This window comes from Hydractinia symbiolongicarpus, chromosome 9 (assembly GCF_029227915.1).
Source record: "Hydractinia symbiolongicarpus strain clone_291-10 chromosome 9, HSymV2.1, whole genome shotgun sequence".
Lineage (NCBI taxonomy): Eukaryota > Metazoa > Cnidaria > Hydrozoa > Anthoathecata > Hydractiniidae > Hydractinia > Hydractinia symbiolongicarpus.
This window is the reverse complement of record NC_079883.1, coordinates 3,627,961-3,749,125: the sequence shown is the minus strand read 5'-3', so window position 1 is coordinate 3,749,125 and position 121,165 is coordinate 3,627,961. Positions and strand designations below refer to the sequence as shown.

Sequence of the window (121,165 nt, the reverse complement as noted above, 5' to 3'; positions counted from 1 at the left end):
AAGAGTAACATGACCTTGTAAATATTGGAGATAAATAAAAATATCTCGCATATCAAAAAAATTTTTTTTTAAATAAACGCCCCTCTCTTCTTAACACTCCTCTCTAAAAAATCCCCCCCCCCCACCTAAACATTTTATAAACATCTAGGGCGTTTATTGGAGAAAATATGGTAAGTACATAAATGAAAACTATATATAAATAAATATAGAAAAGCAGATTTAATTACCTTAATTTTAGTGTTTTCCACAAGTGGTCATAATAGTGTATTTAATGCTTGAGTTGAAATTCAAATTATTTGTCATTTTTTTAATGGTTTAAATGCTTCATCTTTTCCTGTGGGAGGCAACTTATCTATACGCTCCAGAAAAAAAAATGTTGTTGTTATATTTTCCCTTCTGTTTGTGCGCTTAAAGTCTTTTTCTGTGTGTGAAATAATTGTCGACACAAGGTCGTGTATTTTAAAATCCTACCAATTACTTCACCAGTGTCCACATGATTCACAGAGACTGTATCACAAAAACAACTTGACATAACATTTTTACATTTGCATTTTTTATTTGTCCCTTGATTCATGCTTAACATTCCTTCATTGAGCCTTGTTTGACTTTTATCAGGGTGGCCACTCTACCTGGAAATACATGGAAATACATGGAATTTTTTTCACACCAGGAAATATATATTGAAAACAGGGGTTTTCACAAAAAACACCTGGAAATACCTGGAAAAAAATTTTTCCTCAGAAAGTATATTTTTATGTTTATTCTTGCAGTGTTGTATTACTTTAGATGTATACCAACAAAGCGCCTTACTATGTTCCCATACCTAAAAGTATTTAAGTTTTACACCTAGGAAAATGATTAAAATTACCTGGAAAATACATGGAAATACATGGAATTTACTACTCGAAAAAAAGTGGCCACCCTGTTTATGTTGTATAAGTTGTTTATCTTATAAATATGGTAAATAAATGTGAAGTAAGCATCAATTTTGGCAACAATCATCTATGTTTGCAAGATCTACCCCCTTAGAGAGTTCTTAACATTGAAAAACAAAAATTTTCCCGGCTCGTTCTAATTGAGTTAACCAAAATGCATTTCAAACTGTAAGATGCATAACACATCCCAGTTGAAAACTTATACGCTTACTTCAATATCTATATACAGTACTGGAATAAGGACACCTAACATCGTGGATCGCGTATCGTACGCATTGCGCACGATTCACGATGCTATTGCGCAAGTAAATTTTTTAGCATCATGAAAGTGACGATATATCATAGGGTTGACTTTCACGATGCATCGTGACTTTCGCGATCCACACTACGACTTTCATGATACATCTTTAAACATAATAAAAACTTAATAAATGTCATAAGAGAATAACACCATTAAATATAAATAAATGTTTTTTGTTGTTGTTGTTTTTAAATCAAAAATTTGTTCGTCATCATAAGCTTCTTTCTTGTTTAAATGACTCTTAATTAATTAGTTGTTCTACGGGCCCAACTGAACCTAATTTTCACGAAAACAAAAGATAATAATATCAAGCAAAAAAGTTTTAAAGAAAAAAAAAAGAAGACAAACACACATTTTCTTATCCTATATCGTGAAAAAAAGATTATTATTGTTGTAACACCCTTTAAATATTGTCAATTAAACTATAGTTGGTAAAAAGATTTTGCACTTAAATTTAGTTTTCGTAAGACTGCGCAAAAAAACGTTAAAAGAACCCTAAACCTTTTTATCAAAATAATTTTTTTATTATTATTTTAAGTGGGAGAGAAATAACTTGCTGTATAAATTTTAAAACAACACATATTGCTTACCACTGCTCCTATTGCAAACTCTTTCTAAAACACAATTCTGGAAATCATTTTTTCTTTTGTGATGAATGGATTTCTAATCTATTTATATCTTTGCAATCACATTGAGCACATTGAAATGATTTGCTTCTGGTAATAAAATAGTATAGCATCTGGTATCATTTTTAGATTTTATTGACATCTATTTCATTTCACAACTTAGTGCCCGAGTTTTATTATTAGTTCCTGTAAAAATATTTAAAAATATTAAAATTAAATTTATAGATGATAATTTTCTTTTTTCATCTTCACTACTTTCAAGCAACAGGTGACCATTGAAAATATGAAAATAAATTAAAAATACAATTAATAAGACACATGCAACATATCCTCCCATTGCTACAATTTATTTTATCATGCACACTGTGATTGCTGAGATATAAATTGATAACAAAATTATATAAACATTAGAAAATAATTTTCCATACATCGCTGTTACAGACAATCCGTAATAATTACTATTTTGCTTATTTACGATGGCACTAAAGGGTCACACTATTGAATAAAATATTGAAACTTTTATAAAATTTCTTAAGGTTTTAGAAACCATACCCAGGATCAATCCATATATATCGGATGTCATCTGTCACATTGATCTAAGTTGAAAACTAAAATACATTGTGTCATTGTGTTTTTATGCAACAAGATAAAACTGTTATTATAGAAGAGCAACATAAAATGATAAACTGAATACTTTGTACTTTATGATTTAGGATACCTGGACGACAACTAATTCAATAAGACATGTGTTTTTATTATTGTTTTATTGTATTCAGAGAGGGACTAAGTTATTTTAAAATACAAAATGGTCCCACCTGCTTAGTAATAAATAAATCCATCAAATGTTTTTTTATTGTCATGTGTTGTGTTTTGGCAATGTGCTGTACTACCTCTTTAACATCAGAACTTGCACTTGGATTAATCAAATTCAAAGGCTAGTTACCACCGGCTGCTATAGCTGTTGAAGTTCCACGTAAAGTTTGAATCCACCTTCCTCTCAATTCATTTGAAGATGGCCTTTCTTCTTCGTTTTCATTTGAAAGTTGATCATCAATACAAGAAGGTTCAAACAAACTGCTAAACAAGTTCAAGTTGCTATCTGTAATACAAGAAGCACTATACTCATTATTTTGAATGCAATTACATTGGTTTCCGATATAGCTGCAATAACAAACAGAACATATACGTTGCCTGCTAATTTCCTTTGGTTCTGTTATTGCATGGCCAAAATTCTTAGTAAAAGTTCCAACATAATCATTTTGTTTTTTCAAAGTTTCCTGACCAGTTTCTTCATACTCGTTATCATGGTCATATGCTACAGATTTGGTTAATAAAACAAACAAACACTTTGATGAAAATACACCTTTCCTTTCGATGTATGCCCAAAGGTCTTCATCTTTATCTAATGTTTCCCCATTTGGACCACATAACGACTTCATACACTCTAATTCTGCCTCCATGTAACTATTACAGTCATTTTGGTCAAAATACAACTTGAAAGCTTTGTATTTAAACTCTTCAAAATTCAATGGTGTTCCAACTTCCACCTTGATGAAGTAATATCCACCCCCATCTTTCTGTTTTACTATTTCGTATCCTTTTTTTAATGGTTTAAATAACTCCCATTTCACTTGTACTTTTTTGATCTTTCGAGGTGTGTAACTTTTTGAAGAGGATGATGACGTTTTTGACAACAACTCTTAACAATAATATGTTTTCCGTTTTTGGTAGCACTAGAGCTCGTAGAATTTAAAGAAACGTCATCTGGGTTGTTGGCATTGCATCTATGTACGATTCTACCTGACTGCGTACAATTTGCTCCAGCACGGCGTCCGTTGTTTGTTTATAATTTGGAATCCTTATTTTTATGGTAGCTGATAGAACCTTTCAAAAAAAGTTATAGAAGTTCCAAAATTTTGTGTAGAAGTTTGCAATTTCCCCTTTCCTGTGGTTTTTCTTAGATTTTTGTTTTGTTTGTTAAATCTCAGGTCGTCCATTTATAACTGGACAAAATTTGATTACAGTTTTCAACTGGGATAAAGCATTCTGAAACAAAAAACATTTAGTGTTGCAAACAGGACAGCAAGGGAAATAGATTTTATTAATTCACCCTTTTGTGTGTGAAAGAAATTAGGGCAAAAAAGTTTAACTTACTTATTTAGTTACTATTGGTTGCATTTTTTTAGGTGTAGATGAATAGGTGTAGATGGCTCCTGCAGGATGAATGCTGGAAAGAGGAAAGCCCAAAATCCATATTTTGCAGATAAGAAGTTTGTACCAAGAATTAAAGAGGTATTCCTTAGTGTTGATGTTGATAATTATAAAGTTTTTAGCCATTGTATTGGTAAAAAAATCACCAAAAATACAGTGCATACTATCTATCATACATATATATGCATCTGTCAACACTAATAATGGTCGGAAGGATGTAAAAGTTAAGAAGTCATAAACCACAATTATTTTTTTCGAAATGTATGTTTAACAATATAAATAGAAGAAAGATTTGGTTGAACAATTCTTAATGATTTTATCATCGAAGACATCTGATCTGCTTGAGATACTTCAAGTGTTTGTTTTAGCAATGAAATACAATTATAGAGATCATGTTTTTTTGTGTTTGCAAAATGGAACAAAATTTGACATAAATGGCTTAACTTGTCTATTCACTTTTCTGTCTTTTGAAGGACATAATTACAGGATGCATATTGATAATAGGTTTTTTACATTTATTGTAAATATTTCTGATTTGTTCATCCTGTATAAACATTTGTATAAATAAAACTAAAAAATAAATTTTGCAAAACGGAAAACAGCAGATCATCTAATAGGGTTTTTCGATGTTAAGAAACTTAAGCTTTTTTATTCCAGCGGTCTCTTTAACAACCTCGTAATTTGGAACATCTACACACATATAAAACTTGCGAGTTCAAAGTCTTCCAATAAGTTTCTGCAACTAAGATAATACATTTGATTAAAAAGGCAAAAAAGTTTCTCATCTCCCTTTGCATCACCAATTTTAATAGGTTTCCACTGACGTGACTCTTTGCAATATGTGGATATAATCCTATAAGATTTGCCAAATCTTTTCGCTTACAGCTGTTTTGCAGTAAAATCCAACAGCTGACTGTAAATATATGCAACCCTTACATAAGATCTTTTGGTTCTCCTTTGGTGTATTGAATCAATTTAATCGAGCTACTCTTACAATCTGGATCTTCTTGTTGAGAATCTCTTCAAAGATTGTAATGAAGTTTTTATATTCAAAAGGGTCCCACAATAAATTTCCATCTCTATATCTGCATTTTGTAATTTCAAGGAATCGCACATGGCTTCTGATAAACCGCCTCTATGCCCCAACAGCTATTTCCTCAATATTTTCTTTTTTATCCATGTTAAAAACTTGTTGGAAACCTATTAAAATTGGTGATGCAAGTGCACAATTAAGTTGCATTTTACATATTGAAAAGTATAGGAAGGCATGACTTGTAAATTTATTCTGCAAAGTGCGAAATTTCATAGCTGTATCAGCAAAGTATGCACCCAATGCCCATTTTTTAAATGTTTTAAGAAAGAGGAAGGTTCCTAGGAAATATTCTAAACCCTCCAAAAAGTATGAATAGTTCAGACGCGACCAAACAATTTACTTGCAGAGCAATAAATTGAATTATCTTTGACTGCGTAGCCCTAAAAAAAGTAAATTTGTTTTTACCTTAAATGCCAAAGTATTGGAAATACTTGTAAAGCAAGGCACTTTCTGGCTGATAAAATGGATCAAAAAGGGATCTTATGTAAGTTTGTAGCTGGTGATGAATTTTTTATTTGCAAATATATGTGAAAATAAAATCATTAAATTACAGTGAGCTTTAGTTTTTAATTTTATATTTATTTATAGTTCTTGGAAAGTACTGAAAGACAGGCAGATGTGGAAGATATAGTGGATTATTTAAGAGGACGATATCCGTGAGTGTTTTATTTCATCAAGGATACTGTGAGAAAGAAGATGATTCTCTTCATGACACATGGTATTATACTGGCTATGTGTTATTATACAAATGAGCAAACTTTTTCTTATGTTCAGCTGTTATAATTGACTTGATAAAAAACATTTATAAAAAACGTGTATTTTCTATCTTTATTGATTTTTTCGAAAAACAGGACAATTGTTATGTTGATATTGTTGTAAAATAGAAAGTCATGCAACAGAAGACAAAAGTTTTTGTTTCTCACTCCTGGGAAAATAAGAATGAGAAAAAAATTAATCTCTTCTCAACTAAGACCAATTCTGTTACATTTTGTTGTTCAAGTTATTTTAATATTGATATGTCATTACAGAGAGCAACAATGAGAGTGATGATGAGGCAGACTTTTTCTGATTTTTTTAAAAAAATTTCAGAAAATTCATTTGTAAACACGAATCGAAATAGTAAAGGCTTCCATGTATCTTAGGAAATAGGATTATATCACTTTCAGAATGATTTTAGAGATTTTTCACAAAAACTTTCGCTGATGTCATATGATGTCACAAATTAACAAAAAATATACAATAAAAGTTCCCTTCAATAATTAGAAATGAAATTTGGAGATAAAAAGGTAAAACATTTTATGGCAAGTTGGTTTTGTGATATGCAGAAATGTAACACCTGCTTATTTTTAGAGAGTATGCTAGGAAGAAATGGAACACACTGAAGCTATCTACACTAAAAGCTTTAAATAATATTGATTTCAAAAACAATCAGGGTGAAGAAAAAACGAAACAACTGGAAGAACGTTATTTAAATAAAAGACAAAAGAGGTCAAGAAGGTCATATTTGTTGTAATAGTTGATATTATTTTTCAAATACAGTGTATACTCATGTAAATATACTTATCATTGATTCTATAACAAGTAGAAGTTTCTAGAAATGTAACATCATGATGATGCACATGTGTACTATATTTTAATTTGACTTGTTGGTTGTTCTAGCTATGACAGCAAGTTTGAAGATGATGATAGTGTGCAATCGTATTCTGATAGTGATTGCAATGATAATGAAATGTTAGTGCAGTACAAGGTAAAACCTTTCAGATTCTCCATGTCAAAGAAGCTCATCAGTATAGAAAAAGCTATTATTAGCCTTAAGTAAAAAAATTTCCATGGAAACTAAATTTGGTATTTTTTGCTACAAGTAATATTCCCCCGAGAATGTTCAAATTCCGATACAAAATTTTGTAAAGTTTATCATCCACAAAATTAAATTTCCATGATTTTTTTTAAAAATTAGGCTGACTAGAGAATTGGAAATTGATTTTGGGTAAAAAAAGTTGACTTTGCACTTTTATAAAATTGTAATCCTGGGATATTTTGCTTTGCCCCATTCTCTTATTTTTAACATTATGCATGTGCAAAAATGTATGTTTCCATTCTTACTCCTTGTCTGTATATTACACCTGAAGTCTAATACAACCGCAAAACAAAGCCAAAATATTATGTCAACTTTTTAGGTGAAGACCCTAACTTAAGTTTTTTAGGAGCTCTTATGCTTAGCTAACTCAATAACAACTTCAAAAAGTTAGCAATAAATTAGGCTAGCTAACTAGTTTGCCAAAAAAAACTGGACTTAGCCAAGCTCCCTCAAAATATACGTATGTACTTTTTCCATTGTTCTTCTGTTTCCAAGGACTTTTCAACTAGTCTATATATTAATTTAAAAGTTCTTCGTGACTGTCTGTGACTTCTACAAAAGAAGTATGTGTGACGCCATCTTAAAAAACCTTAAAACCCTCATATGTTCAACCAAATGTCAAAAACACATGATGCTATATATTTCTTCATCAGTGTTTCAAGCTTTACACAGTAAAGGAAACAGGTTAAAGAATTTCTAAAATAAACTTAACATTGATAGGTATTGCTTACTTCAGAGAAATATTCAAACACTTATATCTCCCTAACCGTTTGTCAAAAATATGTGACACTATACATTATTTTGATCAGAGTTTCAAACTCTCCACAATAAATACTAATTAACAAATCTCTAAAAAAAGATTTATGTATATGAATATATTAAAATTAACGGATTCAATTTTTTTTCTGCTTAAGTGGGTTTTTTCACAGACTTAACTACTTTACAAATATTATTTAATGGAGTCACATGCTACAAAAAAAGACTCAATCTAAAAAGAAGGTTGAACAGAAAAAAATATATGGGCCAATGTTAACTTCTTAAGAAAAGGAAATGTTGAACATTAAATATGGCACTTACGGTAATTGTAATGATGACATCTATACGTTCGATTGCACCGTCACACTTGTGGTTGGACTGGTATACTTCTCAACACGACTTGAATACACAGTAAACACAATACCAAAGCACAACGAGGAATGTCGTAAGGCAATGTCTATATCATATAAATGCAATGCTAAACACCACAATTAACACGACGCAGTATTTGGAACACAATATGTAACACAACATGTTTCTTTGTAACTCTATAGCCGGAACGGCAAACATAATTTTTTTGGAACGCAACTGCAACACAGCGACAGTTTCTACTTTTAAACACAGTTCATTGAATGATATATCACAATAAACACCAACACCGGATGTCCACATTTTATTTGTCCTTCACTAAAACAAGAGATTAACAGGAAATGTATACTATTGGGGATTTCTCAAGGTTTTAGGCAGGTACAACATGTAAAAGCACCTCAGATTCCATTTAAAGTTTGTTCATTAAATTGTTTTTATCTGTGAAATTAAATTCATGTAAAAAATTGGTTTCTTGTGGAAATAATTCTCCATAATCCTACTAAGGCGAAAGCATTTTAATTCGTTGTTCTACAGACAGTAAATAATTATAATGTTAAATCACCAAATTCAGCTGGTGTCATTCAGTTATTTAAAAATAACTATTTGTTTGACTATTGTATCCAATCTTAAATTTTTTGATATAGGATACCAATGTTGTGAATAATTCAATGCAAGATTTGTACAAAAATTTGTCTACACAATCTTCATCAAGGCCCATAAATGAACTCAAAGTAAAAGGTGCGTGTATTTAATTGTATTTTTTATGCAGTAGTGTACTTTTAGTCTAATTTGCACTCCAAAAGTTGTTGGTTGATCCAATAATGAGAAAATTTTTTTAATTTTTTTTTTAATTCCTGGTGAATGGATTTGTAGTTAAGGCACTGATCACCATAAGTTGGCTTGTGGTACACTGAAGCAGAAGTTGTATGATTATATATATATATATTTTGCATTTGACTAATGAGTCAATAAATCCTCTGCACAATGATTTTATTCACTTTTAATATTTAGAAGACAGGAAAGGTGAAAAAATGTTTAAAAAACTAGAACCACACAGTCCTCCCCAGGAACAAAAATGTATCTCAGTTTCTTTATTGCAAGAAATGCCTTTTCCACTCTCCAATAAGAGGTGTTTTATCTTTACACAGCCACAAACTCTAGAGAAAAAAAAGTTATTTAGCAAATGATGTTGGCTGCTGATTTAAGAAAAAAAGGATCTCAATACATGCAGGAGAATGTTTAAAGCACTCGTTTATTAGAAAAACGTTTTATTGCCAACTTTGTGTGATGTTTAGATATTGACAAAGGCAATTTGAGCTGGACAATAGATAAGACACCCACTTATGCAGAGAATACATTCAAGGTTTGTTATTCTAAAAGTGTTTACATTATTGCTGTAATGACTGAAAAATGGAGTGTATTTTTGGAAAGTTGCACAGTAAACAAAAACAGCAACAACAAGGATTTTAAAGTAATTTTTGTATTCCTATGTTTAAAACTTTCTTTATTACAAATAGTATTACTCCTTTTGGGTTAAATGACTCTTTGTCATTATAGGTTGTGTCTGCAATTTCACAAGCTAACGAAACACCAACAAAATTGAGTAATGGATTGGAGAGCATTGATTCCTCTTTAAATCCACAAAAAACACCATCATCTCAACTATATCAAGATATCCATCATTCTGACATTGATTCCAGTGTAAATGCAGCCAAACTACAACTTTCAACAATATCTGAGGATGAACGTAGTTTACCCTCAAGACCTGCCACTCCTTTGAGTAAATCCTTAACAAAGTCAGCTAGAAAGAAAAGTGAAAGCTCAAAGCAAAAGAGTATAGCATTTTTATATATCGTTTAAATTACGCTGTATCTCTTTCAATATGTTGATCTAGGTTAAGGTTTTTTTATACAAAAGTTTGCGGACATATTTGGGGGGATTATTAATGAATTTTATTTCTACCATTGTTTTCTCTATCACTAACCAACGATTTTGTGTTATGTTTAGAATTTGAGCCTGCAGTATCAAAAGTGTCATTTAAAGATGTTGGTGGATGCGATGCATGTTTACAGGTATCTAGTCAAAAAGTTCTCTATAACGGCAAGAATTATTTTTTGTGTTACTCAATGATTCATATTATGTAAGCACAAACAAACAAAAAGTGATCAAATTTATAGACTCAGAATACAAAGAAATTATTTTGAGTACATCGAAAGACATTTGTTTTTTCTCAAAATGTAAACCATTGTTTAATTTCACATATTTCGTCTTCTGGGTTTTCTTTTTTATTCATTGCATGATTTGGTACTTGTTTTTGTTATTTAACAAACCCTTCTCCGCAAAGATTATAATATAATTTTCAATCTTTACTTGTTATTTTTTAATTTTCCCAATCAAACATCACACAGCAAAGGATGAATGGTTTTAAGAAATAGCATTATAAGAGGTAGACATAGTTCTGTATATGCGTATGTTGCCATCAAGAAACATACATTGAATAGAAAAAGGTGTACAGATATGTATACAGAAAAAATATTTTTCAAACCCCTATAAACTGATCTAAAAAAAATCATTTTTCCAATTATGGTTACAGTATCATTACTTTTAAATTTAATCTACATAACACGCATACATCTTTCTTCATTTGTTTTACATGCTTCAATTACAACATTCTAATGTCAGCATTGTAAACTATGTACATCAGTTTATAGTATATGTATTACCTACCAAGCCCTTTCACAGGAGCCTCGTAGATAGCAGTACCATTTATGTTTAAAGAGAATATCCCATCAATCGAAATAAATTAAAAAATTAAAAGGAGAGAAAAATTGACCACGTGAGTTGTGGTCAGTAAGTTTAAAAATGTTTGATATGTAGTAAATTTCCTAAATACATTTTCTTCATTAATTGTAAGATATAAGGCATTTTATTTACCATCAGAAATTGTCGAAAGGTTTTAATCTTAATCTGAAAGTACCCTATAGTTCTTTAAGATGAAAATAACTAAATTCTCTACTTATTTTAGGAAGTAAGCAAATTACTGTTTCACCTAAAGCATCCAGAAGTTTTTAAACAACTTGGTATAAAACCACCTCGTGGCTTTCTTTTACATGGTGCTCCTGGTTGTGGTAAAACTCTGTTGGCTAATGCAATTGCTGGTGTAAGTAGTTTTGTTTTATATGTAGAAATCACGTTTGTGTTTGTTTGGAATAAGAATATTTTTGCAAGTAATACACTTCATATTTTGAGCAGAAGTTCGATAAACCATATTCTATGTAAAATTATTTAATTCTATGTTTGAACTTATTGGGTCACTAATTGTATTGATTTTAATCGTTTTCCTCCTAAATTGTAATGATGGTTTTATAGTTTATACTCTATATGCCCAAGTTTATAGCTGGCTAGCCTAATTTTATTGTAATTTTTTTCCAATCTTAAGATGATAATCATATTGGAATTAATTTAAATGAAATGCTGACAATTGAACTTGACATAAAACATTCTCCTTAATGGCACAATGTTTTGTTTTGGATAAAAAAATCATTTTGTGGGCTTCAATTTTTGCAGACTATTGTTTGTTAAAAGTTTTGCAGGTGTTAAATTTTGCAAATGGCGTAAAATTTTAGCAAATTTTTGTTAAAGAAAAACATGAATAACACATAACACATTACATGAATAACACATTCACACGTTTTATTCTGTATGATTTTATTTTCAGACGGTTCTATTTTTATTTATTTTTTTTGTGAACGAAATTGCGTTCTTTTTCACACATAAAATTACACAAATTTCACAAACTTTGACATTTATTGATTTTTTTTTTGAAATGGTATGTTGAAAAATATTTTGCAGTTACATAATTACGAAAATTTGGCTAAATTCTACAAAAAGCGCCAAAAAAATACACACGAAAATTAGTACCACTTTGGTTTTTGTTTTAGTTATTTTTTCTTAAACAATCTTTACCAAAATTCAAGAAATCTAACCATTTATTGTGTGACATTGCTCAATTATGTCCTAAACTCTCATATTAAGTAATTTAGAAAGTAAATTTTATTTTAACAGCTTGCTGAATTTTTTACTTTCTAGGAATTGCAAATACCATTTTTCAAAATTGCCGCTCCTGAAGTGGTATCTGGTATAAGCGGTGAATCAGAGCAAAAAGTAAGATCACTTTTTGCTGAGGCTTTGATGGTAGCACCGAGTATTTTATTCATTGATGAAATTGACTCTATCACACCTAAGAGGGATACTGCTGGTAAAGAAAGTGAGCGACGTGTGGTGACACAGATATTGACCTGCATGGACGGTATGTCAACATTACTTTTGCACTTAATTTCGTCATTTTTTAAAACTTATAAAATAAAAAAAATCTATCAGAAAATTCATAATGGGAACTTTAATGCCACTAGTAATATTTTCTTTTTTTTTTGGTTTTCGCTCTATGTATTACTATTGCATAAGGAAGATTTATTTTACAAATAATTGGGGGTGTTACCACCACCAGCACCACCTCCACTTAACCCTAAAAATTATAGTCCTTTTCTCCAACTCCAGTCATCTGCATACATATCCTCCGCATACATATCCTCTCATGTGCACCATTTCCGGACACCATCAACAGCACTTCTAAGAGTAAGCACACAACAAAAATCCCTGGTGTACACTAAAATTTACTAAATTTCTTATTAAACCTGACACAACTTTTAGCTGTACATTGACTGTGCCATCTTAGCTAGCCACTCATCTACGCCTAATTTTTCATAGCCTATCAAATAACTTTATGTTAGACTTTACCAAATCAACAAAGGAAAAATAGAGTTTCTTTCTTTTTTTCTGTCTGACTAAAAGTATTGTATTGCATTTGTAGTGCCAGGCCCTAGAACAAAACCAAATTGCATTCTATCTATATCAATTCTTTCTCCAAGCAACTTATTAGTCACTTTTTCAATATATTTCTTGACTTAATCAACCAATTTTAAACTTTTATAGTTACCTTTTAAAGAGACATTGTTCTTGGCCTTGAAACAATTCAAGGCACTTCTATTGGGATAACACCATCCTTTATAATCTGATTGGGAAAACTAAGATTTACTCTAGTATATCCAGATGGTTTTATCATTTCTACAGAAAAACCTGACACTCCTGCAGCATTAGATTTCTTTCTTAGTAGCCTCCACTACCCATTCTGTCTTAATATTCATAGCTTCCCATTTACCGCATCATCATCAGAAAAATTATCCCCATCCAAATTAATCTCAGTACTTTTCAATGTTAAATAAACTCTGATAATAAAATTTTTCTCCTCACTGCTAGCCAAGACACTCATTGTTGCATATACACTTCTTACGTGTGGCATCTTGATTATTTTTTCTTTATTTGCCTTGCTATATTGAACATCTCAGTGCGTTGATCTCCCTTTCTTAACAAATCCACTCCTCTCTGTTTCTATGCTCTTAGCTTCTAAGTATATATTTTTACTACCACCTGACTTCCAATCCTTTTAAACTTTCCTTTTTTTCTTTATACACTTATCATTCCACCACTAGGTCTGTCTATGTCCTGACACCGTTTTGTCCTCCCACAGATATTATCAGAAGCATATAGAAGACACTTCTTCAAAGTTATCTAAGTACTTTCAACATCTTTACACTAACCCTAGCAAGTCGACTGCTAACTACTTCTGCACTAGACTGTCTTGCCATAATCTCTTCTTTTTGCTCCAAGACTTCCTAGCAGGGCCAGGACTTTTTCTGGGCTTTTTTAACACTCATCATGACAATATCACAAACCAGCTTTTTCTGGTAATTGACCTATCCAATATTGTTCAATTGCGAGTTCCCATTCGCACAGAACAACCTTGGAACCTTGAACCTTCAATCCTTTCTTTCTTTAAGAGCTACTACTTTTGCAAAAAGCCATTTGCTTTCTTCGTTCTTCACAAGGACAATATCTCCGATTTGGAAGTTATGTCTAATTTCTTACCACTTCTGTCAATAGTATAAAGTGCTGCGAGTGAGAATGTGTCTAACACATGCTGTGTCCTTTTCCACTATCTTCTTGAATACATGGACGCATCACTGAAACAACCAGGGGCAGATGAGACAATTTTTGATTTTATTGTAAGCATGCAAATACTGTGTTATCCTGATGGTGGGTTTCTTTTTCAATTTATCCAATCACAACCAATTCCAAGAAAAAATTCTCTTTACTTTTTCTTCGTCCATATGCTTAAGAGCTTTAAAAAAAAATCGTTCCGTTATTACTACATATGGTCTTCACGTTTTCTCTTCTGGCTACAAATGCGCATTGCCAATTCTTCTCAACGCTTCTCATCGTTCGAATGTTTCCTCTTCTAGCAACAAACCGTCGCAAAGCTAGAATGCAGGAATCTGTTTCTAATAAGTTGACAACTTCAATATGGATTGCTCTTCATGCCATGCACGTGAAAAGACAGCCATACCGTTTAACTAATTTTCTGCATAGTTTAATTATGGTATAGCAATTTACAATGCGTAAATGGTGTTGATATGTTTTCTCTCTAAGAACTTCACATTGTACACAATGGTGTTTCAGCTTTCTCGCTTCTGAGTTAACATAGAAACCACATCCAAACCACACTGACGTCTCTCTAGGAGAGTGGTCCGTCTTCTAGAATGGGGTGTAAAAACAGGTTTTCTAGATTGGGTTTTTTATCCAAGCTTTTCATAAAAAGATCGTTTTTTAATGACTTGCTAAGATTGTTGTTTGAGGGGTGAAAACCCTGAGTAAGTCAACTTAAATAAAGCCAGTGAAAAAAACATGGAATGAAATTGAATTTCTTTTTCTGATCCAACTATTAACTAAGTTCTAACTTTCTAGCTTAGTCAACTAAAATGTTTTTTATGAATTATTCATAAAGAATAAGCACTTAGTTCTTTGAACTTTTATAAGACTAGAAGTTATTTGTTGAGATTCTTTGATGGTGTTAGAATAATGCATCCTGACGTAGTCAGATTTTTAATGCATTCATCAACAGTGTTATATAGCATGTTCTGTCTTTGTTACAAGTTCAGGAGGATAAATCTCTTACGTCCTCCAATATGGCTGTCTGTGTTATTTAGAACTCGCCAGTGCAGATTCACATGTACTGGTAATAGGTGCTACAAACAGAGCTGACTCTCTTGATCCTGCGTTAAGAAGAGCAGGCCGATTTGATAGAGAGATTGCAATGGGAATCCCTGACAAAACAGCCAGAAAGAGGTACGAACACAATATTTTGTTGGTAATTTGCTAAGGCTTTAAGTAATTGTGTGAGAAATTACTTATGATTAATGAAATAAATTTCTACTTCTCCTGTATTGGAAAAAAATTTTTGTCAACATGATGCTATCAAAAGTATTTTGTTTTTCACAAACGTAACCTTGCAATGTTTTTTCGATGCAAGGATTGGTATCAGCACCTATGTTGATATAGTGAGGTTGAATTAGGTCCAGCTTTAAGGGCAGACAGAATTAAGCAAGAGAGTGCACAACTGATAAACTGATCCTAAATTCAGCTGTTTAGTAGACCATTGTCCTGTTGTTTTGTTCGCTTTTATATCATATCATATTATATTTGAATTAAACTGCAAAGCAATTGGAATTTTTTTTTTTACTATTAGCATTTTAGAAGTTATTTGTCGAGATTTGAGATTGGCTTCAGACTTTAACTATGAATTGATTGCATCCAAGACACCTGGGTTTGTTGGTGCAGATATGCAAGCACTGACAAGAGAGGCTGCTATGTGTGCTGTAGACAAGTCAGTATTTTTTTTATGTGCTTTAAGTCATGTAACAACCCTCTGTGTTTTGGTTCCGGCTTTGCTTTTGTCCTTGCATTAAGCCTCGTTTTTTTGTTTTCAAACTTTAATGCTTCCTTGCTCGAAAGTAAGGTCTGGATTATCCTTGACTTAGAAGATGTCCCAAATTGTGCTAGGAATAAATTTTCTGTAGGTTTTTTCAAGTGATGTAATTTCACTTTGTTTGTTATTGACACACTAAACTACCACACCGACTTATTTCAGTGTCAGCGCCCTATGTCACACATGAAAGGATACGATCACGTTGTGGTGTTATTTACCCAGGATAGCCTACTCAGTTCCTACTGGTACTGCTACTAACAAAGTCCTGTGTAGGGGTTCTAGTGCATTTAAAGCTTTCATTTGAGCTACGAGAGCTGTGCAAACGTGCAGTCACTTAACTAGACAACCACCTAAGATATCATCCTATTCTGAGCGCTAAGCAGAAAGAAAAGACTCCCACTCTTATAGTCTGGCATGATTGGGCCAGGGTTTGAGCCCACAAGGTTCCTTAACGAAAGCCAACACTCTACCACTAGGCCACCAAGGCTACCAAATTTTAAAATGAAGTTTATGTATCAGGTGAAATTTACTTAATAGTTAAAATCCGATTCTAAATAATATCAATGTTAAAAATTCAGTATTTTTAGATTGTCCATTCTGCCAGGAAAGTGAGGAATTGTCAGGAATCATTTATCAAAATACTGGCAAGGATTAAATTTTAAATCTGTTCTCAAAGGATTTTTTACAGCCTGTAATATCAGGATTTAATTGCGTTTTTAGGGTAATCCAAGGTTGTGATAAGTATGAAATTTCGGCTGAAGATAGTTAAAAAATCAGAGAAATGTCAGAAAATTTAGTCAAAATTTGTAAGGAAAATGTTGGACAAATAGAAATTTAATATTAGGTGATCTCCCTAAATTTTGTGTAGTGTCGAAATATTTTGGGAAAAAGCTCGTGCTGACATCAGCATCAGAGCTTAAGAATTCAGATTTAACCAAATAACTTAAGATCATAATTTCACTGAAAACATTAACAAGTTTAAATTGTGTGAATCTAATATACAAACTTATATACGAAATTACTGCTTCGATATTTCTTCTTACCGATTCTAAAGCCTGATTTGAAAGTTCGATTTTAGAAAAAACGTGTCTCCATACCCATGGTCTTCATAAGAAAATGAGGTTTACAAAAAAGCGTAACAGACCTGACATGAAATACTTCGTATATTTCGCAGGGTTGTGGATTCCTTATAACATGATTTATTTTCTGGATATTTTTATTCTCGTTATGCTTAAAACGTGTATGCTTGAAATAAGGGATTTATACTTTCAAATGTTATTTTCTCAATTGTCCTGAAAATTATGTTTAAAATATCCTGGAATTTTTGTGTACTCTAATTAGGTGTATATGTTTTGATACTTATCTAGAGTAACATAAAAATAATCCAGGCTGGTAAAGTAGGCTAGAAATATATGTTTTGAAATTGCAGGGTTTTGGCTGATATTCCAAGTTAACCAGGCTTGTATATAAAAATATACAACCTGGTTTAGCAATCTTTGTTTTTTTTTATACAGTCTGAACTGCCAATTAATGCTAGGTATTGTTTTTTTATTTGTTTTTACCAATTTTTTTTAACAGCGCTTTTCAGTTGTTGGGTAACAGTGAACGATTGGACACAAGCGATACAATAAAAACTAATGCACAGGTACTTAGTCTTTCTTACTATATCAGTAATTCTATCTCTCACGTTGTGTAACAGGTAATTAAAGAGTGTGCGTTTTATAACGAGCATGTCTGCGCTCATTAACTGTCATTGGTGTGGAGGTTAATAAGATTTTATTTCTTTTTTTAGGACAGTGGTTTTAAAGAACCTAATTGTATGACCTTTGTTTATTCATGTTGTTGTTTGTTGTTGTTTTTCTGTTGTTATACAACTTCTTATGCCAGGGTTTATCTAGTCAACTAAGTCACTGATACCATAAGTGCTCTTAAACCAAGATTACTATCTTTAAACCATTTAATATTTATAAACCTCTCATCAGTCAATCAAACGATCTTAAGCCTTTGGAACATTTGCTTGATTAGATAAAGTCAGTTCTTAAAACTGAGGTGTGGATGAAAATTAACATCTTAACTTTTTTTACATATTTATGTTTTTTCTCTGAAAAAGTGGAAGCTCTTAATTGTAGTGTTTTAACCTCAGAGAACAACCTGATCTGTTCTTATGTGCGTCTCTTAAAGTAAAAACAACAAGCCTTAAATATCGTTGAACATCAAAACTCGACATTACCAAGTTTTCGTTCGGTATTCGTGGTGATTTTGCAATATCTCCATTTTGCTTTTTTAGCTACAGCATGGCTTAGAGACCAGCCTCCATTATCAAATGAACAACTTCAATCTTTATATATTACCACTGAACATTTCGAGGTGTGTTCTTTATTCTAAAAATTTTGGGTGCGACTTTTGAAGAAGATTTTCAAAAAATTTACAGAGCCAGAGCCCATGTTTTATATACCCTTTTAAAACATGGACTCTGTTTTATACCTGCTAATCTATAAATATATTTTTTTAATATTCCCAACATTTTGCTAGTTAGCAGTTCAAAAAAGTACCTGTAATCTTTGCCTCAAGTTAAGAAACATTGTGTTCTTAAAGACCTTCTTTCCCGATGTTAGTTATGTTTTAATCCAGAATAATAGGCCTTTTTAAAGATATAAATCGGGGGAAGAGGTGGGAGGGGTGGTGGGGCGTGTTCCACTTCTAGTGCAACTTATGATAGGCTTTTTCAAATGGCATCAAATTCGAAACACTTCAAGTATTTGAATAATTCTCATAAAAAAGCTAAAAATTGCTTTAAGGAAATGAAGACGTGATGGGAGTTTCCAGTTCTAAGGATGATCCCAACGGAAGTTATTAGATTTTTCCTATTACAAGAATTTTAAAAAAACTTTAGAGGGTAGTTTCGAGTAATGTCCAATGTCTAACCCCCAGGGGGTGAAGGGGGGGATTCTCTCCCTCCCAATGTATTTAATGTTAAGGTACAAAATTTGTTGATTTTTGATTTAATAGAATTAGAATTGATATTTTTTTGTCATAATTTATAACATCCTTTCTGCTTAACGTTCAGCACGAGAATAATATTGATATCTTAGGTGGTTGTCTAGTTGAGCGGTTGTTGCACTTATACGATTTTCGTAGTTCAAATGGAAGCTTTAAATTCTCTAGGACCCCCTTCGCAGGATCCTTATTGATTGATAACAGTATCAATATAAACTACAGGCTACCCTGAATAAAATAATTGTAACAACAAATTATTTTTTCATTTTGTTTAAGAAAGCATTGCCGCATGTGCAGCCGTCAGCCAAACGCGAAGGATTTGCTACTGTGCCTGATGTTTCATGGGATGACATAGGAGCTTTGGAAGATATACGTGAAGAACTAACTATGGCTATTATGGTGGGTGGGTGTGTTTATTTAAACCATTTTGACGTGCTATCCCTTGACACGTTTCCTTCTCACCCAGCCATATCATTATCTCTCTGTCAATAGCAACAGTTTATTTTATAGGCTCCAGTGCAAAATCCTGCGGAGTTTGAATCTCTTGGGTTGACAACGCCTCCGGGTATCTTGTTGGCAGGACCACCTGGATGTGGAAAGACGCTGCTTGCCAAGGTATGTTAATCGAATTTAATTTCAGTACTAAACAGGCATACTGTCCCCGTGACCGTCTGCTTCGATTCTACCTCTGTCAAGTTTTTCGTGATTTTTGAAGTTCTCTGTGCCAGTATGATTTGGAGCTATCTCTTAATTTTAGGCGATTGCAAATGAAGCAGGCATCAATTTCATCTCTGTTAAAGGACCCGAGCTGTTAAACATGGTTGGTTAGAATTAGCAATAGAATGCTAATTTTCGAATTTAGTGACTTACTCAAAAAAAAATTAAATAAGCTTATTAATGCAGTCTTTTAAGTTGACGTGTCGGAATTATTGTGTGATTCGCATAACAGAGACAAAATCGGAGTTTTGATTCAATTAATTTTATAAATCGAAATTGTAAATGCAGCAATTCCTGTTAACTATAACAACAAGACGTTACATTTCCCTCTCCTCTGTACGATGCTGAATAAAATTGAAAGAGGGCTACTACCAAGGGTCCTGATCTGTGGCCGCCAGAAATGCTAGTCGCAAAAAAAAAACGCACAACGTCTGGTTCTTCTTGTTTAGTATGTTGGTGAAAGTGAGAAAGCTGTACGCCAAGTGTTTGAGCGCGCAAGAAACTCGTCACCATGTGTTATCTTCTTCGATGAAATAGATGCACTGTGTCCTAGAAGATCACAGACAGGAGATGTAGGTCGAATTTCACTTCCTTCAGCTATTACATCATTCAGGTTGAAGACATTTGACAAAGGTTTTATTAATATAAAAGTCGTTTTTAAAACAACCTAACTTTTATTAGAATCAAACCATTAATTAGAACACCAAGTTAACTTACAAGGTTCTTCAGACTAAAGGCTGTATGGTTATACGATATGTTTCTTTTTACCCCAAAGTTTAAACGTATTTTTGTGATATATAACTTAGTTAGGGTGCAATTATCTTAAAAACATTGTGAATATTAAAAAAATAAACGGAAAAAACAAAACAAAAATTAGTATCAAATGAAGATGTATACATGATAAGGCAGGCATTTTTTTAAAAGCATTATTATGGGTTCTGTCGTACTCCAAACCAAATAGAAATATATTCTGTTTATAACCCGACTTCTTTCTATAAGAAAGAAAGTTGTAAGAAAGAAACATATATTAGATATGTTTTCTGTTCTAGTCAAGTGCAAGTTCTCGTGTCGTCAATCAACTTCTCACAGAAATGGACGGTCTGCAAGCAAGAAAACAAGTGTTTATTATGGGTGCAACAAATCGGCCAGGTTAAAATCGTTCTATTACCAAGAGTCACGCACCTGTGCGTTGCTAATAGTAACAAAATGTTTCCTAGCTTTCTTTCAAGAATCTCACATTTGCAAATAATCATTTATAGGCATGATTCTGGCCTGTGCTTTATGTGCCACTCTAAAATTGATTTTAAGTGTTTTTTACCTGTTTGAAGAAAGTATATCGAAATATGACTAAAGTACATTATTTATTTTTTTCTGTTTCCACAACATCAAAGATTTTATTGACCCCCTTGCGTTTGTCATTTCTTTATTGAGTTTTTGATGTGTTTAATTAGACATGGCTAACTATCGCAATTAAATGTTTAGATATTCTTGATGCAGCCATTCTTAGACCGGGGAGATTAGACAAGCTGTTATATGTTGGACTCCCCAACGCAGAAGACCGGGTTAAAATCTTGAATACAATAACAAAGGTGATTTGATGTAAAACTTTTAAATTTATAAATTACTGCTTTTTTAGTCGAGGCTGAAAATAATATGACATCAAAAACTTGATTGTGATTTCGTGTACAGGGATATGAAATGAAATTAAAATTTACACTTCCACGTTCAAAAATTCCCGAATCCAGGCTCTATTAGTCCAACCTGTTTGCTCGTGGGGAAAAATTCCAAATACTTTTTTTCAAATTAATTTTGGACCAATCATTTTCCATGTAAAATTAAACGTTTGTCCGATTAGGCTATCAAAATATCAGGAACTTCAAAGCAAGAAATTATGTTAATTTTATTTCAGGGTGGTGTAAAACCCCGGTTAAGCACTGATGTCACCTTACGACAATTAAGTGAGGACGAGAGGTGCGAAGGCTTCAGGTAAGCTGTCACATTCGCTTTAAACAATGATTTGTTTTAAATTAAGATCGTATGATGATAACAAATATGGCGGATAATTTTACTAAATGTAATTGCCGCAGAGTTTTGTTTTCCAAGGGTTAACTTTATGGGGACATAAAAATATATATATTTAACCCTATTAAAGGAGAAGAGGGCAATTTTGGGTGTCGTTTTTAGGTTTATAAAATTCTCAAAAGAACAAATGCTATGACAATAAAATTTGGTACAGTAACTAATTAAAGTAAGGAAGTAACATTAGAAAGTCAATACTGACGTGAACATTTTTTCCGGAAAATAACTTTTTTGATTCTTTTTTCTGCTTTTTGCGATCATTTCAATTTTTATTAGCTCAGTTTTTCCTTAACCAGAAGAAATGGGTTTTTGTATATTTTATATTGAATAATGAACCGTTTCTTGTGGTAAAATTACTAAAATATTGGTTTCAGTGAGCACCCCTATTGTATTAATTTTTTACTCCCATAAAAAATATATGCACATGCTCCAACACAACCCTTCGTCCATTAGAACCCACGAAACAAATTTCTCTGAAAATTTCATTATTTAATTAAATAATTTTAACATTTTATTTTGTTAGTAATAAATGCATTTTTTAGTGGAGCGGATCTTCAAGCATTGGTGCGCGAGGCTTCTGTAGCAGCTTTAAAGGAGTTTATGAAGCGCCGTTCTGCTCATGCAGATGCGGAGATGGTACCCGAGACAAATCAGAAGATACTGACCGACATTGAGACTTCTTTTAACAGTACCAATGTTGAGTCAGGTGTTGAAAAAAGTGACGATGGAATTAGTCAAACGAAGGTGAATGAAATTAAGGTATCATCTCAGCATTTTGAGGTGGCGTTCGAAAAAGTTAAGCCGTCTGTGTCTGGAAGCGTAAGTGGCTGTTTTTTTACGTTATTTGTTTTTAAAAGAAGTTTATATTTTTTTTAAGAAACTAAAAAAGGGTTTAGACGTCTGGGTTTTCTAATTCAATTTCTAAGCATTAAGGGTAATTTACCAAATATTAAATTTTGAGTTTGCAAATGTCATCTTTTTACTTGAAATTTGTAATAAAAGTTCCTTGAAATTTTTTTAGAGCTTCCTGAACCTTATAGATTAAAATGCATGGGTTAAAAAATATAAATTGTCTTTTCACTTTATTTTATAAAAGCTTTGAAAGCTAAGCTTGCCCACAAAACTTAACATTTCAGTTCATAAGTTTTCAGTCTGAAATCAATCATTACCGCCTCATTATTGAGCGTTGGTAGTTGGTGACATCTGTCCACATTAAACTTTTGTCTCGTTGATGAAACAACAGACTACAAAATTTTATAAACCAAAACCGCAATTCACTCCAATATTGAAAACAGCATCAAAGATTCGCGACATTTTATTAGAAAATGTCTGTAAAAGGATCATTTAAAAGCCAGGACGATGTAATCATGCGGCCTTGTGAGCTAATTAAGAAAAATTAAAATGGAATGAATAGTTTCAATTTGTTTGAATGTGTGTCTAAATTTGATGCATTTGACACACTTAAATTTCGCTTCGTAATAAAGATTGATCACTTAGCTGAATATATTTTTGGTTCATTGTTGTATATATGTAATTGGGGCTTTAATAAGAATATTTTAGTTTTGACAGTTCATAAATAAAAACCAATACCTTAGTATCCGTAATTGTGTAGCGTGATTAGACAGGGCTATGAAGGCGCTGATTTTTAATTAGTAAAAAGCCATGTAAAGAACAAATATTCTTAATTCTTAAAGTTTTAGGTGTAAAATATATTTGTTTTGGTTTTGCAAGGAATTCTAGGTTTGTTTTTTCCTTTCTTAAACAATAAGCACGTGTCAATGTAGTCCTGTTCCATCCTTCCAAGTTCCTGGTCAAGTTTACTATACAAAAACTGTATACTTTTTCTAAATTGTCGCGCCCGTTCACTGTACATTGACTATAGAATAAATTGGATAATATGGGCGAACAATACCATCATTTAATCTGACATGCAATAAAGAACGTTGTACTCCTACACAATATTAAAAACCTGTGAACAGTAATGAAGATGTAATTATGGTTGCATAGAAACAGCACGCAGAGGGAGTGTGGCCACGCAATTTCGATCAAATGTTACGTTATAATTTTTTGACTGAAATTTTTTGATGTTTGTTTTTTTAACCTCCTAATTTCTTTTTTAATTTTTAAGAGTTTTATTTTTTATTTGATTCAGAGTTTGTGTGTTACTGCAAATTTGTGTGTTACTTTTCAACCAACTTCGACCTGAAGAAGTATTTTCTTGTTCGTTACCACAGTTGTTAAACTCTTCTTAATTTGCAACTGGTTTTGCCACGCCTCGATTTCAAAGAGAGGCCAAAATGTTGCACAAAAAATCAAGTTCTTTAAATCAGAAGTTGTCAAGTTTTTTTGTGAAAGTGTATTTTTGAGATGACTTGGATATGATTGCTTGCAACAAATGAACAGACGTCAACTTTAATAATTACATCTGTGGTCACAGAATATATTGATTTAGGCATGGTGTCATATCGATCAAAATATTGTATTTTTATGACAATGTTAAACGGTTAAAATTTTTAAATTTTTCGATGCTTGTAATGTAAAAACTCTGTTTCAGAAAAAATAGGTTTTTAACAAAATAAGCGGAGCGAACAGACTAACATCAAAGATTTTAATTTTTGACCATACGTTTTTTCTCGTTTTTGGGATAAATTTATTCATAAACAAAAACACCAACAAAAATTGAACACAGATTGCCTTGGAAATAAACAAGGAGATGATGAGCGAGTCCTGTTTTTCGGACACATGTACATCATCCTCGGTTATTACCGCCCCCATTACGTGGCGGTAGTATAGTTGAAACGTCAGATGTCATGGTATGTCGGAACAGATCTCACAGTTTAATTTTGATTTGAAACATTAAACATATGTTTATCAGTTACTTCGAAATTCCCCAATTGAACATTTGCATTAAATTTCCATAAAAAATCATCATTTGCATTGTATTGAATCCCAGGATACTTAGTCAAATAAATACAAAACTCAATAGAAACAGTGAAATGAATGTTCGAGTATGGGGCGGCAGTTAGTTGTAACTATATGCTAGTTCCTAGTCAATTATTTTTGTTTTATCGATGATAGAAAAATTGCTTTTATAGCCATAGAAATGGCTCTGGATCCGAATACCATTGTTCAGAGGTTTTATTTTGAGAGCTTGGCATTCAAATAATTAAAAAAACCATCCACAATGTCTTCATAGAAATTTGATTTAGTTAAGTAAGCGCATACGTAATGTTACCTCTCTTTTTACCAATTTTTTTTTTAGGTATAATAGATCCATACGTTTGTATAAGTCAACTTGAAGTGGAATGCAATGTTACACGATGATAAGCAACTCGTTTTTAAGCGACTAAATTGAAATTTTAAAACATTCTAAGCAACTTAAATTGCTTCAACTAGTTCCATCGTGTAAACACTGCTTAACAAATTTGAGTCGTGTATACACTGCTTTAGGAATATAAACACGAGCGACACTTTATGCAATGCGAAAATAGATGGCGCGCCGTTTGAAACAAAAGAAATAAAGCTCCAAGAAAACTACAATAACTTCTTAGTTGCACATGTCAGTTTATTTTCAAGAACTTTTCTTTCAGCAAAAATATGACCTCTGTTCTTCTATTTTCTTCTTACAGAAATTAGTTAAATAAAGTTAAATAAACTTGAGAATTAAAATCCTAAGTTCTTTTTAAAAAAATCCTGTATTGCTTTTTGCAGCATTTTAAGATATTTGCTGGTATGCAGTAATAAATTATGGAAACTATGATTTTTTTACATGTTCCGAAAATTTACCTGTTCCGAAAATTTTTGGGAAATCCAGTACTAAGTTTCTTACAAACTGGTTTCTTATAAAAATGCATGTAATGGAGAGGGTGACTGCTACTGCTACTTGAAATCAAAGATAAGAAAAACTTTGAGTCAGTTTTTAGCTATCAGGTTGTCTTTTCTTCGTTAAATTAGCTCACTCCTCAAATAATAAGGGAGAACCCCTATAAGTACTGGAAAACTTCTGGAATTTTATTGAAAATGAGTGTTATTATTAAAAAAATTTTAACAGAAAATTTCTACTGACTTTCCGTGCTACACTGTTTTGGACCCAATTTCTTTTTTATTTTTTTCCTATCTGAATTTGCTTTTCATCATTATTTGTGTTATTATTGTTAATGTATTTTTAGGATCGACTTTGGTACGACGAAATGAAGAATAGAAACATACGTAGAAAATAAAAAAAATGACATTTAATATGAAAATATATAATAATAAATATGGAAGTTAAATATAAGTATATCCATCAAAGCATTTATTTTATTTAAAAACGACATGATTATTGAGAACTTAACACATGGTACCGTGCAATTGTAGCACAAAGATGACAGTGAGATCCGAACCGACCGCCATCTTTGTTTGCGTAGGTCTATCTACTGACCTGCCGTGTTTAAATGTACCTACATTCTACGATGCAGTGCAATCACTGAGGATACTTGTAGCTGAATTGTTAGGTTTGTTGTAAGTGAAAAGCCTGTTTTGTTAGAAAAAGGAGGACGCACCTCACGGTCGATTTTTTTTTAAAGATGGTAGAGGTAGTTGTGTAGTGTGTTCTCAGCTCAACACATACCAGTTTTTCATGATTTTTTTTAATTAGCTGCGAAAGTTGACGTTATCTGTGAATTCTTAGATAGTCAGGAAAAATTAGGAAATATGAAAATTGGTACCAAATATTTTTGATAAGCTTAAAAAGTGTTCAAAAAATTTATCTTTTTAAAAAATATTTACAGAAAAATTCTCTGCCAAAATAATTAAGCCTTTCTGGAATTCTAAATTGCCTAGTTGCTTCATTGGTACTAAAATCCATCACTTGTATTCGTTTTCTAATTAAATCATTTCAAGATGCGCGGCTTTTTAAAAGGGGAATCTATTTTATCTATCCTTTCAAGTCAACTCAAGAAAAGGACAAACAATAGATATATAAGTTTGAAGAAAATCTGCCCCATTTTTTGCTTGCATTGCATCATGGTTTCTCTTGAACCTTAAAACTTTAAAATCAGATTAGTTGACCTTTAAAAACTCATCATTCTCTGGATAAGAATTTGGTAATATGAATGTTTTTGTCTAACTATGATTGTCCTGTTTCCAGCTTTTAAAACTTTATTTCCACATGTGTATAACATCGTTCGTCATTGTGTCCTAAGATTTTCCTTGTGCTCAAGATGTTCAAAGTATGGCAGAACTTTTGCAATAAACCACCCTGCAAAACATGGAAATTAAAAATCACTAAAATTAACTTTAGTATGCACCCTATGTAAAGAGGAGGAAGTAACTAAAAGTTTCACAAGGCCGAAGCAAATACTTCCAACCTTTTATCATTCTTGAAATATTTCCCCATATTCTCATTCGCACATTTTTATAGGACATTCCAAAGTTAATGGCGGGCTGGTAGTGTGAATAAGTTAATGGATTCTAATCAAAAGGCAAAGAACGGTGGCTCCTTAATTACAATTAACACTCATTTCATAATTCTAATGCTCGTTGCAAGCCCTGAGAGCTTGTTCGCTGATGTAGGATCCAGTTAAAGGTTTAACAATTATTTAGAATAAAAGATGCCCTCTTGTGTCTCTTTTATCCCAAATAATCGTCAGATAAAAGTTCTCCCATGTCAAAAAATTGTAGCTGTTAAAGTTCTTCCTCAAAGAAATGTTTTTTCGCAATAACATTGATTGAAACACAGTCCACCGGATACGTTTGCACTCGGCACACGTAGAGTACTACTGCTGTGTGCCGAGTGCAAATGTACTCAAATGCATGCAACATTAAAATCTAATTCGATGAAACAGAAAATTTTGATCGTTCAAGAACAAATTTCAGCCAACAACCAAAACCATTTTTTCTTTTTAAAAACATTTGTAACTCGAAAGCCCACGTTTTGACCCCCCAAAAAATTACGATGCTGGATGAAATAACGTTGATGCTTTTGCATCGGTGTTAAAGAAGCAGTTTCTGGAACCTAAGGTTCTTTTTTCACCGATAAAAGCGGACAGGTATTTTGGCTAGTACTGCGGCACGTGTTTGTTGCTATTTGTAAAAGAATTTGACAGATGGCCTTTAGCTACATGCTGCTTTATACAACAATTAAAACATTAAATTATTGGGTAAAAGGTTAGGTTAGGCACAAAGTATAAAATCTGTAAATAGTAAACAAATGTCTTATGCATTTTTAACGGCACCGACGCCGCATTAATAATTGCTTCGCGGTAAAAGTTGATAGGCTCAAGCTTGTTTTTTTTGCCTTGTGGTTCATTCTTGTATGTTTTTTGTAGATTATCAGTTCATTGTTAAGCTTTCCCCTCGACGCCAGGTTGTTGTTCAGAGAGGGAATGAAATTCTCAATGCGTGTACGTTAATCAGACACGTTGATCAGTGTAATATTCTTAGCGTTCTTAAGGTTGGAAGACGATACACCTTGTCTCGGTAAAACCCTGAACACAACAGTTGCCTCTCAAAACTTAAATGGCCGTTGACCGAAAGAAACACAACGATTTATTCAACCTCGAGCCCAGAGCCTTTAGAGTTTATCATCCTCATATAAAAAAACGCTACAGGCCCCGGTATCGAGGTTTGCGAGTTTTCAAGTGTAAAAGGTTTCCGAAAAATTGGCTGTAAAAGATAAAAGAGGCATTATAACATTACGCAGATAATCATAAGAAGCGACGTTATTTGTATCTGTAGTGTTAGGCCAATCTTGTCCCTAGGACTTTTTGTCTCTCATCGGCGCTGCGCTTATTGATAGATCTGACAAAAAGGTTCGTTTTTCCCTGATACGCAAAAAGAAACAACAGGTCCTGGGATCAAGGATGGTGCTAAGTATAAACGGTCTTTGTAGCGTTCATCTTTGTGCCGTGACTTCAAATATTTATTCGTCTTTTGATTAAAAACTTATTAAACCAGAGACTGAATCTCACGATTTTTTAAAGAAGAGAAAGTCTGATAGGAAACGGCCAAAGGCCCCTACAATGTTTTTCCACCGAAATATTAGAAATTTGGAGAGTGTTTTTGGCCAAGAAAGTGCCAGGGTAGGGAGTAAGAAGTTGGAGTTACAAAGAAGTTGATTATTTGAGAGGAATCAACTGTAAAAGCTTCCTCGCATAGGGACTGGCAACGAAGTGCTGATTTAATTAGTTCATTGAGAGATGTACATCTCAATAAAGTTTCAACGAAATGAATTTTGTATTTCTTGATAACCTGACTTTACTGATTCTTTCATTGAAACTGATTTTTGCTAAAGACAACAGAAGGATATCTACAATAATATCTGCCATCTTTTTAAACGATGCTGAAGATCTTTTTGTTTGATGTTGTTTTGTTTACTTAAAACAGTGAACAAAAACAACCATGATATTTTAGTGAAGGTTGCCAGTGAATGGTATTTGAAGACCAGGGTACATTCTTTGAACAATAATATAATAACAATAAGGCTGGAAATGGATGAAAAAAAGAACAAAATAAGAATAAGGGAAGGCTGAAATTAACTCATATTTTTTTTTCCGAAATAACCCCATAACAAAAAAATAGGGATATGCATCTTTTAAGGTAGAAATTTTCACGGAGTCAATTTTTGTGATTCTGTGAAATCTGTGCTGCAAAATAACAAAATAAGAACAAATTAAGGCTGACCATACAAAAATATAGTTTTCTGTTGACGAAAAAATAAGGATGAAGACATTTTTATATAGCATTTTCAGATTACCATGCACCTAGACATTTGAATCCAAAATAGTTTTTAGCCTTTTTCCGGATCAGAATATACCAAAATCAACTTCGCGTAAAATTATTTGAGGACTACAGTGGACTTATCTTAAACTAACAAGGTAAGGGATAACTTGTACTTTAAATCAAAAAAAAAGTCGAGATAAAGAAAGAATGTAGACAAAAAAGGGAGTGAAGCTTTTTTTCACGATAGAGAGATCCCATTTTACTTGTACCATTAGTTAGATACGGATTAACAAGGAGTTGAAAAGGTGAGTCAAATTTATTTTTTGCACTGACAGCACAAATTCCACATATTTGTACTGATGTCGAAATCAATTTGACGCGAAAAAATAGTTTCAGTCTTTTTTGAATCTCTATTGAACCTTATTCCCAGGACTCTTTTTTCGAAAGGCGGAAAAACATACAAAGAGGCTGGGTATGAGGATTAGTTAATAATCAATTTCCAAGAGAGAAGAAATTTTATTTGTAATTCAACCTCCTTTATTTCAAGTCAAAGGATTACTAAGAATCGATTTTAATCTGAAGTAACAAAAACAATTAATATTTCTCTAATCGTGAAAACCAGAGCTATCGACACAGAAATAAAAGGGAGGTAGGGGGCAATATTTTGTTGACCCATTATTATTAAGTCTTTAGACGAATCAGAGGACATTTTAAGAATTTATACTTCCATGCGCAAAAAATAAACTTTCACGGCCCCCTCTCCTAGTGTCGACGGCCCTAAAAACGTTTCATCGAAGTGAATTACAAGAATGTTAAAACCGCAGAGACATTCCAACCATTTTTGGTAAACTTGACATCGGAATTCATTCAATTAAATTTAAAATTCCTCTCCCAAGTAAATTAACGTTATTGCTAATGACTTATCACAAACCACTGAAGCAGTAAAATTTTGCCAAATTTTAACAAATGTTTCGTGAAACAGAATCGTATATATATATATATATATATATATATATATATATATATATATATATATATATATATATATATATATATATATATATATATATATATATATATATATATATATATATATATATATATATATATATATATATAGATATATATTTTGCGCAGTAAAATACATTTCAAGCATAAAGAGAATGAAACTGTATAAGGATCAATCAATACAGACTGAAATCTTGGAATCGTCGATTTTTCTTAAGTTCTTCTATTAAACTCGTTTATGAAGAAAACATTAGGAACCAAATATGAATTTTAAAAAAAAGTTCAACGCTATAAGAGAAATTATTAGTTGGCGACTGACGGAATTCTGCGGATGCTTACAAAAGGTCAGCACTTAGACCTTAGGGTAATCATTTATCGCGGTACTAATTATCTGTAAATTTGAAAATATTTGTTTTGGGCGATGAAACTTGACTGTAATGATATTCCCCAGACACTTCATAAGGGAAATTTTTTCTTCAAGTTATTATTTTTATTCTTAATCCTTATAACTTTTGAGTGCAAATATTCTCATTGTTTTATAAAAAAGTCAAAAAACAATTTAAAATCTCGCTTACGTTTAGTTTCGATTATACAATAATAAAAAACAAAATATAGTACAAACGAAAAAATAAATAGGTTTATCCCAAAAAATATATACAAAGTCAATTTGGTGAAAAAGTAAGTAAAAGCTATATAAAATTGATTTCAAAATCTATCTCTCTCTCTCAGCCTCAAAATGTTTCTGCAATATCATTAATGATTGCTCGATTAGTTTGCCTCGCTTAATTACATTTCGGACAGACTAAAACACACTTGCATCTTTCACAACAGACATTGTTCGTGTTAATCGCAGGTTTCTCGATAAGTTTGTGTTTCCATAGCAACGAATTTGCCCATTCTTTATTGATCATAGCCTTCATCCCCGCGCTTTCTCGTGGATCTTTCGAAGCGATAACATTCTCACTCACAGCAATTACTAAATTTGGTGACAACTCGATTTGGGAAATTTTAAACTGGCGCAACTGCGAAACAACCTCGTTTTCAATGAGTCCCGATATGGAGCGCCGGCTGGGTTTTCTTTCAATGGCTTCCGCTGTTGGGGTACCATTTCCTTTTTGAAGTAACTCACGATACTTATTTCGAAACGTTCTGACTACGCTTTCGTTCAGTCTTGGGAATTGCTCCCTGTAAACTTTCACAGTCGCGCCAAGACCAATATCGTTACATAACTTACCGATATTATATCGATCTTCTGGCGTGTATTTCTGATATTTAAACCGCTTAGCACGCGCACTAGCAGTTTCATTATTAACAATATCGTTGACACCGTTGCTCATCTCAGTCGATCTTCGATCGTAAGCATGCCTGTCGTACGGATAACCTCCTCCGCCGTAGCTATCAGTCTCCATCGCAGAGCTGTATTCACGTTTAATTCCTCTAGTCTCATGTATGCCATGGTAATGATATTCAACTTCGCTATGTACTTTTGGGTAATGGATAATAGGAGAAGCGTGTCCTGTTATTCTCGCTCCAGACCCAACTGACGACACCGGGCGCGATAAAGTGTGCACAGGTTGAGGTGAGCGAAAACCATTTTCTCTTGTTGCTGCAGCTGGCATTGAGATTACACGTTGTTCATCGAATGAACGTTCTCTCACAAGTGCATAGTCTCTGCTTATTGAGTGTACGGCACGTGATTCTGTCGGCTGAAACGACGACTGAACTATATTGTCATATCTCTGTCGCATGTCGGATTGCGTTGTTATACTTGTAGCTGTTGCCATGGTTTTCAAGGTAGTCGAAACGGAATCTCCGCCCTCCAAGATAAACACCTGCGGCTGTGTTAGCACACCTTCGCTCTCTAAATATTTCTTATGAAACTTTAAAATCAGATCGTCCGTTAGTTCTGGGAACTCGACTTCTAATTGCAAACGAGTAGCATGAATTCCATCTTCAGCACACATTTTTCCTATCCGTGTAATATCCTTCGTTGAGTAACTTCTAACTTTCAAGAACTTTTCTGCCTCGTTCTGGGCCTCTGTATTCTTTGTTTCCTTAGCAGCCACAACAGGACTCAATTTTCTTGTGGTCATTGATAAAGGTGGACTCGGATTTCTCGTAACTGGTAACGGAGACGTCGGATTTCGCGTAACCAGTAAGGGAGGTGTCGAATTTCGCGTAACTAGTAACGGCGAGGTCACAGTCTGTTTTGGAGCAATCAGTGGAGGTGGCGTTGTGTTTTTCGCCACAATTAGCAGAGGCGACATTGTGGGTCGAGGAAGTATTGGTGTCGGAGGAGTGATGCTCCTTGGTACCATAGTAGCAGGCAAATCATCATCAAATTCAACTGGCTTGTATTTTCTTGGTCTTCCTCTTGGCAACGGAGCAGTTCTTTTGTTTAATTCTCTTCGTCTTCTTTGCTCAAACTCGTAAACCGCTGATTCTCCAATGATCATTTTATACTTATCTCGAAAACCTCTCGTTACACTTTCGCTCATTTCAGGGTATCGCTCTTGAAATGCTTTACGAGCAGCTGCAGGTCCATGCTCAAAGCAGTATTTGCCAATAGCGAAACGATCCTCTGGTGTATATTTTTGATACTTCTTTCTTTTACCTCGTTTACTTGAGGTGACTTGCTTTTGCGAATGATTAACTAAATCGTCTGGGCTAACAAGACTGTCCTCATCACTTTCTGGTTTATTGTTATCCTCAGCTATCATACTTGGTCGATCCGTGTAAGATCCCCTACTCTCAATCATAGAAGGAGCACTGGATAGCATTGACGGACTATCGGATAACATGGATGGGTTATCGGATAACATAGAAGGGCGATCGGATAACATCGTTGGACCTCTGTCATGAAATGTATCAACCATTGAAGGTACGCTCATAGCTACTGCAGACATAGTGTCATGTAATCTTGGGACGGTATATGCGACGTTGGGTTGTAGCTTGTGATTTTGTTGTTAGCCTAAAAGAAAAGTAATACGTTGTTGTACATTGTTTGGCTTATTATTTCATAAATCGCTTATATTATTTTTACATATTCGTAGACTATATCTAATAAACAAATATAAATAAAAATAAATAACAAAAAAGTGAAATAACAAATAAATAAATAAATTTAAATACATCCGAAAAATAAACAAAATAAAATAAAATGCAACTTTAAAATAAGTTTTTTTAAAACCTCACATTAATTTTAACGAAACACGTTTGATCTCGTGAACAAAAAGTTTGTTGTGTGTATAAAATTTCACTTAGCGAGAAAAAATCACCATTGCGTATAATTAAAAAATGTGTTCACCTCCTCAACGGCAGACTAACTTGAACCGCAAATTTGTATTTATTGCGAGTCTTCTCTTCGCGGTTCCGCGCAAATGCGTAGCGTTATTAGGTCGAGATTAAAGAATTTACATAAAAATTTTAAATGCTAAAATTATAAATTATTAAAATAGACGGGGGGACGGTTTTTATTTTTTCGCGAAAAAAATTCTTTTGTTATTACAGTTGTATATAATAAAACGAAAATAAAAAAAGTGTATAAATAGAGAATGAAAAGAAAAAGGAAATTTTATAATTTGAAGAAAAAACGCGAAATGTATTTGTTCTATGCAAGACATATTATGAATGATTTATATTTCGGATAATAAAAACCTTTTTCACGCAACACGAGCGGTGAATGCGAACACGTAACAGAAAAAAAAAACAGAATGTTTTTTTTGTTGTTGTTGAAAAAAAAACATTTTAGTCAGCATAAAAACAAAATAGAAAAAAAATTCGCGATTATATGCGAATTTAGATTCATTGACTTAAATTTCATTTGCTTTGCTTGTTAAATTATATTTAAAGGTGTATCTATTTATTAATAAAAATACTTATATTGCCACGAAGATGAAATAATTTTGAGGTTTTCAGCCTCAACATTTATAACGCGTATCTGTCATCTTGTCAACTGGAACTGACAACAATAATAAAAAAATTAGTTAAAACGCCTCTGCAAAATAGATTTATTATTCAACACATGGGCATAAAGATTTATTAAAAAGGGTGATACAAAATTAGTGTAAAACAATTGCCTTTAACAATACCGTAGATTTTATTTTTACTTTCTCTCAGACAAATGCAAATCGTGATATAAGATTATTTGGAACCGGTTAAAATAATATTGATAAATGCTCAAAAAATAACACTGTCTAAACAACATGATGAAATCTTTTCACCATACTGTAAATACATAAAAACAAACACTTCAATGAAATCAAAAGAATAAAAAACGATTCGCTAAAATTTTAACTTCGCGGTAGAAGTTTTATCTTGTATAGTGAAACAGTGAAAGATCGTTTTCTTTCATGTTATATAAACAAAAAATTAAAACTGTGACGTCATTCAGTCACATCGGAGAAGTTCGACTGTCTATACATTAAGCATTTAAAGGCTCGTTATAAATATCTTCAAGGGAGGGAAATTTTAAATTTTAACACTAACACATAAACAACCAACCAAACAAACAAACAAATTTAATTTTAAATTACCAAATCTTAGGTAATGTAGTCAAAACATGACCAAAAAATCTATACAATCTTTCATTAAAACACATTAATGAAAACGGTAATGTTCAGAATTAGTAAAAAAATAAAGAACGTGTTTTTTCAGTGGAAAACAGCGGTGAAATATTTCAAAACACAAGAGGCTAAAAATAACATTCAGAGTCCCTCCACAAGCTAACAACGTTCAACAATGTTCCCAACCCAAAGTTTTTTGCTGACAAAGCATTTCTTTGAACAGAATTATTCACCTTTTTCAAAGAAAATCTAGCGTGTACATTAAAACCACAAAACAACTCCCCACAAACTAATTTTCGTTGATAACTTCCATCACTTCCATCTTAAATCTGTCCTTTTAAATTTCTTAAATACATCAACAATTAATATAAAAACGAAAAATACATTGAAATGAAAACCGAATTGAAATATGAATTAAAAAAAATTAAAATTATGTGTAAAAACCATAATATCTTTGTAAGTACTTACGGAGAATAAACATACCATAGCTCAGTTTATTATTTATATTAAACCCCCGTCAAAATAACAGGATTTACATAAAACGCAAATTTATAATACACGGCTGATAAAAATACAATACATGTATAATAAGCTCAAACAATGTTAATAAGCAGCGACTCTGTTTAGGCAATAAACTCGCTAATATATTACTTAAAACTCTATAGGCTAGTAATTAAGTCTTGTATTATTTCACGGTTTGTAATATGTTATTAAAAAAAATTTCAACCAATCATAAAGGACCTCCGTGGTAGTTATGGGCTATTATTAACCAATTAAATGCGTTTCTTTCGAAATTGATCTTTGATTTTTTGAAAAAACTTAATTTTAATAAATTAAAAGATAATTTTGATTATGCATGTAAATTTGAGTAAAAGGGGTAGATAAAAATTGAGAAAAAAAATGATGTTTTTTATACAGGTTACCGTAAAATTGGATGCATTAGCGCGTGAAGCGACAACTTTATTGGTTGTCATGGTGAAGATTTAAAGAAAAAATATTTTACTATACAGAGAAAAGCTTTTTTTAACTTTTTTTGAAAAGAAACAAATACGCAATAATAATATGATAAAAATTCAACATAAAACAATTTAATAAGTAAAAAAAGATGAACCGATATGAATTTTAATGACGAGGATTTTTTGTTATTAAAAAAATTTAAGTATGTGAGTTTCGCCGTAATTACTGCATGTTGTCGAATGCTTTATAATTACACCACGCCGTCAAAATATTTTTGTTGGGACCACCTTTTTTTGAAAAAGAATCTCTTTTTATGTGAAAATATGCTTTTTTGAATTAAATTAAAAAATAAATTATTAACAGGGAAAATTCAGCCTAGAAGCCTACCAAAAAAAAGCAGAATTCTAAAATCAAAACATATTACAATAACAATAACGATAGCAACAAAAACAACAACAACAACAACAAAACAATAAACAACAACAATAGCAAACAACAAACAAGCAAGCAAACAGAAATCCCAACTTTGAATGTAACTCCAAAAATATTTCTTGTCGAAACTTGATAAAAAGTCTTTCTCTGATGAAAGTGACACAAGGAATGTAATGCCGCTGAACATTTTTCGCGGGAAAATCATCACGTCTTGCTTCTGTTGTTTTCTCTGTTTTCACTTTAGAAACAAAATAATTTATGGTATATTTCTTAAAATAATATTGAACATTATAAAAGTATTTTTGGTTTTTGCGGCAGGCTGTCTTGTCAAATGTTTTCCGACTAACTCACGAGACATTTTAGCTATATTCTATACTTTAAAGTCATCAATTTTTCCGCTTTACACCATGAAACCAGACACCATAGATAGGGCAAGCTAAAACCATAAAGAAAAGAGGAGAATAAAAATCTAATTAGGTATAGAAACCTAGTGCCCAGGAGGTTTATAAATCATTATATTTTAACAAACCCAACGAAATTATAAAGCGAATTAGATACATTAGTGAGTGGCTAGTAGCTAAGTGCGTTGAAGCAAGCATGCTTGTATAACATTTTTAACGACAATTTGGTAGAACCAAGGAAATCGTTAAAAACCCTCTATTTGATTTCCTCATATGAAAAATAGCAATGAACGCTAATATTAAATTATAGAAAACTAATTGTTTTTGGCAAAGAAGATGTTTTCAATGTCTCTGATTTAACAAAAACTTAATAAAAGATTTAAAAAGAACGTTTTTAATAAAAAATTAATGAAAAAATTATTGACGGAAAAAAATAGTATAAATGTTATCCGATTATCGTGCGGTGTAATTTAAAAATCTAATTCTCTCTCATCAATCATTTTGTTCTTTCCTTTATAAAAACATGTGTGGAGCGTAAAGCGCAGTCTTATTTCGTAATCTGCAATAGCGACACATTAAGCGCAATTTTGCTGTCATAACGACAAGCGAAATATCTTTTCTAATCGCACAAAGAAAAGGACAAGTTGGCATGTACAAAAAAATGTGCAATTATTTTGTTTTTATTTCACGAAAAAAAAATTAACTAGACAAGTGATTAGCTGTAATGATTACTTCCAAATGGGATTGACAGAAAATGATATATCGTCGTATATTTTCGTAAACTGTTTTTTCCCTTCTCTTATCAACACGTGCAAAAAAATATATCCTTTTTTATTTTATCGAAATCTAGCAATTATATATTCGAAAAATATTTTTTGTTTAATAACTCAGCGACTGCTGCTAATAGCCAAGTTCTGCATAATATTTTCTCAACAGGTGTTTAAAGAATGCTAGCTAATTGGATTTATACATGTATTCCTGTGCACTGGATAAGGTTTGGCTCGTGGGTGGTATATTTTTAAAAGTATTAAAAGAAATTTTTATATGTATTTAAAGGAAGTCAGACTATTTTTAATTTTTCTGGAATTAAAAAAGTGGCAAAACATGTCATTTATAAGAAAGCAAGTACTACCACCTATATATTTTTAGGAAATTTACTGATGCAGCGCATTTTTATGGTTATTTTCCTAAATAAAAAACTTTTTTTCCATATTTGACTTTTTATTTAAAGAAATTGTTTTGAACGGAAAACTTTTATTTAATTGAAGCTATATTATATTGCAGAGACAATTTTGTTTCGAACGAATTTAAACATCGTACGTTTTTATTTTCAAGGTAAAACAAAAGAAATTATTTAAAAGACGATTTTTAAAAATGAAGCAAGCGACTTTGTTTAAATTTGGATTCACCAAAAATGTTAAATATTGAGAAAAAAAAAGAAACCGAATAAGAAACCTTTAGAACTAAAAACATTTTAAATTTAGACTAAAATTAAGAAATTTTTTAGAACTAGACCCTTCACCAAGTTTCTTATAAAAAAAACGTGTATTCACTTAAAAAAATAGCTTTGGTTTATGTACTGCATTAATATCATACTTTCTTTCGCTCACAACACGAATTTAAAGAAGGCATCAACTTTTCTTTAAACTTCAGTTGTTATTCTTTGTTTGTTAAGTACTCACAAATTTCAATGATGACACGTACACGCAATATTTAATATTTGATAAATTACCCTTCATTCTTAAGAAACCACATCAGGACTTTTGGTACTAAATTCATGAAATACTTAATAAGAAATCTAACTCAATCCTTTGCTTGGTTTCTTAACAAAATGCGTTGACTTGTTAAAATACTCCAGGATAGCTGAAATCTTATTAACGGAGAGACATTCGTTAGTTTAACTCTACTCTTCTTTAGCAGTCCAAATTTGCCAGGTTCTTATAGGCTGCGTTTTTTCATTAGCTGTTTTTTTCTGCTTCTTTTCCAGTGGTGTTCTATCTTTCAGTCAAGTTGGATTTGAGTAAAGAATAAAGGTAGTTTATTTTCATAGTTTAATGTTGACAACATTATGTTCCCCTTCTCTTGAGACAAAAATTTTACAATTTTTCTCACAATACCCTCACAAATATCATTATAACCCTTTGTTAGCTACTTACTGTTCTATCTGACAAAGATGTTGATTTTCAGAAAGTGTATAGCTACCATGGCAATGCAAAGTCTTCATAAATTGTAAACATTCGAATACAAAAAAATTTCGAATGTTTTTTAATTTAAAACAGAAGTGCAGAGATGAGAAACAGCATAAAAAATAAAATCTATTCTGACTACTTGGACCTCGGAACCACAAGGATTCGGGCTTATTTTCATCTTTTATATTGACCCTTTTGTCTCTAACTCCTTGAAGATCTTAAAACTAGCTATTTTTTTTATTTCAAAAAATATTTTCACCTTACACTTATTTTGATCCCACATTTTCCGTTTAAGATAGAGTTTAGAAGGACAACAAACTTGGAGATATATCTTTTTAAGGCAGAATTTTTCGGAATTGTAGTGCGGGAGTTGTAGTTTTTAAGTTTTGTGTTGTTCCAAATATTAGAACAAAATAATGTCTGGTTGGATGTATAAAAAAATAAGAACAGTTTAGGCTTTTGCAACAGTTCCCTGGTTTTAAATAAAGTAAAAATACGACAGCTATAAAAGACTAGCGAAGTTTAAAGAAGCTTAAAATATGGACAAAGCAAGAAAGAAATTAATTTTTCTTTTCCGTTGCATGCTATTAATAAGGTAAACATATCTTTTATCTCATAGGACTCTAAAACAATAATAAAAAAGTATTTTATTGCTGAGTTTTTCTGTGCGAGTTTAACCAAGATTTGGTGGCATCCAGAGAAAGCTCCGCTATGAACTGGTTTCACATTGTACGAATCTTCTTGCGGTAACAATGAGTGAAGGAAAGTTTTCGAAAAGTTCTGTTGTAAAAACTTTGTAATTTTAATCAGTAAACTTCTTCAAAAAAGTTTAAAAACAAAAGAACTGAAAAGGTATAGAAGCCTAAAAGCATGTATTAAAGGACAAGTTAATTCATTTTTAAAGAGCTGAGCAGAACGTCTTTATAAACAACTTCTGAAAAATGGTGTACTATTTGCTAAATCGTACGTTGAGTGTGTCGCGACAAACCATGCCTGTCTTGTCGTTTGCCGTACGTCACCTTTGAAATACGTCGTGTAACAAGTTTTGTCGAGCAGCCATTTAGAACCAGACATTACAGTATACTCATAATTTTTGCTCTGACCATAACTAGGTATAAATTATTTCCTATGACTTGACCCCATTCTGTACACTGTAACCCCTTACACGTATTTTTTTCGAGTTTGAAAGCAACTGTATTGAAAACAGATTTGTAAGCTAATTAATATAACTAATTTTGATACAAAGAATAAATTATTTCTCAAGATAACAGGAATCATACAGGGTGTGACTTTGCTACTATTTTATGTCCTGGAGATAATTGCATTGATTTATGGAATAATTTTTTTCTTCTCTTTTTCTGATTTCAAATCGCATTGTACTGTAACGGTTTACTTTCGGTTAGGTAAGAATTTAACATTAAACCAACGTTGCCTGAAATTATCCAAAAAATGTTGGAAGTTGGGAACAAAAGATCTTCATGTTATTACAGCCCAGGGCTAATCTATCAGGACTATAAAAAAATTGCCCAATAGGTAACACTCTTTTCGATATTGCACGAAAAGAGTGTTTTTTTGTTCCTGCATTAATATTCCTAACTTTGGGGCAAAAATCATCCTGAAATATTCTTAGCATAGTTAAGATCTGAGAATGCACCCTGGTGTAGAAGATCAACCCTAAGAAGCTGTTATTTGAGCACCCTAATTCAACTGACAGACAGAAAACTAGATTTTGTGGTGGAAAAATACTTTAAATGACACCTGAGAAAAGAAATCGAATTGACCCTTTCCTACCTAATTTGTCTAGGGTGAAGCTATTAAACAAGTTTTTAGCCAAATTACCATTACATTAGCTACAAAGGTTAACTTCTGTTTGCCAGCTTTTTCCTACTTTTAAAAAATTATGGAAACGGAACTATTAAACTTTGAAAAATAAATTACTTGGTTTCCTCTCACAATATGTTTTCTTATAAACAAAACTTTTTAAAAAAATGTTGTAATCTGGGTAATTTAGATTTTTTAAGCTTGTTTACCTTATAGTCCTGAAAAAAATGCCAATTTTTATATTTTTTAAAGTTTCATATGTAATAGACTCAAATTATGTGTGGTAGCTAATATGGGACAGATTATAATATTTGAGAAAGTTGGTGAGAAAGTTTTATGTTTTTAGCGAGTTAATAACACTTTATTTTGCAATTAGAACTTCGGACATTCAAAAAAAAACTTTTTTATAATGCAATTAAAAATATATCAGAGAGACTTAAAGCTTAGTCGCTTAAAATTAAAGTTATTTAGCTTACAGATATATCTACGAAAAACATACCAAGCTAAAAAAAACACAACCAGTTTATAATCCAACGTAATTCGGAACAATTGTCGGTTTCTCCCTCCTTACGATCGCTGCAAAGTTGACACACAAACAGTAAATAGGATAGCATACCTCAAATTTAACTTTATTATAAAATTCTACCATCCCACGTAGAAATATAACGCGTGAGACCAATTTAAAGAAATTTATGAATGCATCTATTATCATGATGAAGACTATTAACTTTAAATACGTCTCCTATCAAAGAAAGAAATTTCACAATTTTTTTTGGAAGACAGTTAAACTTACCTTTATTTTTTACTGAATCTTGGAAACTGCGTTATATTTTTAATAAAGCATTTTTTGATTATAGTATATTGTATGAATGAGTGGAGATTTTTAGACTTTTTTTGATTTCCTGCTCTCCCCCTCGCGTCATAATTACTTGGCGATGGTAAGCATTATACTGATAATTAAAATGTCCGTAGTAAATAACATTTAAAAGTTATGATGGGCAGTGAGATTACGTCTGACGAGAGGGTAAAGGTTTGCAGGGGGGAAGGGGGGGGGGTAAGTGGGGAGAGAGAGAAGGGTGCCGGTAATGCTCAAACACCCTGGGCGTATATCTAATTTTCGAGATTTTTTAGAGAGGCGTTTGTTGAAGAAGGGCGTTTAAAAACCAAGAAATCCGAACATTTATTTTCTCACATAAGCTAAATGATCATCCTTGTATCTTTTCTAACATCTGAAATAAAGGGAGACAACAGGCGCTGGGAACGAGGTTGCATAAACTCGTAAAATATAAATTGCTGGAGTGAGGATAATTCTGATAAATGCCTTCTTGGCAACAGAAGAAAAGGGCGTTAATTAGAGATGGGCGTTTATTAGAGAGTGGAACTAAACTCGAAAAAACTCGAATTATTTATTTTCTCACATACCCTACATGTTCATTAAAAACTCGTAACAAATAAATTGCTGGAATAAGAGAGAGTGGGCGTTCATTAGAGAGTGGGCGTTAGTAACTTTTTAAATACTTGAAGGGTGTTTATTGGAGAGGTTCGTTTAATAGAGGCCGAGGGTTTATGAGAGAGTTTACGATAAACCAAATACGGGAGTTAACTAGCAGTGCAAATTAATCTTTAATAACAAAAAAGTTTAACTTCCTTTAATTTGTTTTCTCAGATTATGGAAAGAAAACTAATATTAATGATAATTTACAGAACAGAGACACATGTCACATTTTAAACGTTTAAAATCCTATTTTAGGGAAATTTCTAATGTGAAGGTTTTTGAGAAAAGATTAGGCATGCAAATGAGATGTGCTTAATTACGTTACGTTTAATTAGAAAATTATGTCGAGTATTTACGATAGAATCTTTCACTGAGGTTCGTCTCGTTTTGTTTTGTTAATTTTCTCACCCGAATTTTCAACAAAAAATAAGCTAATCCCTAAATAGGAATATTTTTTAGCTTGACATAAAATTACCTTTTAAAAATAATAATATAGCCCTGCACGAAAATTTTCTCACGGCTTTGTGTTTTCCCTATCATAGGACATTTACTTTGTAACAAAAGATCGATTCAAAGAAGAGACATATTTTCACGTAAAACGACTTGAACTATTTATGTTGGCAAGTCAAACAATGATTTTCTAGTTTCGCGTGGATTTTTTTAAAAGACACAATTTATAAAGCGAAGATCCATTATCAAATAAAATGACAGAGATATGAGTATAAATAAAACCTTTTTTTAGTTTTACCGCAAACGCAAATTTGAATAAAAATATACCACCCTCGTTTTTCAGGTACTTAGGGTAGAAAGGTCATTTGTTAAAATTTGCGGTGAGACTTAATGCCATTCCTAGCTAATTTGACGACAATTAAGATGGGGTATTATATCTTACGATAAACAAGTATTTTGTTGTGATTAAAGGAAATTATTACTTTAGCTACGTGTTTTTTGCTGTTTTTCTGAGGATGACTCAGCAACGAAAATAAAGATGTTGCCAATAGAATTTGTCGAGATCTACGACAAAATATGTGTCAACCGTTCCGTTAATTATTGGATAATTAACCAGCGACACTGGCAAAAGTAAAACAAACTTTTTAATTTTAAATATCATTTAATGTCACGTTTGGACAAAAATTAAGTCTACGTTAAATTTTTAACTGGAAATTTACTTAATTTGGCATTTGTTATTTTTGATTCGTCAAATCTTACCAATGCTAATAGTCGATATGGCATTAGGAAGAAAGCCTTCTCATTATTGTTAACAGACGTTTGGGAAGGGAATGTAATGGTTTTACTAAGAAAACGCTCATTCCCTTGCGTGTATTTTGCAGAACAAGTCTAAAGCCAAATAACTCAAAACATAAAATAAATTCACATACAGCCAAACAAAACCTACAAATAAGTTTGCTTAAACAAGATAACATTTTTTCATAGATATTTTATATTCTCTGAAGTAACTTTTTAGGTATCTCTTTTCACTCCTTTTACTTATTCAACTTTTTAGATTTAATAAAATAAAATTCAATGTTATTGCCTGCTAATCGCGAAAGCAGGCTAAAAATTCGATTAAATTGGATCATAGATAAGAAACGTATAAAGCCACTAAAAACGCAAACATTTCTTTAGAATGTGTCATTCATTTAGTTTTTTCCATGACAACATGATTTTTTAAAAGATGCTTTGAGCATCTTCTCCTGACCTTAAGTTCAAAGAAGATATTAACATTTGACTCTTTGGTTGATATATCTTCCTCTTTTGCTTTCTTAAATTTTTTAACCTTGATAATTTGTCAAAAACGTTTAAATAATTACTTATTGATTTCACGTGACACCAGGTGTCATTGAAATTTGTTGTTTCAATGTACTCCGACTTTTATGTCACGCAGGCTATACAACTCGAGTGGGTGTGTCCAGTATTGTAAGTTAGGGGGTAATGTTATTCTGCTTTTTAACTTGTATTTAAATTAGATGAAGGCAGAAAAATATAAATATATCCTTGTTTTTTTTACACCAGAAACACGTTTGGAGTCCAGCCTAAATGTTTCTCAACTTTAATAAGAGATTTCCTGAAAGTAAGCCTGAGTCATTTAAATATTTTACCAAACCCTTTTTTTTGCAACTAAGCAATCTGTCGCTTACACAGCTAAAACGCGGCCATTTTTTAATATTTGTGCCTTGATTATTTGCCTTATCGTGGTCACACTACACTAATTAAAAAATAAGCTTGTATTATAATTTATATCGTGAATCGGCCACTCATCTTAAGTAAGAAATGATAAGGCAACAAAAATTGGTCGCCTAAAAAAAACGCCTCTAATTTACTTCGTAATGTGATTATACATTATTCAGCCATTCTCGTCCCCAGAGCTCTTTGAGACTAAACCTCGAAAGTACGTTTATCTCAAAGAGCTCTGGGGTCGAGAATGTTATTCAGCAAGAGACCTGTCCATATAATTTTCTAATATTTCACGGCTAAGCAGTTAAAAGTACCTGCTCTGAGCCACATGTTTCTTATATACGTGTTCTTATATAAAATCACGTGTAAAAATAAACAGCAGAAAATATTAAAAAATTAAAAGTAGTATGTAAAAAAACACATCAACTTCGTCCCTAGGTTTTTCTGCTACAGACGCCGACCCCTTCACAAAAAAACGAAAGAAATCCTGAGGACGAGGTTTGAAACAAATTTATATGCATACGGATTAGATAGTAGATTCATCTCTCTTCTTTAGCTCCCTGCACGTAATAGCTGTTCTTAAATAACGTGAGACGCGGAATATTTGTTTCTGATATATCTTTAAAAGCTACGCAATCCACTCCGTTACACAGCAACAACATTCGCGCTAGGAAGGTGTACGTCAGCCTATGGATAGCACTTCAAATCTAATTTCTACATGAAAAAGTTCTAAAAATCATGAAAATTGTCAACAATTATTCTAAGTTCTTCACAACTTTTTTTTGTGCAAAACTTTTGTTTTCACTCTAAGCACGTTATGAATCATCCGCAAATTTAAAGTACAAAAAAAAACAATGTTGAATAATAACGATTTTACATTTTATTTGTTCACACTTGCTTTGAACAAGACACCTTCGACAAAATAATTAGTGATGAACGAAACAGATATTGCATTTTAAAGCTCGCTTCAGTAGCTAATAAAGATGGCTCGACTTTCAAATTTCTTGTTCCTCAAATCCACACGAAATTTAGGAAAATTCCCAGTTCGCAAAATTTAATTCACTTCAAAAAATCCCATTTCAGCCAATCGTCGAGCTAATTGTTCTTCACTTTAATTATGTTAATTATACTCCGATAAAATCATATTTGTATTAGAAATAAACTTTATGTAAAAAAACAAAGAAAGAAAACAAAGAAATAAGAGCGACCTGTAGATGAGAGGTTTCAGCTTGAAGGAGTTACTGTGACTATTGTTTTTCTATTACTAAAGCAGGATATCTTCATTCTATGTGGATGAATGGAGATGAACATTACATAGTTAATTTTTAGCTTTACCTAAAACAAGAACCCTCTCATTAAACACTCTCTGGTGAATACTAGATATTTCCGTATTCTTTCCTCCAAGATATTTCATAACAAGGCCTATCTCTACTTCAGGGTATTACCCAGAAGCGGAATGATTTGGAGCATATTGATTGGCGGTAGCCTAAATAACTTTTTAAAAGTGTAGTTCATTTCGCCAACCAATCAAATGTTTTGATTATTTCGTTCATCACAGAATATTTTGTCCAGTGGAGATCAGCCTCAAATGGTTCATGCCATAAAGTAACGAGAAATTAAGTACTGAACCATGGTAACGAGAGAAAACTATAGAAAATGTCAAACCATGTGCATGTTAAACACCCAATTATATCACGTGGTATACGGGAATAAAAAAAATTCCGAAGTTGATACTGTCAAATATAATTTACGATTAGTCGCCACAATAATAATATTGAGATGTGTAAAAAGAATTACTTTGAATAAATTCAAACATAAATACATCTTTCGAAGTTCATTTAAAAAAATAATGCCTACCTATATAAAACAAGACGTGATTACACTTTGAATAACTCGTTCTTATTCCTCATTATCGCCAAGAAGTCTGGGAAATAAATAAGCTCGTACTAAGATTGACTTTGTTAAAAGAAATATCAAGCGACATAAAAATAATGCTCCGATATTCTTTTTGTACAAGGAATATATTGTGAGTAGAAAGACCGCTGTGATATTGATGTTGCTTGACGCAAAACGTAAAAGTTTGCGGTTTTCAACACTTCCACTTAAGTTTTCCAAACACGCGAAAACAAAGTACGCCTATGTTTACAAAGACTAATTACAAGTGAGCAAAGTCGATTGATTCAATACAAGTGCAATCACGTGATACAACAAACAACCTGGTACGAGTTATAATAATGGCGGCTTTAATGATGATCCGTCATCTTTTTTTTTGTAAAATATATAATTTTGAACTAAAAAATACATTATCATAACAATTATTTAAATACAAAACAATGTAATGTTAAACCCAGGGCATAAAACAATGATTAAGACAATAGGACTGCAGGGTGGCAACACAATTTTGTTTTTAGAATTTAAGGAATTTAAATGACATAAAAGGAATTTTCCCTATTTTAAGGGGTTTTCTTAAAAAATTTAAAGGAGGAATTTAGCAGCTGTAATTCGTTCAAAGTGAGTGGGAAGAGGTTTATCAAAACTGGGAAGAACAGATATCAAAACGGATATAGTGAAAATAATTTTTTTAGTCTTCTCGGGAATATTTTAAAAAAAATAATAGAATTTTAAAATTATTTAAAGGATTTTTTGAGTATCTTAAAGAAGTTAAAAAACAATATAAAATTAAAAGAGGCATGACCAACTTGGGCTGAGTCCCAGATTGTCGTGACGAAAAAAGCAACTCGCCAAATCCAGCTGTTCGAGTCACAAGAAAAATATTACGTTAATTGAAACAAGAATAAAGAATATAGCAAATACCCAGTTTTGATCTTCGAGTAATTTAAGGGTAGGAATTTTACACCGCAAAATTTCTAGCCCCAGGGGACCGCGCTACGCTATCAGGAAAAACAGCGTGTAGCTTTCTAATAACTTTACAATATTTCGCAAAAAAATTAACTACACCACCTTGTACAACTGTACTTTTAGTGTAGTACGGTTTTAAAACTTAGATGTTTTTGCACATGGTATAACAAGGGCTTTAAGTATTTATTAGAATTTTCACATAATTTAGTTTATAATATCGCGCATTGTTGCGCGCCATCGGGGCCTACTTCACCAGTAAACCGCTCCCTGCGTTCGGCTAATCTTAATTGTCTATCTAGTTCTTGCAATTTCTTTCTGTGATCTTTTATCTTAGTGAGCTCTTCTTTCTTTCCACTTTCTGCCAGTTCTTTTTCCAACACTTCTGCCATCATGAAAAGTTCTTCAGCAGCTTTCGAAGCAGTTTTCTGTTGTTTCATATCTAGTTTAGCTAACGCACGTTTATCTTTAACTACTTTTTCTTTCGACAGTTTTAAAATTTCTCGTCTACCGTTTAATTCGGCTTCTATGAATTCTTTAGTCTCTTCGTGCACGGCGATGAGTTTTGCGAGCTTTTCACGTTCCGTGTTTAGAGATATTGTTATTTTTTCTTTATTAATTTCGAGCTCTTGATACTGCTCTCCTATCTTTAACTCAGCTTGCGCTTGTTCGCTGCGAAATTTATCTTCCATATCACGCAATACAGACTTCTCTCGATGGATCAGTTCTAACTCAGCCTCTCTTTCACGATCCAGGTCTTCAATCTCCTCGGCAGTTAAATTTTCGCGTCCTTCATTACCGGAGCTTTGCGCATGCTGTTTTTCTAATAAGTTTATTCGCTTCCTTTGTTTATACAAAACCTTCTTTTTCTCTTTCGCTTCTTTTTCTAATTCGAAACATTTCTTCTCGATCTGCTGTTCTAATTTCTCAAGAGGTTCGAGTTCGTGTTCGTACGCTGCAATTTGTTCGCGTACAGGACCCAACATGGAGGATTCGTTTGCTAAATGACTTTCGAGTTTAGTTTTCGATTCGGTAACTAACTGTGACGCTTTCACAAGAGCGACTTGATGCTTGCCCAACAACTCCATTAAAATCGTCCTCTCTTCTTGCATTTCCCGCACGTCTTCCTTATTTTGCCATTCTAGCAGATCCTGATTTTGACTGATCGAGTCCGACCGGCTTAATTTCGATTCCATTTCGAAGAGCTTTTGCGTGGCTTCTTCGACTTTCTTGCGCGCTTGGCGGCGTTGCAAAATGGACTTCTCCTGACTCATCAACTCTTCTTCTTCGGCTTCTTCAGCCTTGTCAAGTTCGTCCTTAACTTGCCGTATTTTCGCTTGGATTTCCTCTTGCGCGTTTTTATGTTTACTCTGCAGGCGATCCAGTAATTTCCATTGTCTTTGCAGTTCACCCTTACCTTGCATTAATCCAACTTTACCTAGCAATGTCTCCACTTCTGCTTTCTTTAAATTATCTTTAGCTAGCTGAATCTCCCTTTGAGAAAGTTTTGTTGCTTCGGCATATTCACTTTCGAGCTGTTCTAACTTGGCCCTCAACTCTTCGGCGCGTACAGATTTTCCTAAAAATACAATATATCATTTATGTTTCTCTAAAATTGGATCAGTTATCAAATGGCCACATACTTTAATAGAATAGCATAACATGAATAAAAGCAAAAGGCTGTAGGTGAAAGATTTGTAACATAAATTTGTCGTCAACTTTTGCACATTGACGTCTCGATCTCCTACAAACGAAATACTTTCTGCAAGTGAAAGATTATTCATGCAGGTTTGAGTTACAAAAGAAACGTACGTGGAGGAGAGGCTTCAGCTCCATCACCCTCTTGTCTAGTACCATCTATAGCTTTTGCTACAACCTCTCGACTCTTCTGGTACTCATTCTGAAGTCGTAACACTTCCTGTCTTTGATCTTCTATTCTTTGTCGCTCAGCAATCAAGGTTTTCTCCATTTCTTCCTGTAGTGTAACAATGAAAATAGTCAAAAGAATGTCTGGTTAATCCCTTCGCAAAAAAAAACTTGTAAAAACCAGCTGCAAGAAAACCATGGTGTAAAGACGAATTTAGATCATATAGAAACTAGAAACACATCTCATGCGTTAGGGTGGCCATAAATTATGAGACTGTGGTGGCCATAAATTATGAGACTGTGGTGGCCATAAATTATGAGACTGTGGTGGCCATAAATTAAAAAGAAATAAAAAATAGAAGCAATGAAAAAGAAATTAAAAACAACTTGCTTAACCTTTTGTTTAGCTAACATATCCTCCTGATCCTTCACAGATTTTTGTTGCATTTCATTGAGCTGCATGAGACGTCTCATTTCTTCATCCAGTTTTTGTTTCTCATTCATTTGCTCTTGTTGTATACGGAATTTCAATTCGTGTAATTCCTTTTGAGCATTTTCTTTCGCCTGATCCTGTTCTTGCTTTAGAGCTTCAAGATGTTGTCGTTGATCTTCCAATCGTTGCTGAGTCTCTTCCAATACCTTTCGTTGTTCTGCTTCAGCGACTTTGCGCTCGTTTTGTAAACTCTCCAATTCAAGCCTATGGCGAGATGATACATGTTGATCCAATTTGAGAGTGATAGTAACTTCTTGCATAATATATACATAAAGGGAAAGCTCATGTTTCAAAGATTTGAAAAACACCAATATCTTAATAAAAATAGAATTAGGCCTATTTCAAATTAGGGTTTGGGTGGGTGTGGGTGTAGGTTAAGCGGATTTAGGCCTGTTTAAACGTAAGGGTGCAAGAAGGACATGGAAAAAAATAGTTCTATGTTGTTGAAGTTAATGGTAGTTTCACATTGCAAAGGTAAATTCAAGACAAGGATTAGTTTTCACTTTCTGCGGAACGGTGAAGCTATAACGTGAAACAAAACATTACGTCCATTGTAAGGAAAACAATTATATAGATAGCACCCAACCTGGCTTGTTGAATTTTCTTTGCATCTTGCTCAGATTTTTGTTCGATTTCCTTCCTGGAATAAAAAGAAAAGATATTATTAAAAAAATTGTTAGCAAAATAAATAAGGCCTGGCAAGAAACGAATGGCACATTCAGAACAACAACAGATAGGATTGTGATCTTAATCCTCTGCATTGTGAGCAAGCACGTGCAGTGTAAACAGATCACGAAAATGCAAGTGGACTAAATGACTACTAAATTCTTACATTTCCGGTGGATTACATGTTGCTCCTGGTTACGAAAAAACTCCTAATACCGCCAGGCCTCAATAACATCAATTATAATGTTTATATAACTTAATGAGTTTTTTTTTTGACAAGCATGCAACGTGTAGATCTATTGACTGTGCGTATAGTTTTTCTTTAATCAGCTTAAATTAGTGCTTCCCTATTAAGGATAATTTAAATCTTAATTGTATGTTTTATACTAAATACGTGTTTTAATAATTAATTCTGTGATAACATCAGTGGAGGAGGGTATACTTTTAATGTTATGTGTAAATGAAATAAACACTTCTTCACAGTGAATTTACCTTTTTCTCTCCAAATCTTTTGCTTCTTCGTGATATCTACGCTCCATCTCCATGCTGAAAAAAACAAATTTATAAAAAAAGTGTAGAGAATCGGTTGTCAATAACACTTCAGGGGAATTTTTTTTTGGAATCTCACGAGAAAATGCGAAATAAAAGTTTGCGTTTGGAATGTTTATTCATGAAAACTTAGAAAAGTGGCGGCAAGAAAGTGGTAACTTGTAGTGAAATATAAAACAAAAATTTACCGAGGGGTTGTAAGTTGAAATATTTTTTTAGAATATAGAGTTTGATACCTTACCCGCCTACAAATAAGTAGGCGAGAGTACGACTGCTTAAAAATTTCGCTGGGTTTTTGCTTATTTAATTCGCTAGGTTGTCATTCTATATAGAAGAATTTCTACAGTATTGCGGAAGATTTTGATGCTAAAAACAAGATTTCCATATTTTTTGTCAAGATTGCTTGCATTTATTTTAATACGCACTCAGAAATGTTTTATTACATTACAATATAAATTTTGAAGTATTATAATGAACGCTATATAATGAACTTTACATAAAAATAATATGATGAAAATTAATATATCATTTAATTTAATTATTTATTTTTCGGGGAGAGGGTTTTTTTTGTTTTTAAGGTGATTTAAACAGGGGCAGTCCCTCTTAATTAGAACAGTCAAGCAATCTCAAAAATAACAAAGCATTGAAATATACGATCTTGAAGGCGTTTCAGTGAATATGCAGCCCCATGATGCTGTTCTACAACACCACTTACCCAGCATTGTAAAAGAGATATGAAGGTTTTTCTAACTCCGTGGTAGGTACCATAGATGCTAAGTTGTCGACTGAAGCGTATTTCTGACGCAGCTTTGCAGCTTCACCAGGATGGTTGAACCTGAACATATTTGTCTTTCCAAGAAGAATGACACAACCTGAAAAAAATAAAGGTTACACACATGCTCACAAAAGCATCTTTGGTTCGACGTCGACTCGAATACTTCAATACAACTCGACAACTCGATAATAGACCCGCAGAATTTCTCGGCTTACTTCTATTAACTATGACAACACTATTGAGAAACCGTGGATGTATTTATACTTTATACAGATGTACAAATACATTCAGGATCTTTTTACAGCGACATGATTTTTTTAAAAGCAACCTAGGATTTTGGACAGATTCGAAGAAGTTTCATAAAACCAAACACAAAAACGATAGTTAAGCCGCATATAGAATAAGATGTCATGGGGAATGACAATTTGACTCCTCTAACGAAACTCGAAACGAATTGGCTAAGTTACCTTGACTCAGACGTAATGACTTTCGAACTTTGTTTCCATTGACATAATTCTCTTCTGCGATTGGATGAATCGTTACATTACCCTCGATGCTTTCAAGAATACAATGTTCGGATTCGATACCTGGTCCACGTAAAACTAAAAACAAAAACATCACTTTTTTTATAAGACATTGAAACCTACAGAAAAGGAATTTATTTTCGCGGGGATTATTTTTACGAATTCCGTGATTTTTTTTTTAAAATCACTGGAAAACTCACTAGCTGCGCAAAATTTAACTGCTTTTTTTATTCTTTAAATAAGATTTACACTATCCCTCCGAAATATCAACTTCAACAGTCTTTATTTATGTCTCCTACATAAAAACCCTCGAAAAACGGTATAAATTTAGAAAAAAATGATCATCAAATTCTCTTTTCGCGTTATTTGAGTAATTTAATGCTCGCGACCATAAAATTTGTTACAAAAATTGATTTTCTGTTATGTCACGTGACTTGATACAAAGTGAAGAAGCTGTAAAACCCACCTATATCTTGTTTTACAGTTGCATCGTCTCTTCCGACATGAGTCCGTCCTTCCTGCAAAAAATAAAAAATATTTTCTATGGCAGCTAGTATACCATTGTCCATCTTGTTCGTGTACAGTTTACACGCATACTAGAGATGTAAAACGCAAAATCACCATCGTCAACAATTATACTAACATTTTTTCTAGCCGTTAGAGAAAAGTAAAAATGGCAATTCTCAAATTCAAATGATAAAAACACAAAGTGGATTACGTATAAGGCAAAAGAAATTGCGAGTTATAGCACGATATACACGTCTATTTTTATAAGAAAAATACCGTTTGTATACAGCCTGTATGTTTCATAACTGTAAAACAAATTTTTTGAAAATTTTTAATTTAAACCCTTAAAATTGTTTTGAGCAAAATTCCCGTCAAGTTATTAATTTAGTTTTCACTTTTTTAACACTTTTCTTAATGGGAGTATCTATAATACCTATAACTTCAGCCTTTAGTTAAGAAACATTGTGTTTTTTTATATATAAAAAAATGTATATATAAGTTATTACCAAACTTGTTGAAAGACTTACGTTGAGGTGATACAATGTGACACCAGTACTCAAAATGTCATCATCAATACAAATCAAATGAGGTAGATCTGATTCCATTTTTATGCCAAACCCTTCTCTTCTGAACGCAAGAGCTTTTTCCTATGTAAATGTGTTATGGCTGAGGTGATATTCATGCTACATCAAAATTTCTTGGTCAGCATCTACTTAATCAATCTCAATTGAGAACATACGAAATCGATGAAATTGCAAAATTTGATTTACACTATGGCCACTTCGCAACAACTGTCGCCATACAATCAATAATAAAACACAAACAAAACGAACATACTTCCATGATTTTGTGCGTTTCTTTCCATTTGTTATTCCACTGTTTATATAACTGTTCTACTTGTGCTTCAGTCTTATGAAGTTTTTCTGTCATGTTCTTTTCTTGTGCTATACTCTGAGTAGTAGCTTTGCTCTAAAAGAAACAAAAAAGATTTTTCAAGAACATAGAATTCGTCAAACCTAGACATGGCCAAACCTGGACACTTGATTCTTTCGTGAGGGGAAATTACTTTTTACAAGCGTCGTGGTCTTAAGATGTTATTATTATTATTAAAATTATCTACCCAGGATAGCCTCTTAAGTTCCTATTGGTACTGCTATCGAGGGTTCTAGTGCATTTAAAGCTCCCATTTGAGCTACAAAAGTCGTGCAAGCACAGCAATCACTAACTAGACAACCGCCTAATATGTCAATCCTATTCTCATGCTGAGCGCTAAGCGGAAAGGATAGATTCACACTTTTATAGTCTCTCGCATGACTCGGCCGAGGTTTAAACCCAAGACCTTCCACAATTAGTTGGTGAGTTAATCGCTGTCACACAAAGGATTGCAGAATAGTGAAAACTGCTCACAATTAAAATTGGCGTGAGGCCGCAAGAATTGCACCCCTGCCAGATCTCGCAGTGAGAATTAAAATGATTTCTAGTTGTAAACATAAGGACAAAATACGGATAATGTCGTTTCTCAAAATACACAATTATTTTGGAATAAAGTTTAAATTAATTGCAAAGGTGAGACATTTAGCTCACACATTTCCTATTTGATACATAGTGATGTTGTGTACATGATACATGAAAATAGTGGTGTTGTGTACTTGATACATGAAAATAGTGGTGTTGTGTACATGAAAATAGTGATGTTGTGTACATGAAAATAGTGGTGTTGTGTACTTGATACATGAAAATAGTGGTGTTGTGTAATTGATACATGAAAATAGTGGTGTTGTGTACATGAAAATAGTGATGTTGTGTACATGAAAATAGTGGTGTTGTGTACTTGATACATGAAAATAGTTGTGTTGTGTACTTGATATATGAAAATAGTGATGTTGTGTACATGAAAATAGTGGTGTTGTGTACTTGATACATGAAAATAGTGGTGTTGTGTACATGAAAATAGTGGTGTTGTGTACTTGATACATGAAAATAGTGGTGTTGTGTACATGAAAATAGTGATGTTGTGTACATGAAAATAGTGGTGTTGTGTACTTGATACATGAAAATAGTGGTGTTGTGTACATGAAAATAGTGATGTTGTGTACATGAAAATAGTGGTGTTGTGTACTTGATACATGAAAATAGTTGTGTTGTGTACTTGATATATGAAAATAGTGATGTTGTGTACATGAAAATAGTGGTGTTGTGTACCTGATACATGAAAATAGTGGTGTTGTGTACTTGATACATGAAAATAGTGGTGTTGTGTACTTGATACATGAAAATAGTGGTGTTGTGTACTTGATACATGAAAATAGTGGTGTTGTGTACTTGATACATGAAAATAATGGTAATGGCGACTATATACTCTAGTTAAATTTGATTTGAGAATAACTTAATATGGAATAAAAATCACTACCCATTTTCTCTTCAAAATGCTAAATCATTACTTTATGCTAAGTATACACAGGACAGTGATGCATAAAATACCCCTGTGGATTTTTCCATGGGTTAACAACTAGTTTTTCAATAAATGAGCTTATTTTTATCAATCACGTCATTTTAACATGATATTTCGGGGTGCGATAATTTATACAATGAACATTGCAAGATAATGACAGCATCATTAATTGCACTTACTGGACTAGCACTCGACAACATAACTCGAAGACTTTCGATTTCTTCTCTCAACTCGCGGATTAGTTTAACATTAGCATCCTAAAATAAAATCAATCCAGTTGAACCTCATGTAGCAACAATATAAAATGTGAATCATAAAAACAAAGATGATATTAAAGAAAACTACCTCGTTTATAGTTGGTTTGTTGATGATATTCTTTGCACGGTTAGCATAGCGAAGTGTACTAATGGTTTCTGCGTAATTTACATCAGCTGGTGAAATAGCTGAATGAAAAATAACAAAGTCAGTATCATCATTTAACATTATCCCTTGGGAAAAATGCCATAAGAAAGATAAACCTCAGAGCTTAAGGTCATATTATGAGACTGTTTGGCCCATTTGCCTTCTGTACAATTAAATTTTAAGACAGCCTTTTGCCTGAAGAAAAAAACGTTAAAATTTTAGGGTGTAATATTTTTTCAAATCTTATATCAAACTCGCACTATTAGAGCAACAGGAAGATTTACGGAAAAACAATCCATGAGATAAAGACAAACTTTATTTAAAATAACCTTTGTGACTAAAAATTTTTTTATAAAAGTAAAGATTAAGATTTTAATAAACCTTGCCATAAATTAAGACCAATCTTGATTCTTATTCGCTAAATGTTCAATCTGCCTCTGAATTAGCTGACTGTCATTTTTTATCATTGAGCATGTGGCAAGCCTTATAATATAATCAGGCTTTTAGTCAGCAAAAATAGCCACTATTAAATAGAGGACAAAAAGTTAAACTATCACATGGACAATATAGGGCTTTTTCCAGGATTTTTTTTAAATTTTAGTAAATTCCAGGACTTCTAGCACTTTTTAGGAACTGTGTATTGCTATCTTCTACTCTCAAAAACAAAGTTGACTTTATACACCTACTGATGTATCGACATCCAAAAACACTTCTTTTTCACTTGCTCACTAACTACATTCGAATACTACAACAAAGATCAGCTTCTAAACTCCTAAGAAACAACAGCAAAGGATATTGAAAGAAATCACAAACGCTGAACCCTGTTGTGCGGCGCTCTCTGCTTTCAACTTAGTATTAGGAGCGCTTTTGCGAGAAAGAGATATAGTGAATATTACCTGCAACCATGATGGTTTTCGAATTACCCCCTAAACTATCCTTTAAAAGCCATGTCAGAACGGAATCACGATAAGGAATGAACGATTTCTTCTTTGAATGTTGCTGTTCAGCTGTAGACGCTTCAGCTGCAAGAGAAGTATCAATTATTACTCAACCAGAGAGTAGGATAAATGCATGTAAAATAGCAACATCAAATATTAAGGGGTTCTCCACGACGGTTTTGACTATCAGTAATTTTAGTATGCATAAAGAGTTGTAACAAAATTGTAATTAAAAGTGTGTGGAATACATTAAAGCACAGGGTGGATAACTTATTTACATATGTTAATAAGTCAAAAGGACAAACTTACCAAGAGCAGAGATCACACTACCAAGTGTAACAAGAGACTTATTAATATTAGCTCCCTCTTTCAGGCGCTGACCTGTTGCTCCAGTAGAATTGGCTCGTTCACTGTATAAAATAAATAAAAAATTGTGTAGCACCAAAATACAACATAAGCATCCATAAATAAAAACTTTTCACTTTCCATAACTGTAAATATAATGTAAAGAACAAGAATTCATAAGAATTCATAGGCGCAAATTTAATTTACCTTCCAGCGAGATCAACCAAATGTATTTTGCTAACTGTTTCACTAGGCATATCTGTGTAAAATTTTGCCTAAAACAATAATTTACTTTTAACTAAATTTAATGAAAAAACCCCAAAACAAACAAACAAACAAACAAACAAACTCTTATTAGATCGTAATGGACAATTTACTAAGACAACATGACAAAATTGTTAATATTAATAATTTTTTAAATATATAGGTGTCCTGGTTTCATACCTGTGTGAAATTTAACGTGAATATCGCATGAGAACGACTACTTGTATCATTCATATTGGTTGAAGCAGTTGTTCTAAAATAAGACAGAAATACCATCTTTAAAAAATAGCATCATAAAGGCACATAAGTAATACATGAAACGAAAATAACAGTCTTCAGATTGTGGGCAAAAAAAAGTTGTTTTTTACTTGCACTTTTTTGTACTTTGACCATATTTCTTCAGATGTTTCTCAACCTTTTCAAGGATTATTACAGGGGACTCTCTCTCTATCTCGAACTCGCAAGGGAACAAAAAATTGGTTCGAGATAGTTCCAGGTGTTTATTAACAAAGCAAAAGGGGTATCAAAGATTTATTACAGGTGAATTGGACTTCACGTTTAAATGCTCAGAAGCCGTTTTTTTATTATTTATGAAATATTAGATATAGATTAGCTTAGAAATAAACAAATGTCTAAGGGACTGAGAAAGAGAGTAGTTAAGATAGAGAGTCCATTGTATGTGCAACAATTAAATTTAACCTAGCATTTTAGACATTTTGAATTGTAAACTAACCTATGTTCATTACCCATGTCCATCAGCTTTTCAATATCGGTGTATTTCGAAACAATATGTTTAGTTAGGTCTATAAAAAATTAGAAAAATGAAACATCTGATATAATTACTTTAGTAATCTAGACCTGCAAATAACAAAATGCAGAAATCGTAAGATTTAAATTTAAAATTTCATGCAGAAAAAAAACATCTGCACAACACTCACCTTGAACGTAGGGACCTTCTTTTGGATGTTCACGAACCTTTAAATTATAAGCATCGCCTTTCTTTGGAGTACTACGCAATAAATCCCGTACCCTTTCATTGTAAATTTCTAAATAACTAAAAAATAAGATTAATTATAATTTTTTTACAAAGACTTTATTCTGTTTCCATCTTACAACTCCCAAGTCGACAGAATGCTGTCATTATTTTTACCAAAGTATATAAGTTTTGGTAACGTACACTGAATTTAAATATTTTGAAAGAACTACTTAATTCCAGGATTGCTCAGAAGCTGTGAAGAACCATGAGCTCTGTACATGTAGAAATTCTTGAAAAAAGTTCAATAGTATATTTGCATTTTATTTGAACAGAAGCATTAAATTTAAATATAAATATATACATAAAATATAAATATACATAAAATATAAATATATACACTATGTACCTAACTTCAGTTTTGAATTCAACTTTATTATTGTTTTCTGCTTGATCAGTGGACATGCGAGCATACATTGACTAAAAAAAAATACATAACAGCACTGACATAGTGGTTTGTTTACCTCCAGTGGATTAATTTTTGCGTGGATTAATTTTTGCGAATTTTGTTGTTTTTTGCAAAATTGAATGTAGAATTGTAAAACTGGGTATTGGAAATATTTGCAAAAATTAAGGCAAGCAAAAATTAATCCCCTTAAAGTATCTATAAACTACACAAAAAAGATTAAATTAGTTTCTGTTGGTCCTCTCTAGACTTTAGATCAATAATAAAAAAAACAATTTGTACTAATATATACCTCACAAATTCTGGGAATTAAGCCAAGAGCATCCTAAAATGTGTCAAAAAATAGTATATATGAAATTATTATCGTTATTGAAGACTAATCGTTCACCCTATTACATTACCTGACAGCCCATCATTGTATAAGATTTTCCAGATCCAGTTTGCCCATATGCGAAAATACATGCATTGTATCCTTGAAATGCAGAATCAATAACATCATTACCAAGGTCATCAAAAACCTACAATATAAAAATTGTAAACAATAAGTTTTTTATTTCTTTCGTATCACTTATAAATTAATTATGGCAGTAGAAAAGTTGTTATTTTATTTATTATTTTTATAGTTTTTTAATGGTATTGTTTATGTCTCAGTTATAGTTTTATGCAAGATCTGTCTCGTGCAGAGGAGGCATGGCAGGGAGTTAATACAGGTAAGGTAAAAAGGCAAAAAAGGCAGCTGACTGAAATTATGAAATTAAATTGAAGACCTTTGGTCATATTTATTCTTAATACCCACTTAATCTTTTGTCACACTTGGAAACATCAGTTACATAAAAAGTGCAGTGGTATTGTGAAGGTTAACAGCTGACATTTAGTTTGTATGTAAGCATTGTAAAGGTACCATTATAGACAACAAAGAAGACTTTATAGTTCCTGGCAGCAAAGCCCTAGGTAGACTTAGAAAGACTTGGCAGAACGTAATAAAACAGATTTGCTGCAGATGAGTTTTATCTTAGAACTAGCAGTCCAGGTCAGATTGGAAGCCATTGATACCCCTCCAATTGATGCTAGCATAGAAAATGGATGCTAAGCTGTTGAAAAAAATAATGAAAAATAGTGATAGGAAGCAATCCAAGTACCTTGACAAGTTGGTACAACTTTAATATGGTATAATGATTGTGTTAAAACCTGGCACTAGATTCCAGGAAAAGGGGATAAAATTCTTTAAGATAGATTTATCACTATGACATGTTATCTTTAGAGGGGAAAACAACTCCCAAATAAAAAGCCATTTAGACTAAAATACTGTATATGCTACTTATGAAAATAAAGAATTTTAATTTGAGACCATTGCACACCAAACATAGTAGTACCGGATATAAAAATATTTACGCTTTGTGTTAGTATTGTGTTTATTTGTGCCAAACGAAGAAAACAATAAACATTAAATTGGGTTTTAAAGTAGCCAGTTACGTGTTAGGTCACAGCCTGTTTTATGTTGGGTCAATCTCATTTTGATGAAACATAGCACATATATATTGTAAGATGGACACAAGATAAATAAACCGTCTGGCTATATTATTTTGCACTATTTGTTTGCATAGAAAATTGATTTTTTATGAATTGAAAGTTAGACATTGTTTTATACCGGTACAAGATTTTATCTTTACATGTTTATATTTTTTATAAAGCATTTAATAATAAATAAATACTGGAAACATAACAAAAAAAAGCTTTTGACAGATATTAGAAGAATAATAGATAAAAGGCCTTGTTGTACTCATGCACATGTTAGCCTTTTTACCCTGAAAATATAAAGGAATAAATAAGTCACCTGTGCTTGTGTTGCAAAATGTTTGTCCTTGCTATCAACAGACCAGTAGGAGTGGTCATAGGTAAAATCTTTAATGTCAGTTTCCAGCTGAAAATAAAAAAGAAAAGTTAAAAAAATTAAAAAACTAAACTAATACATCAAGGTTACAAAATGTAGAAAGAAAAGTAACTGTATCCAAGTGATTTTAAACTGGATGTGACTGTTAAACATCTAATCAGAATGGATTTGTTACACATTTCTTTTCTGTTCTAAACAATGATTGGTATATTCAAAAAACAGACTACATACCGCAGGATTTCTAATTGATGTTTTTCTTCCTTGAACATCTATAATGCATTTACACTCAAGATCACGTTCCCTAATTACGAAAGAAATCAAAATTTGAAAAAATACATACAAAATAAAATTTTTTAGTTTCAGAAAACATTTTTAAAACATGGTACTATATTATACGTTGCATAAACATATAAAAATATTACGTGTATTAAACAATTCTTATAATATGAAATTGTTACAATGTTTATTAAAAAAATTTTAAACTTCAAAAAACGTCAACGATAACCAAAAATCAGAAAATACAATTGCACATCAAATCGTAATTTCTTAAAATCCAATAGGTGGATTTTTATTCAGGTCCTTTCAATCAGGATAATAAGGGAGTTCTAATAAAAGGGATAAGGTAGATTTCCTGATTTTTTGTTTAATATGGTAGGGTGTTAATAAATAAATTGAAACGGGTGTTAAAGTTTTCCAAAATGTGGCGTTGCTATCCTTCCTCTTTCTTTAACATTATCAGGAGTGGAAGTTTCAGGCAAAATTTTAGGAGAACATAAACAATCTTATTAATAATCCAGCATTTTCCGACATACATGCTTGTTATTTGTTCAAGACATAATAATGAAGACTTTTAAAGAAAAAAAAATGCATGCCAAGATAAAGAATTTTAGGAGAGATTTTAGGAGGAATATTTTAGGTCCGAACTTTAAGTTATTTAAGAGGCAGATCTTATAGGTTAAACACAAGGTTTTTTTAGGAGGTGGCAACCATACTACATGTAACTAGGTTGAGAATATTCCATGCTTTTGCAGCTTTTGCAACAAGAAGGCTTTCGGCCATGTGTTGACCAAAAATGTGAATCTCATATAATAGTTCCTTCACTTTAGTGACTGCAACAGTATTCTGCCAAAGAAGATTTAATTGTCTGTAATCATTCCAATTTTTTAAAACATATGTGGAAACACAAAACTTTTTTTGGTTGTCTCTTCTTAAAAATTGTAATATCCTTTACCTTTGGTAAAATTTAATAACTTTCGTTAGGGTAATCTTTGGAAGTAAAAACTTAAAACACAACTTTATTTTATCAAGACAAATAATAATGCAAAGTTTGGAGACATGATTAACCCCAATTCACCAATTTTTTGGATTTTATCTAAAAATCGAAAAAAACAACAGATTTTTGGGTGAATTTTCATGTTTTTTCACAAGAATTATGTAAAAGCCGGAAAATATGTAAAATAACTTTTATTGGGCTACCAGAAACATTAAATAGAATGTAAGTAATCCAAATTTTAAGCAGATTTTGAAAAGGCTATTAAAAGTTGTGCTGGAAATTTTTTTTATTCAGTTTCTGTGTTTTTAGAACCTTAGCCAAGAAAATGTATAGGAACATGTGCTTCTGACAAATGGATTGAGAGATATTGTAGTTTAAAGGCTTTTTGATGATGTCATCAGGATGATGTTTTTGCATAAAAAATATTACCATACTATCACGTTTTTTAATTATCAGGCATTAAAGGTATGGCAGTCTTGTCATTCTAATACATGCAAATTGCGGATCTCCATAAACACCTGAAAGTGATAAGGGCTCAAAAACTTATTTCCACCTGCATTAAACATGGGTTTTCAGTACAAGTTAAAGTTCATTAAAGATAATATGTGTTGATACCGATGAAGGCCTGTTGATACAGAAAGTTATGCCACATATAAATGTAGTTTAATTATAAGTAAATAAAATTTTATATCTTGGTTTTAAGGAAAAATTAGTCAGCCTGTGGCATGGTAGCTCACTTGTACCTACCATTCTGTTTTTTAAATGGAGGGGGGGGGGGGGGGATTTTTGTTGTTGTGGTACTTGCAAGCATTGGGTACATAAGAAGTGCAGTAGTATTGGTGGAAGGTTAAGAGCTGACATTCAGTTTGTATGCAAGCGTTGCAAAGGTGAGATTATAGAGAATGAAGTATTTCCAGCTTCAATGATGTACAACAGTGGCTCGTTAGAGATAGTTGAGAACTTCTGTTACTTAGGTGATATGTTGGGGAGTGAAGGGGGTGTTAGAAGAAGTGGTACTTGCAGGATAGGTTCTGCTTGGAAAAAGTTCAGAGAGTTACTTCCTTTGTTGACTAGCAGAGTTTTGTCAATTGAGTTAAAAGGTAGGTTGTATGAGGCTTGTGTAAGAAGTGTTATGTAGTACAGTAGTGAGATATGGGCAGTGAAGCAGTGAGGCAGTGATCTTGACCATTTAGAAAAGAATATGAGAATGGTTAGGTGGATGTGTAACGCCAGCAGGCTAAGTATCCGTAGAATGAAAGATGTTATCCAGATAAGAAGATTGAATTGGCTGTGACACTTGGAAAGAATGGAGGGGGATAATTGGGTAAGAAAGTATAGAGACTTGATAGTTCCTGGGGCAAAGTTCAGAGGCAGACCGAGAAAGACTTGGCAGGAAGTTATAAAGACAGACTTGATACAGAGGAAATTAATAGCGTTGCTATTAATTGCAAATACAGAAGAAAAAAAAATTTCTGAAAAGTGTTCCTTCGTTCAAAAAAAAATATGTGTGATTTTAAATTTTAAATTATTATTTATTTATTAAAAGAATATTTATACAGGCATAAAACTTAAGCTACACATAAAATATATACACACAACTGTTATTAATGTGTACACCACTGTAACACCATCCGTCTGTGTCTACAACACAGAAGGAGGGTGTTACAACAATAATCTATCTTGTTTTTCACTTGTATTATAACTATTTTAGCGAAAGTAGCTAATTTTAACTGATTTTTGTGATTACACAATCAGCATCTAAAATTTTTTCCCTTGCCACCCTTTATTTATTTAAGTTCGAAATCAGAAATACTAGTGTAAAATAAATGAAATTTTTTCTCAAAATACGCATTGCGCATTTTATTTTTATTGCAACAAATAACCATGAACAAAGAATCTGCAAGTGGCTTAATAACATTTTTGACCACTGAATTTTTGTTTTCTGCCAAATCTTTTGTGGCAAAAATTATTTAGTATTAAATTATTTAGAAATGTTAATTTACAAGCCACTAAAAACACTATAAAAAATGCAAAATTTTTTAGAGAGAATCTTTTTTAAGAAATTTGTCCAAGCAAGTTTAATTCCCTTATTTCCATCACTGCCCTTAAAGATAATATCATCATCAAGAGCATAATTCCACAAAAAATCAAATTCATGTGATCTTACTGATTCATATGACTTTGAAGTCACATAAATAGGAACTTTATCACCTTAAAAAATGACTAGAAGTCTGAACTCTAAATTTGTAAAGAAAGACATTGCACATTGACATTGCAAAATGCAAGAAAATCACACAGTTGTACAAAGCATAAAACTCATCATACTCTGTTCTGAAAAATTAGAACAGGTGCCAATAAACATTAAACATTGTTCTACTATGCTTTAAAATTATCAAAATGGGATACTACAAAACTTGAAACTATTACTGTATTTTGAATGAAAACATCAAAAATTGTCCTATATCAAAATAATGAAACAAATTAAAGCCTTCTAAAATATGTAGAAATTCTTTTCTTAGTGTCTTAGTAGGTCCACCCTTCTTTGAAAATTTTAATTTTTCTGTCCCCCCCCCCCCCCCCCCCTCCTCTGTCAGATGTTATTTTCCAGATTTTAAAGCATTTTACTGTCCCTTATTTTTATTATTTTTATAATGTGTGTTATATTTTTGGGTACAGCTACCACATTAATGTTTAAATTCTCGAGATTTGTTTTAACTATTTTAGTCAACCAGCTTTGAAAGCATCCTTAATAGGACACAACTTCTAATCATCATAGCCCTGATTCTTCCTTATTCCTGAAAATGTACAATAATATAACTTTCCTTAATGACTGCAAAGTATAATTTGCTTGTTACTCAAGTGTGCATCAATGAAGCTCGTTAAAAAGCCCACAGGAAATGTAGCAGAAAGCAAAGGATGTTCTGTCTTTCTTAAATATATCAACTTAAAGGGTAAGATATCTCCACATCGAGTTTTGTTTCAGTTTTAGCCATTTCTCCTGCTCTTTGTTGTATAAGTAAAATGTTTAAAATTGAAATTTTGTTGTTACTCTGAAACAACACTCCTCTAATGACTTTTGTTGAAACTAAAACATTCCAATTTAAAACAAGATATATAAATCCAAATCAGATACCTGAGTTTTATGATACACAATCCAATTAATCGAATTCGATTTATCAAAATTATATTGAGCATTATTATAAAATTGAACAAACTTTTGATAATTTTGTTTCCATAAATTTTCTTTAGGGAGCGAAGACAGAGTTGAAACTCGCTGCTGTTACAGTTATTGTTAGAACAACTAAAAATTTAAGAAAATTTTAGAAACGGAATGTGTTATTTGTTACTAAACGAATTTCGAGGAAGATTATTTTAATTTTCTTTGATAAAAATCTTGTTAACTTCTTTTTTATTTTTTTTTGTTTTGTTTTGAATAGTCATCTAGTAATGTTTATTTTTTACATAGAAACTAACATTTTTTTGAACGCACATTTGATGTACAGATTTTAAGCATTTTGATTGGCTAAAAACCTTTCGATTAATCGAAAAAGTTAAACCGGTCCGACTTTTTAAAAATCGAATTCAACTAGTCTGAGCATGCCGAGAGGATAAGATTTTTACATGATACACAATCCAATTAATCGAATTCGACTAATCAAATTCGATTGTGTATCACCGCCATAAGTCTTATAAAATTTAAGAACTTCGAATTATAACAAATGCTGTTCTAATAATCATATGGTCTACCAATTATCTAATCATATACATATAACATTTTTGCTGATAAATTCAAATATGCCCATATTCCTCAAAATTCTTATTTCCTTTTCAAAATTTGATGTTGTTAAGAGAATATATAGTATATATAGCGAACTTACAAGTTTTTGGAGGGTGGAATGTTCCAGCAAAGGGCAGGGTGGATGATGAAGTAATCCAAGTTAAAGTGAAGTTAGCACAAATTTGGCTATCGTTTGGTAAAAAATGGCACTAAAGTGTATATGAATAGGGTGTTTATACTAAAATTTTGGTATACCTATATAACCTTTAGGGAGGATTAATTTATCTAGATATATGTGGTAACATTAAAGGATGAGGGTGCAGACTCGGCGGAAACGCCGAAAAAACCACGGAACTGCCAGACGACTTCTGGCGTTATAAAAAAACTTAAAATTTTCACTCACAGGAACCAGAATCAACCCGAAACAACATTTTTTAAACATTTCTTACTATGTATAATTTATTCTTTTAATATGGAGCAGTGGTAGTGAAACAGTTTTGAAAAATCATTTATTAGATAATAGTTGTAATAAAACCCCACAAATGATCAACAGAAAGTACAACAACAAAATAGCACCTTCCTTCTTCTCGACAAAATTTAAATAAGAACAATGAGCTAGCGTGCGTTGCATTTCAGGTGCATTTTAGGCAGTTTTGGACAAGCCCAGACTTTTCCGGGCTGTTAAAGATGAAAATCTTGAAAAAACGTCTGCAAATTGGCACCTTCTTATAGAAGATTACTCTTGGATAATGAATATGTGGCCACAATAGGCACAAAACAAGTTTTCTCATTCTAGCTTTTTTCAATCGTGAAGCTGGCATAAAAAATGGATCATGAGAAATTTAGGATCAGTAAGGGGCCGTCGACAAACAGTTTTCGTCTCCGTTAACGACAAATTACCTGTTGGGCGGGGAGGGTAATACATTGTCAGTTAAAAATATAAAAATGGAGACAAATTTTACTTTCTCACCTTTTTTACATCTTTTAGGGAAAATGAAAAAAATTCAACAAATTAGTGTTTTCACAGTCAAAATTCGCCATAATCTAGAATTGGTTGTTAAAAAAATGGATCTCCTGTTCGTATAAGTCTCCGCAAAGATTGTTCCGTAAAGCGCAGGGGGAGGGGGCAAAACTCTATTTAACGACAAATTTGCCGTTAACGGAGAGGAAAACTAATATAGGGGAAAGGGGGTGATACTAGTGGCCAATTTGCCCTTAACAGAGATGAAAATTGTTTGTCAATGGCCCCTAAGATTGCACTGGTCTTTGACTATTAATTTAAGACCATTTTCCACATAATGTAGTTGTTTTGATTTCATGTTGAGGACAATGGGCATGGACATACTTTTGTGGAGGTACACAAAAGCAGGACTCGTACAGGGTTAAATGACTGTTAATGAAGATTAAACATTTTTTGAGTAGGGAAGATCCAAGAGAAAATAGAATTAAATTTTAACTATCCTTCTGCAGACTTTATTAACTTTTGTAAACATTGGCAATACTTTATAAACATACATTAAACACTACATTTCTGTCATATTCACATCATCATATGTTCGCTAGTGCTTTAATTCAAATAAGTAAACTAGGTATACCTTTTGTTTATGGGTCGAACTCTTATCGCCACTTTCACAGAAGCCATCCTGCTTTCTGATATCTTTTAGCATTAATCTAACAGCTATATGCATATAAAAACACACCCTTTACAATACAACAGCTTTATCCTTGTGGATAAGTTTCACATGGATATTATTGTTGACGATATACAACTAAAAAGCGTTCAAAGTTAAAAAGGATTCTTCTGTCGTCACTCTTGTGGGCAGATTTTGGATGTCGCGGCATTACTTCTGTTTACTTCACTGTTTACGTAATGCACACTAGGATTTCTCAAAACCGTATGGCCAAGATACGACCGTTCTAGTCACGTGAGAGTAGTATATGCTACTGTAATTTAGCACCAGTCACATGATATTACAACAGCTTGTTATACGGGCCCGCCCGAAAACTTATTGATAGTTCAAACAATGAGTTTTAGTCCTAGAAAATTTTCAATAAATAAATTCGATAGATCCGTGTTGAGCCGTGTTGTGTTTTTTCTTCGCGACACATACACGCCACATACTCGCAAAACACAACGCGCTGTATCTTGAATTTATAAATTTGGAGTGGAATTATTCATTGAGCAAAATGGAATTATGGCATGATATTTTTTCTAAAATTCTTTACCATGAGGCGGTCATAGAAAGACAAAATGCACTGGAAACGAGGTTGTTGCGGCAACATCAAAATCAAGTTAAATAATAATTTTTCCTGTCAAAAAACTACATTAGTAGCTACATATACAATTTCGACAGGAGACAGTTAGCTGAACAAATTGCCTTAGGGGATTATTTTTTTGTTTTTTAGTCCTTTTTTAGTTTAAAAACAATTCAATACGCGGGGTGCATTGAAAATTGAAGAATGAGTAGTATCTCCGTGTCATTTTTCTTTTCATTTGACTTTATATGAACCCTTTTCTCTTTCTTGCTATTCATTGAAACGTGAAATGAAAAAAATTCTTTAACGGATCGAATAACATCTCAAAGTTTTTTGCACTCACAGCCATAAACATTACTGATAAAGAAACTCATTACTATTTTAACACATTCAGCATAGAGAAACCAGGTTTTTTTATTAAAAACAGCATCAGATTTCAAAGAGCGTAAAAACAAGCTGTCTCCGCAAAAAAAGTGATTGATTGATAAACTATGGAAGAAAGAAGTTTAGCAGCTGGAGAAAAAAGAATAAAATTTAAATGCAAGCGAATTGGAAGTATCAGTGAATTGTTAAGCGTTGGCGAACACAGTAGAAAACAATATCATTGTGTAGCTGAACAGCTTTCAGGTTCTGAAACATTTATGTTTTTATTCTGCTGCTCCTGATGATCTCTCTTTTTAACTAAGACTGTTTCGAAGAATAAAACCTTCCTTTTGGAATCGCATTAGATAGAAAACTAACCACCAGTATTGCCTATCGTGGGCGCAAATGTAATTTGAAAAGATTAATCATGGTCACAGCATGCAAAACAAGTACAGGAAATATTTACAAAAAATTATTACACGCGATTAACAGATAAACAATACAACACGACATGCATGATTAACAGTTGAGTTGCGGCGTGACGTATTGTTTTGATTTTGCATCGAGAACAATAGACATGTGGACAGGCAAAAAAAAAATATTAACAACAACGATCAAAAATATCAAGTGAAAAAAGACACTGAGGCTTAAATTGGTAAATTCCGCTCTTAAACAGAAAAGATAATAATTTAGAAGAAATAATTCCGTCCCATTTTCAATCTTATGTTACTGAAAATCTATAAATTATCGTGAATAGCCACTTTCGCTTATGTGATTCTTCTTTTCTTGCCTGTCAGGATGCGCGCGCATATAAGGAACTTTGTATAAGCATTCGCAACTCATATGCGGCGCAACAAGAACAGTACCCCAATGTACAATAGTAACGCCACACATGGGACGACACGATCCCAACAAGTATCACAATACGTTATAATCTTTCTAAATCCTAATTTGGCCATTTCCCTCAAAATGCGTTAACAGGCGTCTGGTGTTGTTAGATGAAAAAAGTTGACGATTTGTTTTTTAAAAGATGTCAGTATATTTAGGGGGAGGGGGAGTCTGTTAGCTCCAATTTTACACTGTTTAAGTGAGTCGTAAAAAAACTAATTTTTTTGGAATTTTTTTTCGTGACTACGGTGTACGCAGTGTTAAAGTTTGCAGAAAATAACACATTTAGAATGCTTACAATACCATAACGTGGCAATGATTCGACGAAAGTGTAAGAAGGTTGTATCAGTAAAAAAACTTCTTGGAAATGCATACTTTAAATAATTAACTCCCGCCAAATGAATTTAACGTAATTTTATGTTTGTGTGGTTTATTTCACTAATATGACCATTATGTAATGACTGATCGTGACCGCGTTAATAAGGAAAAAAACCCTCCTTGTTGGTTATTTCAAACAAAGGAGAGCAATCTTAAAAAGAATCTTTTCTTATTAAAATCAACTTCATTCTCAGGGAAATTTACCTTTTCGATAAATTTGATAACAACAACGACTCAGGGGCTAAGACACCCTGGGATGAAGAAAGATTGCAGTACTTATGTCAAAATAGAGTTATGCAAAATAGACAGAGTTACCTTTGTTCCAAGGCAGATTTAAATCTCCTATGTTGCAGGAAAACTTCATTCTAAAATAAATTTTATTTCCGCTTTAATGTTTTCTTTTTAGAAGCATTATTAGAGCAGGAAAAATACGGCTTATCACCGGTGATCCCAGCAGATGGGAAAGTAGCAGGTAATGGAGCGAGTAAAGTAATGCTAAATGGAGTTATCTATACACTGGTAACAAAATCAGGAAGGTATGCAGGAGAAATGGATGTATTGAACTCTATGTGTTTGATAAGCGAATTCGACACTGAATCATGGAGTTGCGTGTATTACTCAGAGCATGACAATATTCGACCAACCAGTGATTCCCCTATGCATTGGTGCGTGCTAAATTTGTTACCGAGTAAAACGTTGGCGGAAAGTCCAACAGCAGCTCTTCATGGCCACGCATTGGCGACAGCTGAAGAGGCAGTGAAATATAACTTTCCGTTTTCCAGAGAAACCTTGTTTTCGACCCCTGAGGATACTGAAGTAATGATTGAAATGCTGAAGGAATACACATATCCGAGTCATAAAGTTTTTATTAGACTTAATCACGGTTATTATATACTGGGACAAGATGTTATAGATTGTCGAAATGTTTTGCATTCAGAAATAATCAAAAAATGTGAATCTTACCTATCATAATCATTCTCGTCCCCAAAGCTTTTTGTAATAAAGACTTAAAAGTTCTATGGAGTAGAATTGTATCGTATAACCTTACTTCTCTTAGATATTGTTATAAATTCTATTATATTCTTTTATTACGGCAAAAATGAAAAAAAATCATATTTTTTAACACAGGAAAGTCATATGTCTTGGCACGTGATAAGCCCTAGAATATAAAACCAAAAGACGACCGGATTTAAAAAATAATTCTGAGTTTGAAAAACTAAAAATTTAGAAGAAATCATATGGTCATAGGTCATTCTAATGAAATTAGAAAATTAATAAAATGACCGATGCAAGACGTTATGTATATTTGATGTCTTTTTTAAGTACTATACATATACTGGAAAAAGACTAAAATTCGATTTTTAATTCAAGTATTTTCTAGTTTTTCCAGTATTATCACTACGTTATCTTTGGTTTATTTAAAAAAATGCACAAGTTTTTTAATGTAAAAATGTTGCTTGCATACGGTAATGCACGGATCTGTTACTAAAACAATGTCTTCCATCGTAAACGATAACTTCCGTTATATTATTGTTCAATTTTATCCAAAATATGTAAAAACATATGATGAGATATAATTCGAGACTCCTTCTTAAAACTCCAGTTATCTAAGTTCACTGACAAAACAACAATACCTCTGTTGAATCACAAAGGAACTAAGTATACGAAAAGTATTTCTTAGCGGAGGTCGGACCTAGAGACTGCTTATGTAGCTGTTAAAAAAAGCCTACAACAGATACTCAACCATGATAGAATTTGTGCACCAGTTTCATTGGGACTAACTTTGAAATAAATTGTAGTCCAATACTAGGATGGGAGATGAATACTTCATATTACGTACATATAAATAATATTTTCTACAAATTTCAAGTTACATTGGGAGCCTTAAAAATTTTATCATTCGGTGAACATGTGTGGGACATTACAGATAAAAATGTAATTTCTCCCCAAAATTTTTTCGCGAATTTTATTCAAAATAATTTTAAGAAAGTTTTAAAGAACATTAATTCGCAAAAGATGATGTTAACAAAAAAAAGATCAGCAGGAATGGTCTATTTTAATTTTATGCTTTGACAATCCTTGGTAATCCTTGAAATGTTAAATTTTGCAGTGTTAAATTTTGCAGTGTTAAATTTTGGAGTGTTAAATTTTGGTAACTTGCGAAAGTTATTGCTCGCTAAATTTCCTAATGACATCGATTTGCGAATGTTTGTTCGCAAAATACAAAAATTTCGCGAATTTTCTCATTTAAGATCGTTTCTGGCTTAAAAGTATTTAAAAATTCATTGTGACGCATTTCCCAAAACAACACACTACCAATGTGCACACCCACACGTCAAAAATATTAAACCAGTTTATAATAATTTCCAGCTTCTATCGGAATAACAATAACAAAATATATATTTTTTAATATGTAGAAAATTCAAAAATAAACAATAAATTACATGCGCACACAAAGTTTAATAAATAACACATGTAAACAAACAAAAACGTTAACAAAGTCATTCTGAAGGCCGTACACTGGATTGTTTTGTTCAACATTGATTAACATCCAATCATGTTGCCTTGGATAACCGTTTACAGTTCCTTTACTATGTTAAAAAATACTCCAAAGTTGCATAAGACACCTTAAGACACCTACAAGCATTTCTTGCCTGCACTAGCTTTTTTCTTGCTTCTTCTTCAGTTATTACTTTTAAGTCGGATACCATATGCCATGTGAATCTCAAGCACCGGTATACAGCGAGAAAAAGTAAACATACAGCAAAAAGACAGGGTAGAAAAGCAAGGAACGTTTATTATTTAGTTCTTCTGGTACGAGCAGTGAACCAGCACTATATGATGCCCACACAACACCGAGAATCTAAAAAAAGAACGATGTTTAGAAACATTGAAAAGACTTGTATACATTTTAAACAATTAAAACCACAACATATTGTTGATTATTACTTTCATTGTAAACAAAATGATTAAAAAAGGATTTTCGACATATATTATTTTAATATGTTAGTCTATTTGCGATTTATTAAAATGTACCTAAACGCCTTCTCATGACTGTAATTCATGTTTTTTATACAATATACATATACCCAAAATCTAACTAGGCTTGTCATTATTTTTAATTCTCTATTGTTCTAAAAAACAGATCTGTTGTTTTTTAATTGGAAATGCTAGCCTGATATTCTTAAATCAACATTCTTATGGAAAAGCATGCATGGCAAAATCAAGGTGTAACTTTGGTGATGAAATAGAAGACTACAATGACGAGTATGGTTTAAAATCTTGAGATGCTAAAAACATTAAAAAACCATAGAATTCTTGTATTTTATAACATAAATTATTGCCATATTTCATTCATATTGCGACATTTGCAGTTAATGTAAGAGCCTTTCATTTTGCAAACATTTAAAGATAATTAACTCCTATATGTACGGAGGTGTGGCACCCGAGGGCCAAAATATGCTGATATCAGCAGCAAATATTTGAAAATCATAAGGCAGAACCACATTTTTTCAAAATTACCCAGAGTTCCTCAACGTTGTCCGTCACTTTGGCTAGCGCTGAAACTTGTGACTAAGACGGGGTTGGAAGCTCAGGGATCGTGGCTTGAAACTGAAGGCATGCAAAGAAATGCCATGAGTAGTGCAAGGGAAAGAAGAGGAATTCTTAAGTAATTTTTTTTCATTGGATTTACAGAATTTGAGGTACCCCACAATGAGAATTAAAGAACAGAAACGCCTTTCCGATGTCTGATGATGAGGGATGGTCACATCTGGATAATATTTATTTTGTGATTTTAAGCTACCTCTAGCCAGTACCATGCCAGCACTCCAGGGCACATTTGTTATTAAATAAATAAGTGATAAAGTTCAAGAGCTAAATATATTACTTTAATGTAGCTAGCTGCACAAAAGATTTTTCAAAGCATTCTGTCATTTTATATAAAAATAGCTAGGTAGTTATTTGGACCTCCCATAGCAGTGAACATTCAAGACTTGAGTATATAGCTAGTTAGGTATGCAAGACATTGCATGTTGGTAAACATGTTTCCACGACAAACTGAAACCTATATTTCATAAATAAATTATGTAGATTTTCAGTTTTCTTTTATGAAATAACAAAATTTGGGAAAGTATAGCCAGAAGTAATATTCGCTTGAAGTGGGAAGACCTAAAGTCTTTATGTTAAGACTTAGTAAAGTGTAAACCGTTTCACAAGGAGGACACTTAGTGTAATGTGTTACAAATCCAGTGGAGCACTTGTAGCATTAAGAATATCTTTTTCATAAACCAACATTCACGGGACTTATGATAAAGATAAGCCTATTGTTACTTCTGCAAAGCAAATACAGTTGTTTAGCATTTTTCATTTTGCATAAAAAGTTCCTGTGGATATTCAAAAATTAATTGTGAGTGGCAGCAGACTGGGCGATTAGTGCAAAGTAAACGTGTTGCAGATCCAGGTGGACAAAAAAATAACTTTCTAACCACTTTGTATTTATACGGCATAAAATTTAGATTATGTATTTAGCACTGTGCTTCAGAAGCACATTTCCACTTTCTCTGAGCTGGATAAGGCATTTGGTCCTAAACCTGGGACACATTTTATCTGTTTGAATTATTTTTAATCCTGAGAATCACTTAGAATGTTATCTGTACACATGGCTTGTCAAAACTGATATGCTGTCAAAAAAGTTTATCGGCGTCTCAAAAAATGGCCAAAATTAAGAACTCAGAAACTATAATAGTAGTAAAAAAAATTTTTGGGTTCATTTCATCAAACTGGTCTAAAAACATGTAATACTAAGTTTCAAGTCATTATTTCAATTTTTACTGAAGTAATAGGACTTTTACTTAGTATAGTTTTAGCATAGTTTTTCATACCGCTGACACCAAAATGACTGCAGGGACTAATCGGTTTGAAATTATTTATAATATTTTAATAACAAACTTTTTCTCTTGATGTGTTTTTATTTTCCTGCAAAAGTTCTTGCATAGCTTATGTATTAACATTAGGATAAGAACGAAAAAGTTACAGTGAGACACCGGTTTTAAAGCTTGAAAATTTCCAGCGAGAAATTTGAAAACTAATGAATGACAAAATCGTAAAAGTTTATCTTCAAATTTTTAATTTTTGTTAATGTAAAAGTAATCCACATGAAAAAAGTTTCTGATGCTTTTTATGAAGAAATCTTCCATATTAGCCATATGGGGTAACTTGATGAACAATGCATTTTCCTGCAGGTGTTCTAAAATATGTGCAGCTAGTACAATCTTAAAAAATGTGATGTAATTTTCTTCTTTAAGTTTTGACTTTTAACCCAGCTAAAAAGCCCACCCTTGTCCTTTCATGCTTAGTCTAGCTAGCTATAGCGAAAAAGTTTAATAATCAAACTTGACCTATTTTACTGAGTATTAAGTAATAAATGCTAGTTTAATCCTAAATGTAACTATAGTAGCTAAGCTACCTGTAAGAACAACATCAAACAACATCGAGGTTGTTCTCTTTTGTATACAAACCCATTGTTATTTTTGTAATAAGTACCAAATTTTATGTGTTCATTTCGTGCGCTTATGAGTGTAACCAAAGTGCCCTGTACGTAAGTCCTAAAAATTTATGTCATTGGCTCACTCTTTATGAATGACGCCACATAACAAAGGAAAACCATGCTTTGCTATTTCCCGTAACCTATACCGAGATTTGGTTGTTATATATATCAGAATTAATTGTCTTTAAATATATAATCTTTGGCAGAAACCACCATAAATATGGCAAAAATTTTTTCCGCATTAATTTTTTCTGCAATACCTTATGGCCTTACCTTAAAAATGGCAGGAACGTAAGGTAGCTGGTGGAGTAATGGTAACGATAATCCTGTTACAATGAGTGGTAATAGTGAATAACCAATAACACCCAAACATTGAGAATATGATACCTAGAAAATGTAAATATACAAGATCAACTCCAACCCTGTATCTTCACACAAAGAAGGTAGAATTCCACCTCATATATGCTTTCTAGAGTCCAGGTAATAAAATGAAATAATATAAAACTCGAAGGCTACTGAGGTTATAAAAAAATCAAGTTGCTGCACCATCAGGAAGATGTTGTTCTTGTTCTTCTGTTTAATAAGTAGGGGGAAACATAAAGTCCAATTTTAATAGAAAAGCCTGTTTCAGACATGATAAAATCACGATCCTATCTTTACCAAATAAGTTATCAAAAAAAAAACCTATATTGTACTATCTAGGACGATATAGATCAAAAGTATTACCTCTCCACCTAGTGCACGAGTTAGACAAAATATTATAAAAGAACCACAAAACCAAATCGTAATAATCCATGAAACAACCTAAAATAAACAACAAGATGCCTATGACATATGAATGTTAAAAAATACAAGAAGAAATAACTTTATACAAGAAGAAATAACTTTATGCGAGATACATAATCTACATAAACAAAATCGCTTACTTTAAACTGTCCATATAAAGATAACAGCGAATAGCATAAAACAACAATCAGTGGTCCCCAAAAATCAGGATTTTCTTTGACAACTTTGCGTTCAAACCCTAACTGTGGCAATGGAAATAACACGCATCTGATTTTGTAGTATATATCTTTTAAGTCGATATCAAGCTCTTCCCTACAAGTAGAAAGTTACATACATCAAAACACATTCACGACTTAGTGGCAGAATTTGATGAAATTCAGAAGCAGAAACGATGAAAAATAAAATTTCCCACAATTTTTCACTCTAAGTGACACACTAGACAATAATTGCATTATAATGGGCAAAAATCGTCAGAAAAATTATTGAAACATTCACACATTTAATAATTCTTTCATAATAATCCTTCCATATGACTTTGACATCAACTACGTCACCATACGCAAAAAATTTAGATTTAGAAGTGGTAAAATCAGGTCAAGATTTTATTTAACTTTATTAGGATTTGCACTTTTTTCTTTTTCATTTTACCTGAGTTCATAAGAGATTTGGCTAATATACAGGTTCAGGATTTTTCAATACAAGAAGGTATTAAAATCATGCATGACATTAGTATGTTGCTGGCTAATTTTGCTACACTTCTGAAAAAAAAAACTTCGCATACCAAATATAGCATGGCATTCACCACCCTAATTTGCTTCAGGCCAAGAAAACCTACATAAATATTGTTGTTGATGTTTCCATTATTTTCCCATGCAAAGATTTAAAAAGTTATAACAAAACTAACATTACATTACCCAGTTGATTATCACTATAATTATAATAATCAGGGGATAACTGCAAATTAGGCTATGTAAAATGTCAATGTTTCTTCAATATCTTGTTTTAGCATTTTTTTGAAGACAGTAAAATAAGTCATAATCCAACCACTAAGGAATCTAAATTTTTCTTATCAAAGTTTTAAGGGGCAGTGACCATCAGCTGCCATGAAAAACGCTAAATGTGGGTGGGTGGAATTTTTGGAGTATATGTATGTTTTTTTGGGGCAGTTTGACGATTACTACAGGCTTATCGATAAAAACACACACCCACATGATAAATGGTGAGCACTAATCTTTGATAATCTCAGTTGTGCGAGTTATCCGGCAATACAAAAGTTTGAAGAAATTCGAAAAAGTAAAGTAAATAAAGTCCTTTGGCCGTGTACGTCACACAGGTGTTGCAATTTTGCCTTGGGGAACAAGCTTGGTGCACATTCCAGCAATGTTCATGGCAGAGATTTCAAGCCAGGTATCAAGAAGTTGTATGTCAAGATTTGTTAAGTAAACTTTGTGACTACTTGTGGAACAAACATTTATATGTAAATTAAATTACAGGAAGTTGAATGATGGCTAATAATAACACTAATGATGAATCATGAAAATCAGTACTTAAAATAATATTCCATCATTGTCAAAGATTATATTTTATTTTATCTTTACTTATTTAATACTGAATCTAAAGAAAGGAAAAACAGAAACTGTGCTATTTGGAACATCTAAAAGATTATCCCGTAAAAATACCAAAAATACAATCCAATTGGCAATTCAGGGTCAACCTATTCATCATTCCACGTCTTACATATATTTGGGAAACGAACTGGATTCGTCACTAACCCTGGTTGATAATTTCGAGAAGTCATATAAGAAAGCAGCCGGAAGATTGAACCTTCTTAGAAAAATGCGACCATTTCTGAGTTTTGAAGCTGCTTATAAAATCTATCAGATGGTAATTGAACCCATTTTGTTGTATAGTTCTCTTTTAAATTTAAAATTAACGATGACCCAACGAAAAAAGTTACAATCAATAGAAAATCGAGCCGGACAAATAGTTGGAGGAAAAAATACGATTGGGAGTATTGAAGGAAAGATGAAAGGACGGGCATGCGTTTTGGTAAAAAGCTGTCTGACGAGCACTGTCTGCGAAAATTTCAATAAGTATTTTGTTATCAACGAGTATTCAATTAACACACGGAATCGAAATATGTTAGTGAAATTACCACGTATAAAATTAGAGTTCGGAAAAAGATCCTTCAAATATCTTGGTGCAGCATTATACAATGACTTACCATTAAAAATACGTTGTTGCGATAACTTATTTCAGTTCAAAAAATTAGTTTATCAACATTTTATGTAAATATTCGCTTTTAAAATATGTTTTATATGTTTTTAGTAATTATTAAAGTAGCTTCTGTTTCTAACTTTTGCGCATTCTAGTTTCACATTTTTCTTTTTTCTCTTTTTCTTTTTTCTTGGTACGTACATGCGTTTTATATTAATTTCTTAGCTAACTCATGAGTGGTTATTTAGTAGATAATAGTTTTTGCTTATATTTTTCTTTCTTTTATATATTTTTACTGACAGGACACACGATGATAGCAGTAGTTCATTTTACTGAAGTGTAAAAAATCCTGTATAAATATTGTTTAATAATAATAATAATAATAAAAATTATTTTATAATTTTGAAACAAAATATGTTTGATGTTCAGAAATCAAAATTGCTTAGCTAGCTGAACTTTTTTTGGAACTGGGGAGGAGTTACTGGCGCAGCTATTATCCCATTCTTAGAATTAGGCAGATGATTTGGTTCTCATAGTAGAGTCGATGGAAGAATTAGTTGAAAAGTTTGAGAAGTGAAAAAAAGGATGCATGCAGCAAAGTCATGATTAGTAACATTGAAGCCAAGTGTGATCTTGTAATAGGAAAGTGGCCTTGTGGAGTTGGTAGTAACTCAATTTTTTTGTCAGATTTGTAAGCATTGGGTACATAAAAAAGCAGTGGTATTGGAGGAAGGTTAAGAGCTGACATTCAGTTTGTATGCAAGCATTGCAAATAGGCAAATAGGTTTATAGGCAATGAAGTATTTTCAGCTTTAATGATATACAACAGTGGCTCGTTAGAGATAGTTGAGAACTTCTGTTACTTAGGTGATATGTTGGGTAGTGAAGGGGCAATATCAGGAAATTCTTTGATTTAAATTCTTGTATTACTTAAGAGGGTAAGATGTGACCACACCGACTTTGTGCTTATTGGTTGATTGTAATTTCGGGGTTTGTTTTGTGGATTGGAATTTTGGGGATTTGCTCTGAGATTTGTTTGTGTCTAAGCTTTCATTTATGAGAAAATGAATTTGATATCTTTAAAGGCGAATCACCCTTTTCGAAAAAAAATTAACATATACATTTTTTTTATTAAAGTTCAGACGGAGTTATGCCTTTCCTGAAAATTTGAGGATATAAAACTTACTAGAAATGGCAATAATGGTACTCTTTTGTGCTTAATTGTAGGGGGGGTCAAATTGCACTTTTTCGAATTTTTCACCCGTAAAATCATTTTATAATGACCCTTCATTTTATTGAAATTTGAGAATGAGACCCACCTCCTCATTTTATTATCACCCCCCCCCCCCCATAATAAGTTTTTTGGATATCACAAAGCAGCATCTTTTCTTATAATCAAAACACAACTCTCTTTTGGAACAAATCTTAAATACTATTTACAGGTGAAAAATAACAAATATCAACAAAATGTCAGCACAGTTTATTCCTTAAACATGTCAAAAGCATTGTTATCTTTATTTTTAGTTGTTTCACTAGTGTTAGGTTATTTAGTGTTAGTTATGTTGTTTTTTCTAGCCGCCATATTTAACGATCTAGTTGATCTCTTTTTCCCGTCTAATAAGCGAGCCGTCACAAAATGTTCATGTGAAACTGTAGGTAAATTAACGGCCTTAACTTTAAATGAGCACTGAGATGGAGTTCGATAATATCATCATTATGACAGGCTCCGTACACGCCGTATTTTTGGCTTGTTTTTTCTTTGTAAAACATGGCATCAAAAATTGGAAAGAAATTTTATCCCAGGAGTTTCTATGGGAAAGACACAGAAGAAAAAAATAATTTTCTCTTTATATATTCTATTCGCCATTGTTTTTGGAGACCACAGACAAAATGAAACAGAAAGAAGAAATAATAATTATGATAATTAATGTTTATTACGCTCTGTTTTTTTAATAGCATGACCGAGATTATTGCATATTATAAGCAAAAAAACCCAACAGGGGAAAATGCACATTGTGATAGTTGAAGCATTATGGAGATTAAATTTAGAGCATAAAAGGGGAAAATCTTAAAACTTAGGTATTCTAATTGTCTAGATCTGATAATGTCTAGAGAGGCAAAGCTGTCTTCAGAAACAACAACAAGAAGAGGTCGTTGCTGCAAAGAAGTCTGATTTCAGTAAGTTAAAACATTTAAATAATAAAGAATAACACAGAAACTTCGATTGATTTATCTGATTTATCATGTTCGGAACTTTGTTGATACATTTATAAAATCATTAAGATGGAAACACAGCTACAGATGCTCTCCCTCATTCATTATTTTTTTTGGAATGGCATGAATCCAGCAACCATGTGATTTTGCCGTGAGTTTATTATCGCATGATTTGTGCAATGAAATGTAATGGCGGTTCTGTAGGCTAAGAGAAATTGTGGTGAGTTTGCTATTTCTAAGAAACATTTGAACGTGTTCTGGTTGTCAGTTTTCAATAAAATTCTTAGCACAATGTTTTCTCATGTATATCTTTCAATTTTTACTACACAATAGGTACCTCAAAAAAAGTTGCCTACAGGGTGATTACGCGCTTTTAAGGAAAGCTTAGTTAAGAAAAATAGGTCTGAACATGTCAGATTATTGCCGACGGGATTGTGTCATTATACTGGTTAGCTAAACAAATCATAGGCCAGTATTTAGTTAATGACCAAATGGTGTGTGCATGCTGTTTTTGTGACCAAACCTTCATAAATTCAAGACTGGATTTTTCAAGGAATTTTTTTCCATCTTCAATTCTTTAATGTTTTAGATATTGGTTAAACTTTGCCATTTAGTTACATTTTAATGCATTTTTGTGCATAAGTTTTGTTTAATTAAGATTTCTACTGTTACGATTTGACAGTGAAAAGGTCCCATGTTGGTGTTACACCAAAGAAGAGCATGGAAGGGAGAGCATCCCGTCTGCAACAAGAAGCTATTTCAGCTAGTGCTACTCACAATAATGGCTTGTCAAATGTCTCGTCGTCTGCATCTTCAACTTCCAACAACCAACTGATACCTTTATTTCCAAGTAGTGTAGTTACTAATTTACCATCAATTATATTTGACTTATTTTCTTTGCTTGAGATGTCGCTATCGTTATGTTGCATATTTCCTGATATTTCATCACTATTTTGCTCTGTTGGTATAAATGAAAAATTTCCCAATTCACTACCAGTCGAAGTGTCGTGAGAACTACTGAGAAACTCCTTTGGAGGGTCCATTTTTAACTTTTTAATCAGAGCAAATTAATATAGCTGTCACCAGCCTACGTGTCTGACATCTTGAAATCGCAGTGTTGTGATTATGTGTTCACACTCCCCTAGAAAAACTTATTTTAAGATATTTTATATTTTCCGTAAATTTTCTTCGCGTCCATTTTATTATGTATGACCAGGTACGCACGCCACTCAAAAAAATTCGCGATTTTTAGCCTTTTTGAGGAACTGCTCGCAAAACTTTTAAAAATGACAATTCGCGAAATTTTATTTAGTAAAAACTCTCTAAATTAGCAAAAGATTACCCTCGAATGTTTACCCACTAAAACTGCTGGTCTCAAAAGCCTTTAAATAATCACTGGATTTATCTTGCAACTGAAAATTGCACGGGAAAATACAGAACACAAAAAGAAATTTTTTATTACTTAAGACGCGATAAAGTAAAATTAAAACGATAAAATATCCATCCTCTGTTAGACACTTAGTTCTCAAACATAAACTCTTGCGAAAGTTTATGCTGCGAAAAATATCTAATTTTAGATTTTGGGAAGTTTTTCTTGCGCAAATTTTTTATTTGTATATTCACGAAAGTCTATCCAAAAAATTCGCGAGTTTTTTGTACGGATGGCCCCTATGACTCACTTCCCACCGCCACCGCTATGTGAATTATTTTATCACCATCCGTCGTTAACATGAAGTATATGGTAACGGAAGTTGTTGGAGAGAAACTTTATATCCTGCTTGTCCTTGACTACTACGACATGAACTGCCACATGAAGGCACTGTATTTTAGGTAGGTTAACAACCCTATAATCTTAATTCCTAAGAAAAAGAACTAGAGATGGTGGCCATAGCCAGTTTGTACAGACAGGGATGTTTGGTGGTGAGGGAAATATATGAAAAACAAATGTTTTTGATGCTTCAATGAAGTCATTGTGCCGTAAATAAATGTAATTTAACAATGTAAAAATTTAAAAAGCTTAGATTGCTGAAATATACCATGTTCCTGACATCAATGTGTTTTTTTAAAAAAAAATTTAAGTTTCGCCAAATCGCAAAATGTTCCTATTAGAAATGATCTCTGGAAATTTCTCAGCTATAACACAAAATTTATTTTAATTCACAAAAGCAAGTCGGAACGAGAAGAAGGTAATGCGTTTAGCATTCCTGTGAAGACCCTTAAAAAAATATTATAACACGTAATGTAGTTCTCAGAGCACAAAAATAACTTTTGATTAACAGGAGTTTTTTTACGCGAAAAAATCTGTTTTTGTGGAACCGAAAAATTCATTTTACCGCAAAAACCTAAACATTTGTAGGCACAGGAGATGTGGTGTCATTTATTCATATACGCGAGTTCATACTAAATCTTGTGAATTTAATATACTGAAGACCGGATTGAGCTCACAAGAGTAGTTTTTCCCACTTGGAAGAGAAGTGTTTTTAACGGAATTAAATAAGGAGATGTACTTTGACTAAAAAATAGTGTTCTTATTAAGAAGAGAAGTGTCACTGCTAAAAGGAGAAGTGAGCCATAAGGGCCATCGTATTTTGGACTCGAAAAGACCTCAGAATGTAAACTGGTGTAAAAAGAAGGCGCCTAATTTATCTGGCAGACAAAAAAACTAGATTCTGTGGAGAAAAACACCTGGAATAAAATCTAAGAAAACACACTTTACATCAATGATAGGATACAAGTTTATATGAATTAACAAAAAAATAACCAAAAACCAAACGTTCATAATCATGCAAGCGAAATCTCAAGTTGAGCATATTCTTAGGATAGTTTTGAAATTTTTGTCTAATTTCATTCTGAAAATTCATATAGAGTATATTCTTATAAAAGGAAAGCGTATAACTTTTTTACTTAAAAAAGCCAGTAAATTGGACAAGAAATTTTCAGAAATATATTTACGACCATATGAACAGATATTTATATACAATTATTAAAATCGCCAACTATCAGTTTTGAAAGTATGTACAATATAAAAATATACAATTTTTATAAAAACCTAAATAAATATAAAAGAATAATATTTAAGCCACACTGTAGCAAATACTTTTTTAAAGAAATTATTAGATCACATGACTTTCCTATTGTCATCTTCATCGTCAGTATGTTTCTATGCTTTATGTAAGAAAGTGAGAAAAAAAATCGCGATCAAGTTTTTCATGACATGAATTTAAATAGATCCCCTACTTTCAAAGATTTTTTATAAAAATTTCCTACAGCAGTTTTATTACAAGGTCTTGTCAAATATAAATTGTCTACTTCGTATCGGCTTGCGCACCTCATTTCTTCTGCAGTAATCTAAAAAAAAATAATAGTAATTTCATTAAGTTTCCAACCCTTTTTAGGAGTGATCTGGTTCCACAAAAAAGGAAATTTAGTAAGAAAAAAATTTAAAAGCTAAAACTAGACAAAATACAGAATTCAGAAAATTATTCTCCAGTAGTTCGTCTTATTTTAAAACTTTTCAGGAGTCTTTTTAAGGAGTATCCAGTGGAAACCATACTACAAAAGATTATCCATATTTTTTACAAAGATGCGAGTGTTGTAAAGGACAGTTCTCACAGAAGACGACGCATTCTTACATGCGATTTCCACGTTAAGAACGCGTTCTCATCGTGTATCACTTCCACGCAAAAGAGAGGCTGTATTTCACATGGCGAGTCCATACCGCACACTTCTTTACACACAAATAGTTATTGTTTAAAATAAAACGTGTTTAATAGCTATCCTTCTCGGTAACTTGTGGCAAAAGAAAAAGTAGACTCGATTACCTATTCATCCGTTGTGAACTAAATTGCTTCTTAATAGTTGGCTTTTTTCCTTCAGGTGGGCGAGGCACACCATACACTGTTCTTCTTTTATCAGACCCGACTTTCGAATTGACTTCTTCATCATATTTATCAACCGTCTGCGTGCTAGCAGTTTGATGTAGGCAGTTCTTTCGATCAGTTTTAAAACTTTTTTCGTTTTCCAAAACAAACTTATCACCGTAGCGTATAAATTCTTCCAGTTTATCGTCATCAGTGATCGCATCTGAATGCAGGTCGTTATAAAGTCGGTTATCGTTTGCATCAAGCTTTGTTTTGGACGTTTTTCTGTCGTGTGATTTAATGTTGTTCGAACAATACGTGCGTTCGGATTGTTTAATCGATAGTTTATTCAACGCTTTCTTCAACCGCACCTCCTCTGCATCTAGAATAATAAATCTTTTAGATTTGTAAATAATACAAACATCAAATCAGCGAAGCGTAAAACTAAAGTCAGACATCACCCGAAGTGAGTTACACTTCCTCCAAAGTGAAGGATTCTTATAAAGCAAACAGTATTAAGTAACAATGTGGACCAAAGTGGATTATACCAACTCAAACCGCGGTTGAACTTACTTTGGGTCTCGTGTCAACCCCCTTATAGTTGGATATAGTTGCACTAAAACTTCTTACCGAAGGGTAGTTACAGAGACATGTGTTTATGTCATAAAAAACGAAGAAAAAGGTTTACCATGGCTGGTACAGTGACCGGAAGGTGGACGCGATGACAGTCTTGAACCAGGTTCTAATTAAGAAATACATTTATTTACAGCAAACCAGCACTTGAAGTCATCTGTTAATTGATATCAATTTATAGTTCTCAGTCAGTCAACAAACTACGTCTACAAACCTCTCTGTTGAAGTTGCCAATAGTGTTTTAACATATCATCCGCACCAGTATACGCGCACACCGTTGCGATGGAGTGTAGTCTTTGTTTGCTCGAGTCCGGTCGTAACTTACTAGCAGAACGTGTTCGAACAAGCGAGTCAGCAGAATGATGTCTTTGGTGGCAATTTGAACTTCTCGAATGAATTCTACTGTCGCTTGTCGAAGGTCTTGAAAAGTGGCGTTGATGTGAGGTGTTGTTCTCCAGCAGGCGGTTACTGCACGTCGATAGTGGGCGTAGTATATTGTTTTTGCCAGATGGAGGTTTGTTGTCGGAGTGACATGTATCACTATCATTATCAATAGCCGGTGTGACCACGCTTCCATCATGACTGGTTGCACGCTTTAAGTTTTGCTTCCAAGATTTTGGCCGATTAAGCGAAACAGAATTTTTCGCCGAAGAGGCAGATTGAGATCTTTTAGGAAATATCTTTTCTTCAGAAGGATATCTAAGAAAAAAAGACCCTGCTAGCTTGAAATTTTCACAATTTAAGAATTCAAATGTCGGGGGACTATGTGGGTACCAGGTAAATTTTTACTAATATAGTTAGTTATAGGACCTTTTAAAATCTTGGTCTGTGGTATGTTTTTTTTCTCAATGTTGAATAACCATTGGAAATTTAAAATATTTGACGTATTGATATATTAGCGTTTAAAATTAGTCGTGTCTGCTGTCATGGTGACTTATCGGTGGTCGGGGCAAAAATTAGCAATTTTTTTTTTTTTTTATAAATATCCTTACAACACGTAACACGTTTTTTCTCATTTCTAAGTTTACATTCCACCATTTTGGCCTGTTTTCGAGTTCCTGGCTTTTCGAATAATATCCGGCCTAAATAGGGTTAAATAAACAAATATAAGAAAAAAAATATGAGAATTTCAGGTTTTTTCGTATTAGGTAAAAATTTAGCAAAGAAGAACAAAGTAATTTTTACACTTAATTTGAGAAATTTTATTTTATTGGTTTTTCCTAGTCAATACCCTTTACTTACTGATATGAGATTTAAAAGCATTTAGCAAATGGAAATGTACTGTAAGAATGACTTAAAATGGCAATCCTTTTTTTTAGTGATGACAAGTAATCAATTTCACTGACTCAAACACTTTATTAGTTCATGCAACACGGACTCGCTAGATGCCTGCGTTTTGTCTAATTACCTTGATTTACTGGAGGGATTCGCTTCACTTGTTTCGTGTTTTGCTCGTGCTCCATATTTTGAAGGTTTCGCGCCAAGAAATATGCTAGCAGATCGGTTGTGTCTTGTGTACGTTGTTAATATTTCTTCCAATTCTGACTCGCTAAAAGAAAAATGAAGATTTTGTTTCAATGAAAGCAAACAGTCATTCACGTAGATTCTATCTATCGGAATTAAGCTGATTTTCTTCTAAATTGATGTTTGGCCAGAACTTAATAAACAGAATGCCATCATTTTTAGAGTCGAAATATTTCTTAATTCTAGACCACAACTTTAGTATTTTGATACCATCTTTAAAACGAAATTCATTCACACATGATTAAATGAAGGTGTTAGAGAAACTTTATTCAAATTTCTCTATTTTTTATATTTTATTAATATTCCATTTTTTGATATTCCAGCCAATTAAAATGTTTGCTATTAAACTCCATATAAACATCCAATGAGCATCGGGGCGTGCCCAGCCTTCACTTTACAATTATAATGTTACACCCACACACACACCTCTGACATTATCTATATTATAATGCCCGCATACGTCTGTCTGTCTGTCTGTCTGTCACGCAATGCGGTATAAAAAGGACGGGTGAACCCGTGGATATTCCACGGGCTAACGACTAGTTTTTTTAAAAACACTTTCAACAAATTTCAAAAACGATAAATATTTATTACCTGGACACAGCCAAGAACATTTGAAATGAATTTTCATCAATAACAAACGTTGCACCCTGCGTGTCACTGTGGTTGTCTTCATTCGCACTTAGAAGTTGAGTTTCCTAAATATCAGCGAACAAATGAGATATTGGTTTATAAAAACTTTCCTGCGGTGTTTTTTTTAAAGAAATACCGTAAATGACAGATTAAGCGCCCCGTGCCCAAGAACCGCCCTGGTCGAATAAGCGCCCAAGGGTTAGGGAAATATTTGTAAATAAGCGCCCCAGCTCTAATAAGCCCCTGGGCGCCTAATCCTTTATTTACGGTATGCCACGATTTTCTGAAACAGAAAGCTGTTTATAATATCTTCTCAAAGAAAAACACGAATAGTTAATTTAGCGCAATTTTTTTGAATATTATTTTACCCAAAAAAGCAGAACAAAAATAAGAGAACTAGCAATGTTTGTCATTAAAAAAAAAAAAAAAAGATAAATCTACGGCAGATAATAATTATCTCAAGACATTAACTTTGTGTTTTACAAATCTTGCAAAGAAAGTCTTTCAAATACACATTTCTCTGCGTAGTCTCTAAAACCATGGAAAAGTTTGTTTTGTACGAATTCAGCAAATTCGCGGGTACCCAAGGTATCTACAACCAAATGGTCAAAATGAGACAAAGGCAGCTTTTCTGTCCCTTCTCAAACATAGCAAAAGGGTCAAATGGTCACTACCCTACAAGTGGCAGGCTTCAAAGTGGTTAACTACTTTCGCACATACGTAAGCTTGGTAGAGAGTGTTTAAAATTTGCTAGTGGTATTCAATGAAATAATCCACGTAGCGGCCCACGAAGGCGTCACAAAGTTCAGGAAAATGGACGGGTTGACGTCAGCAACAATTAGCACGTTTTAAGAAAATAGGTTTAACTAAATAACCTAAGATTCTAAGTCGGTTGTGAACATTAACAAGTGAAATTTGACAAGTTCAAAATGCGCGGCTCTAATACGAAAACAACCAATATATTCATTTGTGGTGATAAACTTCAAACTTAGCCGTCTTGTTTCAATACATTCTGACCATGATTGTGGCGATGAACACGAGATTTCTGTATACCAGGAGTAATGTTCTTTTTATTTGGGATTTTTAATCCCACCAATTCTGTTTCTCACAATATTCTCATCTCGCTGGCAATACGTCTTTTTTCACGGTAACCGAAACGTAAGTAGCTACTAATATGTATGTTTTATTGGTAATTTTCGGAATTAAGTAGTAATTCCTTTATACGACATTGTTTTCTCCCCGAATGTTCTATGGTCAGTATTTCATCTTCCCACAAAATGGACAATCTGCAGACCAGATATATCACAATAGAAACAATTAATATCTTCGTATGGAATGTGTTAGTTAAATTCTTAGTTATTACACGGAAGTTGCTAAGCAACGAAAGTGGCTGATTTTGACTGGTTAGAATGTCTCCGTTGTATTTTAGTATCGGGTTATTGAGATGCAATTTTCATAGCTTTTGTGATTAAATAGAATATATGGAGCTGAAACCTTATTAAATGTTTCTTGGTTACAGAGAATAATCGCAAAGCCCATAAAGATTTGTTTATTTACATTACATTTTATAGTCGTAATAAAGGTATGTCTACATTAGCAGGAAATACTTTAGTCTAAATTATTTTTTTTTTGAATAGAAAAGCTCGCATGCTGTGCTAAGCGTAAAAACAATGCATTCACTAAATTGTGCAAGTCACGGTAGTGCATTGAAACTCTTTACAACTTCCTGAAACAATACAAAAATTCACAATTGCACGTAACTATGACAACTTCATCAAGACCGCCTGCATTCATGTTAATACAGTAAGTAAAAAAATACTCTATTGATAACGAAATTTTACCAAAAAACTCTCTAATGTAAAAATTACGGATGTTGTTTTTAATCAAGCCCAACTTGTCTCAGTGTGTCAGACATGAAACCAACATTTTATTATGACTGAATGCTATTAAAAGATTAAAGATTTATAAACAAATGATCTTGCGGTAATAAAGTCAGTACGAATATTAAGCAGCTTGAAGGAGGAGGAAGACACAAGAAAGTTGGCTACTAAGATGAAAAACGCTGGTTGGATATGTTTAACGATCGGTTGTGCTATATGCACGCTATTCCTCGTCTTAAGCATTGCTTCCACTAACTGGGTAGTGATAACCGACCAAAACATACGTGGTCAAACGTACAAATCACATAGAGGTTTATGGAGGAGTTGTGACAATATAAATGGATGCATTCCTTTAAGAGATGAACTAGCATTCGATGGAAAAGTCTTAAAACAAAAATTTAAGTTTAGCGAGTATTACGCTCAGGTTAGAGCGGCCATGATAACAGCATGCCTACTGTCGTTCGGCACCATTGTTTTGTCGTTCGTCACCGTTTTGCTGTCGTCATTATGTGAGGGGTATCCCATGAAATGGAGCGGCTATGTAATCACCATCCTGCAGGCTTTCGTCGCATTTTTATCCATCATTGGATTGGTTGTTTATACCGTGCAGCATCACAAGAACGATACTGCCCATGTTTTTATGGAGAAAAAACTTTATCGAATCCCCATTACCGAGAGTAAATGGCGTTATAGTCGAGGCTACATTTACGGGTGGATCAGTGTGTTGTTGAGTTTGGGGTTGGCGCTAACCGCCCTGTGGTTGCAGCACAAGACTGCCGCGAATAAGAAAAAAAAGGATGATCTTCAACACAGATTAATTCAGGAGTTCTGAAACTAATATTTTAATACCGAATCCATTTTGTACATTGTTTTGTATATTTTAGTGTTTTTTGTATGTAACGTGATAAAAAAGTTTCTATATAGTTTAAAGAAACAAGACAAAAACAAACAAAAAACAGAGATATTTATTATATCTAGCTTGAAAACTTCACATTTAGCATGCATACATAATTTACAAAAAAATTTCGTTTAATAACCCGTCTACCATAAAATGTGATGTCCACGAAAATCGTAGGGACGAAGTCCCCCTGACAGGGGGCGTTATGTGCGCGACACGAGAGAGAAGGAACGTGATTTTTGAACGGTGGGTTGCTTTTCGTCGTGTTGGTGAGGGGAATATCAAATTAAAATTTAAGGTATGAAGAATCCGCAATACTATTTACCTCCTTAAAAGTTGTTCTAAACAGTAGATGAACAAGAGAATAAAAAAGTTTTCCGAGGATATCCAGCTATCAAGTACGCTAGATTGAATCAAAAAGTTAATTAAGGTCATGGTCGCGCTGAAAACTAGGAAGTCTAACATTCAAGGTTTTAGCGTAGACAATCTTTAAAAAGATGTCTTTCCACAAAACAACAAAATGTTTGCTTTGATGGTCAAGCAAGTAGATAACAAAAGTGTTAATTTTTTGGCAGCAGAAATCACCAATTATATATTGAAATACCTGTAATTAAATGCGAGACAAGAATGACAATTTTTTAGTTTGTTTGTCGGTGTATGTCAAATTCTCTTCACAAATCATTTTAATCATGAATCGTGTTGAATGTAAGCGGGGCTAGTTAATTGAAATAATTAAAATTCAAAGAAAAAATGACACAACGACATTTAAGGGTATGTTCACACAAAGCTGATATTTTTGTATTTTAACACATTGTTGAAATGTGACTAAGAACGACCTTGGAGGAAAGGAACGACTGAACGGGCAGCAGTTATTGGCTAAATCACGCGGAGAAAAGTAAGAGCTTTGACTTTGTGGGTTTAAAAGGGTTGCGCGCAGCTTTACTTCCGACCCTTTTTCTCCAATCTCTTAGAGTAATTCATTACTTTATGCTAATCGGAAAACTTTTGGACTTTTCCAACGGGTAAGGACTTGTATATCATATATAAACACTCATATTATGTCCGCAGCAAACTTGCATTGTACCGAAAAACGTACAAAAAAGCAACGGCCGGAATTTGTATTGAATTTTTTACGGGTCCCGAAGTAATCCTTAAGTATTCTTTAATTCCATCCAGGATTTACGATGATGGCAGTTCAACTTAAAAATATCAGAGGGATTATCTCAGTTTATATTAAAAAAAATATTTTAAGGAGCTAAAAAAATCAGTATTCTCACCCTGGTATAAACTCTTACAAAGTCATTCAGTTGTCTGGCAAGTGTCTTTTTCCTAGAAAAAAATAAAGATTTTAGTACAACTTACCAGCCCGGTGTGCACTAAACGGTGGTAATTTTTGCAGCACGAAATAAAAGGTGGAAAACATTGAACAGAATATAAAAATTTGGCATGTATCAGTCATACAATCCAGTATAACTAATACGCTTCTTATTTTAAGAACATATAAAATTTAAAAAAATTGATTGAAAATTAAAACCTGTTTTCTGCTTGTCTAAAAAAACATTTCGAAATTTCTCTGAAATAAATGAAACTTCGTATATCACTTTTAAACTGGTTTCAAATTCCACCATATTTGTTTATTTTGTCTCACATGCCGGCTTTTTCTCCAATATTTAAAAGTTTGTTATGTTCTGTCAAATATTTTCCCGACACTTTCTTTGCGTTCAAATAATTACACACATCTTCATCTTTAAACAGATTGAATTTTTAGTTTTAAGTGAGATTTAGATAGTTTTGGGGTTACATTTTTTTTTCTGGTTTAGCAAAAACAGAAAAAAATCGCGGAGAGATTCAGGAATTTGCAGGGGATTTAAATTCAGAAAAATTCTTATAAATAAAGTATATCCAATATTAGAGTATAAATTAGATCTGTAATAATTAGAAAGTTATATATATATATATTCATCAAAACAAACGTTTTACCTTTCCAAGATAGGCAAATTTTTATGGGGAACAACAATATTTATCGGGTTACTCAAGTTTACTGCTGCCTTCAACAAAAACCTGTGAATCAGATCCTAAAACAAATATAATAAAAGCTGAATAGATAAATTTAGGAACTAAAATAAATCTTTCCACTTTTGTGTCATGTTTCAAATGTAAACTTACGATTTGTTGTTCTTGTTTCTCAACTTCACCAATTGATATTTGACTAAACATGACGTCATGACTTGAACTACAATAAATGATAAAAAAACAACACTACGGGTGAGAGCACGATAGGTAAACTTGAGAAAATCTTATCAGTCTAATATACGAGAAGGGAAAGCTTATTCTCGAAATAACTCCAAAACAACTTTATCGAAAGAAATTTGTTAAGAACAAGTAGAAAAACATGTCACCTTATTTCTTGAAGAAGTCTGTGTTGAACGCGTTGTAGATAAACAGCAAATGCCTCCCGAGCTTGAAATTTACTGCGATAAAACAACAACGGGAAATAAAAACTCAGAGTAAAAGAGTTACGTCGAAATGCATTCTAGCTATAACGGATTCACGTTACAATAAATTTACGCTACGAATTTGCGTTGCAACGCATTTACGTAACGTTGGATTTGCTTTAAACATCTTTAATTAATACACATTTATATCACGACAGGTTTGCGTTACCACCGGTTCGCGTAACATATAATTTAAGTTACAACAAATCCGCGTTGCAATGCAATTACATTACGACGGGTTCTCGTTACAAAACATTTACGTTACTACAGATTTTCGTTACGACATATTTACGTTATCACCGGTTAGCGTTACAACAAATTTACGTTATGACGAACTTACGTCACGCGCGAAATTTAATCTCCGCAAAACGTATTCCCCTAAATTACTACAACTTACTCCAAGTGTTGTCCTTTACTTATTAGATCTTTCACATCAATAGTTTCATAATTTTTTGTCCTTTTCGTAATTAAACCACGCTCATAATTCTGCAACGGCGGATCTTGCAATTGTCCTTGCACCAAGGAAGCTTTTGGTACAGATATTTCATCTGCAAGGAATATAAAGTAAAAGTTTTAAGAGAACTGAATAATTCGATTTGTCAAAAAAGAGATTTTTCGACGATTACCTTGACTGGGAGCTGCTGCATGGTCAAACGTACTCTGAAATTTAAAAAAAAGAGTTCTAAAATACAGGTGATACATGACTCCTCACATACAAGCGAATTTCAGTTCAGTTGAAAAACCTTGTGAGCTTTTTTTCTTTCACGTTTGAAGTTTTTCTTTTTGAAATTGAAGTCTATGGAAATCAACTTCCTGTCTGAGAGAAAAGATGCTCGGAATAAAATGGCTGCAGTAAACAGAATACCTTTCACCATGAAATTTATAAATAACTGTTTTAATAAACAGTATTATTTATTCTCAGTTATAAGTTCACCTGTCTCTTTACTTCTTTAGAAACATCACCTAACATCACCTAACTATGTTATTTTAATAACTGCTTTTAGTGAACTGGGTGTGCAGAATAGCATTCAAATTATATCTGCTCTGGTCACTCACCCGAAAAACAGCATTGTATAAAGGGGATATCAAAAACCATATACTCATCTAAATTGTACCACTGCTAACATGCAAGGCAACAGTCAAATATTGACCCGTCTGTAACAAACGACAGAAAAACTTACCCATGAAGAAAGTTTTCTCATGTATTGAACATAACGATGTTGAAACATCTGGCCATGAACTGAATTCTAAATAAAACATAATGCGTATAAAATCTCTTTTTATGCCGGTCCTGCTCGCCATTCACTAGTTCGTTCACTCGTTCACTTGCACCTTCTTTGCATCTTCTCTGTTCTTCTCAATTGTGAGACTGACCCACATTCAGTACTCCATAGTCCCTTCTTTGTTTTGATCAAAATTAACCCTACCTCATTAGCTTCAGAAAGAACTGCTTTATCAATAGAAGTAAAATTTCTAAAACGAGAAGAAACATAAAATTAAAATTGGATCAAAATTATAAAAAATATTTTCTTGCATAACAGGCGATCTAAGATTGACTGATGTTAAAGTGGCTACGAAACTATTCAATAACCTCAATCCCGGCGATTTCTAAAGAATGGTATGTAATGAACGAACAACTCAAAAGGTCAAAGTGCAAAAAATTATACACACTTTAAACCCACATAAACGTCTAGACAACCTGTTTATGAATAATTAATTTTTTATGATGAATTTGCTACTTTTTTAATTTTTGTTTTCTAAAAAAAAAAATTTTCCTTAGTATTCTTTTTGACGGTAAAATAAACTACAGTATTAAATATATTAAATATCTGTAAATCGAAAGTTTGTTTTGACGAGGAAACAAAGACAACACAAGGAGCTGTATTTGTTTAAAAAAGCTATGTTACTGCATTTAAGAAAGTAATCAATACATCTAAAATATTTAAAGTCATTGTTGATGCTAAAACTGGTTTTACAATAAACTTAAATGTGTCTATGCAAAATTTCGAAGGATATCTAGCAAGTTCAAAAGGTTTAAAGTTTTTTTTATTAGAAAGTTTGAGTTAAAAGCAAGTACTTATATCGAATAAATCACGGATATCCAATATATGTGGGGAACTTTACTGTCATTTTATTTTATATTTGGGTGCCCAATAATATATCTAAGATGATTTAAGTTGTTGTTTTTGTCCTCAGTGATCATAAATTCTTTCATGTCATTAGCTTGATTTTCGTGTAAGTCACTAAAGTCGAAAACCAACAGTCGTTTCGTTGCCCCTTTAAAGACGGTTATGCTTATAAATGTTTTTTTATTGTAATGTTGTACTAACCTTGCTCTGGCTATATACATCGCAGACTGTGGTCTTTGAGAAGAATTCCAACTAAAACGAAAACAAATAGAAACGATTTATTTTTACTGAATGAAAACTTTTAAGTCACATAGCAAATAAAAAAAAAAAAAAATTAATTAATAAAAAATTGCGCCACTGATATTAACACTATACATACTCACAGTTCCGGATATAATTTTGTATGTATCACTTTGTTGAAGGTAGTTTGATGCTCTTGAAGGGAGCTACATTATAAAATAAAAGAGATTGTAATACTATAACAATTGTAAAACATTTTATGCAAAACTTTTCTTGGCAAAATAAACTAATCCACAAACGTGTGCACAATTTTTTGGTCATTTCTCGAAATGGAAAAACAGCTAGAGTTTTGCTTTGGCAGATGTGTCGGGTGGATGAGGAGGCTTGAAATTGTTTCTACGATGTTCGCATTGGGAAACAATTAACGCAACGGCTCGCGAAGGTCTAGGAAATCAAGAAATAAGCCATGCTGACGTCAGCAGGAATTATCACAGTTTAAGGTATTGGATCACACCAAATTGGGCTAATATTAAAAGGCCGCAAATCATTGCTTGTGGGGTTTATTGTAAATTAAGCATTTATTCTAAGCATTTATGATTGCAGATGATACTCGCCACATACCCATACAGCTCCCACGATTCTGCAGATGGGTAAACACGTATAAAATTTCCTCTTCTTTTGTACTCTTCTTTCGTTTCACGAAGAACTCGACGCTCTTCATTACTTAAGCCATCGTTAATCTTATTGATAGATTTTGTGGCTAGCGATTTCAAATCTGCATTGCTGTAGGAACCAGAAGACAGTCTCTATCAAGATAAAAAAATAACAGATTTTTGTCATCCGTGATAAGTTCATTACTCAAAAAGATATAGTAACAAATATAGTAGTCTAATAACATGGAAAGTCGAAGTAAGACAAGGAACAAAGAGAATGTATTACAGAAAACTACGAAAGAATAATATATAGATATAATATAGATAAAATAAAATGTTACTGACAATGAATGACAGAAAGGCATGTCGTAATTAAGCACATAATCCCATCTAATAGTTCATTTTGCGTCTTTAATGTTATTCTGGCAGCGGAGAATATGTGGTGTTATTCAGTCATAATAAGGCGAATAATATTATCCGTTAGTTTTTTTTTCCAAAATATATAATTTAATACATTATCATAACATTCATTTAAATACAAAACAATGCAATGTTAAACCCGGGGCATAAGACAATAGGACTGTAAACCCAGGGGAGGGGGCGTTCTGGTGAAAATATTTACAGGGTTACTCCAGAGTCAGAATTTCGTAATTTATGGGAGATTTTAGGAGAATTTCGGAGGTTTTTGGGTCAACTATGAGAAGAAACACTAAAAACATGTAAACACCATCCTATTAAAACGATTTTGCTAATATTTTAAGAAGGTAAAAGTAATCAAACTTGTTTGTTTTAATGTTAGCGAAACTGTTAATTCCGAATTGTAGTAATATGTCACATTTTGTAAAATAAGTTCCTATTTGAAAAAAATAATGCATGTCACCATGAACATTTTTAGGAGGAATCAATATTATTAGTCTAAATTTTAAGTTTTTAGGAGATTTTAAGAGATGTGGTCACCCTGTATTTACGGTAGCCCCTTACCTGCTTCCTCTTAGCTTCTGCAATTAATTTTGGAGGTTTTTTCATTGTTGGGTCGTCTGCAACAATTCCTAAATATATTAAAGAAATGAAAAAATATTAAAAAAATACTGGTTTCCAAAAAATTTTAAATTTTTACTTGTTCCATCTACCTAACACATACATATTATTATGTAAGAATAACATTTATAAGAAAAATAAAATTTATATGCATAGCTATTTAAGATCAGATAGGAAAAATATTTTAAGCATATGTATACTAGACATATTGCTCAAACTTGACAATTCTGATATATATATATGTTTCATGTGATATTTATATTAAACACAGTATTTTCTTTCCTTATACACAATAAGACTTAAACTTGGTATTCACCTTTAGTTTTGTCACTGATCAAAACATGACTATTTCATCATCTATGAATATATATCTGATTAGGCAGTTTTTAAAGTTTCACTACCAAGCATGCTATAAATTTTGTTGATTTTCGATATTTGTAATTTAAAAATAGAAGCGAAGAAGTGGTACCTGTCAGGTTGAATAAATCGCTTATTAAATTTGACTTGATCTTTAAATCGAGTGGTGAATCACTGGTGATAAATAGAAAATTTTTGTGTTATTTTTATCGCATAATTGCAAGAAACGATTTATTACAAGATATACTTTAAAAAAATTGTTGATAAACAATACAGTAGTTTAAAAAAATGCTAGGAAAATCGAAAGTGTGTCGACAATCTGACAAGGTGTAAAATGCTATAAGCCTTTCTTGCTTTTTCCTGACCCAATTCTCCATGATGAAAAGCAGAAAAGTAAAACAGTCCAATCAATCCACCTCAAAACATTAAAAAAACACTTGATTGTAACATTGTTTCACAATTTGTTCACTGAAGGTTAAACTTTTTCTAGTAAACGTGACAAGAGAACAGATAATTGGTGAAAATTCCTTGATGTTTCATATAAAGGATGTATCATTTAAATAAAACAAAATGTGAAAGTCTAACCATGCCAGTGAAGGTGATAAGTTTACTTCAAGTAGCCAAGGTTTCAGATTTTCATCCAACAAAATGTCAAACCCAAACAGCTCTGTTAATGAGAGAAAACGAAAAAATATATATTACTTGCATCGAAATTATAAAAATCTTTTGCTCATCGGATCGATAGCACAGTCGGTAGAGCAATCGTCCGGCAATCGACAGATTATGGATTCAAGTCACACTTGATCCATCATCTTTGCAACACTTGCAAATGTGCAGGATTATTTATACCAATATATCTCACATATTCACTGTTGATCCTATAATACTCCTTATGTTTTTATTGTTTGCCCTTATTTTGTTGTTGTTAGAGGGGATAAAATAACAAGAGATAATTTGAAATAAGGAGTTTTTGTATTTGGTTAGAAACGAAAGAATAGCTTAAGAATGTCTTAAGATGGCAATTTTTTTCGGGGGGGATACCAGACTGCAAAAGAAAATTTGCATCAAGGCTGAATTCTGCAATCTCCGCTATATTACAGTACTACAAACTATTTTAATTTAGCATCCTTTTTTCGTGGGGGAGAGGAGGGAGGGGTACGTCTAAGTCTGCTAAACCAGAAACCAGCTTGACCTATCATTGCAAGAATATTCAAAAATTATTTTACCAAAGCAATTTCCACGATGAGGAACAAACATTTTGCAAGCCGTTGCTATTGCCATCTCACCAGAGATGATAGTTTTGATGATTACATCCTCTATTCGTTGCAGCAAAACTAGATCAAACAATAATATTGCTTACACCAATAAAAACATTAAAAGCCAATGAAATGGCAAAAGAATCTTGAAATAAGCACGCAGGTAGATTTTATGTAATGAAGGATTAAATAAGTTTTCGTATCAAAAAATTGTCTTGAAAATTTAAAACTTTTCAAAATTAATTAAAAGTTTATATTAATAAAACCCGTATACAAAAACATAATATTTTTTATCGACTTCATTTTGATGGGCGAATGCTTGTGAAATTTTAAAAACATGCAAATTTTTCCATAGGCTAACAACTAGTAAGGGTATAATGTCTTAGGTGTGTTATTGATAATAAATCTTTGAACACTCTTATTCAGGTGTCTGGAAATCTGAGTTTTTAACAATAGACCTTAGCTTGATACCTGAAATCTCGCTTACATTACATTCCAAGCCTTCTATTTACGACAAAATATTAACTTGAGAGGTATACGATTACACCTACCTCCTGTATCTTTTCCTAATTCTTTTAGACATCTAAGCATAGCACTGAAACTCCATTTGCTGCCATAATCTTCTATCTCAGGATCTTCACATCTAATGTTAAAACAACATTGGTTTACTTCCCATTTTTTTTTTATTGTGTTAAAAGTATGTTACATTTTGACTTTGTAGAACTAAACTTTTAATCAAGACTGTATCCGAAATACTAAAAGACTGTAATTAACAGTAGCACCTGATATAATCATCACTCGTTTTATTTACACTGTAATTCGTTAGATGCATCCACTGATTATGTAGGTTGTTGCTATCTTTTTCATATTTTACAGTGGAAAACCTGAAAAAGAAGAAATAAATTGTTATTAATATATCGCAACTATGAATTAGCCTTTTGTTGGTCAGATTAATGTTCTGACTTTTGAGTCTGCATGCGCAAAAAGGGAACTATTACCTTGCCAATCCTTCTTCGTAAATATAAACACGAAGTGGGTCATAAGAAGTCACTGCAACATATATACGACAATCAAATTTGAAACCTAAAGGAAAGAAATTGGATAACAACATTTTTTTGTCTAAAAAGGAATATTTGATGCATGTATTTATTTTGGCAAATTACAGATTTTAAAGTGTGGATTCAGAAAAAACTGTTGCCGTACAATGCAACTTGCCTGGCTGCTTTGTACACAGTTCGGCATTTATATAAAAAAATGCTGAGTTACAACATGAATTAAAAACACCAGAATTTACTTCGAAAAAAGGTAGCTAATCAAAAACTACAAAATTTTTAAACTTAAATTCATGTAAAAATTTAATTTAGGTGACAAAATTAAAAATTGCCCAGAAATAGTAGTTTACCATTAATAAGTAGAGGATTGTGAATGTATTTACAAACCAAGACAGTCTCATCTAAAGGTATTTGATTAGTCTAGGAAAAAAGTGGATATGTTATTATTTTTTCTACGGTTTCTGCAGAATTAAGAAATTTTCAATACCACCTACATGATTTATAAGATATATCCCTCTTCCTCTTGATGAAGCACATGGTTTTACAATCCAAGGACCACGATCTTTCAGAAATGCAGCTTTACACATAAATCAAAACCAAAGATCATATAAACTTAATTAGTGATAATTGTTCTCTGTTGTTGATGTTGAAACCCAAGTGTTTTTAAATCGTAACAAAAAAAATTACAACTAATGGAGCAGAAATCTATTATTGGTTTAGGCCATACTTAAACAATTATTCATCCAAAAAATAAAGCAAACAAACAAAACAAAAATAATCTGCCAATTGACCAACCCTGCAACAGTTAGAAAATGGAAACTAAAAATTAATAAGAATGTCCTTACAGATATCAAAATACAAAGCTCACCATAGAAATCGTTTAATTCGGATGGGAATACAAAACTTTGTGGTACAAAATCAAAATGCCGAAGACCCTAAAGAACAATAACGTGTTACGAAACTTTATTGTTTTATCTCAGCCACTAAAAGTAAAATTATAAACAAATAAAACCTTGGTGTGTTGCATCCGTTGTATATTTTTGTAAAGTCTATCCTTTCTTGTTAGCTCATAAGACCTGGAAAATAGTTGGAGAAATAAGAATGTTTACGTTATAATTGTTTTAAATCATATTTACTCAGTTTTGCAAGCAACAACAGTGTTAAACAGAAGCGAATTGAAATAAAAAAGAAACTGTACCTTGGAAAATGGTTTACTTTCTGAAACTCTGTCAATGCTCGCAATGTGTATGGCTTTAGATGTGATCCAGTCCACATAACATTGAAGTGCATGCTATTAGGATGCATCTACAATAATTGTGACAATACAATAAAAAGCAACACAGAGTTTTATGCCAAAAAAATCAAAGATTATACCTCTCTAAAGCCGTGTGATGCAAATATATTTCTTACAAGTTTACTTTCAGTTTTGACAAACTTGTAACCAAGACGGTATTTCTCTAAATTAGATAAATTTTATAAGATTGTTAAAATGAACAAATAAGCATATAATGTTTATAGTAAAAAATAAACAAAAAATGTATTTTATAAACTAAGCCATTCTTACTTATCATTTCCATGCAATCTTCTGGTGTTCCAAGTAAAACACAGGTAGCAGAAAAATTTACCATCGGTTTTCTGTTTTTTCCTGGGTACCATCGTAGTATGGAGTATCTGGTAACAAATAATTTTATGCAAAGTAAACAAAATGTAGAGTTGAATCAAATGTAAATCCAGATGCTGAACAACAGGAACAAGAAGCACAGTAGCCAGGAGACGCAACATAATTTTTCTTAGCGCTAGTTAAGCGATATAGTAAAGGTTGGAAAAATTACACTGGGTCTCAAACGATTTTTCTGCATTCCAAATACTCACCACGCTTTTTCGATTGGTTAATTCTATTGTTCTTTACTCACGCAGTCAAAATCAGGAAATCTTTTTTTTTGAGCGGGCATGGCCTTACTCACCCAAACAAATATAATTGAATCTTGTATTATTTAAGAGGGTACAAAGTAACCACGACGACTTTATGCTTATTGGCTCATTGTAATACAGGGTTTGCTATGAGGTGGATTTGAATTTTAGGAATTTGCTTTGACATTTGTTTCCGTTTAAGCTTTGGTTTGAGAGAAACTGAATTTGATATCCTCAAAAAAAGCTTAGTTAACTAGGCTAGATGCCCAGGGGTTTTACCAATTTTCACAAAAGGCATATAATATAAGAAAAACTGTTTGCAACCTGAACATTATATAACAAGTAAGAAAACTTTATATGGCTTAGAGTATGAAATCCATGAGATTTTTTTTCTGTGGCTTCCTTGATATATTGTAAAGAAGTTTGGCAGCAAATTAGCTGCAAAATATTTTTCGATTTTCAGTAGTAACAAGAAAATTGGCCGTGAGTTTAAAATACTGAACGTCAAAACTCTTTATACCAAACAAATTTGTTATTTTTTAATCTTTCCAGTAAAGAATTTCCCTTAAAATAATCAAAATGATTGTGTTCTAATCGGTTTAAAATGTACAACAACAAAAATTTTGCTGCCTTCCAACTCCACTCACGCAAATCTGCCTTTACACAACGTTATGCTTAAGCTTTAGTAGAATTTACTAAATACAAATTAAAAAAATTATAAACGCCTTAGAGATTGCTTTTTTCTTTACCACTCCTAAGCTGACTCATCATCTCTAATAATAAACATTACATTTTATAGTGGCACTAGTATCATCTACATTTTCAAACATTAGAAAGAAAAAAAATAATATTTTGAGGATCAAGCTTTAAAAACAAATAGAGTATAAAACTAAATTATTTCAACAACAAAGTAAATAAAAAAAAGTTAAAAATTGTGGCTTATAGTTTTAAAAAGTGCTTTGTACTTGGTAAAATACATGCTGATTTGAACATTTTCATTGTCCTTCTTTAATTTATAATAGAAGTGAAAATATCTTTGACATATCACAGGTACCATTTTAATTTGTGAATAATCTATGAGATATGACTTGTAAAATTGGATGAATATTATAGGCTTACATTTGTTTAAGCTTAATATGGTTAACAGGTCGATCTTTGGAACTGTGGGGTCAAATACCACAGTTGGCAACCCCCCATTATTGTGAACCTCCCTATTTTAAGAGTATCCCCCCTCCCTCCCACCCCTATTATTTGGAGGTCAAGCTATTATCTTCATCCTGTAACGAATATGTAACGCAAACACCCTCTTATATTTAAAGACACAAGAAAGCACTTTTGTTGTTGTTGTTGTTAAAAGAATATATGGAACCAATCAAAAGCAATGTTAAATAGTTACAACTAATCGATAGTGAGGAAAAGTTCCAGCAAATGAAATTGCACTCTTGCTAATTCCATTTGTCTACTTTGTCTGCTTTTCATAGCCACTAAATATGACTAAAAATACATGGTATTTTTAGAACTTTGAACTAGAACTCTAAGGTTGCCAATTTTGAAAAATTGCTGCAGGCTTAATTTACTGAGTTGATCAAATCTTTTCACAATTGTCAACTTCAAATCATTTTTTAATAGGTTTTAACAAGCGGAAACATAAATTTAGATATATTAAACTAAAACAATACAAAAAACAATGCAAACTAAAACAATACAAAAAATTAACAATTTCTGTTTCAAGGCTAAATTAAATGATCAGTTACCCTGGAATATATAGCAACCCTTTTTACTGGAAAATTTTTAACCCCCTATTTTTGCAAAATTTCAGAATTTTTTTTAAGTTTATATTGAACAGATGGTGAATAATAGAGGCTTGTATTTTAGAAATGTGTACCAATTAATATGATTGATACTTTTTAAAAGTCTAACCTAAATTTTACATTATTGTAAAGAACTATGTATAGAATGTTCAAATTAAAAACATTTCCAACAAAGTGCAGGAATTAAATAAATTACATATGTTCCCAAATAATTAGTAACTGATTGTATATAAAAGGAAAATGCCTAGTTTTATTTTCGCAAACCAGGAGATTTTTACAAAAGTGATTAAAAATCACAAAAAATATGTGATATAAGACATTTAAGATCCCTGATTATACAACATGTTCAAATGCAAAATGCTAATAACAATTGATTAAACTTGCTTTTGTAAAACCTTCGTTTCATCACTTATTTTTAAAAACATGTCTACAAAATAAGTGTATGCGCAAGGATTCCTATTTCATTATCTCTAACAATTATAGAAATAAAAATCACAGAAACGTGCATTTTCAGTGGAAATTACTTCACAAACCATAAGACTGTGAAAATTGTAGAAAAACCCTGGGTCTTACAGCAATACCTTGGGACTGGACAAGTCAGTATTGGGCTCAAAAAAGGTGTTGTATGAAGTTATGTGTTTGAGCATAATCGATTTAAAAAAAGCTGTGTTTGGGCATGGCAAATTAGGAAATAACTCCTATTCTTTTAGGGGATTTTAACATCAACCTCTTCAACTGTGACCTGTTGAGAAATTTTTAAATAAAACTTCCTCTTTCTCCTTGCTTCCTCACATCACTTTTCCTACTACAATAACTAACTCCTCCAGTACTCTTATAGATAATATATTCTCTAACGCATCTGACCTTGACACCATGTCTGGTAATATCTATACTACAATCTCTGACCACTTGTCTCAATTCGTTATATTTAACAAAAAACAGTGTATTCTCCTTCTAATGTTAAGATTAGTGTCTGAGATTGGAAAAATTTTGATCGTGACATTCTTATTACGATCTGGAAACAAACTCTTAAAATAAGTTCTGGCAATGTAGGCTTCTCTTTCGACAAATTCTTCAACAGGGTTGAAGGCCTCCTGGATTAGTATGCACCTACAAAAATACTGACTAAGCGTCAACACAAACGTGATATAAATCCTTGGATCACTAAAGGTATTATTAAGTCTATTCAACAACGTGATCATTTTTATAAATCCTTTATAAAGGCTAAAGATCCTTTAATTAAATCTGCTCTCAATAAACGTTATAAGCAGCATAGAAACTTAATTGTAACCTTGTCCAGGCGGAGAAGAAAAATATTTTATGCAACCTATTTCAGTGATAACCTGGGCAATATTCACAAGGTGTGGCAAGGCATCAATTCTATCATATCTACTAAAAAGTTTAAATCTTCTTTTCCTACCTGTCTCAATCTTCATAATACTAATGTCACTGATCCTTCTGTAATCTCTAATTTCTTCAATGGTTATTTCTCTTCTATTGCTGATACCATACAATCTAAAATTCCTTTTTCTTCAAACCACTTCTCTAATTTCATTCAAAACAGAAATTCTAATTCGATTTTTCTCTCGCCAACTGACACTGATGAATTAGCCTCATGCATTGCCTGGTTAAATTGCCATAAAGCATCTGGTCCTTAAATTATTCCTAGTCAATTATTGGCTCTTCTCAAATCTGAATTTGCCAAGCCACTTTCAATTCGGATCAATCTTTCTTTCTCTTCTGGTGTATTTCCATCCCAATTAAAAATTGCCAAGGTTATTCCTGTATTTACAAAATGATCCAAATTGACTGAACAAATTACAGACCGATCTCTTTGCTAACTAATATTGATAAAGTTTTTGAAAGACTGATCTACAAACATGTAGCAGTTTTTGTCACAACATGATATTTTGTACTCTCAACAGTTTGGATTCAGGCAAAAACACTCCACAGCACATGCTCTTAAAAACATGCTCGAAATATTATGAACACACTTGATAATAGTAAGTATGCCTGTGGTGTTTTTATTGACCTCGAGAAGGCTTTTGACACTGTTGACCACGAAATCTTCTTAAAAAACTGTTCCACTATGGTATCTGTGGCATTCCTCTTAATCTTTTTCGCTCCTATCTGTCTGGTAGGCAATTTGTATCAATTGATTCAGTGACAGATTTATTAGACATGGTGTCCGCAAGGATCCATACTAGGTCCCCTTTTGTTTCTCATTTATATAAATGACCTTTATTGTGCTATCAAATATTCATTGCTTTATCATTTTGCTGAAGATACCAACTTAATATGTTTTAACAAGTCCTTAAAGTCCCTTTCAAAAGAATCAACATGAATCTGAAATTTCTTTCTCCATGGCTTAACCCCAACAAAATCTCTTTGAATGCAAGTAAAACTGAATATATCCTTTTTAAGCACAAGCTTAAACTTATAAACTATGACTTGAAAATCTTCATCAACAATGGCAAAAAACTCTTCCCCAGTAACTGTGTTAAGATTCTATACATTTTACTAGATTTTGACCTGAGTTGGAAATCTCAGATCAATGAGGTTGCCATCAAACTTAAGAGGACTAATGGAGCTATAGTGAAACTTGGACATTTTGTTCCACAATATGTCCTTAAATCTATCTACCATGCTATTTTTGGTAGTCACATACGTTACTGCAATGAAATTTGGAGCCAACCAGGTCATCACTTCATTGACCATATTTACTGTCTTCAATGTTGCACAGTGACACTTATCACATTTGAACAGCAACAATCCCATTCCACCCCTCTTTTCTTTAACCTTGGCATTTTAAAATTTCCCGATTTGGTTCATATGAAAAATGTAACTTTTCTTTACAATCTACTTCATGAGAATCTTCCTTGGGCAATTCTCTATACTTTCAATGTTGATGACTTTTTCATTCTCATTAGACTGTGGATTTACTCTTGGTCTGATAAATCCCCCCCCCCACTGTGTCCACCCCCCACTGTGACTTAATTAGTCTCTCACCCCACCCAAGCTAAAATATATGTCGACCCAGTTATTCTTCTCATTGTACAGCTAAGTATTAGCATAATCAGTACAAATGATATTATTGTTTTACGCACATTTATATATAGAATGTATAAAATTTATTTTTTGTTTGGTTTGTTTTATTTGTTAAAGGTGACCAATATCTTGTTATAGCCTCTGGCTAATAATGTTGGACTCCTTGACAGTGTTAGCCCTATTTGAAATATTTGCTATTTAACCTAATCCTAACCAACAATGTAAAGCTATACTGCTGAATAAATAATTCGGTCTTCTATCTTCTAACTCCCCTTACAAGCAGTTATTTGAGGATCGTGTTAAAGTTCATACCTTTTTTCGTGTTCATAGGCCTGAATAACAGAGCTGTGATCACCCTCTTCTTCTTCAACTTCGTTTTCCACTTCAACCTTTTGTAGTGACGAGTAGCTGTGACTTCTTCTCAGCATATCTCTTATTGCAATACGAATTTAACTATGGTAAGAATACAAGATGTTTTAGAAGTGTCTAGTGCAAATAATCCACTAAATATAAAATTTTCTGGATTATGCAATGGTATAACCATAATCCACATATGTTCCATTTTAATACTCAAAAAGTTTGATTTTAACACTTCTTACATGTACATTTAATCTTTCTAAAGTATTAGTTTTTTTAAAACATAAATTTCAATCTTAATTCAATGAGTATTTCTTAGAAGCTTAAAGCAGAGCTGGTCAGGCAGCAACAAGATTTATATTGTAACCCCCATCAATAAAATAATATACACCTTCAGGCATGATTTCATCATTCTTAACCGTAATGTGTATTCATATCAAGACATTAAATATAGAAATGTTGTAGTAAAATTTGGCATGTAAATGTACTTTAATATATATATATTTTATTAAAATTAAAATGTAAAAGCTTTTCGGCTTACGCCATCATCAGTACATAAAATGTACTGATTTTTATGTACTGATGATGGCGTAAGCCGAAAAGCTTTTACATTTTATTTTTAATAAAATATATATATTAAAATAAATATAGAAATATTTTATCAGAATTAAGAAAAACTGAGAAAAAGCGATCTTTGATTTCAACAAGCCAAACTAGAAGATTTTGAAATAGCACTAAAAACTATTGCTGATCAAAGTTTGCAAAACTTGCAAAACACATCAGTATTTTTTTAAAAAAACAGTGGGTGGGTTTTTATGTATACAGTTATGTCACAATATTTTTTAGGGAGTTTCATTTGTGTCTCATACTACACCACATAGCTAAGATCTAAAAGACACAGAAGAGCTTTCACATCTGTAAGTTGTGGCGTAAAGTTGATAACTTAACTACTGACCTGATTTATCACCCTTAAGCAATTTAATTGCTTAGGAATCTGGTTAGAAATGGTTACCATAATTCATAAATTCTTACAACGAGTATCCGATTTTTAGTAAAAAGATAATTAGCTTTCCGAAAATTTAAGTTGCGGTTTATGGGTAAGGAAAATACGACAGGTAGTAAAACACAAAACTTCGAAATGACAGAACAAACAAAATAACTGTCTAGGATCCAAAACAGCTGTTCTTGCCAGAATAATTATTCCGCAACAACTTAAAATAAATTCTGCCAAAGCATCAATGCATTTTTTCTATGTAATTCTGCCCTTTTATTCGTTCCAGAGAAAAGTGTTTGTTAAGAGCGTTGTGAGCCCTATAAAAAGGTTCCACTGCAGTAGATCATTCTATGCACCTGTATTCTATTTTACTTTTAGCATTACAAAAAACTGTGTATAATTTCAATGACAAAACAATTTCTATAGCATAAACAGCTCAAATTTTTGAAATACTAGAGAATCTGTCTAAAGCAGCGTTTACATTATCAGATTTTGAGTGCCAAAATTTGTCTAGAGAGTTTTCATATCAATTATTTATAGCTGTTTTACTAATAGAAGATTTTGATAAATCCTTGCCTCATTTCTACTTTGTCACAAAGGCGGGTGATTGCATTTGCGTTCTTAATCCTTTTTTGTACATTTTTACATTCTTTCCCTTTTAAAAGTCTATGAAATTTTTTGACAATTTAATTTCTTGAAAGATATTTCTCCTCTTGTGCTTTTGAAATCATACTAATTTTCAAATCATTAAAATTTAATGAAACAAACTATTACATCATTCTCTCCAGACAAAATTCTGAAAAGTTGAAATTTTTCAACTTTTTAGATTGTGTCTTGACAACAAATTTGACAACAAAAAGCTTCCAATTTTTCTGTGTTATTGTCAGGGTTTTTCGAATCAGATAAATTTGTCAGACAAAAACTGATAATGTAAATGCTAACAATTCCTTTATTAAGCAAGAGCTTCACCTGATAACCAGGTTAATAATGATTGATTGCATGAATGTAAAAATACTTTTTTTGTCAGTACAGATTGTTTAATACTTGAAGATATGTCAAAAAAATAACTAGATATATAGTATGTATATTTATTTTTAGAACGTGTATATACCTCTTTTTTACCATAATAAAATCAAAATATAATCATGAGTAGAATAAAAATAAAAAATACATTACAAACTTACAATAATATATATGTTCACACAACCCAATTTTTTCAGTTGTTGTTTGGATTTAAACCATAAATAAATTTATATATTTTCCGTTTGGGTTATAAAAGTGTAACTTGTATTATGCAACAGTCAGCTTATGACTTGTTACGTAAAGAACACTTGATCTGTGAATGGGTAAAACCAGTAGCTCTTTTCATCTTGCACTTGCAATTATTTTTGATTTTAACCTATATAGTTGACACATGGTTTTCATTTTCCTCTTCAGTTCTTCAGCCGAATTTCTTGTTGATCACCTGGCCATTGCTCATATGCACTTCAACTTCTAAGAAGCACTCTGCATAATGTTTTCTGCGATGCGGTGGTGTTCTTTCTGGAAAAACAAAACCATCCATGTGTACTGACAATACTGCTGCTGTTGCTATGTTAAATAAGGGTACCACATCCATTGTTGTTATGAAGTACCTTCGGCACCTGTTTTGGCTTTCTGCTCTTTACAACTTTCGCTTAAAAGTTTACCATATACCGGGGATGGAAAATGTTACAGCCGACCACATTTCCCAGTTAGACGATGCGTCACATATCCTTGCTTTCATGCAACAAATTGATCTGCAAGGGATATGTTCTGCAAATGTCTCTGCCTTTTTAAATGTCTGAGTCCTGTTACTATTATCTATTAGCTAAGTTTTTTGTTATCGCTTAGGACGTTTTTTATTTTTGTTCTAGATCTCGCCTCTTTCAAACATGGTCTGCTTTCTGATGTTTTGTTTTTTCGTGAAGCCACCTACTCTGCTAACACAAAAAAGAGCTACTGCACTCATCGCTCTGCATATTATAAATTTTGTAAACTCATGCACCTCCCAATTGTTCCTGCTAATGCATCAAGTCTCTGTATGTACGCTGCCTACCTTGCCCGCTTTCTCCTTCTGCCGTCAGTTTGTGTGTACCTCAATTTTGTTGGACTTCTACACCGGGAGATGGGGTTCCATAATCCACTCTCTCATAAATAGGTCCTTTTCTCTGTTCTGACTGGTATGAAGCGGATGCTTGGTGTTCAACCACAGCCCCATCTTCCTATTACCATAAATTTGCTTCTTGGTATCCGGTCTCGTTTAAATCTCAATTCCAGTAAGCGTGCCTCTTTTTGGGCTATTTGCCTTGTATTTTTTTTGGCCTATTTCGCAAGTCTCACCTGCTACCTACATCGTCAGCTGCCTTCAATGCTCGCATCAACTTTACTAGGTCTGATTTTGTTTTATCCCATTCATAGTTGTTGATACTAGTTCGCTGGAGTAAAACCATCCAGTTGGGACAGCATACTATTATTGTTCTGCTGGTGGCTATTCCATCGTCACCTTTGTGCCCAGTTGCTGCTGTCGCTCACGCGTTTTCTCTTACGCCTGATGTACCAGCCAACTTTCAAGCATTATGCTAGCATGACTCTGCCTCATTCGCCACTAGTATTTTTACCTATCGATCTTTTATGGCCTGTATTAAGAACGTTTTGACAGAGCTTGGGGTTCCTGCCCACCTATATAGACTCACTCATTTCGACGGGGTGGTGCCACATATGCACTGGAAGCGGGGGTTCCACTGGATTCCATCTCCATTCTTGGAGACTGGAAGTCAGATTTTATGTTTCTCTACCTACACATGCCACTATCTCAGCGCCTGTCCGTATCATGGCATTGCACCTTACCACACATTCCTAATTTACAATTTAACATACATTTGGATTTGGATATTCGCATTACCTACTATGTATATATTTGTAATATAGACTAAGCTTTCGTCTTTATATAGTAGTATGCTCACTCATTTATCGTTGTATATATTTAGTTGTTTTTGTGTATGCTCGCTGCTCTTTGTATTTATTTGTTGTTGTTTTTAGTATTCTTGCTAATAGAACTGTTTACTGCATATTTGCGTTTTTACTGTGTGAGTTTAAGTCATATTAAACTCACCCATCAAAAACACCGGAATGCAGAAAGTACTAGTTCTTCAGAAATATGTAAAATGTACAAAACACAATTAAAAACATACAAAACCCTTACTAGCTATATACATACAAGTGTAGCAATAAGTCTTAAAGCAAGCATAATAAAAATCTTTACGTAATATAAAGGTACTATAAATATATACAGGCTCTATAATAGTGCTTATGACTATGAGCTAAAAAAGTCCTCGTTACGGATAAATGAAGTAGGAGCAAGAATCTGTGTCACTGCAGGAAAAATCATATCTGAATGCGACTAGTAAAAGTGCCAATCCAAAGTGAATAAGAAGTGTTAGGGAATAGGAGGTAGGTGTGATGCCATAGCACGCTGGGCAGATATTCGCTGAGATAAAGGCATATGGAGATATAAGAACATGGAATCTGACTTCCAGTCACCCAAAAGGGATATAACATGCAATGACACTCCAGCCTCCAGAGCAAAGGTAGCACCCCCACGACGAAACGAGTGGGTACCATATTGCTCAGGAGGAATGCCGATTTCTGAGAGGATCCGAGACATACAAGTCATAAAGGACTTATATGTGAAGACATTAGGTATGGTAGTTGAATCCCCTAACCAGCAAAATGCTTGGGTGGTTTTAGGAGCCCCAGCCGTAAATGAAAATGCATGTTGTTTAGCGGTTACTGGACACAATATAGATTTGGGAGCAGCCAACAAAGGCACAGTAATAATACGCTGTCCTAGTTGAATGGTCTTGCTCCAGCGAACGGCTATGTAAACAGTTGAGTTTGAAAAGGAGAAGTCTGACTTGGTAAACTGCCGCCCAGGATTAAAGGTATTACATGAAAATGGCAACAAATGTACCTTACGAAATAACCCAAAAAATGCAACTACACAAATAGCCCAAAATGAGGCATGGTAACTGCAGTTAAGATTAAGGCGTGAACGGATCTGAACCAATAAATCTGGGGTAATAGGCAGACGAGGTCGAGGAGGGACTCCCAACACTCGTCTAATACCCTTGAGGACTGATGACAGTATCCAGTTTTCATTAAGCGGATTAGGAAACCCCATTTCCTTATGTAATAAATCAACGAACGAAATATACAAACAGAGTGACTGCGGCAGAAGAAACTTGGCAAGATAGGCTGCATATAAGCACAAAAAACTAGTAGTGGCTGGGACTAAAGGCACAGACAGCATGTAACAAAATTTTTTATAAGTAGTAAGATATGTACGGTAGTTCTTCTTAGTACTCTCAGCATAATTAGCTTGACGAAAATATATGACATCATTCGACAAGGCCTGCACCATGCCAAGAGCATCTAGAATTGTAAAAAAAAAAAAAATAAAAAAATAAAAATAAAAAAGGAGAACCAATCAGCAAATGCTCTCCCCGGAACAGTGAGATCCAGTAGCAAATAGGCCGATTAAAAAGTAGTATGATTTCGCAGACATGTGGGTCCAGGCCGGTAATTGGAAGGCAGTCAATTGAAAAAATTTTTGCTGGCAGGACAGAAAGGCTAAAAAGTGTCCTGCGTCATGCAGCCGAGACACATGGTCAGCCATAACCTTGTCCTTACCTGGCACATGAAACACCTTTGGACGAAAGTTATAAGTTGCAGACAACCAAAAAAGTTGCCGTAGAAACTTCATCATAAGAGGGTTTCGAGTAGTGCCCTTGTTTAGCATGCTGACAGCAGCCGTATTATCATAATAGACATGGACCGTCTTATTGCGCCAAGCAGAAGCCCAGCGAGCAGCTGAGAGAACAACACATAATGCTTCCTTAAAATTGATGTGAAGGCAACTAAGTGATGGTGAATCTACCAACAAGTTTGAGTAGAACCAATCACCAAGATAGAATCCGCCTACAGCTGAGGAACAAGCATCAGTTTGTAATGCAGTGACTGGACGTTTGTCATGAAAATCACATTGTCCATTAAAGGTGTCCAAGAACTCATCCCACCACACCATATCTCTGTGGAATTCGAGTGTCAGCCGACACTTCGAGGCAGAGGTAGGCAGAGTGTTCATAAGATCCAGGAGGCGGCGAAGAAAAGTGCGACCACCATACACAACTTTGCAGGCCCAATTGAGGCGACCTGCTAATTGTTGCAACTGTTTCTTGGAAGCACGTTTTCGTGTTAAAAATAAGGCAATAACATCTTTTAAAACAGATAGTTTATGAGCAGGCAGTGATAGAGTTAGAGACACAGTGTCTAGGACAACTCCCAGAAATGTCAGGCGTTGGCATGGAGCCACTATTTTTGAAGGGCTAAGTTCAAAACCAAGTGACACAAGTAAAGTACAAAGTGTTTTAAAAGTTAGTTGGCACACATGCCACTATCTCAGCGCCTGTCCGTATCATGGCATTGCACCTTACCACACATTCCTAATTTACAATTCAACATACATTTGGATTTGGATATTCGCATTACCTACTATGTATATATTTGTAATATAGACTAAGCTTTATATTAGCTACTTCGTCTTTATATAGTAGTATGCTCACTCATTTATCGTTGTATATGTTTAGTTGTTTTTGTGTATGCTCGCTGCTCTTTGTATTTATTTGTTGTTTTTAGTATTCTTGCTAATAGAACTGTTTACTGCATATTTGCGTTTTTACTGTGTGAGTTTAAGTCATAATACACCTTCCCCAGGTGTATTATGACAAAAATGGAAAGTTGAAAATGGTAAAAAAAAAAAAAAAAAAAATGAAACACAAAGAATGACTAAAAACATTTTTCTTAGTTCCTGACTCTAGGTAATTGTAACTGCCAGGCATTTAAATGCTTATTGCTTTTAAATCTACTCCACCAATAGCTAGCTAGTTACAAAAGAGTTTCTCTAGTTCAGCAGATCTTAATCAGAGTTTTATAGTAGCTAGCTATATATAAAGTAGCATGAGCTTTATTCAAACCCCCTATATTTAGACAGCATAATGAAAAATGTCAACATCCTTAAATAAAAGGGTAGCTAGCTAGCTAGCTAGCTACACAGAAAATTCTACATGGGTCACCAGCTCACAGCCCCTGTATTTTGAAATAAGAGATTCCTTTTATCGAGTGGGTAAAACTATTGCTCAGTTAGTTAGAAACTATGCAGCCACGCAGCCACTGAATAATTTTCAACGGAAAAAGACTGTCGATTCTAAAGTTGCTCTCTGCCACCAAAATCAAAACAAATAGCACCATTTTGTACTGTATCACCGTAGTAAAAGCAAGCCGCCATAGCGAGGAACGGTTTCCACTACCTCTTGAAACTAAACAAAGATTTTAACTAATAACCAGAACTTTGATTTTTATTTCGAATTTATTATCAAAAAACTATTTTATACGACATAATCTTTTTAGATCATACAAACTTAGCATGATGAATATGAAGTAAACCATGATTTCTAAACTCAGCATAAAACCGTCATATTCATGTTTCCAGTGCATGGAGTCGAATGTAAACAAATGCACTGTCACGGAAACATCTAGCTAGCCAGATTGAAAATCGCCGCTTTTAGTGTCAGATGTACTTTTGCTTTATTGAATGTTCCAACTTTATTTAGTTCAAGTTCAGTTCGCATCATAAACCAAAAAAAAAAGAAGGGAGTTAACTAATTCTTCTTTTCAAGGAACAAAATTTTTTGCATGTAACCAAGCTGGTTTGATGTTACTTTCAGAGGCAACTGGCATGGGTGGAGCCAATTTCACAAGTGTGGGCATATTTCTTTTGCTCAAATCCAATTAGTTTTGATCATATGTATGTGGACGGAATATCCATATTCTCAAAATGAGCACGGATGAGAAAGTCATATTTTTAAGATGAGAAGCCATGTATCATACAAAATTCAAAATTAACTGGAACAGTCGGGTAGCAAACCAAAGGAAGCTAGCCACTAAACATTGTTCTCTCCATTAAACTCGATTATACTGCACATAATCGTACTAGCTAAGTATTTTCTAGTAAGCATTAAAAAATGTGATTTTTATCCAAAAAACGATATTAATTATAGAAGCTTGATTTGTTTATGGCAGCTTGAGTTGTTTATATCTTTGTCAGTTTTTAAAGCATGCTGAATAATCACCTGAAATTCTAGACCTATATCTAAGGCCATTTTATAGATTTAAATAGAAATGCAGAATTCGGTGACTATGTGGATATTTTAAAAAAATAATAAGTTTCTGACTTATTTTCCTCCCATTTGTGGGAATTAAGAGAACAGGTTTCAGAACAGGTTTTCCATTGGAGTTATTGTATGCAGATGATTTGGCTCTCATAGCAGAGTTGATGGAAGAATTAGTTGAAAAGTTTGAGAAGTGGAAGAAAGGACTAGAAGAGAAAGAGCTAAGGGTGAACACAGCAAAGTCTAAAGTCATGATTAGTAGCATCGCAGTCAAGTGTGACCTTGTAGTTGGAAAGTGACCTTGTGGAATTTGCAGGAAAGGGGTTGGTAGTAACTCAATTTTTTGTTAGACTTGCAAGCATTGGGTACATAGAAGTGCAGTAGTATTGGTTGAAGGTTAAGAACTGACATTCAGTTTGTATGCAAGCGTTGCAAAGGTGAGATTATAGAGAATGAAGTATTTCCAGCTTCAATGATGTACAACAGTGGCTCGTTAGAGATGGTTGAGAACTTCTGTTGCTTAGGTGATATGTTGGGCAGTGAAGGGAGTGTTGGAAGAAGTGTTACTTGCAGGATATGTTCTGCTTGGAAAAAGTTAAGAGAGTTAATTCCTTTGTTGACTAGCAGAGTCTTTTCAATTGAGTTAAAAGGTAGGTTGTATGAGACCTGTGTAAGAAGTGTTGTGCGGTAGTGAGACATAGGCAGTGAAGGAGGAAGATCTTGACCGTTTAGAAAGGAATGATATGAGAATGGTTAGGTGGATGTGTAACGCCAGTCTGAGAGACAGAAATAGCTCAGATGAGCTAAGAAGCAGGCTAAGTATCCGTAGATAAGAAGATTGAATTGGCTGGGGCATTTGGGAAGAATGGAGGAGGATAATTGGGTAAGAAAGTGTAGAGACTTGATAGTTCCTGGAGCAAAGCCCAGAGGCAGACCGAGAAAGACTTAACAGGAGGTTATAAAGACAGACTTGATACAGAGGAAGTTGAGTTTAGATCTGACACAGTCTAGATCAGGTTGGAAGAGGGTCATTAATATACCCCGTCCAACCCTTGCTAGCATGGAAAACGGACGTTAAGCCAAGAATGATGATGATGATGATGATGATGATGATGACATGACTTGATCCCCTCACTGTTTGACAAACAAACTTAGCATTGACCCACAAAAAGGGGAAATTAATATTTTTTTACTGGAAGAGTATTTTATCTAAAAAAAATTTGGCAATATAATGTGACGCTGCCAAACAGTACAGTATATATAATTATATCCATTTTTTAAGAATTTCACAAAACAATTTAAATTCAGTTTTTCATATCAAACAAAGGTATATATAGTCCTTTTAGTGAAAATCAATATTTTAGGTGTGTATTTAATTTTATTTTCCTTCTTTACAGTCTTTATAAATGTTTATTCTGTTTTTGGAGTTATTTTCAAAATAACTGGAATGTATATATGTAAACATGATTTAACCAAAATGAAACTATCTATGTGTACAAAGCTATTGAACATTGTTCTTCACAAAGCTACTGCTCATTTCAGCCATTTTCACCAGTTATTAAATCAACACAAACACTGAATAACATTGAACAAGAAACTTAGAACTTATAAAGAACATTTAAATACATGTTTTTTTATAAGAAAATTAGTTTTTGACCTGAGCCTCATTTTTTTTAGCAAAATGCCAGAATATAGGATAATTTTTTTTGTCTTAATTTTAATTCCTCTATTATCTTTGTTTTCTTCATAAATAACTACAATATTTTATCGACAGCTGTAAATAACATTATGGTTATGTATTTTATTTGAGACATCTTTCATTTTTATTGAAGAAAAAAGTGTTATCTTGGGGATATAAATTTGTTAGAATGTATATTTACCAGGAAAAAAAATTGATTGTGTTGTGTTTTCAAATTATGGTAATTAAGTAGTTACTGTAAATGTAAGTATGAAGTTCTCTAAAATTTGTTAACACGTTGAGGCTGGATATTATCTTAAAACTTTCTTAAGATTTTAAGACTTTCAGGACTTATTTTCTTATAAACATTTTTCTTATAACAAAAACATGTACATATATATCACATTTTTTATCACTTTCTGGAATATCTATCCATAAAATATTACATAATTGTAATTGATCAAGTACCCTAAAATTTGAACCTTTAAGATCACGCTAATTTAATAAAACTAAATTTAAAATCAAAGACAAGGATCAAATTTCCAAACCTTCATTCTTCTTTTCTGAAAATAGGGCCTCTGTAGCTGTTTAAAACCCACTTAAACCCTTAAACAAGCGCTAAGATAATCTAACCCATGTTTCTTTAAGGTTATCATCACAAAGATTTGTTTGAAAGGCTATTTTTCAAGACTCTTAGACAAAGTTATTTAGCAATTGAAATTGTCAAAATTAGTTTTGTAAGAAAAAGTCACAAAAATGCATAATTATTCTTTTAGGAAAACAAACCAAAAATGGTTGCTGAGCTTGTTATTAACAAACAAGATGATGAAAAGTACCCTCGAATGACACCCAAGTCACTAAAGAAAATTTGTAAAGATTTAAAGTTATACCTAACACCTTATCTAAATGATGTTTTGTATCTTCATTACAAGGGCTTTGCACATATCGAAAACTTGGAAGAATACACAGGTTTAAAAACTTTATGGTTAGAGTGCAATGGAATTGATAAGATTGAAAACTTGGAAAATCAAAAGGAGTTAAAATGTTTGTATCTCCATCAGAATCTTTTAAAAAAGCTGGAAAATCTTGAGTGTTTGCCTGATCTGGACACTTTAAATGTTAGTAATAACACAATCCATAAAATAGAAAATATCTCCTGCCTAACAAAGTTAAACACTCTACAAATAAGTAACAATCGTTTAGAGACTATGGAAGATCTTGAACATTTGGTAGAATGTAAAAATATTAGCGTGCTTGACTTGTCGCATAACAGAATAAAAGATGATAGAATTGTTGAAGTACTTGCAAAGATGGAGAATCTTCATGTACTAAATTTAATGGGAAACCCTGTCATTAGAGAAATAAAAAATTATCGTAAGACTGTTATTTTAAAATGTAAGGATCTCAGATACTTAGATGATCGACCTGTATTCCCCAAGGAACGAGCATGTGCAGAGGCCTGGGAAAGAGGTGGTAGAGAAGCTGAGTTAGAAGAACGAGAAAAGTGGTTGAATAAGGAAAGACGGCGAATTCAGGAAAGTGTGGAGTTTGTCTCAAAGATTAGAGAAGATGCTCGAAAAAGAGAAGGAGAAAAATCAGATGAAAAAATTGAAATGGTCAGTAACCTGATTTGTTTTTGCAAAGATAAATTTAAATTGCGATATACTTAAGTTTTAACAGTTCTATTGCTTTGCGTTATCTTGCTTCTTTTGGAATTCAGCTTTGTTATGTCAAAGCACATAAATTAATGAGTTTTTTGAGATTTTTTTTGTGATTTTTTTTCCTTCAAGGATAATCAGCTCTATATACTTCATTTTGTCAATCTATCCTCTTCTCAGAGTAGCAATTGACTGGCTTCATTGTATTGTGTATGTTTTTAGAATGATGGTTTTCATGAAAAATTTTGTCTGATGCATTTTACAAAATTTTACTCCTATAAATTCATACCCTCAAATATATTTTAGGACTCAAATGAAGAAAAGTCCACCGAAATATTCGAACAGATTCCTGAATTGGAAGATATCAATGACAGCAGTGACAATTTTAATACAGAAAGTGCGGACATGACAAAAGAAACATCACCTGGAAATTCTGTTTATCATGCTTATCCGAAACACTTTCAAACATCAAATACACAACAAACCGAATGTGTATCTTCAGATGCTGTCGTAGACGAGACTACTGAGTTCTTTGAAAACCTTGGAAAGCTTGCTAACTTTGGGTCTTCTTTTAGCACTTTCATTCCAACAACATGCTCGTCCAGTAGTGCTGCAAGCCCGAAAGCAAAAGATATAGAGTCTGTGTCTTTTACAACAAATTTGGCTGATACAAAACCTGCCTCAGAAGCTGCTAATTTAAAAGCGGATTCAAGGTCTTCAGAAGATCATTTAACTGAAAGTCCAACTTTGCTAACAAAGCTTGACAGATCTTCTCATGATAGTCTGTTTATGATATCAAACGAAATTGATGATACTGAACCAATCAATGAAGATGACATCGAAGTTATTGTTTTAAAACCAGAAAATAAGACATCCTTGATTGAGGTAAAGTTTCAAAGGTTATTTTAACCCTGGGAAACTGTTGACTAATGATAAATTAAGGTGGTCATTCATTTTGAAGTAAATTTCCAGTAATGATCCAACATACCTTAAGGGAATTAATCTTCACGGGAATTAATTTTCGCAAATATCGCGAGTATTTGTCAATTTCGCAAAAATTAGTTTCCACCAAAATTTTTAAAGAACTCACTTTTTGCGAAATTTAATTCTCGTGAAATATTAGGACTTGCCAACTTTAAACTTCCAGAAAAAATCTCGCGAAAATTAGTTTTTGCCAAAATCAATTCCCTAAATGTATTCATTTCGTAGTTAATCATTGTGGCATACGTTTTACGTTTATAGGAACTCGACGTGGACCCACCTACTGGATTCTTACTACATGAAGTCTCCACGAAAAGAATCACAAACTGTGAACAAACAGCAATGAAACCACAAGAAAATGTTCAGCTTGAAAGGAGAGAAACCGAACCTCATCCTTCATGGGCTAAACAGACGAAGAAAGTTTTGATTGAAGAAATTCACACTTGTGATCAACTTATCGAAGAAATAGATTGATAGTTTGGAAAGTGATGAATTCCAAATAAAACAACTTTAATAACAGTTCGTTTGCTATTTTTAGTTCTTGATTTATTTTGTGAAAATGTGTAAACTATTTTCGTTTATTTATACTGTCATAAAATTTATCATTTCACGGAATTAAGTTTTATGGTCTAATTTCTCTGGCGTACTTTACGTGGATAAAATTTCGCGTAACTCTTGTATTTCGTTGGTATACACTTTTTGCGAGTGATTCTTAACTAAATGTTTTCGCGAAAAGGCTGGAGTTTGTTGCAAAATTCATAAAATTTGCAAATTGGCTACTTTAAAAGCATATTTTGTATAAATAAAAAATACAAAAGTACAAATACCGTTTTCAAAAGAAATATCCTTTAGTTAATTCATTTTCGCAAAGCCTTATTATTGCTAGGTGTAATTTTCGCGAATCATGTTAAGATATTTCGCTAAACATTTTTGCGCGGATCGAAGATATATCGGAAATGTAGTATTTTTTCGTCATTTTATTTCAGGCTTGTTTATCGAACTTACTTCTCCCATCACAATTATGATATTATTTTATTAACTACAAAAGAATTTCGCGAAGTCGATTTAAGCATTCGCGAAAATTAATCAACTTAAGGCAAATAACCAAAATTCTTGAATATTTTCATAGCTACATCAAGCGCTAATTCTATTTGTATATATAAGAGGTTCGTTATTTATTTCTGTAACCTTGTTCAATTTTTGTTTACAAATTAATATATTTGAGAAACCTTTCCAAATTTTCCAAAAAAGCAATTGGATCTTTTTTCGCTATAGCGTGCCCTGAAAATAAGGAATTTGAAGTTCTTGGACTTTTAAAGGACCAAGTTCGAAGTTTTGTGACCCTTTCAAGGATTTTAATTTCATTAAAAGCAGAAACTTCAGAAGGTAAAGGATGGACTTGCCAACTAAAAACTGAATTTTAGGTTTAAACGATCAATTTGAGCTATTTTTATATTTTTAAAAAGAAATATCTGTGTTAACCCAAAAGAACTCAGAAATGTGAGAAAAATAAAGAACTAATTTTAACTGGGCAGATACGTGGACACAGATAATTATATTACGTGAGTCTAAAAGCAGCTGTTATGTTTAAGTTTGACATACAAGTGATGGCTTTTTTCTTTTTTGCAATCCATGTTTTAGTGTTTCTTTACAATCGATCATTGGTGTAAACCCTTATAAAACGGTTTGTGTCCCTATTTTACCCTATGTTAAATTGTTAGACGAACTGTATGCATGTAGCAACTTGTTTTTTTAATAAGTAAGTCCATTTTTCATTTCATCCTTTTTTGCTAAGGGAAAAATTTGATTGGTTAATTTGGAGTGACGAAATTAAAGGCAATTAAGGGGCTACAAAAAAACCGTTCAAGTAAGATGTCCTTCGTAGGCGTTGCTCTGAATTTTTGCACGTTCTGAATGAAGGTGTGCAATAAATAGGTTACCCCAAACGTTCGAGTACAAATAATTACACTCACTTAACAACTGTATAGATAACCTGTTCAGTTGGAGGAAGCTGTTTATGAACATTACTTTTGTGATGATGAATTCGCTACTTTTTATTGCTAATTTCTAAAATAATAAACATTTTCTTCTGGTATTCTTCTTTGCGGTAAAATAAGCAACGGTCTATTAAATATACTAAGAAGCAGTAAATTTGGATGTTCAATGTGATATTTAAAGTAATTTTACATCTTGTTTTTGTCCTTATTTCTCATAATTTTTTTCACCGTTATTTAGTTGTACTTTCGTGTAAGTCACTAAGTCAAAAACCAATACCCGTTTTGTAGCCCCTTCAAAAACTCTAATTTAAAATTGGTTGAACCCATTGTTAAACATCAACCCCGCCCCAGGGCTCTTTTTCTTTTCCTAGCAATCTGCAAAAAGAAATACAGAAGTAGAGCCATAGGACGAGGTTGGTTAACCTAGTACTTTGAGAAGTCTTACTTTCTGGTGACAAAGCCGTTGGATTGGGCCACGCCCATTGATAATCTAATCGGAGTTTAATTTATTTAGTTATAAAAAGATACAACACAGAATAATAGCTAATATGAAGAAATTCTAACAAGATTTATTTTAAAATTTTTCAAGAAATAATATT

General features: G+C 32.7%; 9 protein-coding genes across 14 annotated transcripts in view; 3 read left to right on the top strand and 6 right to left on the bottom strand.

Annotated features, from left to right (window-relative positions):
* Window positions 1-3,726: 3,726 nt before the first annotated feature.
* LOC130657238 (nuclear valosin-containing protein-like) lies at window positions 3,727-26,114 on the top strand. 2 transcript variants are annotated; one of them, XM_057460212.1, is made up of 24 exons: window positions 3,727-4,154; window positions 5,755-5,822; window positions 6,517-6,654; window positions 6,826-6,913; window positions 8,794-8,887; window positions 9,445-9,512; window positions 9,707-9,983; window positions 10,157-10,221; window positions 11,175-11,309; window positions 12,239-12,458; window positions 15,253-15,391; window positions 15,792-15,929; window positions 17,610-17,676; window positions 17,824-17,848; window positions 18,319-18,398; window positions 19,305-19,427; window positions 19,539-19,643; window positions 19,786-19,848; window positions 20,195-20,317; window positions 20,795-20,894; window positions 21,228-21,334; window positions 21,655-21,731; window positions 22,367-22,643; window positions 25,994-26,114. In XM_057460212.1, exons 1-24 carry the CDS (start codon window positions 4,083-4,085, stop codon window positions 26,042-26,044), a joined length of 2,700 nt encoding a protein of 899 aa, XP_057316195.1. In that variant the 5' UTR covers window positions 3,727-4,082; the 3' UTR covers window positions 26,045-26,114. The 2 variants fall into 2 exon arrangements, with proteins under 2 accessions (XP_057316195.1, XP_057316194.1); XM_057460211.1 differs by having other exon boundaries at window positions 3,730-4,154; window positions 6,517-6,663.
* Window positions 26,115-31,088: 4,974 nt separating this feature from the next.
* LOC130657239 (uncharacterized) lies at window positions 31,089-45,270 on the bottom strand. Of its 5 annotated transcripts, none has more exons than XM_057460216.1 (2): window positions 45,092-45,270; window positions 31,089-33,504 (listed from the first exon to the last, which is right to left on the bottom strand). In XM_057460216.1, exon 2 carries the CDS (start codon window positions 33,437-33,439, stop codon window positions 31,316-31,318), a length of 2,124 nt encoding a protein of 707 aa, XP_057316199.1. In that variant the 5' UTR covers window positions 33,440-33,504; window positions 45,092-45,270; the 3' UTR covers window positions 31,089-31,315. The 5 variants fall into 5 exon arrangements, with proteins under 5 accessions (XP_057316199.1, XP_057316197.1, XP_057316198.1 ...); XM_057460214.1 differs by lacking the exon at window positions 45,092-45,270 and adding an exon at window positions 35,567-35,718; XM_057460215.1 differs by lacking the exon at window positions 45,092-45,270 and adding an exon at window positions 35,332-35,481.
* A 955-nt stretch (window positions 45,271-46,225) lies between these two features.
* LOC130657237 (kinesin-like protein KIF16B) lies at window positions 46,226-67,438 on the bottom strand. The gene is made up of 24 exons (XM_057460210.1): window positions 67,182-67,438; window positions 60,767-60,836; window positions 60,479-60,565; window positions 59,046-59,162; window positions 58,937-58,969; window positions 58,588-58,658; window positions 58,144-58,259; window positions 57,939-58,008; window positions 57,386-57,458; window positions 57,149-57,216; window positions 56,906-57,006; window positions 56,555-56,680; window positions 55,602-55,699; window positions 55,436-55,513; window positions 53,642-53,773; window positions 53,332-53,451; window positions 52,764-52,815; window positions 52,241-52,375; window positions 51,714-51,870; window positions 50,942-50,995; window positions 50,370-50,423; window positions 49,687-49,987; window positions 49,237-49,399; window positions 46,226-49,003 (listed from the first exon to the last, which is right to left on the bottom strand). Exons 1-24 carry the CDS (start codon window positions 67,226-67,228, stop codon window positions 47,637-47,639), a joined length of 3,690 nt encoding a protein of 1,229 aa, XP_057316193.1. The 5' UTR covers window positions 67,229-67,438; the 3' UTR covers window positions 46,226-47,636.
* An 829-nt stretch (window positions 67,439-68,267) lies between these two features.
* On the top strand, window positions 68,268-71,007 carry LOC130657242 (uncharacterized). The gene is made up of 2 exons (XM_057460219.1): window positions 68,268-68,469; window positions 69,878-71,007. Exons 1-2 carry the CDS (start codon window positions 68,334-68,336, stop codon window positions 70,441-70,443), a joined length of 702 nt encoding a protein of 233 aa, XP_057316202.1. The 5' UTR covers window positions 68,268-68,333; the 3' UTR covers window positions 70,444-71,007.
* A 296-nt stretch (window positions 71,008-71,303) lies between these two features.
* LOC130657241 (protein YIPF4-like) lies at window positions 71,304-81,471 on the bottom strand. The gene is made up of 5 exons (XM_057460218.1): window positions 81,014-81,471; window positions 75,946-76,117; window positions 75,746-75,823; window positions 75,293-75,406; window positions 71,304-72,334 (listed from the first exon to the last, which is right to left on the bottom strand). Exons 1-5 carry the CDS (start codon window positions 81,277-81,279, stop codon window positions 72,197-72,199), a joined length of 768 nt encoding a protein of 255 aa, XP_057316201.1. The 5' UTR covers window positions 81,280-81,471; the 3' UTR covers window positions 71,304-72,196.
* A 1,686-nt stretch (window positions 81,472-83,157) lies between these two features.
* On the bottom strand, window positions 83,158-106,403 carry LOC130657659 (tubulin polyglutamylase TTLL5-like). The gene is made up of 32 exons (XM_057460665.1): window positions 105,967-106,403; window positions 100,449-100,555; window positions 100,259-100,341; window positions 100,083-100,189; window positions 99,897-99,960; window positions 99,753-99,819; window positions 99,379-99,461; window positions 99,235-99,304; window positions 98,831-98,915; window positions 98,615-98,716; window positions 98,384-98,475; window positions 97,803-97,910; window positions 97,162-97,243; window positions 96,689-96,750; window positions 96,163-96,230; window positions 95,150-95,334; window positions 94,672-94,734; window positions 94,490-94,540; window positions 93,587-93,632; window positions 93,341-93,406; window positions 92,786-92,819; window positions 92,557-92,707; window positions 92,064-92,135; window positions 91,831-91,897; window positions 91,645-91,739; window positions 90,942-90,993; window positions 86,848-86,951; window positions 86,138-86,278; window positions 84,944-85,428; window positions 84,785-84,838; window positions 84,058-84,478; window positions 83,158-83,584 (listed from the first exon to the last, which is right to left on the bottom strand). The coding sequence occupies exons 1-32, from the start codon at window positions 106,080-106,082 to the stop codon at window positions 83,566-83,568; spliced, it is 3,402 nt and encodes a 1,133-aa protein (XP_057316648.1). The 5' UTR covers window positions 106,083-106,403; the 3' UTR covers window positions 83,158-83,565.
* A 4,059-nt stretch (window positions 106,404-110,462) lies between these two features.
* On the bottom strand, window positions 110,463-112,550 carry LOC130657739 (uncharacterized). The gene is made up of 3 exons (XM_057460748.1): window positions 112,537-112,550; window positions 111,716-112,410; window positions 110,463-111,457 (listed from the first exon to the last, which is right to left on the bottom strand). The coding sequence occupies exons 1-3, from the start codon at window positions 112,548-112,550 to the stop codon at window positions 110,463-110,465; spliced, it is 1,704 nt and encodes a 567-aa protein (XP_057316731.1).
* A 3,749-nt stretch (window positions 112,551-116,299) lies between these two features.
* On the top strand, window positions 116,300-119,188 carry LOC130657658 (dynein axonemal assembly factor 1-like). The gene is made up of 3 exons (XM_057460664.1): window positions 116,300-117,546; window positions 117,895-118,473; window positions 118,831-119,188. Exons 1-3 carry the CDS (start codon window positions 116,722-116,724, stop codon window positions 119,041-119,043), a joined length of 1,617 nt encoding a protein of 538 aa, XP_057316647.1. The 5' UTR covers window positions 116,300-116,721; the 3' UTR covers window positions 119,044-119,188.
* A 1,869-nt stretch (window positions 119,189-121,057) lies between these two features.
* The window catches only part of LOC130657656 (all-trans-retinol 13,14-reductase-like), an 8,622-nt gene continuing 8,514 nt past the window's right edge, over window positions 121,058-121,165 (bottom strand). The window contains exon 6 of the mRNA XM_057460663.1: window positions 121,058-121,165. This exon is cut by the window's right edge and continues 1,289 nt beyond it. The gene's annotated coding sequence lies outside the window, so the exon portion shown is untranslated.

Coding starts and splice junctions, on each gene's coding strand:
- LOC130657238 (XM_057460211.1), top strand. CDS start 4,083: ATGAATGCTGGAAAGAGGAAAGCCCAAAATCCATATTTTGCAGATAAG. Junction 6,914..8,793: donor AAATGTTAGTGCAGTACAAG/GTAAAACCTTTC, acceptor TTTTTGATATAG/GATACCAATGTTGTGAATAA. Junction 12,459..15,252: donor GATATTGACCTGCATGGACG/GTATGTCAACAT, acceptor TGTGTTATTTAG/AACTCGCCAGTGCAGATTCA.
- LOC130657239 (XM_057460216.1), bottom strand. CDS start 33,439: ATGTCTGCAGTAGCTATGAGCGTACCTTCAATGGTTGATACATTTCAT.
- LOC130657237 (XM_057460210.1), bottom strand. CDS start 67,228: ATGGCTTCTGTGAAAGTGGCGATAAGAGTTCGACCCATAAACAAAAG. Junction 58,009..58,143: donor AGAAGGTCCCTACGTTCAAG/GTGAGTGTTGTG, acceptor AATTTTTTATAG/ACCTAACTAAACATATTGTT. Junction 49,400..49,686: donor ATATGTTAGCTAAACAAAAG/GTTAAGCAAGTT, acceptor GTTACACTACAG/GAAGAAATGGAGAAAACCTT.
- LOC130657242 (XM_057460219.1), top strand. CDS start 68,334: ATGGAAGAAAGAAGTTTAGCAGCTGGAGAAAAAAGAATAAAATTTAAA. Junction 68,470..69,877: donor TGTAGCTGAACAGCTTTCAG/GTTCTGAAACAT, acceptor TTTTCTTTTTAG/AAGCATTATTAGAGCAGGAA.
- LOC130657241 (XM_057460218.1), bottom strand. CDS start 81,279: ATGGACCCTCCAAAGGAGTTTCTCAGTAGTTCTCACGACACTTCGACT. Junction 75,407..75,745: donor CTCGTGCACTAGGTGGAGAG/GTAATACTTTTG, acceptor TACATTTTCTAG/GTATCATATTCTCAATGTTT. Junction 72,335..75,292: donor ACGTTCCTGCCATTTTTAAG/GTAAGGCCATAA, acceptor TTCTTTTTTTAG/ATTCTCGGTGTTGTGTGGGC.
- LOC130657659 (XM_057460665.1), bottom strand. CDS start 106,082: ATGCTGAGAAGAAGTCACAGCTACTCGTCACTACAAAAGGTTGAAGTG. Junction 99,462..99,752: donor CGAATTAAACGATTTCTATG/GTGAGCTTTGTA, acceptor TTATGTGTAAAG/CTGCATTTCTGAAAGATCGT. Junction 96,751..97,161: donor TTATCACCTTCACTGGCATG/GTTAGACTTTCA, acceptor ATTTATCACCAG/TGATTCACCACTCGATTTAA.
- LOC130657739 (XM_057460748.1), bottom strand. Junction 111,458..111,715: donor AAAGGTGTTTCATGTGCCAG/GTAAGGACAAGG, acceptor TTACAATTCTAG/ATGCTCTTGGCATGGTGCAG.
- LOC130657658 (XM_057460664.1), top strand. CDS start 116,722: ATGGTTGCTGAGCTTGTTATTAACAAACAAGATGATGAAAAGTACCCT. Junction 117,547..117,894: donor CAGATGAAAAAATTGAAATG/GTCAGTAACCTG, acceptor AATATATTTTAG/GACTCAAATGAAGAAAAGTC. Junction 118,474..118,830: donor ATAAGACATCCTTGATTGAG/GTAAAGTTTCAA, acceptor TTACGTTTATAG/GAACTCGACGTGGACCCACC.